Raw genomic sequence first — 142,834 nt, forward strand, 5'->3', positions numbered from 1 at the left:
TGTTTTTCATTTTTTGAAAAAAAAAAACCAAAAACCGAAACCGAACCGGAAAAAACCGAATCGAAAAAAAACCGAACCGAAAAAAAAATGAACCGAATCGAACCGAACCGAAATTTCGATTTGGTTTCGATTTTGGCAAAAAACCGAACCGATTTAAACCGAACCCATCCCTAGTCGAACTTCTTCAGCAGCCCCTTGGGCAGTCGTCCGTACAATTCGTTGTTAGTGAAATTGAGCTCCTTGAGGTCTGCAAGGGAGGCGGAAAGGTTGGGGACTTCACCGGAGGTTGTTGTCGGCGAGGTCGAGACAGAGGAGTCGTCGGAGGGAGGATATCTCGGACGGAATTTTGCCAGAGAGGTCGTTGCCAGCATGGTAGAGGAACTTGAGCTTGGTGCATTTGACGAGAGGAGAAACGATGTCGTTGAGGCGGTTGTTGTGGAGGTCTGGTCTAATATTATCAGATTCAGACCGACCTAAGGCAATTTGCATGACTTTGTTTGAGCCAATGAAAAACCTACTGTTTGATTTGATGATCTCTGAACTCCTTGAATTTGTGATTCCGCATGTTCTCAAAAGAGAAGACATAAGCAGAATTGTAATCTTTCGATGCCTGCCGTATCATATTTACTATTGTTTCTTTATGTTCCCTTCCTTTCTTCTTTGTCTTGGATAATGTAACTTGTCGATCGCGCTTAGGCTTAGACATAATGAAGGATAGGAAATGGGCGGCTTCACGTTAGTTATCTGGTTTTTGCTCTCAGCGACTATTAACCTATGAGAGAGAAATCTATGTGTGTGTGTGAGAGAGAGAGAGAGAGGTGGTTGGAGGTCTGCAAAGGTTTTCTGGAAAAGCCCAAAAAGTGAGGTTTTTGGATTCTTTGGTTTTTACTGATACACGGTGGAGGTTGTGAAGTTTTCATGGTGGTGAGATGAAAAAATGAAAGAGAACCGACATAGCTTTTCGTGTCGTTTCCCACAGACAGCGCCAAATGTTGATGCACAAAACCGGAAGGGTCTTGGAACAACGTAAATCCGACCGTAAATCTGCAAGAATGTAAAGAACACAAGATGTATCGTGGTTCACCCCAATGTTTGGGCTACGTCCACACTGATGTTGATAGTATTTCTCTGAATATGAGAGGATTGTGAGAGTGAGAGCCTCTCATTGGGGATGTGAGGCTTCTGTATGTGAGGATCAGAGCATGAGGTTTGTGAGGGTGAGGAGGCCCTTTTATAAAATAAAGGCTCCTCACTTATTACATATTTGCCCCTTCATTCATTACATAATTACATTTGAGTCCCCCGAGTATTTATACAAGGTCTAAATACGGAGGCCCTAAGTATGGTACAAACAGTGATAATAAATCTGGACGGGAGATTATAGAAAACCCGGTACAACAGGACAGAACAAAGCATGTGGAGATTGATCGTCATTTTATTAAGGAAAAGCTTGAGAAGAAGATTGTGTCAATACCATTTGTGAACTCAGAATAGTAGCTTGCGGATATCCTTAATCATGCCGTGTGTAGTACATCTTTTTGTGATTCACTTGTCAAGTTGGGTATGTGTGATATCTATGCTCCAACTTTAAGGGGAGTGTTGCCGTGAGTTGTAATTAAAAAGGGCATGTAAATATATTGTAAAAATTAGGAATCCTTTATTAGGAAGGATATATGTGGGTGTCCTTTATTGTTTTATTGTTTCCTTATAGAACAAGGATTGTATATTGTATATATTTTCTAGTTATGCAATACAATGAAAATTAAGCCGTAAATTTCAATTGATCTTACATCAACACACTAAAATTTTTAACACGTGAATGAATAATATGCAGATAATCACGAGAAAGGATCCTTGCTGGATACTCTTTGTGAGGATCCTGGGGATTCTCCAATCACATCCGTTCATCGTATATCGGGCAGTCAGTTTTGTCAGGTACTGTAATATTTAATTTTAAATAAAAAAATTTACAATAATTTCTAACTGCATGATATACGATGAACGATGAACATATGTGATTGAAGGATCTCTAGGATCTTCACAAAGAAGATCCGGCGAGGATCCTCCTGGGATAATCACACCTAACTTTTCATGATACACGTGTAAGACAGGCCTTTCACAGATTAGCTTAGTGCAAAGCGTTCACATGTAAACAACTAGTGCTTGAAGCTAAGTAGTTAGCCACCTTCAATGAAACAACTAAAAAACACAGAAAATAATCAAAGTCAAAACCCATTGAATCTGAACCATCCAAATTGCTCGTGAAAGTTGTCCACGCCCGTAGTCAATCTCCAAAATCATGCCAGCTGACCTTGTTAAATAATTAAATAACTCTGACTTATGACTTGGGGAAAACGCATGGCCGATGAAGATCACTACTCGAATCCATCACATCAAACTAAATCACATAATTAGCTAGGTAGTAGTAATTAGTGAGTGTCAGTGTGTCTCTCTATGACATAATAATACATTTAAAAGTAATTAAGCTCCTATCAGTTAATCTAGTTTAGAGAAAGAAGTGTACTAATTATAAGTTTGGTATATGTCTTACACAACTAAACCCACCCATTGAGAATGGAGGGTGCGTGTGTCAATCTAAGTTTTGGGGTTGACTTAAAAATATATATACAAATATATAAAGTATGAAAGATGAGAAAATTAGACATATTAAAGCAGCTTTGTATTGACAAAAACGCATGGACCTAAAATAAAGTGACAAAGACAGTATTAGTAGTCGTAGAATTAATTTGTGAAAGATTTTGTTTTCTTGCTTTTACATACAGCTCAGTGCTAATGTCCTGTGCTTTGTATTTGCTTTTTCTCTGTCATCTATGTAATTTGGTCAGCTCATCCTACTTCTTCATCGTCTCTCTTACTCATTCCTCACTCGTGTGGCTCTCTCTCTCTCTCTCTCTCTCTCGCTCTCTCTCTCTCTCTCTCTCTCTCTCGATGCATGTCACTATTTTGTGTCTCAATCTCTGAGTAAGCATCTTTGAGTTTGTCAGGCTGCACACCTCAAGCTTACCGCGATATGACATCATTTTCTTTCATTTTCTCTAGGCTTATTATACAAAATAGTCCATGAGATTTGCATGATCAATAGAAATGGTCATTCAGATTTAAAATCAATAGAAATGGTATCTGAGATTGTCCACCGTCCATGATTTTGGTCATTCCGTTAAAAACTCTTTGGGCAATTTTTCAAGCATCGTAACTCAATCCATTCTTAACCAAATTCAACCCATAATATATCAAAATGAAGATAAGAAAGTGTAGAACAAGATTATACATATTTGAAGCCCAATGATTGTTGGTGATGGCTGAAAAATAGCCTGAAAGGTAACTGGTTCGAGAGAAAACTGGAAAACTCGCCGGAAACTGAGTAAACTTTAAACGTTCATAACTTCTTCAATACTAAATGAAAACGAGTGATTCAAAAACGAAAATCATACTTCTCAACGAGAAGAAGAGAATGGTACATTTTTCAAAGCCTAACTCGATCTTGTCGAGAAATATGATTTTCGTTTTTGAATCACTTGATTTCGTTGAGTATTGAAGAAGTTATGAACGTTTAAAGTTTACCTAGTTTCTGGCGAGTTTTCTAGTTTTTCCACCGACCAGTCATCTTTCATGCTATTTTCCAGTCATTTCCGGCAACCATTGGGCTTCCAAATAGGTATAATCTTATTCTACACTTTCCTATCTTCATTTTGATATATTATGGGTTGAATTTGGTTAAGAAACGATTGAGTTACAAAGTTTTGAAAATTGACCAAAGAGTTTTTAATGGAAGGACCAAAATCATGGATGGTGGACAATCTCAGAGACAATTTCTATTGATTTTAAATCTCAGGGATCATTTCTATTGATCATGCAAATCTCAGGGACCATTTTGTATAATAAGTCTTTTCTCTATGAAGCCAACGAGTTCCTCCTGCAGATCAAATAACACCAACCAAGGCTTCCTTGGTAAAACGTTGAGAGGTTTGAGGGAATACTGGAAATGAATTGTTCCAATTACTTCATCAAATCAATCCCTGAGTCATAGACTAGTATCACTATGTTAAATCTTAATTCGTTGCATGTAATTTTCATGTTTATACTGAAGACACCCCTACAGTTTTAATATGAAAAACTTGTTTTCTTTATCATGAATGACTATTGAGGCCATCATATATAAGTCCTAGTATTCAGTAGCAACTAATCGAAACTATGTAACGGTTCAGTAGACAATAACTGACAATTCCTAAAATATTTGGTTGCTTTTCATTGAATCCTAGAACATTATGAGTCCCAGAATTCAGCAGCAACCAACCGAAAACTATGCAATTAATAGTTAAGTGCAATCAACCAAAAACTATGTAACAAATCAGTAGTAGTCAACAATCGAAAACCTTCAAAATATTCGATTACAATCTGTTAAATATTGGAAGTTCATCATGAATCCCAATATTAGATAACAACCAACAGAAAACTGTGCACATTTTCAGTAGCTCATAACCGAAAATTCTGAATATTTTTGGTACCTTTCCATTGAACTCAATTTTAACACCATTGTCGTAAGCCATCATGATTTCCAGTGTCTGAGATATCTGGCGTTGTCGTTATTTGCCATCTTTCTGGTCTTGCTTGCTATATTTGCTTGTTGTAATATTACTCAATGTGTATCAAGCCAATGGGAACTTAGGCAAAAGGTTGGGGTGCAATTAGTATTGGGAGCAGTTTTGCTCACCACCATAACTATGGTGTATGCTCACCATACACATAATCATCTATCACGTGTCATTTCACCTAACTCTAGTTAACTTTCACAATAGATGCTACTTTTTCAATTTTTTTTAAATTAACTAAGATTAAGTGAAACGACACGTGGCAAATCACTAGGTGTATGGTGAACATACACCATAGTTTATGATGGTGAACAAAATTGCTCCCATTACTGTTAGTTAAGTCTTTTAACACATATTTTATGTAGTTTACTATTTTAAAATTTTTTTTTATTGTTTTTATTTGTTGGTGTGATCTTCAATCAAATTTCTTAAAATAAAATTCACGATCAATATAATAATGATTTGCAATGCTTATGACTCATCATTTTAATTAATGAGGCTCTTCAATTAATCTGCAATTATGATTAGTTGCGCACCAATTCAACAAACTTTCACTAATTTGGACTTACTACAATAACCGCTCAAGCACACCCTCATTGGTTAAATTTATGATTTCTTCATCATGATCCAATTGTAATCAAACCCTAGAACCACCATAAACTTTCCATTTTAAGAGAGCTTGTTGAAATTGTATACTTGTTTGACCCACTTCACTCTTCAATTGCCCCCACTAAATCGTACCACTTCTTTCACAAATTTTGTCTCTCTTTCACATGCACAAACACACAAAAATATTGGGTTTAATTAATGTGTGGATGATGTGTGATTATTAGAGTTATGTTAGAAACAGTCGCCCACAATAATTCAAATGATCGATTTGGTTAACTAATATAATAATATGGGAATTGTTATTAACACTCTAAAAATTTCATTTGGCACTCCAAACTTTCTATAATTAGAAAGAAAAATACACTTGTGAGGAGTGTAAAATGAAATTTTTGGAGTGCTAATAATAATTCCCAATAATATTAATTAGAAATAAGAGTTTGGGGTAGCCACATAATAAGTCATCAATTATGAGATTTCCTTAATTAGTATCAAACTGTTGATCAATTATGAGATTTCCTTAATTATTAAACATCAATGCGTGAACAATTGGTAGATTGGTATTTGAGCTAATTAACCAGAATAACTTACATGAATTAGTTAAGTTCATCGTCACAATTTTTTTTTTAATTCATACTATGGTCTGGTGATATTCCCCTTCACTTGAAAGTGAGAGGTCTTATGTTCAAATCTAGTGGATGACGAATTCAATATCAAATTAGGATGCCTATTGTGTGACTTTACCGAACTCCTTCTCTTCTTAATGTAAAAATATCGATGTACTAAAAAAAATACAATACACTATTATATATAAGTTTCTTTTTACATAATAATATATTATTAAACTATTAAACTTAAAAGACAACGTAATAATGAATATGTTTCAAACAAGTTGTCGATTAACTGATATTTTGATGACCACAGCGGATGGATGGCCATCTGGTCATGGTGGGTGCATGTGCCATGTCTCATGTGTTTGTGTGCGTTTTGTGTTGGGTGTTTGGGTAGGCCAAATGATTACGAAGGGAGAAGAATGTACAATCCGGTCACTTTCAGGGCTCTGACTCCTAGGGTGGCTGGAAATTTGAAAATGCGGGTCCCATGTGTCTTCGCACGCTTGCACGCTCCGTGGGCCCCCACTGATTGACTCTTTATCCGAAAGTCATAATAATATTAAAAATCTAATCTTAATATCCTTCTTCTCCCACACCCCCTGCCGTCTCTTTATTCCATCCTTGTTTTTTGTTTTGGTGATAAATTTTACGCTCATATTTCACACAGTATTTTCTGAATTTAATTTTTAGCACTACTGAATCGTATAATGGTGATTAGAAGAAGGTTGAAATGTCTATGTAAGTTTTTCCGACTCCTAAAAAGATGAACTACCTTAATGAAGCTATCAAATCCCTTAAAAAAAATTAATATTACTTTCTCTTCATGTTAGAATTTGGTTTTTCCCCCTCCAATTTAGTAGCATACTGAATATTGCATTACGCGTTAATTTTAAGAAACAATTAATTTAAAAAAAAATCATAAAAGAGAAAGTATACACAAGCAAAATTGAACTTGTCAATGAATCGAATTCAGTCTGAATTCGAAGTATTTAATGAGATGTGAATTGAGATTTTCAAATCGATAATCGAAATACAATATTTAATAATATATGGATCCAAATATGATTTAAGATTCATCCGATTCGATAATAATATGATTTGAGTTAATGTAAAATACTTTTAAAAATATTATAATTTTTTAATAATTATGTTTTTTTTGCATTCAAAATAACTATTTTCTTAAATTAGTTTTGATAAGGCACTCTAAATACAAGACATTTTGATTTCTCCTACCAATAACTCTCTTACTCTTTTATTTATTTTATTGTAACTCTTTGTCAGTGTTGATTAACGTACTTATTTCTTATTGGTGACATATCATTTAATTTGCAAATTTGGTCTACCTAACATTACCCTTACATGAAATTATATTATAAGCGTCAAAGTTGTACTATTCAATATTACATAATAACAAGAGGAGGTTACAAAATGATATTGTAAATTGCACAACCAATATTGATTGTTACTCCATGAATATCTTGTTACAATACGTACATAAGTTATTATTAGTAGATCTCATGGAACTACATATTATCGTTAAGACTTTCATGTTTAGTGTGTTACAACAAAGATAGAGGGTCAAAGTTGCAAGAGAGGGTTGAAGTCATCAAGGAGAAGGACTGGGAGTCTGAGAAGGTTCTCTGAGTACATCGATATTTTTACACTAAGGGAAAGGGGAGTTCGACAAAGTCATACAATGGGCTGCCTAATTTGGTATCAAAATCGCCATCCACGAGATTCGAACTTAAGACCTTTTACTTTCCAAGTAAAGAAAAATACCACCAGACCTTAGTACTGACTGGCAGTGAGTCTAAGAAGGTTCTAAGTGAGAGAGAGTTTTATTTTTTATGAACGGAAGAGATCTAGTCTCAATCCAATCTAACGGCCACATATATTTCAAATATATATATAAAAAATTAAATATTCTAAATTATATTCGGTTTGGTTCAATATTATCAAATATACGGTGCTGTGGTCCCGATCCCTGTATTGAAGTTTCAAGAATTGTTCAGTTTCGGTTACCAAATAGTTCAGGATTTTCGGGTTCCCTTTTTTTCTAGTCGGGTTCATTTTTTTCAGGGTATTTTTTTTTTTTTGCCATAGTCACAATATTGTCAAACTTTACAGTCCAAAATTACAAAATAATAGTATTAATGTTAACAATACAAATATTAATGTTAACAATACAAAATGACATGCCACTTAGTACTATTTCAACTTTCTCAGTTCTTCTCATGCAACTGGACAACACTAGCATTCAAAACTAAAATTTCAATTATATTAAAATTACACCATTTTTCTTCCTTTGTTAGTATAATTAAAATTTTCGTTTGTTAATTAATTTTAGTTTTATGTAAATAAAACACACGTAACATGATTAGAAGTGAAAATTTTGAAATGAGAAGGTTCTGACATTTATTTTTTTCTTTTAAGCGATAGTGCAAACTAGTCCTTTATTTTGTTGTTAGTTTCCAACTTTGTAGATATTATTTTATAACAATAAAAAAAGGGTAAAAGACTGTTTACTACCCTTATGTTTCGTGGTTTTCAACATTTAGTACATCAAGTTTTTTTCGTCTCAGAGTCATACCTAAAGTGTAAATTTTGGGACAGTCTCATACATCCGTTAGTCAAACTGTTAAATGTGTTGTTAATTGTGACGTGGCGCCCATGTGGACAATGACTGGGCGCCATGTGTCAGCCACGTTTTTTATTTTCTTTTTCTTTTTTCTTCTTTCTTCTTTCTTCTTCTTCTTCTTCCTCCGACTGCAACTTTTTTTTTTCTTCTTCCTTCTCCTTCTTCCTTCTCCTTCTTCCTTCCTCCTTCTTCCTTCCCATTCTTCTCCTTCTTCCTTCTTCTTCCTTCTCCCATCTCCTTCTCCTTCTTCTTCCTCCGAATCTGGGGAAGTTTTTTTTTTTTTTTTTCCTTCTTCCTCCTCCTTCCTCCTTCCTCTTTCTTCCTTCCTCTTCTTCTTCTTCTTCCTCTGAATCTGCCCAGATTCGGTTTTTTTTTTTTTTTTCTCTTCTTCCTTCCCCCTTCCTCCTTCTTCCTTCTTCCTTCTTCCTTCCCCTTCTTCCTTCTTCTTCCTTCTTCTTCCTTTGAATCTAGGCAAGATGAAGGTTTTTTTTTTTGAGGAAGATGAAGAAGAAGGAAGAAGGAAGAAGGAGAAGAAGGGGAAGGAAGAAGGAGGAAGGAAGAAGGAGAAAAAGAAGGAAGAAGGAGAAAAAGAAGGAAGAAGGAGGAAGAAGGAGAAAGAAGAAAAAAAAAAAGTTGCAGTCGGAGGAAGAAGAAGAAGAAGAAGAAGAAGAAGAAGAAGAAGAAGAAGAAGAAGAAGAAGAAGAAGAAGAAGAAGAAGAAGAAGAAGAAAGAAGAAAAAAAAGAAAAAAAAAGGAAAAAAAGCCGAATCTGGGCAGATTCGGAGGAAGAAGAAGAAGAGGAAGAAAGAAGGAAGAAAGAAGAAGGAGAAAAAAAAAAAAAACTTCCCCAGATTTGGAGGAAGAAGAAGAAGAAGAAGAAGAAGGAGAAGGGGAAGGAAGAAGGAGGAAGAAGAAGAAAGAAGAAGAAGAAGAAAAAAAAACCGAATCTGGGCAGATTCGGAGGAAGAAGAAGGAAGAAGGAAGAAGGAGGAAGGAGAAGGAAGAAGGAAGAAGGAGGAAGAAGGAGGAAGAAGAAAAAAAAAAACTTCCCCAGATTTGGAGGAAGAAGAAGGAGAATGAAAAAGGAGAAGGGAGAAGGAAGAAGAAGGAAGAAGAGAAGAAGGGGAAGGAACAAGGAGGAAGGAAGAAGGAGAAGGAGGAAGAAAAAAAAAAAGAATTTGCAATCGGAGGAAGAAGAAGAAGAAGAAGAAGAAGAAAGAAGTAAAAAAAAAGTGGCTGACACATGGCGCCCAGTTATTGTCCACATGGGCGCCACGTCACAATTAACAGCACATTTAACAATTTGACTAACGGATGTATGAGACTGTCCCAAAATTTACACTTTAGGTATGACTCTGAGACGAAAAAAACTTGATGTACTAAATGTTGAAAACCATGAAACATGAGGGTAGTAAACAGTCTTTTACCCATAAAAAAAATATTAGGATTCATTCTCTATTTTTCTCCTTTCTTTCATAAAAAGAAAAAAGAAGAAGCAAAGTTGCTACCAAACGGATGGCTTATAATAAGCTAAGTCTTAGAAGGTTCAAAGGTTATCTCTTTTTTTTTTTATCACAGTTAACTATAGAGCTCATTAGGACGATTGTAAATAAAAAGTCCTTATTTCAGCCCCAATAGGGCTATTTCATTTTACAAAATGCCTAAATGTTCAGGGGATTATGCTTAAAACATTACGGACATCCATCTTGTTAGCCAACAACTTTATTATGGTGATAAGACTACGGTCTGGTGGTAATCATCTTCACTTGTAAGTGAGAGGTTTTAAGTTCGAATCTCGTGGATGACGAATTTGATACCAAATTAGGTTGCTCATTGTGTGACTTAACCGAACTCCCCCTCCCTTTAGTTTAAAATATATATCGTTGTACTAAAAAAAAAGAAAAAAACAATAGAGCAGTAAGGCAGAAGCCCATACTCGTTATCACTTATTATTTTTTAGTAGACCAATAACATTAGTGAGTTAAATAATTATTTAGCTGTTAGGGGTAGGAAAATTGTGGGAATTGATCTCACATCCAAGTGCATAGACATACTTTCTGTCAATGTGGTAAAACGCCATTTGCAACCCACCATTATTTTAACCACTAGTAAAAAAAAAAAAGTCTTTGCACGATGAAACACACATTTTTATTTTTATTATTTTCTTTGCGCGACGATCAACATTTTGTCGCCTAAACCCTATTTATTTTATTTTATTTTATTTATATTTTAAATTGGAAAATAAAATATTTTCTTTTTTATTATTTTTTAAGAACTTTGCTCGACGAATACTAGTATTTCGTCTCATAAACCCTGTTTCTTTTAATTTTTATTTAATTTTATATTTTAAATTGTCTAATAAAATTTATTTCTACAAATGTTGCGCGACGAACCAATATTTCGTCACGCAAAATCGTTAAATTTGGACGGGTGCCGAAAATGGGACACGGGAAATTTAGTTTTTAAATTTTTTTTTAACTTTGCACGACCAATCTTTCGTCGCACAAAGTTTTGCACGACCAATATTTCTTTGCGCAACAAACAAATGTTTTGTTGTGCAAAACCTTAAAAAATTGCGTGGGCACCAAAAATGGGGCGCGGGAGTATTTTTAAAAAAAAAAAATTTAAGATTTTGCGCGACCAATCTTTCATCTCGCAAAATCGTATCCTTCGTCGCGCAAAGTGATACGGGTTTTTTTTTTTTGAAGCAAAGGTACGATATTCATTAAGTAAATCGGAATTCGTACAAACTGAGGATAATGTGCATAATGGGCCTCAAGAAAAATCTTACCGAAGATTTCAACCCGGTCGAAGGAAAAAAGTGTCCTGCACAACAAGAAACATATCCTCAAATGAACAATAGATATGAGTTTACAATCCCTCATCTAAAAGAATATCTTGGATCAAATCCGGAGGCTCCTCGAACCACACTACCTCCTGAGCACTATTAATCCCCATCCGAGCAAGCTGATGGGTTGCCGAGTTCCCTTCCCGTTGAACATGACTAACCACTGAATTCGACCACTCCATGAGAAGGCATCTTAGATCATTGATTATAAGACCAAAGTCAAAGTTGTCTTCCCCACGCCCTCGCATGCCTGCCAACACCAATGCAGAGTCACCTTCGAACTGAATCTTCCCTTCCACCGTATGTAGAGTGCCAACCAATATTGCAGCTCTCCGAGCTGCAAAAAATTCGGCATGCAATATAGAGTTTGCCCTCTCAATTGGACCAACAGCAGTGGCAAGACACTCCCCCAAATGATTTCGAATCACCACCTTACCTCTCCTCTCTTTCCCTCTCCCCAAATCCGATCCCGTCTCTCACACTCAATAACTCTTCTCTCTCTATATATCTCCCACTCTCACTCACTCTCTCACTATCTCCTCTCACTCTCTTACACTCTTTCCCTATCTCTCACTTACTTCTTTCTCCCTAACTCTCACTCACTCTCAATCTTGCCAAAAGGTATTTTCTCTCTAAATTTTAATTTATTTTTTAATATGTGTTTTTGGAGTTAATTTTGGGTTTGGGGTCGGGTATAGGGTGAGGGGTAGAGTTTGGGGTCGGATTTGATTAAATTAAATAAAAAAATCTGGGGTGGAGTTTGTCACGCAAAATCTTACGCTACCAAATATTTAGTCGCTCAAAATATTAAATTAATTTAATTAAATAAAAAAATAAAAAATAAAAAACTTTGCACAACAAAAATTTCGTCACTCAAGGTTTTGAGCGACGAAATCTTACTTTGTGCAAAAAATCTTATTTTGTCGCGCAAAGTGTTTTTTGTAGTAGTGAACGTAACAGGAAATAAACCATTCTTTTGAGTTTATACAACAATATGGTTAACAAGGTTTGAGATCCAAATCAAAGAACGACTTGTAGTTAAATAATTAGACAAACCCTAGCCGCAAGAGGGAAAAAAATCCAAGGAATCCATCCTAGCTATTTAGCAAATAGCCTTATTTTAGAAACCAATTTATAAATTAGTCATGCAAAAAATTAACTAATTGAAAATCTATCCTATTTAGCAAATAGACAGAATACAATAATTTTAGGTTAAAACACTATATTCTGAATCTCTGATAATTAAATGGTCAATTAACTTCCAATTATGGTGAGTTTCCTCCGGGAATTTGGTTTCTGACGTACGTTAGTTGAGCAGACTTTGCCCTTTTGTCTTGCTCTATAATTGGAAGGTTGTGGATCCCCTTGAGAGGCCAACCAAGCATATATGACACATGTATTGATCAGACCAAAACAAAAACCCTAAACACGTATAATTCAGCCTAGTACGCATGCAGTACCACACAATCAAAGTATGTGTCTCCTAATTGTTTCATGATTAATTCATCTACTCTTATAAGTGAAATGTCTTATATTCTATTATCGTCAAATGCGAATTTGAACCACAATATTGCTAGCTCATTGTGAGGCTAAGCTCACACCCACACCCTTAGTATAGATAATATCGTTTGTTGAAGAAAAAAAAATACAAATGGAATTATAAAAAAGCATTAAAAGACAAAATAAAAGAATGAAGAAAGTAAATTTAATTAGAAGGAGTACCATGATCAAGGTCCAAAAGTTTGAGGAGTTGTTGGATTTAGTAAGTTTTCCTATTTTTCAACTTTAACTAAATTTCTTGATTAATGCATATTTACTTAAAATTTTAATTTGAATATTTAAGTATCAAAATCTGACCACTTTCATGGAAAATAGTTAAAAGAAACATTATATGTTATCTGATACATATAAAATAGGTTGATAAAATACGTTTAGTTTGAGATAGTTGTATCAACATAAATAAATAAAAATTAATCTTCCTATTGTTTATGAAAAAATTTCAAAAAAAAAAAATCATCTTCCATATATTATAAATTCATACTAGTATATATGCTAAGAAATGTAGTACCTACAACATAGATTAGTTAACACAATTAACCCGTGATGGAGGTAGAAAAAAAAAAGAGAGATACAAATAGGTAGTAGGAAAAGAGAATATTTAATTCTAGAATTGAGGATAAAATAAATAAACCAATAAATATGACATTGTTGCAGTCACTCAGTACTACGATCTAGTTGTATTCCTCTTTACTGGGAGATGAGAGGTCTTAGGTTCGAATCTCGTGGATGGCAAATTCGATACCAAATTAGGTTGCCCATTGTGTGGCTTAGCCGAACTCTCCATTCCCTTAGTGTAAAAATATTGATGTACTAAAAAAAATAAAGACAAAAAGACATTGTTGCAGTCCTATTAGATTAAGAACGTGATTGTGTAAATCCTAACATATTTAGGATATCCTTATGAGATTCTACCATATCTCTTAGACTATATATTATCCTATTAGAGTTGTAATCTTATTAGGGTAAGGAATTAACCTTCCATACTATTATAAATAAAGCACAATGGGGTGAAATAAAACACATCTCACAATTACACATCCCTCTCTTCTCTCTACCATGCCGCACACCATCTCTCTATGGCCTCCATAATCCATAATTGTTCAGTAAATTATATGCCTACAACATACATGATATTTATCACAATTTAAATTCTAGAATTGAGTATAAGATAAATAAATCAATAAATAAGGCATGATATTTACCACAATTTAATAAAAAGATAATAAAAAAAACTAATGTTGATAATTACTGAATAGACCTAATTCAACAAAGTGAACTAAACCCAATGACTCACCAAATTGGAGAGTTAACTCTAATTAGAAATGGTCCTTTCATTTGTCTAATCATCACCCCCCTGAAATGTCAACTACATTCCGGTTACTTCTTTCATTCCTTCACACCCAAATGGTTGAACTTCACCTAATATAAATATATATAAACTTCTGAGATGCAGCGAACCGCTTTCATCATCATTTTATGAAACCACAGCTTTGTAGATTCCACACAAACAAGTAGTGTCCAAGAGGTTGAAGACAACAAGAACAAAAGTAAAGAATACCACTTCAGCAACCGTTGGTCATCAACCAGTATAATTATTTTGATTTGCAGTTAGCCATGGCAGATGAATTTCAGACACCTGGAAACTGGTGGGACTCATCTTCAAGAACCAGGTTCGAGACGGGGGCATCGCCCCCATCTTCGAGCCTGAATAGCTTGGGAAGCTTTGGATGGCAACCTAACATGGTTGACATCAAGGCTAGGTCTTCTATGGATTCCGGGTCGGTCTCAGGTACTTCTTCTATGGTCTTCCATGATACTCACAAGCTGCAAGAAGGGTCTGACTCTGCGAGCGGCGGCGACCCCAACTTACATATGATGGCTTTAGGGCTTTCCTCTCAGGCCACAGATTGGAACCAAGCCTTATTGTAAGTCCAAAAATAACAGTTACTATTATTTGATTTTATTTCTTGGATGAACAAATATATACAACTTGATCATGGTGCTCAATATATAGAAGCCTAAAAGGGATTTTGTCTTTCACTTCATTCATTTTTGTATAACTTGATATGTGTACAGTCGCGGTGAGAAGGCGGAGACTAGTTTTCGATCAATACTACAAGAAAACATGAACTCCAGTACTGCTAACTTTCAGCAAGAAAGTGACCAACAGCTCCAATGGAGGGATAAGTTGTTTGCTGGTGGTTGTGGGGACTCTTCTAACGAGTTTAAGCAAATGAACCGGGGATTTTCTTTAGACCAAACACAGTTTAGCCCTCAGTACAGCTCCGGGGAAAGCACAGTGACATGTCAAGGATTGCCTTCTAGTTTTCAAATGGATTCAGCATCAGCAGCTCTGTACGGAAGCCCGTCTACAATATTGCAAGGAATTCTAGGACCTCATCATGATAATCAGCCTCAGCAGCCTAATTCGGCAACCATCAATTTTCCTTATCAAGGAAATTATGGAATTAATAATTCTAGTGAGCTATTGCCTTCTTGGTCTAAAGTCCCCCAGTTTGTGAGAACATCACCTCCCAAACAACCTCCTCATAGCCATTTACAATTTTCTAATAATGCTCCCTTTTGGAATGCACCTCATGAGGCCGCCATGAAAGACGTCCGGCCAAGCTTTTTCCCCTCATTGCAGCCACAATTTCCCACGGCACGATTTGATGAAAAACCAAAGGTATGCAATTGTTGTTAAAGACAATCAGTGGAATCAAAAACTTGTTAAGGAATGAACCAACATTATACATTGCAACATTATATGTCAAGCAACAGTTCGAGAATTCCGTTTCATAATCATCATGATTAGGGTTTTGATTGTAATGATTGGAGTCATTTAACATGTTAAATATTGGGCTGAGCAGAATATATCTGAAGTTCAGGAATCGGGTGCAGTGGGGAAGAAAAGTGGGAGTGAAGTAGTATCCAAAAGGCCTCGGAATGAAACCTCATCGCCTTTGCCAGCTTTTAAGGTACACAAAATGAGCAGTCAACCTTTTTTTTCATTTTGGTTTGACAAGAAGCTAGCGATGAATTGTGTTGAGCTTTTTCTTTTATCATAGACATAGATGAGAACTTGTAGCTTGGTTTTAGGTGAGGAAAGAGAAGATGGGGGACAGAATCACTGCCCTCCAACAATTGGTTTCACCTTTCGGAAAGGTAAGTAAATTTAGCTCCAAAACGCTATCTATCTTCTTTACTTTCACAAAGAGCTAGCTAGCTAGAGAGTGAGATATCATTCTCTTTCTGAATTTAAAAAGTGTGCGTTACTTTATTTTTATCTTTTCAAAGTATAAAATGAAAACTTTGATTGTGTATAATGATTTTAAATAATCATGTTATTGTGTGTCAGACTGATACAGCCTCAGTACTCTCTGAAGCCATCGAATATATCAAGTTCCTCCATGAACAAGTTAATGTAAGTCTTATAAAGCTATAGTGTATATGCACCACCTTAAGCATACATAGAACTTTGATAAACTAATGACTTCGATTAAATAATATTTTTGACCGGTCTCGATTTGGGATAACATTTTATTAATAATTCAGTTAATGCATTATAAAAATTTCATGTAGGTCCCATATAATATATAAATTAATAATTTTATGATACATAATGTTTATGATTCTATTACGAGGCCTTCCTAAAATATGACTTAATCATTGTTTGTTTCTTTTTGAAATTGATGTCACCTTATATCTCATCTCTAACTCTTTTTAACATGATAAGAAGTTTAAGTGTGGTTTTCTCATACTACAACAAAAAGTTATCAATGTCATCACCGCTTTGAGAGCTATTTTTTTTTTCGCGAAATGGCCTCCATTATTAGAACTATCATCCATATTTAACTAGATTTTTTGTTTGGTTAAATGTTCATCAAATGGAACAATATAGTACATGTCATAAGTTCATTTCCTGCCGCTGGTGAATCGCACGATAATGACCAGGGGTAGGTTGAAATGTCTCTATGAGTTTTCCTGGCCCTTAGAAGGGTGGATTGCCGTGGCGAAGCAACTAGCTGGTTCCTTTTTTATTTTTGTTAAAAAAACAATGTACACTCTAAGTCCCTTTTTTTTTGTTAAAAAAACAATGTACACTCTATTTTTGAAAGAAAATATGTAAAATTCATGAATTTGCTTGGTTAAACAAATACATAGAATTTGTTTGTTCGTAAAATGAGAAATGAAATATGTGTACAATATTTAAGAAAATAAGAAATACCTTGATAAATTAATAAGTTATTAATTAATTATAAATTAATAAACGAATAATTTATTGTTTATTTAATATTCTGTTAAATTAATAGATTTCTTTATCCCAAAGCTATTAGTTTATAGTGGTTTAGCTAAATAATAATGTATATATAATATGTTTTGATCTTATAATATCAGGTTTTAAGCACCCCATACATGAAAAGTGGAACTGCCATACAACACCAGCAGCAGGTATATTGTATTCTCCTTCTTCTGCTACCTGAAAAAATAATACCTATGTAATGATTCCAATAGGTGCAATCAGTTTCTTGGTACTACTAAATATTTTTTTTAATCTCCTGTAGATTAATTTGTACCTGCAATTTTTCTTTTACCTGTCAATACAGATGTCTGATAAATCTAAGGACCCCGATGGTCCAAAGCAAGATCTTAGTAGCAGAGGGCTGTGTTTAGTACCGGTTTCGAGCACATTCCCGGTGACACATGAGACAACAGTTGATTTTTGGACACCTACATTTGGAGGAACTTACAGATAGAGCAAAGAGAAATGGTTGATTAATTATGTATGTACGTACATAGGACACGTACTTGTATGTATCTTATCAAACCGTAACTGAGTAGGGAATGATAAGGCGAACGAGAAAGAGAGGAGGGAAACAAACAGAGATATGCTTACATTTGTGACCTGGTCTGGGATGGAAAGAAGTAATAAAACTGGTGAGGGACATGAGAAAAGGCGAATGACCCTCCAAAGAACATGAAATTGTTGGGCCAGCTACAGGCAGAATGATGCAGGGCTGGCCAATAGGGACCAATTGGAGCATATTAATTGTTGTAATAATTGAAGAATTATGATTAGGAGGTGGATTAAGAATAAGAACAGATGCTGAATTTAGGGAAAGTTTATGATGAATTAGTTTTAGAGAGAAAAATTGTTGTTATAGGAGCTGATTTTAATATAGAAAGATAAAGAAGCTTTTATTCCTTGTTGCTATATGGTGAATAGAGCTGGCACTACCTTTAGTTTGACACCAAAAGGAAGATGGAGAAGATTTGGAAGGAATAATTGAATTTTTAGAAAAATGGGAGTGAGTAAGTGTGGGGATGGCATTTGCTTGGAGATCTCACTTTTTATTATTTTATGTGATGGGAATATGTTAGTGGAAGTCAGAAGATGGCCCAGTGCACCTACTTTCAGGTTTATTTACAATTTGTTTTTGGATTTCAATTTTGTTATTAAAACTAGATGTTTTCTTTTAGATGCTATCAAGTCATGATCTGTGCTTTTTGTCGAATGGTCACATTGAGGGGCTTCCATTGGGAGGTAGAGAGAGGTCCAAACTTTCTTCTTTTTCCATACATAGATATATTTTCTATCCTCATATGGTCTTCTGTAAATTGGGAATGGTCCCTCCCTTTAGATCTGACATTCATGTCGTGTTTTTCGTGTTTGTGTCATTTTCGTATCATACCCGATATTTTAACAAGTCGTTTCGTGTAATACCCGTTAAAATAAATGGGTAAAATGATTCGACTCGAAATTGACCCAATAATATTAACAGGTAATATGATCGGACCCGTTACTCATTAAGGAAAATATATTTTAAACCAATAAATAACCAAATGAAAAACATAATACTAAATAAGTATATACATACCATATTGTCACCTCCAAAACATAAAAACGCAATTTTCTTTTAAGTATATTTTCGCTTACCTAAATTGATTGCTCTAGCATTTTTCTTTGCAAGACTCGTATTTGTATTGTCTATACTTTCATTTCCAAGATCTCAGTCTGTTCCCATTATAATCTCCATGGACTCCTCATCTCTAAGGTTTACTAGAATCTGAATCTCTAGCATCCATTGCTTCTGAAACAAAATGGGTATAAATTAATTAATAGCTTAATTAATTAAGTAAAGTCTTTAATAGTTTTTTAATTAATGTAGAAATGTAAACAATATAGAAAAATTATATAAACGCTTGTAATGACAAACTTTACAACTTTCATGAAGAGTTTAACTTCGAAATTTGCCACTATAATCATATAAATCATAGATCAAAATTTAACCATTGATTGTTGTTTACATTTACGCTTCATTGTTCTCATCAAATTTTGTTTTTTTTCAGAGTTTCTGTATTGAAAACATGATCTATTAGTGGATGCAGAAAGATGAACGGTTTGGATCGTTGATATTATATTCAAAGTTTTATGGTTAGTGAAAATATTGCTTGATGTTTATAAAGTTTCTACAAACTATATGACATCGACTCATATTTCAGTTAACCGTAAATATCGAAACGTGATATCAAAGATCTAAATCGTTCATCTTCTTACATGCGCCAGATGATCATGTTTTCAAAAAAGAAAATCTAAAAAATGAAATTCAGTAAGAAGAATAAAGTGTAAATGACAATCAACAGTTAAATATAAATTTAAGGTTTATGGATTATAGTGTTGGATTTCGAGGCTAACCCCTTCATGAAAGTTGTAAAGCTTGTCACTATGAGTGATTGTATATATATTTTTTTTACATTTTTTACACTTCTACATAATTATTATTAATTTTATTAATTTTTCCCTCAAATAAAAAACTTTATTCATGAAGGTTTGGAGGATTTTAAAAATCTAAACGATAATGTAAGTGTAACCATTATCTACTCGTGGATGAATAATGATGAATCACGAGTGTTTATATATTCTTTCACATTTTTCATACTTGTATGTATGTCTTCTTAGTTCTTGCCTATACAAATACGATACTAGTTTGTTTTAATTTTGGACAACAACATGTTAAGTAAAATTTATCCTAGTAATGATAATAAGGAACTCTCATAATAAAAATAAATAAGGACTAAAACTTTTTTTTAAAACTTATATAGAATAATAATACAAAACTATATATTTAATCTAGAATATATTGTATTAATATGGCTATTGTATTTTATAATAAATCTTTTAGTCATTAAACTTTAAAATTATCAAAATAATGTTTTTCTTAACGGGTCAAAACGGGTTACCCACGTGTTACCCACATGTATACCTGTTAAGAATCCGTTATTAACGGGTCACCCGATAATGATCCAATTAGTTATCGTGTTGACCCGAAATCCGTTATTTTCGTGTCGTGTCAGAAATTGTCAGGTCTACTCCCCCCTCCCCTCACATCTATTTCATGTGGTGGGCTTTTAAATTGTTTTCCCATAATTGGTTTTTTTTTTTTTTTATATTTCATTCTAATGTGGGTTATACAGGGTTCTTTTAATTCACATATACGTTGAGTGATTCAACATGAGAGGACTTGTTGAGAGTGTAAATCTCATATCGGGAATTAAGGGCTCGTTTGGAAGTGTGAATCTCATATACATGGGACTGGTTGATAATGTGAATGTCGTTCATGATGTGATTTAGATTAGATTAGAATGCTGTTCGCTTGGATAAAAACAAATATGGTATTACAATGTTACTTATAGAAAATATTTGACTGACAATTGTCATCCATTAAATTTGAACTCATAAGTCAAACTTTTGTAACGAAATAGAAATTGAATGTTTCAAAGCCAGATTTCATTGGTAATATTTTTTTTGGTCAAATGATAGATTTGTTAGGTTAAATATTAGATTAGGGAGTCAACTTCAAATCCACGTCGTGATGCCAGGGCAACACTCCTCTCCACCACTGTGGTGGAGGGCCACTTGCTTATTGATAACATATTTGTTTTTGTATTTGTAGCAAGAGTTCTATTGTTGCCTTCTCTCCCCTGGAATAGAACACCTATATTAATACATAAAACAAAATTTGCCAATTGGGGATACCATTTTAGTTTCTACATCTCTTTCATCAAACTTATTTCAGAACAAAATAAATATACTGTAAAAGAAATTTTACTCAAAAAATACTTCATCCCCTTGAAAGAAATCTCTGCACAGTTCGAAATCAAAATAAAGAGAACCATTTTTTAGTTGACTATTGCTTGGGATAAAGTATCACCTTCTAACACAAGTAATTAAAAAGTCTCGTGTAAGCTGTAACACAAGTAACATGCTTTTGACACCAAAAACCTACGTAGAGAGAGGATACTATTATCATTTTGGTTTCTTTTATATATGAACTTTTGAATTTAACAAAACATTGTAGAATTAGAGGTTTTGCTTTGTTTTTCAACCACGGTTTTAGTATTTTACAGCACAAACACTACTCACCATCACAATGAATACATATCTACACTTAAATGGACCTCCATGTAACTAAATGGATACCTATTGACCATCTCTACCCTTACCCTATGACCGATAATTTTATTAGTCTTATAGACGAGAGGGTTCTAGTCATAGTGGTTATAACTTATAGTATTTGGCAATGTTTATGTGTCAAAGTAAACACAATAACATTGATAAATAGATTAGTTAGCATCAATTTTTTATCCAGCAAGACAAAAAAAACGCATGAAATGTTTTGACTCAACACCTACATGATATTGAGCAGAATGACCTATAACTTATAATTAAGGTGTCTTATATCTTCGCAAAATGAAATATGGCAAATGACAAAGTTGCTAACTTCACATTTTAGAGAGTTTTCAAATGTTTTGACAACAATCTTCATCATTTACATGTAAAGAGCTAAGTATTATTCTTTTTGTTTGAACAACTTTTGTTGTTATCTTCTTCTTTTAAGCGTCTCAAGTTTTTTCCTCTAATTTAATAGCTTTCCTTTCAAGCATTTTGTATGAATGAGTGAACGATTATTTTTTTAAGTGTTATAATAGTAACTTACGATTTTTGTACCGTTTTAAGGAATGCAAAATCATCCTTGAATTTATTAAAACAGTGGCACAACAAAAAGAAGAAACTTATACTTTAAGAAATGTCCAATAGCGTCCACTTTAGTAAGAAACATCAATGAATGTATCATTATTATTTATTATAGCATAACATGTCAAAAGAAGATATATTATAATATCTTGCATCTTACTTATCTACTTTTGTCTTTCTCTTGGAAGTTAACCAATTTTTTGTCCGAAGAAGTTTCCCAATTTTTAATAGAGTGGATCCATAGCACCACTTTTTTTCACATAATTTTTTATACATTTTTTTTTTGGTTCACTTGTAATGTATTTTAATAATTCGAACCATCTATTTTTTAGAACGTCATTTATATGTCATCATTGCAAAAAAATTAGATAAATAAAAAATCATGAAGATATTCATTTTGAGTAAAAAAAGAGACAAATACGGTTCTATAAAAGAAATCCTAAACCCTTAATCCAATGGTTATATGGTTTTAGATTTTGGTGATTTTTAGTAGACATGATCATTTAGGAAAGATTTAAAAGATAGACTGTTCAAATCGTTAAAATAGATTACGAAATGGGCCCCATAAACATGTGTGTTAATAATTATGTAAAAATAATAATGACACGGATCCATCCTCTTCTTAATATGTTACTTTCCATTTTTCATTAGCATTGAATCACTTGTTAATCAAAAGTAAAAAAAAAAATCATCAACAATGAATCAATGATGCATAGGCTCTACTTGCACGCTTATGCAAGTGGAGAGAAATTATCATGCATACCACTTTTATTTTTCTCATCACATAACTAAATAAATGTTGTTATTCATTTGGAGTATATAATTTTTTCTCAAGTGAGAGGAGGGACTGATTATCATTTTATGTACTCCTCAAATCTTGATATGGAATTAATTCCAAGAGAAATGCTAAAGAGACTCTCTTAAAAGTGGGACTCTCCATGAACCCTCTGCCACATCATGGTTTTTTGCACAATATTTTATAATGTTGGCACATAAATTAACGTTAAACTGTGAGATAACAGAAAATCCATGGATAATCCTACTTTGAGAAAGTCTCCCTAGTATCTCTCCAAGATACATTTTTTAAGGTGTTCCAATACATGTAACTATTATAGATTCACTCTAATGAATCTAATTATCAATGGACCATGAAGACCACGCACACAAGCAAACACAAAAAAAGATAGATAATCGCACACGCAAAAGTAACGACACCACAAGAATTTATAGTGGTTCGGCCAATCTGTCGAATTCTTCAACAGTCGTCTTCTTCGACCTCTTTATGTTCAAAATCCATACATGGCCACAAACTTCAGAATTAGGACTCCTCTGCCATCATCCTCTCCGCCATCATCGCACCTACTCAACGTACCTGTAACTCGCTCCAAATCTCATCCCGGAACATAGTCAAACTTACTTTGCTAACGCCATAGTAAAGCTTGTCCATCAGTTCAAACATTTTGAGAAATGAGATGGATATCTTGGAGTTGATTTGGGGGAAAAAAACTTGAAGTCGTTAATTTAGTATCAAGGCAAGCGTTCTCAGGCGGTAGTATCATGAGCAAACAAACCTTTATAATTATTAATAAACAACTGTAATTCATAAAACACATAGAAAACACAAATATAAGATACAGCAAGAATTATACTTGCAGACAAATAGAAATCGGAAATTTAAATTGAAACTATAGGGATAAAGAATCGATAAGGCATTCCATTTGAGTATGTTTGTGCACTTTAAGCAGCTCCCTTGAGCTTCTTTGTGATGGTGGCAATGTACTTCCCTTGGTGGAATGCTTGCTCCAGCTCAAGCTGAGATGGCTGTCTTGAACCGTCCCCAGCATACGTTCCTGCACCGTAAGGACTTCCTCCCTTGATATTCTCCATTTCAAACATGCCAGCTCCGAATGTGTAACCGATGGGTACAAATATCATCCCGTGATGAACTAGCTGAGTGATGGCAGTCAATCTATTTACACAAAAATAATCCCAACATTATTAATATCTCCACCTAAGATGTAGACAAATTTTCAATGTTCGTATAATTGATTAAATGTGATAAGACTCACGCAGTAGTCTCTTGCCCGCCACCTTGAGATCCAGTACTGTAAAAGATCCCAGCAGGTTTTCCAGCAAGCTGTTGTGTTCTCCATAGACCGCCTGTTGCATCCAGAAAGGCTTTAAATTGGGCAGCCATCATACCAAATCTTGTTGGGAAGCCAAAAATGAATCCATCTGCGTCAGCAAGTTCATTTGGCGAGATGATTGGTACATCACTCTTTGGTGGTGCACTCATTTTCCCAAGCACCTCCTCTGGGAGTGTCTCAGGGACCTGTTTTATAAGCCTTATAGTCAGTCTTACTGTTCAATCAAGTTAACCAGATAGAGAAGACAAACTAATCACGGTACAGAAGAGAAAAAACATCAAAATTTCCTTTACTAAGAACCCGGGTCTTCATATCTAGCATCTACAGGGAAATAGATGGGAGGTGCACGACTGTGTGTATAAGCAAATGATAAAAGGAAGATCATGATTTGTAAGACTTACCGATGAAATTAAAATAAAACTAGAGAGAAGACTAGACAAGGATTGATACTAGTTTTGCCAATCTCAAAGCTATATATAATAACTAGCATACCAGAGGCAGTTTGAGACAGAGAACTAAAGATGAGAGGGGAGCAAGACACAGAAAATGATGGAATACAATGTACAGGTGCACCAAATATAGACAAGTAAACCTGATACATCGGACAATCAGTGAGAACCAATCTTTACAATGCCGACGTTTCAACAGAACATAAGGACACTAATCTGGCACTCCAAAGAGAGCATAAGAAAGCTCCATCACCCATGCTGTATGGGGATTTAAAGGAAGGTCAATTTTAAAGCTCAAAACTAGGCATAAAATGTTGAGACAGGTCGTGGAAAAATGTTTGTCATGATGTTGAGCTAACCACCACGCAAGGTGGAACCCTAAAAATTTGGCATAGGGCTACTAGGCGTAATGTTTAGAATCATCTCATGTTTATACTCATGGGAAAACATGAAATTTGAATTTAATTTAAAATGGCTTGTTTCCCAAAATCAGCAGTCCAAAGTTTATTCAGCATGCTCAATTAAAAATACGCTTCAATTTCTTGAAATGTTCGTAGTGAAATGAATGGATTAAAGAAAATGCACACCCACCTGCCAAAGGGCGGCTTCTACACCTTCGACAGAAGAAGCCCCTTTCTTTATTTCTTCTGCTAGTCTCCCGACATGTCCATACATAGAGTAGTACCTGTAAAATCGAACACGGATTTTGATTAAGAGGGTTGCATTATTTATGAAAAACAGCATTCTTGAAAATCAACTGGATGTAAAGCTTTTTTGGAACTCCAAAAAATCATCCTACACAGTATAAGGGAGAATATTCATTTTGCAGTCCTCCAGGCAGAATGAGTATTTTTGGTTGCCAATAACAGCTCCCTTTTTTTTTGTATTACACATTCTTTCCATGGGACCACCATACATTCTGTCAGCATTCTCAGTTAGAAATTACTGGGAAAAATATTTTCACAGAAGTGACTCTAATTGAACTGTTGTAGTCTGTCAATTCACAACCAAACAAAAACTTATAAGGTTTAAACCTCAACCACAGACACCCACATAACCAAAAGCACGCTGAATCAAGATTCCATGCCAACCTAAGCATTATCAATGGTGCCATTGACCACCTAGGTCGGCTTGAACTAAACGAGAGGGTCGGAGAATAAAAAACCAAGGGATTAAATTGTGGCATATGGGACATAGAAAGAATCAATTTGGCAATAAAAAAACAGATGCAAATGAAATGTGCGTTTAACAACACAGAACTGTAAGCATTAACGCAGGACCTCTCCATTTGATGGAAAATGTTGAGAATGGCTAGCTACCTTTTTCCAAAAATACATGCAATGACTTCATTTTTCATTCCTTAAACAGGGCACATGGAGCATTACCCAAGTATACAATAATTTCAAGTACGCAAGAGAGGTTAAAAAAAATCAATTAATTCCACAAAGAAATCAGGATAGAAGAGAATGATGTAGCCAATCAAGCACACAACGAAATGTGAGAAAGTAACTCCATAATTCTGCACTGCAGGAGAGACAGTATCACCGCATTCCATCAACAACAATCAAAACAGACAAAAGCAGTTCGTACTATATATGGATTTTTCTTACTAAAATTTCAAAACCAACTGAATTGACTTTCATAAAAATGCCAACCAACTCTGCATTTCCCTGCCAATCACACCTCTCCTATCTCTGAATTGACTTTCATAAAAATGCCAACCAACTCTGAATTGACTTTCAATTCCTACCCTACAACAGGCAATTGTTTGGATTTTATATTGACTATCATGGTTAAATCTAGTGCAACAGAGTGGAATGAATATTGACATAGACAAACAGTAGTGGGAAATGAATAAAAAATAATAAAGGAACTATAGGTCAGAGTGTGTAGTATACAGAAGTACTACTATTCCAAATTTCCAACATGTTCATCAGATCTCTAACTTTACAGGAGTATTGAAATTTAAATCTAATAGATCCTTCTTCCGCAAATGATTAGTAAAGATTCGCTAGGAAAAACAAATCCATATTCTAGACGGTAACTTACTTAGGTTTCAAAATGCACTATAACATCCATTAATTAAAAAGAATTGCCTCCGCAAAGCAAACAATTTTTTCCCATTCCTCCAGAAATTTCCTTGTTCTATTACTTTACAAAACTACTTTCTTCTGAAGGATTCAAAGCAAGTGGTTTTCAACATCACAAATCCCACAACAGGAGGAACACATTAAAGAAACAGTTTCTCGAATTAGACTGACCATAGCCATTAATCAATCACATTTCCTACTACACAAAAATCAGATCTTGGGGTAATCAAAAGCTCCGAAAAAACGCCTACACGGTAGGAAAAGAAGAAACTAACAACCCTTTAGCTCTATCTTTACCTATATTCGGTGCAAGAGTGTAATTCACATAAAGAAATTATCTAATTCACTTCAACCATTATATTTTTCACCGTGGCTGAAATTCTTCGATGATGGATTCAAAACAAAATAAAACAGGACACTACTGATCTCTTTGAATAAATTATCAGAAATGCGCAAGTTTCCTAAGCCTATACTGGCTCTTACTTTCCCACTCTTCAGCAAAAAAATACAAAAATAAAAATAAAAATAAAAAGAGGAAAAAGCCAGAGCCTCTGACTCACCCCCACAATCTTCCTAAAAATATAAAGATTCAGCCTTTAAACACTTTGAATACGAAAAATAACACCCAATTCAACAAAACGTCCAAAAACACAAAGATCCAATCCAACAGAAAGATAATCAAATGGGTTCCTTCTATTTCAAAATTCGGAACCATCCGTATTCCGATGAAGCAATAACCAATTCAAAATTCTAACAGGCTGAAACTCTCACAGACTACAAATCACCATTACCCAACAACAACAAAATCAAATTAAAAAAAAAAAAGGGATCATTTAACAACAAATTCGCAGTTCTTACTTCATGGTGAATTGGTATAAAATTAAAAAAGTAAATTAAAATAAAGAATTGGGACTTACACAATATACACTTTGGTGGCCATGAATGCAGTCCTCCGGAGTCTTGTATGATTTTACTGCGCGTTGTGGGTTTTGAGCTAAATGCAGGGGCAGAGAAGAGGGGGGGGTGGGGGACGTTGACGATTTTGCACGCCTAGTGGAAGAAGCCAGAGCCCCTTTTATAGTGGAATATGGGGATTAAAGTTTAATTATTATTTAATCTCTCTTAACGGTGGCTGATTCTTTTGATTTAAGAATGTGTTATCCACACATCTTTTTTAACTTTTCACATACCTATTGTTATTCTTTCTGTTGATCTTTTTCATTTCATTCGATTGGACTAGCGAAAATTAGAAAGGTGTGTGAAAAGTAAAAAATGATGTATGGATATCACACCCCTTGATTTACGTGCTGGCAAATAGTAAACGGCGTCGTTTCAAAGTGAATCTTAGTTGTGACTGAAGTAATGGGATAATGATGCTAGGGTGGTGTCATGCTCATCACCATTGGAGTTTCTAGCAATGGATCTAGAAGAAGTCATTTTCTTAATAATTTTAATTAATACTTTATCATTTATTGGATATGATTTGTTTGGCTTTTTCAAATATATAGAAGAGGACAAATGGAAGGTATTGATATGTGGAGGGGGACGTAGTAAGATGTGGGGTGAGTTGAGCATTAGAGGGTTGATTTCAATAATGCAAGAAAAACTAGACCTAAAAAAGGCAATTCCAAACTTAAATTTTAATTTTGATTAGTATGAGGGGAGAAATTATATAGTGATATTGTACCACCACGTCATCGGTGATACTACCACTTAAAATTTGCCATATACAACTTATTTACACGGATTCAATATATTTCATTCTAACAAAATACAAATTTTAAAAGAGGAAATTGAAAAATAAATCCAATTCCGCAACCATGGCTGCTGGCAATTGGAAACCAATGGACAAGATGGAGAAGGAGCACAGTCTCTATAAGAAATCAGTAGATGAAATGGGCTTGCCATCCAAGCGCAACCTCAGCGAGTTTGGAGAAGGTCTCGGCCATGTCGAGTGAGATGACAATGCAAGGGTCAGTGCATGAGAGAGGAAAGAGAGGGAATGAGGAAGAAGGCGAGTCTGGGGCTTTTGTTTTCTTTTAAATTTCATTTTGTGTTAAAATAATTTTTAAGTCCAACTATATAATAATTGTACGTGTTAAATTTTGAATGAAAGTAACATGTGCGAATATGGTAGTATTGTACTACTTAATAATTTCTCGTATGAGAGATGCTATCTGGACTTGTTCAAAGAGAGTCTTTATATAGATATGTTTTCCCCATGTGGCTTCATAGTTTTTCTTAAGAAATAATGGTAAACTACACAATACACCAAATCTACATGGAGACTGTTGATGCACAAAATCAGTGAGGACTTTGGTATAACAGAAAATGTTAAGTTTGTGACCTTCGCTAGATTGCTCTGATCACTAGTGTGCATAAGTATGTAAATGGATAGAGACAGGGAAGCAAACACAAGATGTACATGGTTCACCCATATTGGCTACGTCCACAGAGTAGATGAGTTCTCATTAATTGTGAAGGGTTTACACAAGTACATAGGTTCAAGCTCTCCTTTAGTGAGTACTAGTGAATGATTTAGTACAAATGACATTAGGAAATATTGTGAGAGAATGATCTCCATTTATAGAAGAGAGTTTCTAGTTTCATTCTGACATTGACACGTGTCGTATTGTGATTGGCTTCTGATGTTGACACGTGTCGCACTATGATTGGCTTCTGATGTCGACACGTGTCGTGCTGTGATTGGCCTCCTGGTTGGAGGGAAACTCTTCTGGGTCCTTGACGATATAACGTTGACAGGTGCTCAGTAGTTTCGGGATTGGTCAAGTATGGTACAAATAGTGCTCCCCTAAGTTCCCGAGTGAGGGAAGCTCCTCGGTTGGGGACTTGCAAGATCCAAGCCATTGAGTAATCACGAAACTTCTAAGTACTGAAGTGTGGTATCATTTTTACTTGCCTTATCTGTCTCATATGTAGATGTGACATCTTCTCTAGAAGTACTTTTCCTCCATCTAGGGGTGGTATCTTTAACCCATGAAGATGCACAAGGTAATGTATCAATTTCACTTGAAGCTTACTTGTAGTTTCGGGCTTGGTCAAGTGCGATACAAACCCTATAGTAGGAGTCCTCCAAATTACCGAGCTAGGAGATTTACCCAATGAGGTAACAGACAAGGTAGGCAATCAGACTTCTAAGCAAGCAACCTGGATCGGAGGTTCGACTTCGGCTTCCGGTTGATTGTTCTCCTTCTCCTTGTGTCGTAAACAGCAACAAGGATAAGGAGAAGCAAATGGAGAATACATGATATAAGATACTTTTTCTTTTGAAGAAGTAACTTTCCACAGGCTTATTCTTGAACTGGGCTGGAGGGTTTTCTGGTTTCCTTCAGAGTATAAGGCCGACTCAAGAATTTAAGGGTCAAAACAAGTCCATCAAATCTAGAGTGCGTTCAACCCTGATGATATGTGATACTTTTGCTGTTGACAAAGTAGTGGATGTATCGGCACGTGTTCTGTTACGCTTGTCTCTACATGTTTCCTTGTATCCTTCTCACTTGCCTTATCTGTTCCTCAGGTAGATGTGGTATCTTCTTTGGAAGCATAAGATGAAGATGAGTACTCAAGAGCAATGTCAGGTAAGTAATCAGGCAAGGGGTTCCAGGCAGTCATTTCCTGACTGGAAGCTTGATTCCAAGTTCTGACTGATTGCTCTCTTTCTCTTTGTCTTGCAGGTAAGAACAAGGCCAAAGAAAAAGACAGGGAAAAAGCATGATATGGGATACTCTTGCTTTTAACCCTGATGATATGAGATACTCTTGCTTTGGTGTGGCTTGTTTGCAGAGGTATTATCGGGAGGAAAAGAAGCTGAGTATTTCGAGAGATTCTGCTGAGAGTGCCCTCTCGGATGTGAAGAAAAGTTGAGCATTTTTTTATTTGCAGGTCTGCCTGGCTGTGGAGGATGAAGGTCGACATATATAGGAGTCATCCTAACAACAAGTAGTAGTGTTATTCCTTTACCCTTCTTGGTCATATAAATGTAGTAGGAGTTGCAAACTTCACGTGTTTTAACTTTGTCAGAGCACTTTGAAAAAGTGGTCTGTGCTATCTGGAAAGCTGATGTTGCGTGTGAAGATTGCAGACAAGCTTTATCCAAGGAAATCTGGCTCTCGAAGTTTGAAGAGCGGTGTCTATTTGGTTTTCGAACAAGCAATCATGTCGGGGATTTGGCTCTCGAGATTCAGAAAACGGTGTCCTTTCGATTTTTGAGAAAGCAATCCTGTTGGAAGTCTGACTCTTGAGATTCGGATAGCAGTGTCTCTTCGATTTTTGAGAAAGCAATCCTGTTGGGAGTCTGGCTCTCGAGATTCGGATGGCGATGCCTCTTCGATTTTTTAGCACGTAATCCGGTTGGGAGTCTGGCTCTCAAGATTCGGCGAGCGGTGCCTCTTCGATATTTGAGAAAGCAATGCTGTTGGGAGTCTGACTCTTGAGATTCGGAGAGCATTGTCTCTTCGATTTTTGAGAAAGTAATCCTATTGGGAGTCTGGCTCTCGAGATTCAGAGGGCGATGCCTTTTCGATTTTTTAGCACGTAATCCTGTTGGGAGTCTGGCTCTCAAGATTCGGAGAGCGATGCTTCTTCGATTTTTTAGCAAGCAATCTTGTTGGGAGTGTTTTCTCGAATATGAGTAAATGTTAAGAATTTTTGCCAGTCTGCCTTGCCACGGAGCACAGAGATTGACACACATTGAGACTTTCTAGTTATCAAGCAGTGGTGATGTTCCTTTACCCTTATGGGTAATAGTAGGGTAGCTGGACCTTCAAATTTATGTGTCTAAATTTTGTTAAAGATCTTTGGCAAAGTTATCTGTGGTACCCAAGGAGTTGATGTTGCGTGTGGAAAATGGTGCCTCTTCGGAATCCGGAGAGTGGTGCATCTTCGATTTTTGAACCAACGGCCCTGTTGCACTTTCTTTTATAAGGGCACCAATTGTGTGCAAGAAGTAAATTCAGAAAGTTATTGTTTGTAGGAATTTTCCCCCTACTTCAGAGATTTATTGCACCTCATTTCTCCTTCATCATTTCTGAGAATGTCTGGCCTATCCGACTGTCGTTTTGAATTGAACTTTGGTAAAGAGGCAGCCATGCCTTCTTAAGACAACATATGGTGCTCATCATTCTTATCCCTTACTGGTCATCTTACCGTTGGGGACTTTGTGATGAAAAATGATATGATTGCTGCGGTGGTGGCCATGAACCTTCTCACTCCCAAAGATAATAGACTACTTTCCAAACGGTCTGATGTGTTGGCTGTTAAGGATTTTCTGGCTCTCAGTGTTCAGTGTGCAGGTTATGTCTCTAATATGGCCCAACGCCTATTTGCTCAAACCCGCCAAGTTGAATCATTGGCGACTGAAATGATAAGTCTCAAACAGGAGATCAGATGGCTCAAGTATGAGAATAAACAGTTGCACAGGCTCGCACATGACTATGCTACAAACATGAAGAGAAAGCTCGACCAGCTGTAGGAATATGATGGTCAGATTTTACTTGATCATCAGAGGTTTGTGGGTTTGTTTCAAAGGCATTTATTGCCTTCGTCTTCTAGGGCCGTACCGCGTAATGAAGCTCCAAATGATCAACATCAGAAGCCAATCATATCACGACACGTGTTAATATCAGAAGCCAATCACAACACGACACGTGTCAATGTCAGAATGAAACTAGAAACTCTCTTCTATAAATGAAAATCATTCTCTCATAATATTTCCTAATGTCATTTGTCCTAAATCATTCAATAATACTCACTAAATGAGAGCTTGAACCTATGTACTTGTGTAAACCCTTCACAATTAATGAGAACTCCTCTACTCCGTGGACGTAGCCAATCTAGGTGAACCACGTACATCTTGTGTTTGCTTCCCTGTCTCTATCCATTTACATACTTATCCACACTAGCGATCAGAGCAATTTAGCGAAGGTCATAAACTTAACATTTTTTGTTGTACCAAAGTCCTCACTGATTTTGTGCATTAACATTTGACGCCGTTTGTGGGAAACGATACGAAAAGTTATGTCGGTTCTTTCTTCATTTTTTCACCTCCGCCGTGAATCTGCAAAATCACAGAAACACCAAACCAAAATCCCAGTCTCATATCTCTCTCTTTAGAAACCCAGAAATGGGTAAGCAGAAAAAACACATACTCTAGATCTCTCTCCATTCCTCATCCGGGGTTTGTTCCCAGTACATTAAACTCTCTACATTTCTCTCTCTTTTCTCTTTGCTCTTGCTTCACTGGGCTTCCAATCCCACTCAACGATCTGAGCGGCGATGTTCCTCGGTATCCTGGCTTCGCAGAGTCCGAGCCCGCCTATACGTCGTCGAAATCAGAGTAACGACCGCAATCGGTCCTTGTTTAACCCGATCATCGTTGTCCGGGGCCCACCCAACACAGAATCCGACCTAGGAAGTTTCGAGCTGTTTTATGACGATGGAGCCGGGATGGGTCTCCGCCCGCTGCCATCGTCGATGTCGGATATCTTAATGGGTTTGGGTTTCGACCGGTTACTCCCCACCGATGTGAGAAGCCCGCGTGGCAGTGGCATGGCTTCGCCAGAGAACAATGGCATGGTTGGAGAAGAAGAGACAGTGGGGTTGACTATCTGGAGATTGCCTGGTGGCGGATTCACTGTGGAGAGGTTCACCGGAGGCAGAAGAACTGCAGAGCGCAAACTTCCAATTGTTTACACTAAGATGGATAGTGGGTTCAATAGAGGTGGCTTCCAGTTGTCAGGTTGTTTCTTCATGATTCTGTGGTGCATCTCTGGTATGCCTCATGTGAATTTTCTAAATAATTTTTGTTGGTTGTCTATCTTTTTGAAGTGTTCTAGTTTCTGGGAAATACGGAATACCATCTGATTCAAAGTCCATGTCTACTTTATTGGATGCCACCTTTAGCATCAAAGGCTAATAGTTCGTATACGGGTGCTCAGTCAGACAAGGGTTTAATGTTGTATTACCTCCCCAGCTATAACCCATATGCCCCATGAACAACTAAAAGAGCTGTAATGGTTTCTGGCAAGGAGGAGCCAGATTCTTCTCTGCCCCCAGCAATGGACTACTGTCTATTCTACTTGATCATCATCCTCCTTAAGTCTTAACAAGCATGGGCAGTTTGATCTAAGTGATGTCAAGACGCTTTTCAGAGCTCTCTTTGAAAAAATGGGCTAGCAAACTGATACTGACCTGATAGGTATGGTAAAAAGCAGAATTGACGTTCCACTCAGTTTCACCATGTGAGGCAGGACAAGCAATAATTCAAATAACTCAGTGACCCATCCCCTGCATCTTCTTTACAGGGTGGTAACCATGTCTGAAGGCCCAGAGGATATGTCTACTTGAGCAAAGAAACGCAGTGGGAAACAAAAACAAAAGCAAAAGCAAAGCAGAAAAGAAATGAGAAAGCAAAAGTAAGGAATAAACACCCCACCAGAATGATGTAATTTACTTTTCTTGTTTTTTTATGATGTAATTTATTTTTCCTATCTTTCGGAGATATATGTATAAACCCCATCAGAGGGTAATAATAATAATAATAATAATAAATTAAAAATTTAAAAAAAGGGCAAATCCCAAAATAAATGGGCTAGAATGTTATGGAGGGCGAAGGCCCATAAGCCCAAAATAGCACCAACCAGGTGATTAAAAGTACACCCAGTACTCCAAAATTATTTGGCACCCCATCGCCATTACCACCAACCAGGTGATCAAAAGTACGCCAGTACTCCAAATTTATTCAGCAGCCTGCTGCTATGACCACCAACCAGGTGATCAAAAGTACGCCCAATACTTCAAAATTATACATGAGCATTACTCATGTCAATCATACATAAACATTCATGAGCATCACTCATTCAATCATACATAAACATTCATGAGCATCACTCATGTCAACATTCACGAGCATCACTCATTCAATCATACATAAACATTCATGAGCATCACTCATGTCAACATTCACGAGCATCACTCATGTCAACATCTATGAGCATCACTTATGTCAAAACAACACAAACATTCATGAGCATCACTCATGTCAATCAGCTTCAAAAGCTTCATTTACAGAGTTCCAGCTTCAAAAGCTTCATTTACAAAAGCTCTAGCTTCAAAAGCTTCATTTACAGAGCTCCAGCTTCAAAAGCTTCATTTACAAAAGCTCTAACTTCAAAAGCTTCATTTACAGAGCTTTAGCTTCAAAAGCTTCATTTACAAAAGTTCTAGCTTCAAAGGCCTCATTTACAAAAGCTCTAGCTTCAAAAGCTTCATTTACAAAAGCTCTAGCTTCAAAAGCTTCATTTACAAAGCTCTAGCTTCAAAAGCTTCATTTACAAAAGCTCTAGCTTCAAAAGCTTCATTTATAGAGCTCCAACTTCAAAACTTCACTTGCAAAGCTTCACCTACAAAGCTTCAGTACAGGGTATACAAATACCGCATCCGAACAACCGCCACTTTGGCCCATACATGGATTCAATTTGAAGTCTCCAGCCAACAGACTCTATTGATTGAAGACTTGGGGGACTACACTATACACCATATATTGGGCCTCAACTGGGCCTCATGAAAAATACTTAGGGGACTTAGCCCATCACTTATGTATTAAGGAGCGAGCCCTTATTTTATAAAAGGAACTCCCTCACTTTTATTAGAGAGCACCCATTATTCATGTACTGAGGAGCGAGCCCTTATTTTATAAAAGGGACTCCCCCACCATCACTAGAGAGCATCGCCGCCAACTGAATAACCGCCTCGCCGCGAGCATCAACTCTAGCCCATCATTTTTTGTATTGATGAGCGAGCCCTTATTCTATAAAAAGGGACTCCCTCACCATCATTAGAGAGCATCGCCGCCAGCTGAGCAACTGCCTCACCACGAGCATCACTTTAGCCCATCATTTATGTATTAAGGAGCGAGCCCTTATTCTATAAAAGGGACTCCCTCACCTTCAAACATTACAAGCCGAGCCAACCAAGGCAACATAAGTCATAAGCCGAGCAGCCTCGCAACATGTACTACTTCTAGTTGAGCATCATTTCACTTTGAGCACCGCCTCATATCAAGTATAAGTTCAAGACGACATCTAGTTACATCAGCCCACACATGGACTGAATTTCAAGTCTCCAGCCAAAAGACTCTCTTGACTGAAGACTTGGGGGACTACTATTTGTATCATACTTAGGGTATCCGTATTTAGATCTCGTATACATACTCAGGGGACTCAAATGTAATTATGTAATAAGGGAAGGGGCAAATATGTAATAAATGATGAGCCCTTATTCTATAAAATGACTCATCACCCTCACAATTGAGGAAGGCCATTTCTTAGGGCATGGGAAGAGTTCTCTCACCTTTAGAAGCTTTCTCCCTCACTCCCCTCACCTCTTAGAGAAATACATAATCAGTGTGGACGTAGCCCAAACCTTGGGGTGAACCACGATACATCTTGTGTTATTTACTTTCATACAGATTCACGGTCGAATTTACATTGTTCTAAGACCTCCGGTTTTGTGCATCAACAGAGACTTTTTTGAGCAAATCTCGTTATCATTCCTCACACTTCGTGGTTGATTTTTTTTTTTTTTTTGAAATAGAACACATACAAACTGAGGATAGTGTGTATAATGGGCCTCAATAAAACATTGTCGAGGTTTTCAAACTAGTTGAAGGAAAAAGAGTGTCCCGCACGACAGAAAGAACTATCCTTAAATGACAATACATAACAAAACATAACAAATTACGAGCTTTCTTCAAATAAAATACCCCTAATTAAATCAGAGGCGTCTTCAAACCATAAGAACTATTGATTACTTCCAACATCCATTCGAGCAAGCCTGTGCGCAGCTGAATTACCTCCCCTCTGCACATAGTTCACCAACGACGGAGGAAAATACTGGAGCAAAAAGCTCAGATCATTAATGATAGGCCCTAAAAGTGAACAATCCACATCCTGACCCTTCATGGCAGCCAAGACCAAGCTAGAGTCACCTTCAAAAATCAGCCTTTGACTATCAGGATAAAACGCTTGGGCTAGCAACACAGCCTGACAAGCAGCAAAGAGTTCTCTATAGAACACAGAGCATGTCCAACCAATCAAACCTGCAGTTGCAACAATGAATTCTCCCTTATGATCTCGCATAACAGCACCAAATCCTCCACTTGAACCTTGTTAGATCCACGTTTCGTCTAAATTGCACTTGACTCAGTCGACTTCAGGTTTCCGCCATCTCTGCGGAGGATTGGTGGATTTTTTTGTACCTGTTTTATGCCAGTTTTGGTGCTCCTGCAGCCATCCCTCTATTTTGACCACCAGTTCCTGCGGCAACACACGAGCCCCATCCCAGACATCGTCATTCCTATTCTTCCATAACATCCAAATGGTCATCAAACAAAGATCAAAAACCATATAAGGGGAATGCACAACAATACTAGATAGCCAATGAAGAAACTGTTGATGGTACCCTCCTCGATTCTAAATCCCAAACCACTAAACCAGATTATCTTAGCTAGGTTGTAGTCCCGAAGTATATACTCTATTGATTCACCGTGTTCCCCACACAGACTACAACAATTATCCACAAACACTCACCGCTTAGGAAGGTTAAATCTTAACCTTCCCCGGTACACAAACGTTCCATAACTTCCTCAACAACTTGCATCATCCATCATCTAGCAACATAGCAAAGGCATTTGCACCAGCTCCTTCAAAAAAGACAAGTGTCTTGGCCACATGATAGGCACTCTTTACAAAAAAAAAAACTTCCCGTTGCGTTCATAACGCCAAACTTTACAATCCATGATCGTTCGAAAGCTTAACGGAATACTCAAAATCTGTTCCACTTCCTCTTGAGAGAACATATCTTGTAATAGCCTAATATGTCATTGCCTCAAACATGCCACAAACAGTTTATCCACTGTGGTCTCTGTGTCCCAGTCTCCCGGCGGTGGGCTCAACACTTAAAAGTAGGTGTCCCTCAGTAGCCAGTTATCTTGCCAAATTTTAATAGTTGACCCATCCCCCACCTGCCAACGACACCCTTTAAGAATCACAGGCCTAGCCGCCGCAATGCTCATCCATACATACGATTTACCCAAGCACTAAGAAACTCGGTATTTGGAAAATATTGGGCTATAAACACTTGATAGGCTAGGGACTTAGGTTGTTGGAGAAAACACCAAGCTTGCTTTGCCAATAAAGCAAGGTTAAACGCATAACCCACCCTCTTGTTTAGGCTTACACAATTGGCGCCAATTAAGCCAATGAATTTTCTGCTTGTTCGGATCACCACTCCACCAGAACTTTGGAATCATTGCATTCACCTATTCACATAAAGATTTGGGAAGAAGAAAACATTGCATAGAGTACATGGATAAGGCTTGTGCCACAGTTTTCACTAGCAACTCCCGCCCACACAACTCAACAAACCACCACGCCAGCTTTGTAATTTCTTCCAAATATGATCTTTCACATATGAAAAAGTTTCTTTCTTCGACTTTTTGATGAGCACCGGTAAGCCTAAGTATTTGTCATGAAACTCGACTCGCCGCACGCCTAGACAATTCGCAAGGAGCTATTTGTCATAGGTTGTGAGATTAGTGCTAAATGAAACACAACTCTTTTCCAAATTAACGACTTGTCCCTAGTTAGGATAGCTGAGAGACCTTCGGCACACATGACAAATAAATACGGGGAGAGGGGATCTCCTTGCCGAATTCCCCTTCCAGGCTGTACATACCCTACTGGCTCACTATTTAACTTAAAAGAGTAGGTCACAGTAGAGACACATATCATAATCATATGAACCCATGTCTGTGAGAAACCCATTCGTTCCATAATGGCCTCTAAAAACTTCCACTCCATATTATCATAAGCCTTACTGTTGTCCAATTTCAATGCCATTAGACCATTTATCCCCGATGACCTTTTATGCATATAATGGGCAACCTTCGCAGCCATCAAATAATTATCTGAAATCAACCTCTCAGGTATAAAAGCACTCTGTGTGGGGGAAATTATACGAGGGAGAATGAGTTTCAGTCGATTCGTTAATACCTTCGCCATAATCTTATAAAGCACATTACAGAGGCTAATAAGACGCAACTGATTCATCTTCGTTGCCTCTCTCACCTTGGGAATCAAGGTGACATGAGTATAATTAATCTTCCTTAATATTTGCCCCAATAACACCATTCACGAACTCCCTTATAAACATCAGGACCAACAATCCCCAATGTTTTTTGTAGAACCCTGGACTCATGCCATCAGGCCCCGGGGCTTTAGTATGATGCATCTGGAACACGACACACTTCACTTCCTCATTCGAGATAGGCCTTTCAAGCTCAAAATTCATTTCCTCATTGACCATGTGTGTTATATTGCATAAGACATCTTCAAAATTAGCAGTAGCATTTGAAGTAAATAAATTGGAGAAATAGGAAACCACCATATCCTTCATTCCCTCTCAATCTTCATGCCAAACCCCACCATCATCTAAAAGCTCATGCAACCAATTCCGATTATGCTTCCTATTGGCTTTCTGGTGGAAGTACTTAGTGTTTCGATCACCAAGCCTGACCCAATTTTCTTTTGCTCTTTGTCTCCAGAAAAGTTCCTCTTGCTCAAGCAAGTGGTTCAAATGTCCAATGAGCACCTTCTTTTATTCAATCAACTCATCCGTAAAAGGTTGACCCAGCAAAGATGTAAGTTTGTCCTCGTCCAATCAAGCATCATTGATCTTCCCTTTAATTTTGTGAATTATCATAAAAAGGAAAAGGTTTGTGAAAATAGATTAAAGGGAATGATGATGCTTGATTTTAAATATTTTTTTTCCCTCAACCTCAAGTCTAATTACTAGAATTTATGTCATAAATTGAGATTTGATTACAATAACTACATGTACTTAATACAATCATCATCTCAATGATGATTGTACTTGTTTGTACCATACTTGACTAATCTCAAAACTACTAAGTACCGGTCAACGTTATACCGTCAAGGACCCAGAAGAGTTTCCCTCCAACTAGGAGACCAATCACAGCGCAACACGTGTCGACATCAGAAGCCAATCATAGCACGACACTTGTCAACATCAGAAGCCAATCACAACACGACACGTGTCAATGTCAGAATGAAACTAGAAACTCTCTTCTATAAATAAAGATCATTCTCTCACAATATGGCCTAATGTCATTTGTACTAAATCATTCACTAGTACTCACTAAAGGAGAGCTTGAACCTATGTACTTGTGTAAACCCTTCACAATTAATGAGAACTCCTCTACTCCGTGGACGTAGCCAATATGGGTGAACCACGTACATCTTGTGTTTGCTTCCCTGTCCCTATCCATTTACATATTTATCCACACTAGTGACCGGAGCAATCTAGCGAAGGTTACAAACTTCACACTTTCTGTTGTACCAAAGTCCTCACTGATTTTGTGCATCGACAGTACTTAATATAATCAGATGATGATTATATTAAATACATATATTCACATGAATTATATATAACCGTTAGATGATGATTGAATTGAATACATTTAAGTATTATCGTCAATGATGACATTTTACTCTTTTTTTATAATGAATTGTGTTATCTATACACCACTTTTTAGATCATCTCCAAAGAAAATGTCAAGTTATAAAAGTCAAATTACAATTGATGGCTGATGTGACAATATAAAGTCTTATGTCAAATTTTATATTTCTCCTACCGAATTGCTAAATATTATTATTTTTTATTTAAATAGAATTTTAAATGGTTGTAATTATTAAAAAAAATTGTTGAAACAAAGTTCTTATTAGTTGAAGTGTGAGTGGAATAAGAACCCACTATTAAAATGAATTAAAAATAAATTTGACATTGATGTCAAATTTGACTCCTAATCACAAAGTCTTCTAATTCAGTCAACAAATAATATTTTGGTTGGATAGATGCACAGTGGCATTCCACCTAGGATTTTAATCTCATTTGGAGATGCTCTTACCTTTTACAAATTTTTCTCAATTTCCAACCGTCGAATTGAATGAACTGAAGAATGTCAAATGATATAATTGACAAGAAAAGTGTGAGCGGAATAGGACTACCCTTTAGAATTGCGTAATGCTAAGGAGACTAAATTTGAAGATAAAAATTTACAAACTAAATGATGTGTCACTAGTATGAATGAATATTTGTATCTACACTTTAAGTAATAAACAAATTATCAACTACCATATCATGTAATTTCTAAAATTTTGTCTATAAATTTTAACTCCCTAACATTACCCCTTAGAATTAGATGGCAAAGGAAGTTCTTGCCAAAAAAAAGGTAGAAGAAGTTGATGGCGTTTGACTCATTGCAAAATTAATGGGGACGAAAAGAAGTCGACAAAAGAGAAAAAGAAATTAGGGAGTAAAGAGATGACGCAGCAGACGCTGCATGCTGACCCAAACTAGAAAATCACAGAACCGGATTCCCTGCTGCGCTTAGGAGGCTAAGCCTCATGAGCAAAAGATCAAGACAGTTGAAATTGATCAAACGACTATAAACAGGAAGTCTTTCTAAAAGTTATAATAATTGCAACTGTTAGATCAAATTTCAACAGCTCGGAGGGGATCCAGTTCCGAAAATCACCGAAATTTACAGAAGTAACCTAACCTACCTACCTACCAACTCCTATTTGATCTTATCTTACCTGTTAATTAGTAGTAATTAATTTAGTTTATTACGGTTACAGGCCATACCAAGTTGGCATGTCGCATGAAAAATCATATTAATCAAGTCTGCAAAGTGCAAAACAAATTATATATTCAAATGTAGCAATGGAATTTTACAGCTATTCACATCTTTCTTGAGTACTTGAGCTAAGTATCTAATGATCCTTAAGTTTTGTTGGATAACCAGTTGAACGGCTCACAAGTGTATCAAGTTTGTTTCGTCAAGGCAACAAAGATGCAACTGATGTATGCAAGTTTTCTTTATGTTTAAGCCTATAAATTACCCTCAGAAGAACAAATATATACATTCAAAAATTGATCTATCTTATACACTTACATAACCTCACGATATTCACAATACAAATCACATTTAGTTAACATTGCCCAAAAATTGTTTGAAAATTTTGGACAAAGAAAATCCAACTTCCAGCCGTTGTTTCTAACTTTCTATATCCCCAATCCAAATCAAGATTAAAGCAGGCTTGACATGGTGTTTTAATCCCTAACTAGTTTTTCTGGGTAAATTTTTTATTCGAATCGAATTGAAGAACCAAAAAACTTCTACTGGTTCGTGGTTTTTCAGCAGGAAAGCACCGTTGTTGGTAATTCGTGAGAGAAAGATCGAGAGGTTGGACAACAAGAGAAGGCGACGTTTGGGAGCAAAAGAAGACTAGGTTTGAGAATGACAGAAGGAGGGAGGGAGGGAGAGAGAGAGAGAGAGGTGAAAAGGAAAGAAAAAGTGGAGAAGAAGTTGAAGTAGAGCCTTTAACGATGATTGACGTGTGGGTAACGTGGAGAAATATGTCTTTCCACTGTGCCAAGGAGGAGAAAGAACGAGGGATGGGAGAGCAGCTTGAGGCCATTTTTGTCATTTTACTATTTACGAGTAGTAGTTGAGTTTTAGTATATGTATAATGTTCTCACACAACAACAGACATGATGATGTGTGGCTAGTGGAATTCAGTTAGTAACAATTCACAACTTCTTTTGCTTTTGTGCCAACTTCTTTTTTCCTTCAATTTATAACCTTTTTCTTGCTTTATCAGATAAAAGTCTCAAGCTGGAAGGAGAGATCTGAAACATTTCTTGTTCTATCGAGGCATACGTCAATTAGTGGGGAAACAAACAAAAACATGTAGCTGATGTGTATGTGGCTACATTAGCCAGAGCATATGTACTTAATACTTCCTTTAGGCCATCTCCAATTTGTGATGGCTAAAGGTTCAAAAACAAAAAGAATTGTCTAATTTGTTCAAAAAATCATCCCCAATCGATGGCTAGGCTATAATTTTATGGACTCTATCAGGCCATTATTTGGCGAAATGAGCATCAGGCTGGCCAAATGTAGCCCCCTCTTAACCTTTTTTTGGCACTCAACTCCTAAATTGCAATAACTGATTCAAATCTAACGGCTAGATGTGAAAACATTCAACGGTAGTTTAATGAAATTAATAAATTAGTAAGAAGGCTATATTTAGCCCATTTGATTTGTTTAGCATTTTCGATTGGAAATGATCTTATATATCTGAATTCAAAATCTCTTCTTCAATTTGATGGGCTTCTCTTGGCCAACAAAAAAACTAACTTTTCATATGAGAAAAGGAATGGGTTTCCCTTGGTCTATCAGAAACATCGATGTCATGCCTGCCTTTATTTTTATTCATAATTCCTCGAATAGGTCCATAGATATAAAGTAAAAAAAGGAAATTGGCTTTTGCTTCAAGAATTCTATACCTTGTCTTGCCCATAATGTTGAATCTCACATTCCTTGTCCTAAAAGTCCCACATTTTCACTCTTGATATTAATTATTGGGGTTCAATTAATCATCTATAACAAACGGGCTAACACATATATGATATGTGTGACATTATGATTTAAAAAATTTAATAATTACTCGCTGTTGGATTTAATCTAAAGATGGAGGCCAACTTTGCACCAATAACTATTTTTGTTTAATTTTATTGAAAACAATTCTTTAGATTATATTATATCCAATTGTGAGTGAATAAGAAATTTCTTGAGCTATGACGTTTAGATGAACGTGACTAATGATGATACGTGTAGTGCACGGATCACAAGTTGTCCTCACATGTCCATGCTATCTTAAATTGATGTAACAAAGGATTTTTTTTTTTCGGAACAAAGACATCTGATATGTATGAAAAGCTTCTGTCCACCACAATCATATCCCTTACAGCCACAGCCAAGTATTGGATAAGCTGCTCTCCGCACTTTTTCTATTGAGCATACTTTCACTTAACCTCATGATACTGCATCCATAACCCTTACCAAAGTATTTTTAAGGAGATTAATTAGTATTTTTCAAATGATTAATCATATGGAATTACTATCTATTTGTCTTCCCATACAATGCAGCAACCATGAAGCATTACAAGATATATGTGCTGAAGTTTGGGAATCAGAAGAAGTTCCTACACTTGAGCTCATTCAACCCTTGTCCAAAACTCATTGAAGGCTCCTTTACACCGATTTCCTCTCCATCTGATAGCTAGTTTACCTTATAAAGTGATTATACAGGTCCAAACTTGTTGCATGAAATTTTATCAGTGGCATTAGCAATCATAGCTAGCTCAAAGAATGGCAAGTCGCTTTCAGTTCAGGCCTCGTCGCTTTGATTTTTGTTCCATCGTTCTCTATGTTCCCTCGTAAAAGAAAGGGCCAAGGCGAGCTTAAAATGTTAGAAGTAAGAAGGGAACTGAACTACGTTGTTTGAACTCATCATTATTTGATCCATCATCAAAGATAGACATCAGCTTCTTGTTACATAATCATAAAAAAGTTAACTTAGCATATAACTTGCTAAGCTTTCTGAGCTCTTCATTCCTTGAGAACATATTTTTGCCTCTCTGTCTTGGCAGCTCAACGAATTGTTGCGCAAACACCCTTCGGATCAGTCCATTAAGTTTTTTGGGTGAAACTGCAGTTTTGAAGCTCTTCATACATTTTTTAGTTACCACAGTGCAGGTGTAGAGTTCAAGCAAGTAATTGATAAAATCTCCCTTTAACCTAACCTAGTCAAAACTCATTTATCCTCGCACCCTCCATAAGGGCTTACTTGCTATACTCATATTGAACAAACAAAAATTGGTTACTCTTGGCATTTGTCAAGGGTATTTTGTGGTTAGCAATAAATTAACTAACAAAACAGAAAGTCAAGACCAACCTTGTTATGGGTCTAATGGTCTAACTTCAAACTCCATAACTTTTAATAAAAAATAATAAATTTAAACTTGTGATATGAACATTGTTATCAGTTAAAATGTAAAAGGGATTGAAAGGAAATAAATTTTCTTTAATATAGCAAATAGAGGTATATGCATTATAAAAAAAATATAAATAATAAGAACATGGAGTTCTCTCCCGTTTGGTGAGAGCTCTTCTCTCTCCCTGAGAGTGTTTCTCACTGGTTTGTGAGTGTTTTTCCGTTCATCCTCAATTTCAAAGCCACCGATCCTAGCTCTGTCTAGGGTTGGTGGCAGTCCATCGTTTCTTCGTTCTTTCTTCTTCCCTTTCTTTCTCCCTCAACTTGTTTTTCCTTTGTTTGGCTGGATAGTTCTCATCCATCACCTCTACTTTCCTCTAATTTCACTGTCCTTTGGGCCAAACTCCTCTTCCTTTTACCTCTATGATCAATCCGCTCCATAACCTTTTTCATAAAATCAATCCTTCATCGATCTCGTCCAGATCTGCACACGCAAATTTGTTGGTGTGTAACCCTTTAGCTGAAGCTTGGCGGCAAAGATCAATTTAAATGTTTTTGTTTTTAGTTTGAATATGAGCCATTGGATCATAGTCCATATGGCAGCTCAATCTTGTATCTAGCTTAGTTTTAGATTAAGACAAGTGGCATCATCTCATAGGGTGATAGCAATTAAGGGTTGAGATTGTATCTTGGTTTGGTGAGTGAAGGATCTCTCTTCCTTTCCATGTATAACGATAACAAACACACACATGTTTGCAGTGTGAAAAAAAAAATCAGAAATATATTCCATCATCTTCTCTACAAAATTCTCTCTATATTCTCTGCCATTTTCGAAGGATGCAGAAAACCTCTATTGAAATACACAGTAGACACACATACACTAACATGGCCTCAGAGCCAGGTTTCATCGTCTAAAATGAGCGTGAAATCTGTGAGTGCAATTGAGCTGCATTTTGAGCTCAAATCGAATCTGGAAATTGAGATTTCTTGAATCCAATTCTAACATGGCCGGATCAAGTAGTGCTAAGCTTAGAGTCTCGGTTTTCAATGGAGAGAACTACGAATTTTGGAGGATTCGTATGACAACTATATTGAAATCGTATGGTTTGTGGGAGTTGGTTGAAAATGGGTTTGAACCACCAGATCTGAAGACTGAGAAAGTTGTGGTTGACGAGACGAAGAAGGAGACACCGGAGGTGGTGTCAGTTAATGAGATTCTGATGAAGGATGCTCGTGCACTTGTAATGATTCAAGGCGCTGTCTCGGATTAGATCTTCCCCAGAATCATGAATGAAGAGACATCTAAAGGAGCTTGGGATGTTCTAAAGGGTGAATTCCGATGAGATAAACAAGTAAGAAATGTAAAATTGCAAGGGTTACGTAGAGATTTTGAGTATACTCGTATGAAGGATAGTGAATCATTATCTGTATATCTCTCTAGATTGTTTGATATTATTAATCAAATGAAAAGTTATGGAGAAGAACTATCTAGGGAAAGAATTGTGCAGAAATTACTAATCAGTCTTCCAAAAACATATGATGCAATCTGTTATGTGATTAAGCATTCTAGAAATCTCGAAACTCTTGAGGTCCAAGAAGTTGTTGCTTATCTCAAGGGATTCGAGTAGAGGCTTGATTTACATGTTGAGTCTGTTGATGCACAAAACCGGGACGGTCTTGGAACAACGTAAATCCGACCGTGAATCTGCACAAACGCTCAAGAACACAAAGAACACAAAGAACACAAGGATTTTATCGTGGTTCACCCCAATATATGGGCTACGTCCACACTGTAGTTGATTCTGTTTCTCTGTAATTGTATGGATACAAGTGTTTGGGGGAAGTCCCCCGGAGAAAGGAGGGTGGGGGAGAAGGAAGGAGAGCCTCTTGAATTGTATGAGGACTCTCTCTAAATGTATGAGAGTTTTGAGCCTTGTAGGATGGCTTGGCTATTTTCCTCAGAATGAGGGGAGGAGTCCCCTTTTATAGAATAAGGGGCTCCTCCTCTAAAGTATGGGCTTTTAGTGTGAGGCCCAAATACAAGGCCCAAGTCCCAAATATACGAGGCCCTAAATATGGTATAAACAGTAGTCCCCCAAGTCTTCAGTCAAGAGAGTCTTTTGGCTGGAGACTTGAAATTCAGTCCATGTGTGGGCCGAAGTAACTAAATGTTGTCTAGAACTGATGCTCGATATGAGGCGGTGCCCAATCTGAAATGATGCTCAACTAGAAGTAGCACATGTTGTGAGGCCGCTTTGCTTGTAGCTTATGTTGCCTTTGTTGGCTCGGCTTGTGGCGTTTGAAGGTGAGGGAGTCCCTTTTATAGAATAAGGGCTCACTCCTCAATACATGGATGATGGGCTAGAGTTGATGCTCTCTAATAGTGGTGAGGGGAGTCCCTTTTGTAGAATAAGGGTTTGCTCCTTAATACATAAATAATGGGCTAGGTTCCCCAAGTATTTTTCATGAGGCCCAATATATGATACATAATGTAGTCCCCCAAGTCTTCGGTCAATAGAGTCTGTTGGCTGGAGACTTCAAATTGAATCCATGTATGGGCCGAAGTGGCGGTTGTTCGGAGGCGGTATTTGTATACCCTGCACTGAAGCTTTGTAGGTGAAGTTTTGCAAGTGAAGCTTTGAAGCTAGAGCTCTGGAAATGAAGCTTTCGAAACTGGAGCTTTTGTAAATGAAGCTTTTGAAGCTGATTGACATGAGTGATGCTCATGAATGTTTATGTTGATTGACATGAGTGATGCTCATGGATGTTGTCATGAGTGATGCTCATGAATGTTAACATGAGTTATGCTCATGAATGATGATCATGAATGTTTATGCATGATTGTCATGAGTGATGCTCATGAATGTTTATGTATGAATGACATGAGTAGTGCTCATGTATAATTTGGAGTACTAGGCGTACTTTTGATCACCTGGTTGGTGGTAATAACGGCGGGTTGCCGAATAATTGTGGATGACCTGGGAGTAATTTTGATCACCTGGTTGGTGCTATTTCAGGCTTATGGGCCTTCGCCCTCCACAACATGCCAGCCCATTTGTTTTGGGCTTTTCCTTTTTTTTTTTTTTTTTTTTTTTTTTTTTTTTTTTTTGACCCTCTGATGGGGTTTATATATATTACCCTCTGATGGGGTTTATACAGATGTCTCCGAAAGATAAAAATAAATTACATCATTCGGATGGGGTGTTTATTCCTTACTTTTGCAGTGTTTTTCTGCTGCCCTCTCTCTGTATCTTCACCTGGTAAGAAATCATAATAATAGAAAAATCTTTTGCTTTTCTCTTTTGCTTTTGTTTTTTGCTTTCTCTTTTCTGCTTTGTTCCCCACTGCTTTTCTGCTTTTCTCTGCTTTCCCATTGCTTTGATTTTCGCTTTCTTTTTCTTTTTCTGCGTAGGCGCAATGTATTTTGATCTAAATCTGCCAATAGTATTGCTTTTGTCAGTGCTTTTGCTTTTCTTCTTTGTGAGCACAGGACCCCTCCATAACTGCACCACTTTTTTCTTTTTCTTTTGCATTGTCTCCCATGTGCTCTCGAGGAGGGCCTCCATTTTCTTTTTCTTTTTCTTTTGCACCTCCTGCATCTCTGTCTCTTGGCGAAACTAGAGGGCTACCTCTCCTTGCTTTTCTTGGACAGCAAGGTCGTGCCCATCACTTTTATTTTTTCTTTTTCTCCACTCCATTTCTTTGCCCATCCATGTTCCTCATCCCTGTCTGATGGGATCCTTTAGGCGCAATTTTTTGATAATCTTCAAATTCCTAAAGTAAAATCATCACTGCGGGTAATCATTTTGTTTGCCAAACCACTTGCTTTTCTTGGACAGGTTGTGCCCATCCATTCCCACTCCTCGTGCCCATCAACAAAGAAAAACTGAGTAAAGGGAACTTTTCCAGGTCTTTGGTACTACCACCTTTTGACTTGAGACTTTTTCTCTTCCTAACCTGGTAGACATAGAGAATCACCAATCATAGTGCAGCTATTTCGGCCAACGCATGACGTTGAGAAATTGGAGGCCCTCGAGGCCGGAGACCAACTGATCTGGCAGGTCGCCGGAGATCACCTTGCTGGAGAGACAGAGGACCTGAAGTTCTACGTATTGAAGGTCGCCAACCCAGATGGTCTGATCTCATCGTTGGGCCCCTGTTTTTGTGACGGCGGCTGCTGCTGCTGCAGCTGCTTCGGCGGTTGTTGATGATGAAAGTTGGTGGGCATCTTCTGCATTGTCTTCGTGCCAAGTTGATTCCCTTAATCGAGCTTGGGCTGCTGTGCATTAGTGGGTAGCCATGCTTTCTGCTTTTTTTTTTTTTCTTTTTGCTTTCGCTTTGTTTCTTGCATCTTCTTTTCTGTTTTTGCTTTTGCTCTTTTCTTTTTCTCTTTTTCGAGCAGACTTCATCACCCTAACCTGTAAGGGCACAGAAGAAACCCTTCAACTGCAAAGAGAAACAAACTAAAGGAAGCTAGCGAGCTCGTCTAGCTAATAGAGATCAGAACTTCTTGATGAAGTCGTAGACATGCTGACTGACTTCGTCTAGCTTTTCCTGGTTAATGAAGTGAGCCGCATCTTCCATCACAACCACCTCCTGCAGAAACGGCACATCTCTCTTGAACCCACCTTTATGTATGTAGTTCTGGATACCTGGAATATGATAGGTGATGTCCAGGTCCCCCACCATAAACTTAACCGGCACCTTTATCCGTAGGCCCGCCCATGGTCTAGTAAGCTCCCAGGTATGGTCCAGTAAGCTCTCAGGTTAAGTTCAAAGCTCGATAGTAGTTCAATCCTCCGGTAAAGGTCGACGACGGCGGCAAGGTGGGTGCCTAGGCTGGTGTCGACGAACACCGTGGCCTCCACTGCATCGGATGCCGACCACGACGGCAAGATCAGCAAAGACGACCTCCGGGCCTTCTACGCCGGCTTCTCCAGCTCCGTCGCGGACTAAAACCTCATCAGATCGATGATGTCTGCCGCTGATTCCGACAACGACGGGTTCGTCCAGTATGAGGAGTTCGAGCGCGTCTTGGCTTGCGGCGACAGGGCAAAAAGCTCGGGAGTGATGGATGACGTGTTTAAGGTGATGGACAAGGACGACGACGGGAAACTCAGCCACGAGGACATGAAGAATTACATGAGCAGCGCCGGCTTCGTCGTCACCGATGAAGATATCAAGGCCATGATTAAACTAGGCGGCGGCGATGAGAACCAAGGCGTGACGTATGCTGGCTTGCTTAAGATCCTGGCCGTTGATCAAGTCAGCGAAGCGTCTTGAGCCCTTGACCACCTTGCTCACCTCCTACAAAAACATGTTCACCTCCTCCATTCACTGTCTGCCATCTGCTAGCCAAATATTTTATTTTTTTATTTATTTATTTCCCAAATCAGAAGGAACTTGGTTTTTTAAAGAAACCAAAGACGAAGAGAGGAATAAGAGATGAAACCAGAGACTGGTTTGGCTCAGATTTTAGAGTGCAGAAGCAAAAGAGAGAGTGGTGTTCTTGGTTTTTTGTGGGTTTTGCAGAATCACTGCGGAGGTGAAAAAAATGAAAAAGAACCGACACAACTTTTCGTATCGATTCCCACAGACGGCGCCAAATGTGGATGCACAAAACCGGGACGGTCTTGGAACAACGTAAATCCGACCGTGAATCTGCACAAACGCTCAAGAACACAAAGAACACAAAGAACACAAGGATTTTATCGTTGTTCACCTCCTCCATTCACAACATGACCTGGTGGTCAAAATTGAGAGTCCCCTAAATATGGTATAAACAGAGTCCTCTACTGAAAGAGCATTTGCAAGTTTAAATGTTGCAATTAAGAGTTCCAAAAGTGGTGGATTCTCTAGGAATCAGAGATATCAAGAGAACTAAAAGACAAGAGAGAGATTGAGAGCTTGATCCTTTGTACTTGTGTAAGCCCTTCACTACTAATAAGAACTCCTCTACTCCGTGGACGTAGCCAATCTGGGTGAACCACGTACATCCTGTGTTTGCTTCTCTGTCTCTATTCATTTACGTACTTATCCTCACTAGTGACTGAAGCAACCAAGCAACCAAGCGAAGGTCACAAAACCTGACACTTTCTGTTGTACCAAAGTCTTCGCTGATTTTGTGCATCAACATTTGGCGCCGTCTGTGGGAAACGACACTTATTCCTACTCTCTTCAGCTGTGTCAAGCTGGTTTCTATCATTCGTACACTTTCTTTTGATCAGGCATCCCTCTCCAACATGGGAAGCGAAGGAAGCCACAGCACACAGAATGACACCCCCCTTGCACATAGTGCGAAACAACGAAAGAAGGAAGGAAAACGAGTTCTTCTTCAAGCTAAAGTCGATGAGTTGGAAGCTCAGAACAACAAGATAGCAATGAGGAATGAGGTCCTCCAGGAGCAATATGAGAAGCTCTTCGAGACACTCCACGAAGCTAGGCAAGCTCAGACACGCGAGCTTGTTGCCCCCGTGGAAGTCAACCATCAACTGGGTGCCCTCCAACATGGAGGGTCACATGCATTCGACATAGATATCCCTGATAGGGAACAGATTACCCCTCGACTTGATAATCAACATGAGGCTTCTCTTAACCCAGTTGCTTCGACCCGAACCATGAGAAGTGGAGGGAGACACCTCTTTGCTGAAGGGGCAGAAGGATCGAAAGCCGTCTTTCGCGATTGTCGGGATTTCCTGAAGCAACGTCGAGAGAATTCCATCCATATAAGCTCAAAGATTAATGACCCAAGGATTTCTGAGAGACTCGGTCCCCTGCCACGGCCCAAGCCGGCCACCAATTTGGGGAAAGGGCAACAAGTCCTAGAGAGACATGAGGGTACAGGGGACTCAGAGGTGTTCCGACAGACATACCCTGGAAGCCAGTACAGCGAGTCCAGGGAAAAATCACATGCCCTTGATCAAACCTTCCTAATTCCAAGAGGAGATGGAGATTTACGAAAGAAAGCTCCAGTGACACATAACTCCGCTCAGGACCCCCTTGTCCTACAACTTCTTGAGGAAGTAAACAAGTTGAAGGCTGAACGTCAGGCTGAAATACCTGACTGGAACCAACCCAGGCCTGGCCCTCTTACAAGGAGGATCCTCAACACCCCCCTTCAAGCAAAGACAAAGCAAAAGCTTGGCTTGCAACTTTATACTGGAAAAGAGGACCCGATTGAGCACCTTAACCTCTTTGAATCCACCATGGCATACCGGATGCACACCGACGAAGAGCGATGTCTTCTCTTCCCCTCCACCCTCTCTAGTGGAGCTCTAAATTGGTATTGTCGTCTTACACCTGAGACGGTAGACTCATTTGAGGAATTGAGGAAACTATTTGTTTCCCAACACATTTTCCAAACCGATCGCTTGCACTCTGCAGATGACTTGTACACTATCCGCCAGAAGCCAGACGAGTCATTACGTATGTATGTTGGCCGCTTCAGCCATGAATACTCCCGGTGTGCCGAGGCAGACGACAAGACTGCCCTCAAAGCCTTCACGGCAGGCCTACGTGATTGTTTCTTTAAATACATGATCAATGCCAATACTTGGAAGACTTACTCTGAGGTGATGGCGCAGGCTTATAACCATGCCTCCGCCGAGGCAAAGACATATCAGGAGAAACCCCCTACAACCATCCTTTATCAACAAGTGGGAGGTGGAAGCCAGACTCACCTAAATGAGAAGACCTCGACTTTCCAAACAGCAGTGGCACCTCCCCATGCCTTGCATAATGCTTCACCGAATCAACAGACATATCAATTTCAAGGCAAGAGGAAGGATTTCCATCCTCACCACTCTCCTTTCAGTAAAAATAGTAAGGGACACTATCCCGATAACCAAGGGTATCGCCACAATAGCGCTCGCCCCCAGGCAGTCAATGCAGTGGGTCAAACCCGCGTCAAGGGTATCGCCACAATAGCGAGGTTTTAGCCTGCCATACTTAAGGTGTCTTACGCCTGCCGAGGCGGAAATCGTCCTTCGGGAAATACATGAGGGAGTCTGTGGAGATCATGCTGGATCTCGGTCCCTAGCACACAAGACTTTTCGCCAAGGATATTACTGGCCAACACTCCACCAGGATGCCATCAAAGTATCCCGCTCATGTGACAAATGTCAACGATATGCAACTATTCCTCATTCCCCTCCAGAGCCTCTTACTCCTATGATCAGCCCTTGGCCCTTCGCCCAGTGGGGACTTGATTTGATCGGCCCAATGCCGGCAGGGAAGGGCAAAGTCTGTTACGCAGTCGTTGCAGTGGACTACTTCACAAAGTGGGCCGAAGTAGAACCCTTGGCAACCATTACTGAGGCAAAGATAGAAGACTTCGTGTGGAAGAACATCCTTTGTAGATTCGGCATTCCCAATGCGATAGTCACTGACAATGGGCGACAGTTTGACAACAAGAAGTTCAGGTTGTTCTGCTCTAAGTTCAACATCAACTTATGCTTTGCCTCTCTAGCTCATCCCCAGTCTAATGGACAAGTTGAGGCCATCAACAAAATAATCAAGCGCACTTTGAAAACCAGCTTGGACAAAGCTAAAGGCTGTTGGCCAGAATTTGTACCCCAAGTTCTTTGGTCATATCGCACTTCATATCGGACTTCAACAGGAGAAACTCCATTCTCACTTGCCTTTGGCACAGAGGCGGTTGTCCCTGTTGAGCTCGAGCAAGCAACATTCCGAGTCCAGAACTACATTCAAAGTGAAAATGACAAACAACTCACCCTCAACTTGGATTTAGTCGAGGAACACAGAAACCAAGCTCACTTGAGGAATGTCGCCTACAAGCAGCGCATCTCCAACTATTATGACTCTAGGGTCAAGCCTCGTTCTTTCAAAATAGGAGACTGGGTCTTAAAGAAAAGATTACTCTGCGACAGAGTCCCGAGTGAAGGCACACTTAGTCCAAACTGGGATGGACCGTATGAAGTCATTGGCATCAGTCGCCCTGGCTCTTACACACTTAGAAGCTCTGATGGCAAGACCCTTGGCCATCCATGGAACGCTGATCACTTGAAGTACTACTACAAATAGACTCACGATGTACAAGTGTTGAGCTATAGCCGTTTGGCATCCTATGTAATGAAGGCCATTTGGCAATGAATTCAATAAAGAGGTAATTTAGCCAACTCAGCCCTCACTCTTTTACATTCATAGCAAGCGATGCCAGAACCCTTCTCAATCAAAAAGCAATCCGTCTTCCACAGTCACTACAAAACAAGCAAATGAAGACCGTGTCAAGCGCCAAAAAAAAAAAAAAAAAAAAAAAAAAAACAGCTTCATCCAAAAAGCTTCACCCGAAAAGCTTCACCTCCAAAGCTTCACCCACAAAGCTTCACCTAAAAAGCTTCACCCAAAAAGCTTCACCCGAAAAGCTTCACCTCTAAAGCTTCACCCACAAAGCTTCACCTAAAAAGCTTCACCCACAAAGCTTCACCTAAAAAGCTTCACCCAACAAGCTTCACCCGGAAAGCTTCACCTCCAACGCTTCACCCACAAAGCTTCACCTAAAAAGCTTCACCCACAAAGCTTCACCCAAAAAAAAAAACTTCACCCGAAAAGCTTCACTTAAAAAAGCTTCACCTACAAAGCTTCACCTAAAAAATCTTCACCTAGAAAGCTCCCTCTACATACTTTCACCATCAAAGCTTCACCATCAAAGCTTCACCTAGAAAGCTTCATCTACAAAGCTTCACCATCAAAGCTTCACCTAGAAAGCTTCATCTACAAAGCTTCATCTACAAAGCTTCACCATCAAAGCTTCACCTAGAAAGCTTCAACACCAAAGCTTCACCTACAAAGCTTCAACACAAAACCTTGCTCCAAATAAACAAATTTTGTTCACAAAACCCAAGATGCCCTTGAACTTGTACAAAAACACTTGGGTAAACATAAACATTTTTTGTTTTACACCCACAAGGGCCCAAAATTTTCCTTCTTATTTATTCACTTATATATGTTCCCAAACATATTATAATAGATCCAACAACAAGCCAAAGTCCCAAGTTTCATAATGGACAAAAGTACAAGCAATTCATCAATAATGAAGGTGCTACAAAAATTGGAATCTGCCCCAAAATAGAAATCCAACCCAAGAGACTTTTTCTCTCTCTCCCTCTTCCGCCTCCTTTCATCTATCAAATTTCTGCAACCTCTGCTCTTCTCCAATGGAGCTGAATTTTGGACACCCTATAGTTCTTGAGCATATGAACAACTTTCAAGAAGGAACCATTTCTGTTTGAGCGACGGAAATTAAAGTGTTGAAGCTCCAAACATGATAGTCGGCTTCTTGCAGATTTCGAAGCTGTTGTGATGTTTCGAAGATCTGGAAATATTTAACCGTTAGTTCATCCTGAATTTTTGATATGTTATGAAAGAGTCGATGAGGAACAACTTCAATGAAGAAAGCATACCGATCTGAACAAGAGAAAATGGAGTTTCGAAGCTCACAACAAATCTGACGGGTTGACAGAAAAATAATAACCAGTCATTCATCATACCTGGATTTCTGGAGTTATACTGCTCCGAGGGATCTCAAATTTGGATATGTTGTAGTTCACGAGCTGAGGAACAACTTCAATGAAGAAAGCATACCGATCTGAACAAGAGAAAATGGAGTTTCGAAGCTCACAACAAATCTGACGGGTTGACAGAAAAATAATAACCAGTCATTCATCATACCTGGATTTCTGGAGTCATACTGCTCCGAGGGATCTCAAATTTGGATATGTTGTATTTCACAAGCTGAGGAACAACTTCAATGAAGAAAGCATGCTGATCTGAGCAAGAGAAAATAGAGTTTCAAAGCTCACAACAAATCTGACGGGTTGACAGACAAATGATAAACAGTCACTCATCATACCTGGATTTCTGGAGTTATACTGCTCCGAGGGACCTCAAATTTGGATATGTTGTAGTTCACAAGTTAGGGAACAACTTCGATGAAGAAAGTATGTTGATCTGAACAAGAGAAAATGGAGTTTCGAAGCTCACAACAAGTCTGACGGATTAACAGAACATTGATGAACAGTTACTCATCATACTTGAATTTCTGAAGTTGTACTACTCCGATGGATCTCAAATTTGGATATGTTGTAGTTCACAAGATAAGGAAAAACTTTCATGAAGATGACTTTGCAATCTGAGCTATAGAGAAAGGTGTTATCTTGCATCCACTCAGGCTGATTAGTGGAAACGAAAAGCAATTCCACCAAAGAAAAGATGAAAAAGAGAGAAAAGCTACTAATTGCACTTGATCTTGTCTAGTCAATAGCATGCAGCATCAAACACACAAAAGTTGGAAATATTTTTAGATAAAGCATATACGAATGTGTGACATCGAAACAAGAATTCGTTACTTTGACAAATTAGTAACACGCGAGACACCTCATTCGGCAACTCTCTTCGCCTGAAGACTTGGGGGACTCCCACCATATGCTACTGCACCTTGATACTCGGCAGTCTCACAACCACTCAGTGACTTGGATTTTTCAAGTCTCCAACCGAGAAGTTTTCCTCACTCGGGAAATTAAGGGAACACTACCTCAAACTACATGCTTCACTCACAAAGCTTCAACAATACAGGTTTCAACAAAAGCAAAAATTCAAAGAACTTTATGAAGAAGGCTTTGGTGTATTTAACACAATATGTTGAAATGAAGCAAAGCTTATTTATTAATATTTTCGATAAGCCACAAATATGTACATATACATGAGTCAAAATAAACAAACAAAAGGGAGCCTTCACAAAGGTTGCTTAGGGGAAGTCTTAGCAGTCGGTAGAGCCCCAGAAAGAGAAAGCACCGGAGGGTGGTTATCCGGAGCCTCAGTACTTGACAAAACCCCAGAAGGAGGAGGCATTGGAGGTTCATCATTTGAAGCTTCATTACCAGGTACAACCCTAGAGGACGAAGGCAATAAATGCCTTTGGAACAAACCCACAAACCGCTGATGATCAAGTAAAACCTTACCATCAGATTCCTTCATCTGGTCAAGCTTCCTCTTCATGTTTGTAGCATAGTCATGGGCGAGCCGGTGCAACTGCTTATTCTCATGCTTGAGCCCTCTAATCTCCTGTTTGAGACTCATCACTTCAGCAGCCAATGATTCAACTTGGCGGGTTCTAGCAAATAGGCGTTGGGCCATATTAGACACAGAACCTGCACACTGAACACTAAGAGCCAGAGAGTCCTTAACAGCCAACTCATCAGACCGTTTGGAAAGTAGTCTATTATCTTTGGGAGTGAGAAGGTTCCTGGCCACCACTGCAGCGGTCATATCATTCTTCATCACAGAATCCCCAACGGTAAGAGGACCAGTAGGGGATATGAAGGATGGGCGCCATATGTTGTCTGGAGAAGGCGTGGCTGTCTCTTCTCCAAGGTTCAAGTCAAAACGACGGTCGGAGGGTCCAGACATTTTCAAATGTGTTGAAGAAGGAAGAGGTCAGACAAATCAAGATCTTAGAAGTGCAAGAAATGAGCTTCTACTGGTAGAGATTCAAGTGTGCTGTGGAACTTAATGCCAGCCTCTATAAAAATCTGCACTCGACGGAGCTTCAGAAATCGAAGAGGCGTTTGCTTTCTCAAAAGCTGGGCTGCTCAGAGACCACGAGGGCCGATCTCAGAAATCGAAGAGGCGTTTGCTTTCTCAAAAGCTGGGCTGCTCAGAGACCACGAGGGCCGATCTCAGAAATCGAAGAGGCGTTTGCTTTCTCAAAAGCTGGGCTGCTCAGAGACCACGAGGGCCGATCTCAGAAATCGAAGAAGCACCTGCTTTTTCAGCCTCGTCAGCACCTGTCACATGCACACTCAGCTTTGCGGAAATTACGGGCAATCTGTCGAAGATTTCTGGTGAAGTAGAAAGCACGTGAATCTTACTGTTCAATCACCGCTCTCCATATGCACCATCAACTCCTCGGGTACCACATATAACTTTGTCAAAGATCTCTGACAAAGTTTAGGCACGAGAATTTCGAAGTTCCAGCTACCCTACTATTACCCATAAGGGTAAAGGAACAGCACCACTGCTTGACAACTGGAAAGTCCCTATGTGTGTCGACCTCCGGGTTTTGCGGCAAGACAGGTTGGCAAGAACGTCCAACCTTTACTCACATTCGAGAAAAGACTCCCAACATAATTACTTTCTAAAAAACCGGAGTAGCACCGCTTTCCGAATCTCGAGAGTCAGATCCTCGACGGGATTGCTTGTTCGAAAACCGAAGAGGCACAACTCTCAGAACTTCGAGAGCCAGATTTCCTTAGATAAAGCTTGTCTGTAATCTTCACACGTAACATCAGCTTTCCAGATACCACATACCACTTTTTCAAAGTGCTCTGACAAAATTAAAACACGTGAAGCTGGCAGCTCCCACTACATTGCTGTGACCAAGAAGGGTAAAGGAATAGCATTACTACTTGTTATTAGGAAATCCCTATATACATTGACCTCCCTCCTCAACGGACAGGCAAACCTGCAAAAATGCTCAACCCTTTCTCGCATTCGAAAAGGCACCCTCAACATAACCTCTCGAAATACTCAGCTTTATTTCCCCCCGATAATACCTCAGCAAATAAGCCACACCAAGAACAAGAGTATCTCATATCATCAGGGTCGAAAGCAAGAGTATCCCATATCATGCTTTCTCCCTGTCTTTGTCTTTGTCCTTGTCCACACCTGCAGGACAAGGAGAAAGAGAGCAGTCAGTCGGAACCTGAAATCAAACCTCCAATTTGGAACTGACTGCCTGGAGCCTTTGCCTGGTTGCTTACTTAGCATTGCTCTCGAGTACTCATCCTCAACTGCTGTCAAGGTCACGAATTCCACCGGCAAATACCTCATGACAGTTGATCAGATATTGGCTCTTTACACTGAAGCTGCCAAGCGTGGATGAGTCACTATGAAGGAATGTTCTGAAGGACCATTTAAATGCAAAGGTTGCACACCACTTCTGCCATGCAAAAGATTGAAGCAGAAGGTTCAACGGTGAGCTGAAACAGATCACTACAACACGACACCTCTCCATACCACATTCATTATTCCGTCAACAGCAAAAGTATCCCATATCATCAAGGTCGAACGTACTCTAGATTTGATGGACTTGTTTTGACCCTCAAATTTTTGAATCGGCCTTATACTCTGAAGGGCACCAGAAAACCCTCCAGCACAGTTCAAGAATAAGCCTGTGGAAAGTTACTTCTTCAAAAGCAAAAGTATCTCATATCATCTCTTATCCATTTGCTTCTCCTTATCCTGGCAGTTGAATGAGAGACAAGGAGAATGAGAACAATCAACCGGAAGCCGAAGTCAAACCTCTGATCCTGGGTTGCTTACTTGGAAGTTTGACTGCTTACCTTGTCTGTCACCTCTTTCGGCAGATCTCCTAGCTCGGCGACTTGGGGGACTCTTACTATAGGGTTTGTATCACACTTGACTAAGCCCGAAACTACAACTAAGCTTCAAGTGAAATTGATACATTACCTTGTGCGTCAACATCAGCTAAATACACCATTCCCGGATGGAGGAAAAGTACTTCCAGAGAAGGGCAGATGAAGATCAGACCACACTTCGGTACTTAGAAGTTTCGTGATTACTCAAGGGATTGGATCTTGCAAGTCCCCAACCGAGGAGTTTCCCTCACTCGGGAACTTAGGGGAGCACTGTTTGTACCATACTTGACCAATCCCGAAACTACCGAGCACCGGCCAACGCTATACTGTCAAGGACCCAGAAGAGTTCCCCTCCGACCAGGAGGCCAATCACTACTCGACACGTGTCAAGATTAGAAGCCAATCAGAGCGCAGCACGTGTCAACATCAAGAACCAATCATAACATGACACATGTTAATGTGACAAAGCTACAAGTTTTTCTATAAATAGGGGTCATTCCCCCACAATATTGCCTAATGCCATTTTGTGTTAAATCATTCACAAGAACTCACTAAATTGAGAGCTTGATCCTTTGTACTTGTGTAAGCCCTTCACTACTAATAAGAACTCCTCTACTCCGTGGACGTAGCCAATCTGGGTGAACCACGTACATCCTGTGTTTGCTTCTCTGTCTCTATTCATTTACGTACTTATCCTCACTAGTGACCGAAGCAACCAAGCGAAGGTCACAAAACCTGACACTTTCTGTTGTACCAAAGTCTTCGCTGATTTTGTGCATCAACATTTGGCGCCGTCTGTGGGAAGCGACACTTATTCCTACTCTCTTCAGCTGTGTCAAGCTGGTTTCTATCATTCGTACACTTTCTTTTGACCAGGCATCCCTCTCCAACATGGGAAGCGAAGGAAGCCACAGCACACAGAATGACACCCCCCTTGCACATAGTGCGAAACAACGAAAGAAGGAAGGAAAACGAGTTCTTCTTCAAGCTAAAGTCGATGAGTTGGAAGCTCAGAACAACAAGATAGCAATAAGGAATGAGGTCCTCCAGGAGCAATATGAGAAGCTCTTCGAGACACTCCACGAAGCTAGGCAAGCTCAGACACGCGAGCTTGTTGCCCCCGTGGAGGTCAACCATCAACTGGGTGCCCTCCAACATGGAGGGTCACATGCATTCGACATAGATATCCCTGATAGGGAACAGATTACCCCTCGACTTGATAATCAACATGAGGCTTCTCTTAACCCAGTTGCTTCGACCCGAACCATGAGAAGTGGAGGGAGACACCTCTTTACTGAAGGGGCAGAAGGATCGAAAGCCGTCTTTCGCGATTGTCGGGATTTCCTGAAGCAACGTCGAGAGAATTCCATCCATATAAGCTCAAAGATTAATGACCCAAGGATTTCTGAGAGACTCGGTCCCCTGCCACGGCCCAAGCCGGCCACCAATTTGGGGAAGGGGCAACAAGTCCCAGAGAGACATGAGGGTACAGGGGACTCAGAGGTGTTCCGACAGACATACCCTGGAAGCCAGTACAGCGAGTCCAGGGAAAAATCACATGCCCTTGATCAAACCTTCCTAATTCCAAGAGGAGATGGAGATTTACGAAAGAAAGCTCCAGTGACACATAACTCCGCTCAGGACCCCCTTGTCCTACAACTTCTTGAGGAAGTAAACAAGTTGAAGGCTGAACGTCAGGCTGAAATACCTGACTGGAACCAACCCAGGCCTGGCCCTCTTACAAGGAGGATCCTCAACACCCCCCTTCAAGCAAAGACAAAGCAAAAGCTTGGCTTGCAACTTTATACTGGAAAAGAGGACCCGATTGAGCACCTTAACCTCTTTGAGTCCACCATGGCATACCGGATGCACACCGACGAAGAGCGATGTCTTCTCTTCCCCTCCACCCTCTCTGGTGGAGCTCTAAATTGGTATTGTCGTCTTACACCTGAGACGGTAGACTCATTTGAGGAATTGAGGAAACTATTTGTTTCCCAACACATTTTCCAAACCGATCGCTTGCACTCTGCAGATGACTTGTACACTATCCGCCAGAAGCCAGACGAGTCATTACGTATGTATGCTGGCCGCTTCAGCCATGAATACTCCCGGTGTGCCGAGGCAGATGACAAGACTGCCCTCAAAGCCTTCACGGCAGGCCTACGTGATTGTTTCTTTAAATACATGATCAATGCCAATACTTGGAAGACTTACTCTGAGGTGATGGCGCAGGCTTATAACCATGCCTCCGCCGAGGCAAAGACATATCAGGGGAAACCCCCTACAACCATCATTTATCAACAAGTGGGAGGTGGAAGCCAGACTCACCTAAATGAGAAGACCTCGACTTCCCAAACAGCAGTGGCACCTCCCCATGCCTTGCATAATGCTTCACCGAATCAACAGACATATCAATTTCAAGGCAAGAGGAAGGATTTCCATCCTCACCACTCTCCTTTCAGTAAAAAGAGTAAGGGACACTATCCCGATAACCAAGGGTATCGCCACAATAACGCTCGCCCCCAGGCAGTCAATGCAGTGGGTCAAACCCGCGTCAAGATACCCCCTACCCCAAGGTATGAGACATACACGCCCTTGAATGCCACATGCGCGGCCATTTACCCCAGCATAGCTCACCTGATACCAAAACCAAAGCCGAGGCACCCAGATTACACGCCCCCGAATAACGCGGGCACGTTTTGTTGCTACCATGAGCATAACGGCCATGATAGCGAGAAATGTATCATCCTCCGTGATCGTATTGAAGCTTTGGCACGAGAAGGAAAAATTGATCAATTCCTTCTTCACCCTCAAAGGGATAACCGTAACCAACGCCAGGTGAATGTCATATATTCCATAAGCGGCGGCACACCCATATCTGAATCTTCCAATAGGGCCATGAAAAACAGTGAACGAAGTCTGAGGCCTGGTCACCAAGTGTTTCACGTGGAAGACATCAGGGGAGGGAAGTATCAAAAACCTAACTGGGATCCGATATGTTTCTACCCTGAGGAAGAAAGAGGCATCATCTACCCTCATAACGACCCATTGATCGTGGAGGCTCACATAGCCAACTTTGATGTTCGACGAATCCTCGTAGACACAGGGGCTTCGGTCAATATCATGTTTGCCGAAGCTTTCAGGGCGCTCAGTGTAGCTGAACACTTGCTCGATCGCTCGATTTCTCCTCTGATAAGCTTTTCCGGTGATATCGTGCAACCCTTAGGGAGCATACATTTACCCTTTACTATTGGTACAGGCCCTTACACGGCTACCATTACCACTAACTTCCTAGTGGTTGACTGCCCAACGGCATACAATGTCATCTTTGGGCGCACAGGCATCAATGATCTCAAGGCTATGGTATCCACGCATATGCTGTTGATGAAATTTCCAACCCCCCATGGCAACGGCTACATCAGAGGAGATCAGCTTAGTGCACGATCATGTTACAACACTTCAGTTAAGCAACAACACTTGCCCGGACCCAAGGAAACCCTGTCTGTACATGACCAAGTCACAAAGACCAGCCTAGATGAAGCGAACTTGGATCTTCCTGATAGCAACAATCAACCCGATGATCCTCGAGATGACTCTTTCACCCAGCAAGCCCAACCTGCTGAAGAGTTGGAGAAGGTACCTATCTCAAGAGATTATCCAGATCGCATGGTGAAGATTGGCACCACATTGTCACCACCCCTTCGGTTAGCATTGATATCTTTTTTGAAAGAGAACACTGAAGTCTTCGCCTGGTCATACGAGGACATGCCAGGCATCTCTCCCGATGTCATCTGTCATCGTTTGAGTATTGACCCCAAGATCAAGCCGGTGAGACAGAAGCGAAGATCTTATGACGCTGAACGATACGAGGCAATGAAAGCAGAAGTTGAAAAACTCAAAGGCATAGGCTTTGTCCGCGAAGTCAATTACCCGACATGGGTAGCAAATGTGGTCCTTGTTAAGAAAAATCCGACCAAAGAAAGTCTTTTGCTTCAAAAGGTCTTGTGGAGAATGTGTGTTGACTACACCGACCTAAACAAAGGGTGTCCGAAAGATAGCTTCCCTCTTCCTCTTATTGACAGACTTATAGACTCTACGGCCGGGTGTGAACTCCTAAGCTTCATGGATGCTTACTCAGGATACAACCAAATCCTCATGAACCCTTCGGATCAAGAACACACAGCCTTCACTACCGACAGAGGACTATACTGCTATAAAGTCATGCCTTTCGGCCTAAAGAATGCAGGAGCGACTTATCAGAGACTAGTCAACTCAATGTTCGCCGAGCAGATTGGGAAGAGCATGGAAGTTTACGTTGATGATATGTTAGTCAAGAGCAAACATGCTGACCAACACATCACCAACCTATCTGAAACTTTCACTATTTTGAAGAGGTATCGAATGAGGTTAAACCCCAACAAATGTGCCTTCGGCGTAGGCTCTGGCAAATTCTTAGGTTTCATGATTAGCCAACGAGGCATTGAAGCTAATCCCGAGAAGATCAAAGCAATCCTCGACATGAAGGAACCGGTAACTTCAAAGGACATCCAGAGCCTTACTGGCAAGGTGGCAGCCTTAACCAGGTTCATTTCTAAGGCCACAGACAAATGTGCTCCCTTTTTTAAAGCACTTAAGGGAAGTAGGAAGTACATTACATGGACTGATGAATGTGCCGAGGCATTCAAAAACCTCAAGGAGTACATGAGTAAAGCCCCTCTACTCTCCAAGCCCGAGGTAGGAGACATTCTCATTATCTACCTATCGGTATCAGCTTCAGCCGTAAGTTCCGTTCTCATTCGAAAGGATGGGAATATTGAGCGACCTGTCTACTACGCTAGCAAAGCCCTACAAGATGCGGAGACACGATACTCCAACATTGAGAAATTAGCTCTAGCATTGGTCATGTCTGCTCGGAAACTTCGCCCTTATTTCCAAGCACACGCCATCATCGTGCTTACCAATCACCCTCTTCGACAGATACTCCAGAGTCCTGACACGTCTGGGCGAATGATCAAATGGGCGATAGCATTGGGTGAGTTTGACATCTCCTACCAACCAAAACCAGCCGAAAAAGGTCAAGCAGTAACAGATTTCATTGCCGACTTCACATATCCGGTTGACATTGCTTCTACACCTGAAGCAGTGGCTTCATTACCCCCGGAAGCTCAGAAGGTAGAATTAACGACCTCAGCTTGGAGTCTGTATGTTGATGGCTCATCCAACCAACAGGGCTGTGGAGCGGGACTAGTCTTGACTACGCCCGACAAGGTAGCAATGGAGTATGCTCTTCGTTTCAAATTCAAGGCATCAAACAATGAGGCCGAGTATGAAGCCCTTCTAGCAGGATTACGTTTGGCCAAACACCTCGGGGTTAAACAAATTGATATTTTCAGTGACTCCTAATTAGTGGTCAACCAGGTTACCAACAACTTTGATGCTAAGGACAGCTCCATGGCAGCATATCTTGCGCAAACACAACTTTTGCTCAAGCACTTCCACTACCAGATCACCCAAGTTCCTCGAGCGGCAAACAGTCATGCAGACGCCCTGGCTCGCCTCGCCTCAGCTGTGGAAGACAAGATTGGAAGAAAAATTCATGTCGAACTGTTGGCAACACCAAGCACCATGGCCGCAGAAGTATGCAACTTACAACAGGGGGATAGTTGGATCACCCCGATCTATAATTTCCTTGCTCATGGCACCCTCCCAAATGATAAAGTCCAGGCTAAGCAAATTCGATACAAGTCTACCCGCTACCTGATCATCAATGATCAACTCTATAAGCGAGGTTTTAGCCTGCCATACTTAAGGTGTCTTACGCCTGCCGAGGCGGAAATCGTCATTCGGGAAATACATGAGGGAGTCTGTGGAGATCATGCTGGATCTCGGTCCCTAGCACACAAGACTTTTCACCAAGGATATTACTGGCCAACACTCCACCAGGATGCCATCAAAGTATCCCGCTCATGTGACAAATGTCAACGATATGCAACTATTCCTCATTCCCCTCCAGAGCCTCTTACTCCTATGATCAGCCATTGGCCCTTCGCCCAGTGGGGACTTGATTTGATCGGCCCAATGCCGGCAGGGAAGGGCAAAGTCTGTTACGCAGTCGTTGCAGTGGACTACTTCACAAAGTGGGCCGAAGTAGAACCCTTGGCAACCATTACTGAGGCAAAGATAGAAGACTTTGTGTGGAAGAACATCCTTTGTAGATTCGGCATTCCCAATGCGATAGTCACTGACAATGGGCGACAGTTTGACAACAAGAAGTTCAGGTTGTTCTGCTCTAAGTTCAACATCAACTTATGCTTTGCCTCTCCAGCTCATCCCCAGTCTAATGGACAAGTTGAAGCCATCAACAAAATAATCAAGCGCACTTTGAAAACCAGCTTGGACAAAGCTAAAGGCTGTTGGCCAGAATTTGTACCCCAAGTTCTTTGGTCATATCGCACTTCATATCGGACTTCAACAGGAGAAACTCCATTCTCACTTGCCTTTGGCACAGAGGCGGTTGTCCCTGTTGAGCTCGAGCAAGCAACATTCCGAGTCCAGAACTACATTCAAAGTGAAAATGACAAACAACTCACCCTCAACTTGGATTTAGTCGAGGAACACAGAAACCAAGCTCACTTGAGGAATGTCGCCTACAAGCAGCGCATCTCCAACTATTATGACTCTAGGGTCAAGCTTCGTTCTTTCAAAATAGGAGACTGGGTCTTAAAGAAAAGATTACTCTGCGACAGAGTCTCGAGTGAAGGCACACTTAGTCCAAACTGGGATGGACCGTATGAAGTCATTGGCATCAGTCGCCCTGGCTCTTACACACTTAGAAGCTCCGATGGCAAGACCCTTGGCCATCCATGGAACGCTGATCACTTGAAGTACTACTACAAATAGACTCACGATGTACAAGTGTTGAGCTATAGCCGTTCGGCATCCTATGTAATGAAGGCCATTTGGCAATGAATTCAATAAAGAGGTAATTTAGCCAACTCAGCCCTCACTCTTTTACATTCCTAGCAAGGGAACACTCAAGTGTTGAAACCTCAAAGCAGATATATCCAACACGAAACAAAATCTAAGTATGTGTCGACAAGACTATACAAAGAAAGGAACAACCAAACAATGGCTTATATCCAAACAATAGATCTATTCATACATAGCCAAACATGCATTAATAATAGTGCAAACACTCATAAACACCTAAAATCCAAAACTCTCAAGCTTATAACATGGGCACATGTTATACACACATCAGACTACTACATCCAGAATACATGCAGATAGTAAAGACACTGCTATTCATTCTCATCTGAAGCCGAACCCCTGGCAGTATCATTCCGCGTCCTACCATCATCCTCTGCATCCCCAAGATCCTCTTCACCATGCTGAGTCTGTGCATCAGCACTACCTTCATTATCAGACTCATCTTCGCTGCTAGGATCAACAGCAAGGACAAATGTCTCGCCCTTTCGATGATGCTCATTTATATCTTCGTGGTATTTTCGAAGAATGCTCCCATCATCATAACGATCAAGGACGGCCATCCATTTCCTTTTTTCAAAGCGAGCTTCTTGAGCACAGTAGGGTTTAATAGCAAGATGAAAGGTCGAAGAACTTAAGTATTCTTGCACAGCAGCCTCCCTTTCAGTTGGAATGCTCTTCTCTAGTTCAGAAATCTCAACTAAGGCACCATCCAATTCTCCCCTAACCTTGGATACTTCCAAGGTAGCCACCTCCAACTGTTTTTTAGTTGCCTCAAACAATTTCTTAAGCCTTAGGTTCTCACCATTTCGCCTTTTCAAGCTCTCCATGGTTTCATCCTTCAGTTGGAGAGCCTGAGTCAAAAGTCCCTTATTCCTTCGGGCCTCGTCCACAAGCTGCTTATTCTCCTTCAGTTTTGCCTTGTACCGCTCAACCTCTTGCAGTCTGTCGTGATACTCGGCCATGACCTGCATGGCAAGACGATCATCACTACCTAAATAATGATAATAAAGAGGAAAAAGTAAGGAAATGACAAAGTAACACTCACATATGAAGACAGCTTCAACATCCGGTCGCAATCCGATTCATCCTTAGCTAAGGGCTCTCCGAGCTCATCGAAGGCGAATCGACGCCCTGCCAAGCAATTGTTGATATCCCCAAAATCCTTTGGCCGCGTGGCAACCCTCAAGTCCTTCCACGGGACACTGCCAGCTCTTTCCTTGCCTTTCCCCTCATGGCGGGAACCAGGATCACTTTCCTGGACAGTGTGCTCCATAGTAAGAGGATGAGGCAACAGTCGGCTCCCTTCTCCTGCAACTACGGCAGTAGCATTATCAACGGTCTCGACTCCAGTCTTCCTAAAGGCAGGCCCCTTAAGGACCCCATCTTGGGACTTAGGTCTAACGGATGGTTCCCCTCGGAACTTATGAATTTTCTTATGCGGTAGGATGTCTTCCGAAGGAACTAACACTGGTGCTTTCCTTTTATGGGTGCTAGTCCCTGTTTTCTTGCTTACCTTCTCCACTGCATAAGGAAAATCAAAATAAGAAATACAACTTTCCAAATAAAGTAAGGAATTGAGCTAAGTTTACATGAAGGATACAACTTACTCGATCGTCCCTGGCTCTCGGAAACTAAGGGTTGAAAACCGTACCGACGAAATAAGGGTCGTAGCTTGCTTAAGTGTCTATCCTCTTTGGCCACCCTCAACACCTTCTCTATGTCAGATAGCTCCTGCCCAAACAGTTGGATGGTGCCCCGCGTCACTACATGAAGCAAAGTGTTAGAAGCAAGAAAAGACCACAACAAATAGCAAATAGTACGAACGGTTGATACGTTACAACCTACAGTCTGGAAGTGAGTAAGCACACGTCGCTCAGGCGTGACACCCTTATCATACTCCCAATCATTATACAGAAAGCACCAACGGTTTTTCCATGTGTAGTATGCCTTTTTCTTACCATACACAATACGCTCTCTCTCACTCCGACATGCACACTCGGCATAACCAGTGCATGATTTTGCTGGGCGCATCTTGTAACAGTAACGCCACTGATGGAAGGAAGGCTCACACAACCCACACTCCATCCAAATGATATAAAATCCAATCAAAGTATCCCAGAAACCAGGATTGAGTTGCCCAGGTGCATATCCGATCAAAGATAACATCTTTTGCAACCACGGATGTAAAGGTAGTCTCACCCCTAAAGTCAGTAATATCTGGGTGTAGAACATAACATGACCCTGGGGAGGCTCAGAAGGCCATTCTTCATCATGTACCAAACGTATCCCTACACTACGAGGGATATTACATGACTGCCTTAGCGCCTCAACCTGCTTCTCATTATCTAACAAGTTATTCTTTAGATGGTCTGCTGTGAACTCAGAGCGAACTATGGGTATGGCATCAAAAACAACCCCCTCACCCAACGCCATGGAGGAAGAACTAGCAATAGCTAAAGTTTGACGGTTGGGAAGATCATCCAATGTTTCTCTAGTACCGGACTCTAACAAAGACCCTGAAGACTCCGACATTGCAGACTCAGACTTAGAGCTAAAGCTAGAAGAGCCCTCATCACTAGAACTTCCAGGCTCTGACATCTACAATAAGAAGAAACAAATTCTATCACTACATGCATGATCAAAACATAAGGAAGTTCCTATATTACCCACATGAAGATGGTGCAAAGCGATGCCGAAACCCTTCTCAATCAGAAAGCAATCCGTCTTCCACAGTCACTACAAAACAAGCAAATGAAGACCGTGTCAAGCGCCAAAAAAAAAAAAAAAAAAAAAAAAAAAAAAAAAAAAAAAGCTTCACCCAAAAAAAGCTTCACCCGAAAAGCTTCACCTCCAAAGCTTCACCCACAAAGCTTCACCTCAAAAGCTTCACCCACAAAGCTTCACCCAAAAACGCTTCACCCGAAAAGCTTCACCTCCAAAGCTTCACAAGGGCCCAAAGCTTCACTTAAAAAAGCTTCACCTCCAAAGCTTCACCCACAAAGCTTCACCTAAAAAGCTTCACCCACAAAGCTTCACCCAAAAAAGCTTCACCCGAAAAGCTTCACCTCCAAAGCTTCACCCACAAAGCTTCACCTCAAAAGCTTCACCCACAAAGCTTCACCCAAAAAAGCTTCACCCGAAAAGCTTCACCTCCAAAGCTTCACAAGGGCCCAAAGCTTCACTTAAAAAAGCTTCACCTACAAAGCTTCACCTAAAAAAGCTTCACCTAGAAAGCTTCATCTACAAAGCTTCACCATCAAAGCTTCACCTAGAAAGCTTCAACACCAAAGCTTCACCTACAAAGCTTCAACACAAAACCTTGCTCCAAATAAACAAATGTTGTTCACACAACCTAAACATTTTTTGTTTTACACCCACAAGGGCCCAAAATCTTCCTTCTTATTTATTCACTTATATATGTTCCCAAACATATTATGATAGATCAAATAATAATTCAAAGTCCAAAATTTAGTTATGGACAAAAATACAAGCAATTCACCAGTACTGAAGTTGCTACAAAAACTGGAATCTTCCCCAGCCTAGAAATCCAACAAAGCTTCGCCTCCTTTTCTCTATCAAATTTTTGCAGCTGCTGCTTCTCTCCAATGGAGCTGAATTTTGGACACCCTCTAGTTCTTGAGCAGATGAACAACTTTCAAGAAGGAACCATTTCTGTTTGAGCCACGGAAATTAAAGTGTTGAAGCTCCAAGCATGACAGTCGGATTCTTGCAGATTTCGAAGCTGCTGTGATGTTTCGAAGATCTGGAAATATTTAACCATTAGTTCATTCTGAATTTTTGATATGTTATGAAAGAGACGATGAGGAACAACTTCAATGAAGAAAGCATGCTGATCTGAACAATAGAAAATAGAGTTTCAAAGCTCACAACAAATCTGACGGGTTGACAGAAAAATAATAACCAGTCATTCATCATACCTGGATTTCTGGAGTTATACTTCTCCGAGGGATCTCAAATTTGGATATGTTGAAGTTCACAAGCTGAGGAACAACTTCAATGAAGAAAGCATGCTGATCTGAGCAAGAGAAAATAGAGTTTCAAAGCTCACAACAAATCTGACGGGTTGACAGAAAAATAATAACCAGTCATTCATCATACCTGAATTTCTTGAGTTATACAGCTCCGAGGGATCTCAAATTTGGATATGTTGTAGTTCACAAGCTGAGGAACAACTTCAATGAAGAAAGCATGCTTATTTGAGCAAGAGAAAATGGAGTTTTTGAAGCTCACAACAAGTCTGACGCGTTGATATACAAATGACGAACAATCACTCATCATACCTGAATTTCTGGAGTTGTACTGCTCCGATGGATCTCCAATTCGGATATGTTGTAGTTCACGAGCTAAGGAACAACTTTCATGAAGATGGTTTTGCGATCTGAGCCACAGAAAATGGTGTTATATTGAAGAAAAGCTAAAGGAAGACTAAAGCAAAGCAAAAGAGAAGCTAAAGGAAGACAAAATCATGGCACATGATAATGAGTCATACCCTACCCCTCATTCAGCTCCATTCGAATACACCCATGTAAATGACACAAGAAAAAGGGAGGGAGTAAAAAAAAATAAAAAAAAATAAAAAAAAATAAAAAAAAATAAAAAAAAAAAAAAAAGTTCCTAGGCCTCCACTTCTTTGGGCCTAACACATCTTCATAACAAAAAACAATATATGAAGAAAGAGCCCTGGGTTACCACTTCGAAAAGAAACAAGTGAAGTTTTCCTACTCATGACATTGACTACTAGCTAGACACCTCATTCGGCAACTCTCTTCGCCTGAAGACTTGGGGGACTCCCACCATATGCTACTGCACCTTGATACTCGGCAGTCTCACAACCACTCAGTGACTTGGATTTTTCAAGTCTCCAACCGAGAAGTTTTCCTCACTCGGGAAATTAAGGGAACACTACCTCAAACTACATGCTCCACTCACAAAGCTTCAACAATACAGGTTTCAACAAAAGCAAAAAATTCAAAGAACTTTATGAAGAAGGCTTTGGTGTATTTAACACAATATGTTGAAATGAAGCAAAGCTTATTTATTAATATTTTCGATAAGCCACAAATATGTACATATACATGAGTCAAAATAAACAAACAAAAGGGAGCCTTCACAAAGGTTGCTTAGGGGAAGTCTCAGCAGTCGGTAGAGCCCCAGAAAGAGAAAGCACCGGAGGGTGGTTATCCGGAGCCTCAGTACTTGACAAAACCCCAGAAGGAGGAGGCATTGGAGGTTCATCATTTGAAGCTTCATTACCAGGTACAGCCCCAGAGGACGAAGGCAATAAATGCCTTTGGAACAAACCCACAAACCGCTGATGATCAAGTAAAACCTTACCATCAGATTCCTTCATCTGGTCAAGCTTCCTCTTCATGTTTGTAGCATAGTCATGGGCGAGCCGGTGCAACTGCTTATTCTCATGCTTGAGCCCTCTAATCTCCTGTTTGAGACTCATCACTTCAGCAGCCAATGATTCAACTTGGCGGGTTCTAGCAAATAGGCGTTGGGCCATATTAGACACAGAACCTGCACACTGAACACTAAGAGCCAGAGAGTCCTTAACAGCCAACTCATCAGACCGTTTGGAAAGTAGTCTGTTATCTTTGGGAGTGAGAAGGTTCCTGGCCACCACTGCAGCGGTCATATCATTCTTCATCACAGAATCCCCAACGGTAAGAGGACCAGTAGGGGATATGAAGGATGGGCGCCATATGTTGTCTGGAGAAGGCGTGGCTGTCTCTTCTCCAAGGTTCAAGTCAAAACGACGGTCGGAGGGTCCAGACATTTTCAAATGTGTTAAAGAAGGAAGAGGTCAGACAAATCAAGATCTTAGAAGTGCAAGAAATGAGCTTCTACTGGTAGAGATTCAAGTGTGCTGTGGAACTTAATGCCAGCCTCTATAAAAATCTGCACTCGACGGAGCTTCAGAAATCGAAGAGGCGTTTGCTTTCTCAAAAGCTGGGCTGCTCAGAGACCACGAGGGCCGATCTCAGAAATCGAAGAAGCACCTGCTTTTGCAGCCTCGTCAGCACCTGTCACATGCACAATCAGCTTTGCGGAAATTACGGGCAATCTGTCGAAGATTTCTGGTGAAGTAGAAAGCACGTGAATCTTACTGATCAATCACCGCTCTCCATATGCACCATCAACTCCTCGAGTACCACATATAACTTTGTCAAAGATCTCTGACAAAGTTTAGGCACGAGAATTTCGAAGTGCCAGCTACCCTACTATTACCCATAAGGGTAAAGGAACAGCACCACTGCTTGACAACTGGAAAGTCCCTATGTGTGTCGACCTCCGTGTTTTGTGGCAAGACAGGTTGGCAAGAACGACCAACCTTTACTCACATTCGAGAAAAGACTCCCAACATAATTACTTTCTCAAAAACCGGAGTAGCACCGCTTTCCGAATCTCGAGAGTCAGATCCTCGACGGGATTGCTTGTTCGAAAACCGAAGAGGCACAACTCTCAGAACTTCGAGAGCCAGATTTCCTTAGATAAAGCTTGTCTGTAATCTCCACACGTAATATCAGCTTTCCAGATACCACATACCACTTTTTCAAAGTGCTCTGACAAAATTAAAACACGTGAAGCTGGCAGCTCCCACTACATTGCTGTGACCAAGAAGGGTAAAGGAATAGCATTACTACTTGTTATTGGGAAATCCCTATATACATTGACCTCCCTCCTCAACGGACAGGCAAACCTGCAAAAATGCTCAACCCTTTCTCACATTCGAAAAGGCACCCTCAACATAACCTCTCGAAATACTCAGCTTTATTTCCCCCCGATAATACCTCAGCAAATAAGCCACACCAAGAACAAGAGTATCTCATATCATCAGGGTCGAAAGCAAGAGTATCCCATATCATGCTTTCTCCCTGTCTTTGTCTTTGTCCTTGTCCACACCTGCAGGACAAGGAGAAAGAGAGCAGTCAGTCGGAACCTGAAATCAAACCTCCAATTTGGAACTGACTGCCTGGAGCCTTTGCCTGGTTGCTTACTTAGCATTGCTCTCGAGTACTCATCCTCAACTGCTGTCAAGGTCACGAATTCCACCGGCAAATACCTCATGACAGTTGATCAGATATTGGCTCTTTACACTGAAGCTGCCAAGCGTGGATGAGTCACTATGAAGGAATGTTCTGAAGGACCATTTAAATGCAAAGGTTGCACACCACTTCTGCCATGCAAAAGATTGAAGCAGAAGGTTCAACGGTGAGCTGAAACAGATCACTACAGCACGACACCTTTCCATACCACATTCATTATTCCGTCAACAGCAAAAGTATCCCATATCATCAAGGTCGAACGTACTCTAGATTTGATGGACTTGTTTTGACCCTCAAATTTTTGAGTCGGCCTTATACTCTGAAGGGCACCAGAAAACCCTCCAGCACAGTTCAAGAATAAGCCTGTGGAAAGTTACTTCTTCAAAAGCAAAAGTATCTCATATCATCTCTTATCCATTTGCTTCTCCTTATCCTGGCAGTTGAATGAGAGACAAGGAGAATGAGAACAATCAACCGGAAGCCGACGTCAAACCTCTGATCCTGGGTTGCTTACTTGGAAGTTTGACTGCTTACCTTGTCTGTCACCTCTTTCGGCAGATCTCCTAGCTCGGCGACTTGGGGGACTCCTACTATAGGGTTTGTATCACACTTGACTAAGCCCGAAACTACAACTAAGCTTCAAGTGAAATTGATACATTACCTTGTGCGTCAACATCAGCTAAGTACACCATTCCCGGATGGAGGAAAGGTACTTCCAGAGAAGGGCAGATGAAGATCAGACCACACTTCGGTACTTAGAAGTTTCGTGATTACTCAAGGGATTGGATCTTGCAAGTCCCCAACCGAGGAGTTTCCCTCACTCGGGAACTTAGGGGAGCACTGTTTGTACCATACTTGACCAATCCCGAAACTACCGAGCACCGGCCAACGCTATACTGTCAAGGACCCAGAAGAGTTCCCCTCCGACCAGGAGGCCAATCACTACTCGACACGTGTCAAGATTAGAAGCCAATCAGAGCGCAGCACGTGTCAACATCAAGAACCAATCATAACATGACACATGTCAATGTGACAAAGCTACAAGTTTTTCTATAAATAGGGGTCATTCCCCCACAATATTGCCTAATGCCATTTTGTGTTAAATCATTCACAAGAACTCACTAAATTGAGAGCTTGATCCTTTGTACTTGTGTAAGCCCTTCACTACTAATAAGAACTCCTCTACTCCGTGGACGTAGCCAATCTGGGTGAACCACGTACATCCTGTGTTTGCTTCTCTGTCTCTATTCATTTACGTACTTATCCTCACTAGTGACCGAAGCAACCAAGCGAAGGTCACAAAACCTGACACTTTCTGTTGTACCAAAGTCTTCGCTGATTTTGTGCATCAACATTTACTGTTTATACCATATTTAGGGCCTCGTATATTTGGGCCTTGGGCCTTGTATTTGGGCCTCACACTAAAGCCCATACTTTGTAAAGGAGGAGGAGCCCCTTATTCTATAAAAGGGGACTCCTACCCTCATTCTAGAGAGGCCTCACACTCACTCTCAGAGGCCATTTCTGAAGCCTCTCACCCCATCTCAAAGCTTCCTCACACCCCCTAAGCTCTAAGCTCTCTATCACCATCTTCAACAGAGAAATAAAATACAATCAGTGTGGACGTAGCCCAAACCTTGGGGTGAACCACGATATATCTTGTGTTATTTACATTTCATGGCAGATCCACGGTCGGATTTACGTTGTTCCAAAACCGCCCCGGTTTTGTGCATCAACATTTGGCGCCGTCTGTGGGAAACGACACGAAAGGTTATGTCTGTTCTCTCTCAATTTTTCACTTCCCCATGAATCTGCAAAAACCCAAAAAAACCCAAAGCTCTCCCAGAAAACCCACGGAGCCAATAGTTTACGCAATCAAAACCCTCAACCTCCTTTGTGAGTCTGTACAAGATGTGACTAACCAAAAGCTAATCACTACGTGGAAATCCGCTATTGATTCCTAGATCCATCGCTTGGTGTAGCTTGTTTCTAGTGACAGCCAAAAGCAACCAAACACCTCCAGAAAGAACAACGACATGTCGTTTCTCGCTCCGCATTAGATCTTCGTTCCCTGACCACGATTAGTGGTGCTGACCGTTGGTGTTTCAGCCAAAATCACATGGCCCGACCTGAAACCCGAGCTGTTCCGGGTCTCTGCCCGTCAGAGTTCGACGACAAACGGCGTCCGTTTGGATTTGAAGAAAAGAAAGGGCCCGCGGTGGTCGGTTTGTACCGCCGACGAGTTTCACTACGTCTTTGTTCCAAAACCGATTGGAGCCTCGCTCTCTGGCACTACCTTCCCTCTCCTCAGGCGGAGCCGAGGAATCATCCGTTGCTGCTGCTGTCAGAACTTGCGACGAATGAGAGGTGCGGGATTGAAAACGTATGGTGTGGACTCAGGGACAGTGAAGCGGCATCCCCATGCCATGTCCAAGCAGACAAGTTCTTCGAATGGGACATATAATTTGGTCTCTCAATCAGATGAATTACATCTGGTCTTATCTGCAATACTTCATGTCATCGTTGCTACTACCGCCGTTGCTGCTCTGGTTCGGCCGTCAACGTCCACCTGATCTGCGACCTTCGTCGTCCTGGAGCACGTAACCGTCGACAACCTCCTGGTCCTGTCGTTCACCTACGACGGCGAAAGGCTTTTCAATTTGGAAAACGTCAGGAGGATTTTCTCCAGGTCATGGAGAAGGGGAAGAGGTACAGCAGCCGGGCAAGGGAACAGTTGCGGGTTCAGTATGCGGGGACACCTGTGCTCGGTCCGGACCCGGCGCCCGCCCTGGATTCGAAGGTAGTCAGATGCCGCTTTACCTCACAAGCATCATCATCATCAAAACAGAGGAAAGCAGCAAAGAAAATGGATGGGCAAATTGCTTTGGTTCAAAATTCCAGGATCCTGCGGGGAGCTTCAGCTTTTCTGTCTCTTTTGTCTCTCCATGGGTCCAAAGGCAATGGGAACAGAAAAGAGAAAAGCAAAGGTAATGACCATGTGCTCGCGGCTTTCGTGCATGTGGAATCATTCCCTTTTTACAGCTGGAATACACCAGCTTGTGTTCAAACAAAAGAAAAAGAAAAAGAAAAGGGAGGCTCTCTTCGAGAGCACATGGGAGACAATGCCAAAGAAAAAGAAAAAGTGGTGCAGTCATGGAGGGGTCATGTGCTCACAAAGAAGAAAAGCAAAAGCATTGACAAAAGCAATGTTATTGGCAGATTTAGATCAAAATACATTGCGCCTACGCAGAAAAAGAAAAAGAAAAGAAAAGAGAAAGTAAAAGGGAGGAATAAACACCTCACAAGAAAGATGTGATTTACTTTTCTTATTTCTGAATGATGTAATTTATCTTTCGGAGACATATGGTATAAACAGAGTCCTCTACTGAAAGAGCATTTGCAAGTTTAAATGTTGCAATTAAGAGTTCCAAAAGTGGTGGATTCTCTAGGAATCAGAGATATCAAGAGAACTAAAAGACAAGAGAGAGATGTTGGGATCACAAGTCTAACTTTGTCCATAGGCAAAATAACACTTAGAGAAATTGGGATCACAAGCCTAATTATGTTCAGAGGAAAAATAATGCTTAGAGAAATTGGGATCATAAGCCTAATTATGCTCAGAAACAAAACAACACTTAGGGAGATTGCAAATGGTGTGACAGGTTTCACTATAGGAAGTTTTGGTATGAAGGAAAACCAAAGTGTACAGGGTGTGAGAAACCAGGTCATGTTGTGAAGGATTGTAATAAGAACAAGGGAATGCAGAAAGTCAATTATGCAAGGCAAATGGGAGAGACAGGATCACTGTTTTATGTTTGTAATGCAGTGACAAATGTGAAGATTAATAACTCTTGGTATATTGACAGTGGTTGCAGCAACCACTTGACAGGTAATGAGACATTGGTGGTCAATATTCAGAGTGTTTGTACCATACTTGACACATCCCGAAACTACTGAGTACCGGTCAACGTTATACCGTCAAGGACCTAGAAGAGTTTCCCTCCAACCAGGAGGCTAATCACAGCGCGACACGCGTCGACATCAGAAGCCAATCATAGTGCGACACGTGTTAACATCAAAAGCCAATCACAACACGACACGTGTCAATGTCAGAATTAAACTAGAAACTCTCTTCTATAAATAGAGATCATTCTCTCACAATATTGCCTAATGTCATTTTTACTAAATCATTCACTAGTACTCACTAAAGGAGAGCTTGAACCTATGTACTTGTGTAAACCCTTCGCAATTAATGAGAACTCCTCTACTCTGTGGACGTAGCCAATCTGGGTGAACCACGTACATCTTGTGTTTGCTTCCCTGTCTCTATCCATTTACATACTTATTCACAATAGTGACCAGAGCAATCTAGCGAAGGTCATAAACTTGACACTTTCTGTTGTACCAAAGTCCCCACTGATTTTGTGCATCAACATTTGGCGTTGTATGTGGGAACGACACTTATTCCCATTCTCTTCAGCTTTGTTAAGCTGGTTTCCACCATTCGTACACTCTCTTTTGACCAGGCATCCCTTTCCAACATGGGGAACGAAGGAAGCCGCAACACACAGAATGACACCCATCTTGCACCTGGTGCGAAGCAACGAAAGAAGGAACAAAAGAAGGTTGCTCTTCAAGCTAAATTCGATGAGCTAGAAGCTCAGAACAACAAGATAGCAATGAAGAATAAGGTCATCCAGGAGCAGTATGAGAAGCTTTTTGAGACGCTCCACGAAACTAGGCGTACTCAAACACGCGAGCTCGTTACCCCTGTGGACATCAACCATCATCTGGGTGCCCCCCAACACAAAGGGTCACCTTCCTTCGACATGGGTATCCCTGATGAGGAGCGAGCTAATCATCAAAACATTGATCAATATGAGACTTCTCTCAACCTAGCTGCTTCGACCCAAAGCAGAAGAATTGGAGGAAGACACCTCCTTACAGAATGAGTGGAAGGATCGAAAACCGTCTTTCACGACTGTCGAGATTTCCTAATGCAACGTCGAGACAATCCCATCCATGTAAGCTCGAAGATCATTGACCCAAGGGTCTCTGAAAGACTCGGTCCCCTCCCATATCCTAGGCAGGCTACCAATTTGGGGAAGGGGCAACAAGTCCTAAAGAAAAACGAAGGTATAAGGGACTCAGAGATGTTCCGACAGACATACCTTGGAAGTCAGTACGGCGAGTCCAGGGAAAAATCACATGCTCTTGATCAAACCTTCATACTTCCAAGAGGAGATGAAGATTTACGAAAGAAAGCTCTAATGGTATATGACTCCACTCAGGACCCTCTTGTCCTACAGCTTATTAAGGAAGTAAACAAGTTGAAGGCCGAACGACAAGCTGAGATACCTGATTGGAACCAACCTAGGTCTGGCCCTCTTACAAGGAAGATCCTCGACACCCCCTCCAAGCAAATATAAAGCAGAAACTTGGCTTGCAACTCTATACAGGAAAAGAGGACCCGATTGAACACCTTAACCTTTTTTAGTCCACCATGGCATACCGAATGCACACCGACTAAGAGCGATGTCTTCTTTTCCCCTCTACCCTCTCTAGTGGAGCTCTAAACTGGTATTGCCGTCTTCCACCTGAGACGGTAAACTCATTTGAGGAATTGAGGAAACTGTTTGTTTCTCAACACATTTTCCAGACCGATCGCTTGCACTATACGGATGACTTGTACACTATTCGCCAGAAGCCAGACGAGTCATTACGTATGTATGTTGGCCGCTTCAGCCATGAGTATTCTCGTTGTGTCGAGGTAAACGACAAGACTGCCTTCAAAGCCTTCACGGCAGGCTTACGTGACTGTTTATTTAAGTACATGATCAATGCCAACACTTGGAAGACTTACTTTGAGGTGATGGCCCAGGCTTATAACCATGCCTCCGTCGAGGCAAGGACATATCAAAGGAAACCCCCCACAGCCACCCCTTATCAGCAAGTAGGGAGTGGAAGCTAGATCCAACCAAATGAAAAGACTTCGACCTTCCAAACCGCAGCGGTGCCTCCTCCTTCCTTACTTAATACTTGGCCAAGTCAACAGACATATCAATCTCAGGGCAAAAGGAAAGATTTTCATCCTTACCAGTCTCATTTTAGTAAAAGGAGTAAGGGACATTATCGCTATAACCAAGGGTATCACCACGATAATGCCCACCCCTAGGCAGTCAACACAGTGGGCCAAGCACGTGTCAGGACAGGCCCTACCCCGAGGTATGAGACATTCACACCTTTGAACGCCACATGCGTGGCCATTTACCCCAGCATAGCACACCTGATATCGAAGCCAATGCCGAGGCAGTCAGGTTACAAGCCCATGAAGAACACGAGCATATTTTACTACTACCACGAGCATAACGGCCATGACGGCGAGAAATGTATCACCCTTCGTGATCATATTGAAGCTTTGGCACGTGAAGGAAAAATTGATCAATTCCTCCTTCACCCTCCAAGGGGTAACCGTAACCAACACCAGGTAAATGTGATATATTCCATAAGTGGTGGCACACCCATATCTGAATCTTCCAATAAGGCCATGAAAAACAGCGAACGAGCTTTAAAGCATGGCCACCAAGTGTTTCACGTGGAAGACATCAGGGGAGGCAAGTATCAAAAGCCTAACTGGGATCCAATATGTTTTTACCCCGAGGAAGAAAAAGGTATCATATACCCTCACAACGACCCACTGATCGTGGAGGCTCACATAGCCAACTTTGAAGTACAACGAATCTTGGTAGACACGAGGGCTTCGGTCAATATCATGTTTGCTGAAGCTTTCAGGGCACTTAATGTAGCTGAACACTTGCTCGATCGCTCGATTTCTCCTCTGATAAGCTTCTCCAGTGATATCGTGCAACCTTTGGGAAGCATACACTTACCCTTCACCATTGGCACAGGCCCTTACACAGCTACCATTACCACTAACTTCATGGTGGTTGATTGCCCAACGGTATACAATGTCATCTTGGGACGTATATGCATCAATGATCTCAAGGCCATGGTATCCACACATATGTTATTGATGAAATTTCCAACCCTTTATAGCAATGGTTACATCAGAGGAGATCAACTTAGTGCACGATCATGTTACAACACTTTAGTCAAGCAACAGCACCTGTCTGTGCCCAAGGAAACCCTTTCTATACATGAATAAGTCATAAAGACCAACCCAGACGAAGCCAACTTTGATCTTTACGGTGGCAACAGTCAACCCGACAATCCTCGAGATGACTCTTTCACCCAGCAAGCACAACCCACTGAAGAGTTGGAGAAGTTCTCTATCTCAAAAGATTATCCGGATCGCATGGTGAAGATTGGCACTACCTTGTCACCACCCATTCGGTTGGCATTGATCTTTTTTTTGCAAGAGAACACTAAGGTCTTTGCCTGGTCATACGAGGACATGCCAGGCATCTCTCCCGATATCATCTGTCATCGCTTAAGTATTGACCCCAAGACCAAGCCAGTGAGACAGAAGCGAAGATCCTATGACACTGAACGGTACGAGGTAATGAAGGCAGAAGTTGAAAAACTCAAAGGCATTGAGGCATTGAGGCTAATCCCGAGAAGATCAAAGCCAATGAGGCATCTGGCAAATTCTTAGGCTTCATGATAAGCCAATGAGGCATTGAGGCTAATCCCGAGAAGATCAAAGCAATCATCGACATGAAGGAACCGGTAACTTCAAAAGACATCCACAGCCTTACTTGCAAGGTGGCAGCCTTAACTAGATTCATCTCTAAGGCCACAGACAGATGTGCTCATTTCTTCAAAGCACTTAAGAAAAGTAAGAAGTACATTACATGGACTGATGAATGTGCTGAGGCATTCAAGAACCTCAAAGACTACATGAGTAAAGCTCATCTACTCTCCAAACCTGAGGTTGGTGACACTCTCATTATCTATCTGTTAGTATCGGCTTCAGCAGTAAGTTCCGTTCTCATTCGAAATGATGGTAATGGCAAACGACCTGTCTACTACGCTAGCAAGGCCTTACAAGATGAGGAGACATGATACTCCAACATTAAGAAATTGGCTCTAGCATTGGTCATGTTTGCTCAAAAACTTCGCCCTTACTTCCAAGCACACTCCATCATCGTGCTTACCAATCATCATCTTCGACAGATACTCCAAAGTCCTGACACTTCCGGGTGAATGATCAAATGGGTTATAACATTGGGTGAGTTTGACATCTCCTACCAACCAAAGCCAGCTGAGAAGGGCCAAGCAATGGCAGACTTCATCGCCGACTTCACATATCATGTTGACATTGTTTCTACGCCTAAAGAAGTGGTTTCATTACCCTCAGAAGCTCAGAAAATAGAACCAACAGCCCCAGGATGGAGTCTATATGTTGATGGCTCGTCCAACCAACAAGGTTGTGGAGCAGGACTAGTGCTTACGACCCCTGACAAAGTGGCGATGGAGTATGCTCTTCTTTTCAAATTCAAGGCGTCGAATAATGAAGCCGAATATGAAGCCCTCCTAGCAGGCTTACGTTTGGCCAAACACCTTGGGGTTAAACGAATTTATATCTTCAGTGAGTCCCAATTGGTGGTTAACCAGGTCACCAACAACTTTGACGCTAAGGATAGCTCCATGGCAGCATATCTAGCACAAACACAATTGTTGCTCAAGCACTTCCACTACCAGATCACCCAAATTCCTCGAGCGACAAATAGTCATGCAGATGTTTTGGCTCGCTTCGCCTCAGCGGTGGAAGACACGATTGGGAGAAAAATTCAAGTCGAATTGTTGGCAGCACCAAGCACCATGGCTACGGAAGTGTGTAACTTACACCAGGGGGATAGTTGGATTATCCGATTTATAGATTCCTTGCTCATGGCACCATTCCAAATGACAAAGTCCAAGCTAAGCAGATTCAATACAAAGCTACCCGTTACTTGATCATTAATGACCAACTCTACAAGCAGGGTTTTAACCTACCATACCTAAGATGCCTTACGCCCGCAGAGGCGGAAATTGTCCTTCAGGAAATACATGAAGGAGTCTGCGGAGATCATGCTGGATCTCGATCCCTAGCACACAAGGCTTTTCACCAAGGATATTACTGGCCAACATTCCACCAAAATGCCATCAGAATATCTCGCTCATGTGATAAGTGTCAACACTACGTAACTATTCCTCACTCCTCTCCCGAGCCGCTCACTCTTATGATCAGCCCAATGAGGACTTGATTTGATCGGTCTAATGCCTGCAGGGAAGGGTAGGGTCCGTTATGCAATCGTTGCAGTTGACTACTTCACAAAGTGGACTGAAGTAGAACCCTTAGCAACCATTACTAAGGCAAAAATAGAAGACTTCGTATGGAAGAACATCCTTTGTAGATTCGGCATTCCCAATGCGATAGTCACTGACAACGGGCGACAGTTCGACAACAATAAGTTTAAGATGTTCTGCTCTAAGTTCAACATCAACTTATATTTTGCCTCCCCAGCTCATCCCTAGTCTAATGGACAAGTTGAAGCCATCAACAAAATAATCAAGTGAACTTTGAAAACCAGCTTGGACAAGGCTAAAGGTTATTGGCCAGAATTTGTACCCCAAGTTCTTTGGTCATACCACACTTCGTATTGGACATCAACAGGAGAAACCCCATTCTCACTTGCCTTTGCTACAGAGGCAGTTCTCCCAATTGAGCTTGAGCAAGCAACGTTCCGAGTTTAGAACTACGTGCAAAGCGAAAATGACAAACAACTTACCCTCAACTTAAATCTAGTCGAGGAACACGGAAACCAGGCTCACTTGAGGAATGTCGCCTACAAGCAGCGTATCTCCAACTACTATGACTCAAGGGTCAAACCTCGTTCTTTCAAAGTGGGGGACTGGGTATTGAAGAAAATATTACTTTGCGACAGAGTCCCGAGTGAAACTGGGATGGACCGTTTGAAGTTGTTGGCATCAGTCGCCCTGGCTCCTACAAGCTTAGAAGCTCCGATGGCAAGACCCTTGGCCATTCATGGAACGCTGATCACTTGAAGTACTATTACAAGTAAACTCACATTGTACAAGTGTTAAGCTTTAGCCGTTCGGTATCCTATGTAACGAAGACTATTGGGCATGAATTCAATAAAGAGGTGATTTAAACAACTCGGTCCTAATCCTCTTACATTCCTAGCAATGAAACACTCGGGTTCAAAACTTCAACATGAATGCTTCCAACATGAAACAAAGTCTATGTAAACAAGACTATACAAATAAAAGAATAGCTTCATAGTATATTCGTTCAATCATATATTCCAACACATTCATACATAAGCCAACTGTGCTTCGAAAGGGTTCAACATACTTTGTGTCATTCAACACTTGCTACAATGTGCATCGACACCTTGCCCTTATTCTCGTTAACCAGGTGATGAAATGTGAAGAAAAAACTCATCTTCATGCCACAAACCAGGTGATGAAATGTACAACCCGTACTATCCTTCATGCCACCAACCAGGTGATGAAATGTACAACCCGTACTCTCCTTCATGCCACTAACCAGGTGATGAAATGTACAACCCGTACTCTAATATCATTTGGTAACTTACCATTCATGCCACCAACCAGGTGAAGAAAGAACTCATCTTCATGCCACCAACCAGGTGATGAAATGTACAACCCGTACTCTAATATCATTTGGCAACTTGCCATTCATGTCACCAACCAGGTGATGAAATGTACAACCCATACTCTCCTTCATGCCACCAACCATGTGATGAAATGTACAAACCGTACTCTAATATCATTTGGCAATTTGCCACTCATGCCACCAACTAGGTGAAGAAGGAACTCATATTCATGCCACCAACCAGGTGATGAAATGTACAACCCATACTCTCCTTCATGCCACCAATCAGGTGATGAAATGTACAACCCGTACTCTAATATCATTTGGCAACTTGCCATTCATGCCACCAACCAGGTGAAGAAGGAACTCATCTTCGTGCCACCAACTAGGTGATGAAATGTGATGAAAGGTGATGAAGGAACTCACCTTCGTACCACCAACCAAGTGATGAAAGAAACTCACCATTCATTCCACCTACCAGAAGATGAGTGGTACAACTTGTACATGTGAACTCCTAGCATTCACAAATAATCAAAAACCCTCAAGCTTAACAACTCAACTAGTGGAGCACTTATGCCCAACAAGAGTTATCGTCACCAACAAAGTCTTATTGCAAGCCAACAACAACTTCAGTGCATGGCATACGAAAATCAAGCTATTCAGCCCTCTTGCATCTTCTTCAAACAGTTCCCCTCTGTAACAATACAAACACTACAACTCGTAGAAAGCTTCACACACTTTTGATCAAGACAATGTGAAGCAAAACCAATTTATGGTGCCAACAAGAGCTTCATCAAAGGAGTTCAACCATAATTCTCAAAAGTTTTACACACTTTTGATCAAGACAGTGTGAAGCAAAACCAATTTATGGTGCCAACAAGAGCTTCATCAATGGAAGTCAGCCATAATTCTCTAAAGCTTCACACACTCTTGATCAAGATAGTGTGAAGCAAAACCAATTTATGGTGCCAACAAAAGCTTCATCAAAGGAGTTCAACCACAATTCTCCAAAGATTCACACACTCTTGATCAAGACAGTGTGAAGCAAAACCAATTTATGGTGCCAACAAGAGCTTCATCAAAGGAGTTTAACCACAATTCTCAAAAGTTTCACACACTCTTGATCAAGACAGTGTAAAGGAAAACCAATTTATGGTGCCAACAAGAGTTTCATCAATAGAGGGCAACCACAATTCTCAAAAGCTTCTCACACTCTTGATCAAGACAGTGTGAAGCAAAACCAATTTATGGTGCCAACAAAAACTTCATCAAATGAGTTCAACCACAATTCTCAAAAGCTTCACACACTCTTGATCAAGACAGTGTGAAGCAAAACCAATTTATGGTGCCAACAAGAGCTTCATCAATGGAGGGCAACCATAATTCTCAAAAGCTTCACACATTCTTGATCAAGACAGTGTAAAGCAAAACAAATTTATGGTGCCAACAAAAGCTTCATCAATTGAGGGCAACTATAATTCTCAAACCTTCGAAACAAATTCAAGACTATTCGAAGCAAATTCAATTTATATGATTCATCCAAACCTTCGACTACTACAAGGTGTGGCTTGCATCACAATCTCTTGCTCAACAGTGTGGAAACAAAGAGAGAAATAATAGGACTATGGTGGAAATGGTAGTCAATGTTACATGAAAAGAATCTTCCATATGTATTTTGGGCAGAAGCAATGAACACTGCAGTTTATTTACTTAATAGGTGTCCTACCAAAGCATTGAAGAAAACAACTCAATTTGAAGAGTACAGTGGCAGAAAACCAGGGATAGCTCATTTGAAGGTCTTTGGTTCACTTTGTTACGTTCACATTCCTTCAAATCTCATACACAAGTTGGAAGAAAATTTTCATAAGTGCATCTTTGTAGGCTATGGTGCTAGCGAGAAAGGTTACAGATTGTATGATCCGATTTCAAGGAAGATCATTCTATCAAGATATGTTACATTTGATGAGAATGTTTCCTGGGATTGAAACTGCACTACCAGCAATGAAGTGAGATTTACAGTTGTCACTGAGTATCAAAGTGCTAATGAGATATGTGAAATTGGTGATAGTTCTCATTCTGAGTAACATGTTACTTCTCAAAGTGAAAGTGTGATTGATAGGTCTCAAGTATATGATTCTACACCCAAAAAGTGGAGAAGTGTGAATGAAATTATGGCTCAGTGCTACATGTGTATTGTTGAACTTGAAAACTATGATGATGCAACTAAAGATGAATCATGAAGAAAGGCAATGGAAGCTGAGTTGGAAATGATAGAGAAGAATAAAACATGGCAGCTTGTTGAGAGACTATTTGACAAGCCTGTAATTGGTGTCAAGTGGGTTTATAAGACCAAACTTAATCTAGATGGTATTGTGCAGAAAAATAAAGCTAGATTGGTGGCTAAAGGCTATTCACAAAATCCTGGAATTGACTATAATGAAACCTTTGCCCCAGTGGCAAGGTTAGATAGCATTAGAACTTTGATTGCCCTTGCTGCACAGAAGAAATGGAACTTGTATCAACTGGATGTGAAGTCTGCGTTTCTCAATAGACTATTAAAGGAAGAAATGTATGTTGAGTAACCACAAGGCTTTGTAAAGGAAAATGAAGAAACTAAGGTGTACAGATTGCACAAGGCACTATGCGTTTGTTTGGCCTCATTAAATGGGACTGGACTGGACTACAGTCCCATGTTTAATAGGTGCTGGGACTAAGTTAAGTGGGACTAAAGATGACTCATGTGGACTAGAGGCCTCCTTAAAGGTTCTTAATGAGGCCCTCCCCAAACCATGAGACTTGCTAAGACCGGCTTCTTCCTCCTCCCTGTGAGCCCCTCTGTGAGTTCTGGGCTTCTTAATTTTGGATTTCGATGGGATTTAATTAAGATCTGCAGATTATCCCTAGTAAGCTGCTTCACTTCGCCATGGTCATCATCCTCTAAAATCTCGAATCTCATATTTCCCACCACCAACATCAACCACAAAAAATCCCCCATCTCATATTTCCCACCACCAACCATCACCCGCAAAAAAATCTTCAATCTCGTATTTTCTACCGCCACTACCGTCATGTACGAGCCATCCGATAAGCTCCAGAACCTCAAGTCGCTGAATTCTCTGCTGCGCAATAAAACCAAAGACCGCCAGCAGCAGGTGGAGTCGCTGGTGTAGGGCATGGCAAATTTGGAGTCCAAGCTGAGTTGGTTCCGCCGTGGAGATTGAGCCACTTGTGAGCGAGTTGAGTGAGTAGAGTAAGGAAAATGTTGGGTTAGAGTTGGAGAAGAGTGTTTGTGGTGTTTTTGTTCTGACCCAGATATAGCAAATGATGTGAGATAAAGTTTGAGATTGAGAGGGCGATGAGTAAAGAGATGGTGAAATTGTGAAGTTAACGAGGGAAGTGGAGCAGCTTGCTGGTGGACTCAAGATCGAGAAGGGAAGCTGAAAGAGAGATTATGTGAAGAAATTAATAATAAATTAATTTCTACAATAAACTAAAGTATTATTTTCATTATCCTACTTGTTAATCCGACACTGCACCAAACGCTACACTAAGTTAGTCCATCTTAGTCTAGTCTAAGCCAGTCCAGCGTAGTCCCTGAAGCTAATCCAGTCCGAGATAATCCGGTGCAACAAACGCCCCCTGTATGGATTAAAACAGGCACCAAGGGCCTGGTATGATGAAATTGATGCCTATTTCAACAGTGTTGGTTTCAAGAAGAGCTCAAGTGAAGCAACTTTATATGTGAAAATGAGGGAGGATTCGGGTATCATTATTGTCCCCTTATAAGTAGATGATATTGTATACACTGGTAACAGTCCACAAATGCTTAAAGAGTTTAGAGATGACATGATGAATCACTATGAGATGACAGATTTTGGATTGTTACACCACTTTCTTGGAATGGGAGTACTACAAACTGAGAAAAGTATTTTCAAACACCAAAAAAAGTATGCACAGAAGTTAATTGAAAGGTTTGGTTTAAAAGACTGCAAAGCAGTAGCTACTCCACTTGCAATGAATGAAAGATTGAGCAAGATTGATGGAAGTGAAGCTGCAAATAAAGGAGAATATAGGCAGATTATGGGAAGCTTGCTCTATTTGACTGCAACTAGACCTGATGTGATGTTTGCAGCAAGTCTATTGGTAAGGTTCATGCATAATCCTACCAAGAAACACATGAGGACAACAAAGAGGGTACTGAGATACATTTAGGGAACAATTAATTTTGGAATTGTTTTTGAAAAAGGGAAGACAACTACTCTAATTGGTTATTGTGATAGTGACTGGGCAGGAAGTGAGGATGATATGAGGAGCACTTGATGGTTTTCATTTACACTAGGATCCGGTGTATTCTCATGAGCATCGATCAAACAAAGCACAGTGGCATTGTCCACAGCAGAAGCAGAATATGTTAGTGCTGCAGAAGCTACTTCTCAAGCAAAATGGCTGAGGTTTGTACTTAAAGATTTTGGAGAAAAACAAGTTGAAGGAACTCAGATCATGTGTGATAACACATCAGCCATTGCTATGGTAAATAACCTTATCCTTCATCAAAAGACAAGATACATCAGCAGAAAATTTCATTTCATCTGAGAAGCAATCTAAGCCAAAGAGATTGAACTGGTGTACTGCAAGATTGATGAGCAAATTGCAGACATATTCACTAAAGCTTTGCCTAAAGATCGATTTGCATATCTAAGGGAGCTACTCGGAGTTAAATCAGATAAAGGGTTGAGGGGAGTGTTGGTGTGTAACCTTTCAGCTGAAGCTTGGCGGCAAAGATCAATTTAAATGTTTTTGTTTTTAGTTTGAATATGAGCCATTGGATAATAGTCTATATGGCAGCTCAATCTTGTATCTAGCTTAAGTAATAGATTAAGACAAGTGGCATCATCTCATAGGGTGATAGCAATTAAGGGTTGAGATTGTATCTTGGTTTGGTGAGTGATGATCTCCTTTCCTTTCCATGTATAACTGTAACAAACACACACATGTTTGCAATGTGAAAAAAAAAATCAGAAATATATTCCATCATCTTCTCTCTAAAATTCTCTCTATATTCTCTACCATTTTCGAAGGTTGCAGAAAACCTCCATTGAAATACATAGTAAACACACATACACTAACATTCAACGCGATTTCTCGCGATCTCCCTAGAAGGTGCGTAAAGCTTCGGCTCGGGTGTTCACACCACCACCTCCTTCCTTCTCTTTGCTTTCGTTGTCACTGGTATTTGTAGGCTGGTTCTTCCCGTGTGTTTGTTTCGATTTGGGGCGGAGATTTCGGTGGTGCTCTTTGGAGGATGTAAGTGTTTCTTCTTCATCCAGTTTGGGGACCATGTTTGGCCTGATTTCAAGCTGGGGGCGATAGTCTGAGATGGTGGGTAAGAGGCGGTCTTTTTTTTTTTTTTTTGTCAAAATGTTCCCAATGTTAGTTAAGGTTACAAATTTGAATCTGCACACTATCGTTGATTGAAAAAACAACCGAAAAGTTATTTTCGCATGCAATTTTCTTTTGATATATCCGTTGTTTTTTATTGATCTTTAAATATTGTTTTTTTCTGGTCTTAAAAAAAAAAAGTCAAGCCGACCATAAAGGTGAGAGGTTTAGAATTTTAGTGCATTTCATTGAGGCAATGTGAGTTCAAATAGAGAGGTTTCATGTTTCATAATCATAAAACACACAAGTATTAAAACATTACATATTAAATTTCAACCATGAAAGCTACACACGCAAACAAGAAAAGAAAACCAAAATTGTTCTAGATGGTTGTGTTCCTTTTACATCCTAGATTCGAAGTCGGCTGAAAGACCTGAATTCAAAATGCAAGCTAAAAATGAATTAAATAAATAAATAAAAAGAAACTAAAACGGGTGAAAAATAAAATTTTCTCTTATAAATAACTTTTTATTATTTAATTTCAAATTAAAATAATTATAATAGACAAAATTCAATTGGTCTAATTTGGGACCGGCCAATAGTTATCCATCCTACAAGCATATCAAAGATTCAAAAACATAATACTGACGCAGTACCTATATTTATTTCTGGCCTTCAAGGAGCCATATGAGGTGAAAATCTCATGTATGGTTCTGTAATAGCGTTGGTAATAGTGATGGTATCACCGACTATAATTATCTAACAGTTCAAGTACAATTGATAAATAGTACTCAAGAATTATTTACAAGGCTAAATTAGATAAATAAACTTCTAGCCTCCCATCTAATTCATTCTCATCCCGCCTACCCTCTTGATTGTCTAGTTCGTAAACCTACATGAACAATGAAGGGTGAACTTCAACAACTCGGTAAGGACGTAATCCTTTCACAATAAATTGACCAAACTAATTTAAGTGGCATCATACAATCAAATATCAAATTATTATCAATAACCAATGCATGATTGCAATGCGATTTAACATCCTTTACCCAACTCGATAATCATTTTGCTTGGGCCTTTTACTTTAGTTGTAGTTGGCTTAATTAGATTAATAGTTCTCGTAGTGATAGGGTAGTCGGAAGGTAACCCCTGTGGTAAAAAAAAAATTAGGATTTAAGCCCTGTGGTGAAGTTTGTTAGGATTTCGGCACAAAATTGAAAATTCCGTCAACTCTTTGTCAATTGAGGCTCACATGTGAGGCTAAAAAGATAAAGTTAGCATCACATGTAAGCCTCACGTACTAAGAATTAACATAGAGTTCCGTTTTAGCCTCATATTTGTGGCTTATGTGCTAATAATTAACAGAAAATTGACGAAATTTTTAATTTAAGGCCTAAATCCTAACAGACTTTACCACAAGAGTTTAAATCTTATTTGTTTTCCACAATGACTATCTTTTTATTACCACATAGACTAAGTGCTCATTTGGATGTGCTTTTAAAATGATTGAAAATGCTTTTAGAGAAAATGTTTTTGGTTCCAAAAGCACTGTAAGTGCTTTCTACAAGAAGCATCAGTTATGTGCTTTTTCCATAAAGCATTTTAAGTGTTTTTTCAGGATTTATTAGCATTTTTACTAAAAATTGTTTCAAAAATGATTTTCACCAAAAGAGCTTCAGTCATTTTAAAAACACATCCAAATGAGCTCTAATAATCTAGTTAGGCCTTTGTAGTTAGTTGTTTACCTAATTTTTTTTTTTTTAGCCTTGCATTAGTTTTTAATGTAATGAAAATGATCTTGCTTGACAAATAATTAAAAAAAAGAACAAAAAAGAAAAAAGAGTTCTAGAAGCATAATATTTTTCCAACAATGACAACCTGAGCTACAGAGAAAACTTGATGAATCGAGCGTGGACAAGTTTTTCTTTTGGGTTAGTAAAAAAATACCAGCGGAAACACCGTCACATTTATGTTATCGGACTGCTCTGAAAGTAACATTTCACCAAACTATCTTTCTTTTCTTTAGATAATTGAGCACATTACACTAATTTCATGCTAAGGATTGATTTGGTATTGCTGTATTTTAAAAAAAAAAAATTGTTTTTGTTATTTTGTGAGAATAAGCAGTTGTGAAATAAAACTGCAGAGTGTTTAGTAAATTTTTTTGTAAAAGTGCTTTTGGAAAAAAAAAAAAAAAAAAAAGCAGTCTTACAGTGTTTGTTAAATTTTTATGTAAAACAGCTGTGACTGTGTGAAATAACAAAAAAAAAATATAATACTAGATGTGCTATTAATTTAATTTTCTTAACAAATAAAGATAAATTATTAAATATACTTTATTTTAAAAAGAAAAATATTTATAAACTTGACCTTAAACATATAATTCAACGTTTAACAAGAAATCATAATCCAACGTTTATACTACTTCATGTTTTTTGCTTTTTTGCTTTTTTGCAAAGCTCATTTTTTATGTTTCACGTTTTCAGTTTTTTTTACAAAAAAACTATGAAAATAAGTTGTTTTTAAGTGTTTACCAAACTTCTTTTTAAGCTCAACTTTTTTTTATACTTATTTTTTTATAAAAACATGTGAGTATCAAATCAGTTCTTAATAGCAAGGACTTGTCACCGGTGTCACATCACGAGACACGAAAATAGCTCAACAAGTGGGGCCAACGTGGACCAAAAGTCAACTGACATGTGGTTCATGGCCAATGCCCCCATCAAGATTCACGAATGTTATCTAACCTTGTTCTTATGTTTATTTTCTTCTGGCAAAATTTTATCTAAATGTGCAAAACATCAAATTTGCAGAGTGCAGTTAGTAGCAGTAGTATATAGATTATACATACAACTCCAAGACCAGAAACAATGGACACCATTTTTTCAGTCATGTTCATTGCCTTTCAGGTGTCCCTCTCTTTCTTCAAACCCTCACTTGCAGCTGAAGCTATTACTCGATCCCAAACCCTGAGAGATGGCAGATTTCAATTGGGTTTTTTCAAGTCTGGTATTTACAGGAGTCTATTGGCTTCAGCTTCAAGAGATATCTGTGACAATTACAGCCGTTGCGGCCCCAACGGAATGTGTGACATTAACAATTCACAAGTTTGCAGCTGCTTAAAAGGGTTCCAACCAAAAGACCCTCAGAATTGGAACTATGGAGATAATTCGGCAGGTTGCGTGCGTGTTAAGCCGCTGATGTGCCAAACCAGAGATGTGTTTCTTAAATATGGGGGTGTGAAGTTGCCGGATGCCACAAATTCTCGGGTGGAACAAAGTAGGAGTGTTGAGGAATGCAAGGCAAGTTGCTTGAATAACTGTTCTTGTATTGCTTATGCAAGCGCTAGTGTCAAAGGAGGAGGCAGTGACTGCACTGTTTGGTTTGGTGATCTGATCAGCCTTAGGCAGCTTCCTGACAGCGGGCAGGATCTGTATGTCCGAATGCTTGCTTCCGAATTAAGTATGTCAAACCCTTATTTTCTTTCTCCTTAATAAGTATTTAGGAGTGCTAGTGACATCAAATCATTGTTTAACTGTTCTACTTGCCGCGCTTTATGTTCGTCTAAACTCTTCGAACCCTACTCCCCCAGCTTTATGTTCTTCTCGTAATTTTTTCATTAATGATGAGGTTGAAGTTTTAACTATAGTGTTGCTTTGCCCTGTTGAATTGACCATGGTGCAGAAAATTCATCTAAGACGAAGATAATAGCGATAGCTGTATCCGCTGTTTCCTTTGTTTTGGGAATTTTCTTAGCCGTCTACTACACTTGCAGAAGGAGGCAAAAGTTCAGAGGTAACATTTCATTAACCACAACCACATTCAACTTTGTAAAGCACATGTCCGTTAGTCCATATATATCATCGTGTTTCCGAATTGGGAAATTCAGGTTTAGGAGTTCCCATGCAGTTTGTTGTAACTGAAGCTTCTGTTTCGACACTAATATGCATACAACAAAAATATGGAAAGTTTAGTCCTCCACTGTTTTTTCTGTTTTAGTTATGACAACTTTTCTGATTATTGCATTTGATGATTACATTTTTCTTCTTCTTTGTATTAGAGAAACTGGGGAGAGATGGAATGATGGGTCAGAACACTGCAGGACAGAACGAAGACCTGGAGCTACCATTGTTTAGCTTGTCCACATTAATCACAGCGACTGATAACTTCTCATTCGACACGAAGCTTGGAGAAGGTGGTTTTGGATCTGTGTACAAGGTAAATTTCTAACATTGTGCACATAAGAAGCGTAAACTCAAGGGAAGGAACTGTTCTGTTCAAAACATTGTAATCCTTTCACTAAAGAGAATTTACAGGGTAGACTAGAAGATGGCCAAGAAATGGCGGTGAAGAGACTCTCACAAAGTTCTGGACAAGGACAGGCCGAGTTCAAAAATGAAGTTACACTGATAGCCAAACTTCAGCACCGGAATCTTGTAAAGCTTATTGGTTGTTGCATTGAGGGAGAAGAGAAATTGCTGATTTATGAATACATGCCAAACAAAAGCCTGGACTTCTACATTTTTGGTTCGGATTCTTTAAAACTTAATAATACTGTTCGAATTAGTTTTAGTACTGCAAATATCGTATAATAGGTTCTAAGACTCTTGAATTTGCATCTTTGAGAATTTAAATTTTAGTGACATGGATTTAAACTTGCTAGATCAAACTCAAGGTAGAAAGTTGGATTGGTCTCGACGCTTCCACATTATCCGTGGGATCGCTAGGGGACTTCTCTATCTGCATCAAGATTCCAGACTGAGGATTATTCATAGAGATCTTAAAGCCAGTAATGTGCTGCTTGACAAAGATATGAACCCGAAAATCTCAGACTTTGGCATGGCTAGACTTTTTGGAGGAGATCAAACTGAAGCAGTTACAAAACGAGTTGTTGGAACCTAGTAAGTATTACAATGCATCTCTGTCTATTATCTACTTTTGGATACTACTTTCATAATTTAAGTGTTTTGTTTCTTGTGAAATACGACAGCGGCTATATGGCACCAGAATATGCGATTGATGGTCATTTCTCTATAAAATCCGATGTTTTCAGCTTCGGTATTTTACTGCTGGAGACACTAAGTGGAAAGAGAAGTAGAGGGTTTTATGATCCAAATCACAATCACAACCTAATTGGACATGTGAGCATCAACTATTGAATTCCTCATTTACTTGTGTGTTGATTTTGTGACAGACGATTTGACATGATATATGTGCCTCAGGCGTGGCGATTGTGGAAAGAAGGGCGGTCTTTAGAGCTGATTGATGAATACTTAACAGACTCGTGCAGTCTATCAGAAGTCTTGCGTTGCATACATGTTAGTCTTCTATGTGTGCAACAGCTTCCCGAAGACAGGCCGACCATGTCATCTGTGGTTCTGATGTTAGGTGGTGAGAGTGCATTACCTCAACCCAAAAAGCCAGGTCTCTTTATAGGAAAATATTCATCATCTGAAGCAGAATCTTCGAGTAAGAACCAAACATTTTCCCTTTCCGGTGCGAAAAAAGAAACATCTTCAACGATTGAATCCTCCATGACCGTGTTGGAGCCTCGATAAGATTCACTAATTATCACATAACTCGCTTTTGCATTCTGAAAAATGCAGAACTGGGAGACGAGAACTCAGACAACTATTTCTATTTGTGGCAGAGCTTTTGCTATCCTTCAGATACCTATTTACTAAAGGAACTGAGCGAAGCTTGGCAGCTGGGACTTAAAAGATTGGTCATGAGCTTTTATCAATTACCTGTTTAGGTTTCAGACACCTGATCCAACGGATTACTACTAGTTAGTTCAACGCTGATATCGTCCTCAAATTAATTATATGCACGGCCCAATAGTCATGAGATTTTGTATAAAAGGCCACAACAAATTAGTAGTGACATAATTTTACCATAATAAATTGACCAAATCTAATTAAATGGCATCATACAATCAAATATCAAACTATTATCAATAACAATGCATGACTGCAATGTGATTTAACGTCATTTACCCAACTCGTTAATCTATTAATAAAACAATGGGACCTGTATATCGCATACCATGTGCAAAATCAACTGTTGGAGGGATGAGAATTTCACTTAATGTCACACCTTTTCTTTTCCATTTCCAAAGTAGGATTTTGTCATATTCTGATTCTTTTTTTTTTTTCAAAACCGAATTGAATAAATGATGATGCGGACAAATATCAAAGTTGGTTTTCACAAATCATTGTCTTTGGAGCTCTAATCTCCCAAATCGACCCCTTTTAGCCAAATTAAATAGTAACTTTGCTTGGCTAAAAATAGAAAAATTAGGAGATTCAAAAACTACATTGATGACTTGCAAGTTAAAACAAGCTTTAATATATGTCCATGTCATCATTTAATATTAATAAACCTAACAGATGTCCATTTTTCAAAACGTTAGTTATTTGGAGTGTTTTAAAATGTTATGATCAATTTGGAATCACCCCTAACACTATGTTTGGATAAGGGAAATAAACTTAGAATTTGGGTAAAAGTCAGAATTTATAAATTGACATACATCAATTCCCTTATTTGGATTCATAACCATAGAAATTTAGAATTTCTGCATGGATACAAAACTTGGAATTTGGGACCTTCAATTCCCAAGTTTAAATTTCATGTAAATAGGTGTCATTTCCCAATTTCTATGATTGAGAGTTTAAAATTAACAAATTTTGTATTGAATTCCGTTGTTCTTTTAGATTAACCAAATAAGAAAATTCACAAATTTTAAAAAATAAAATCTCATAATTTCAATTTCTGTCATTTTAAAATTTCTTAGTAAATGACAAATTGCAAATTGGATGACACTATCAGTGTGGTTAGAAATGGCCAATGATCTGCTGCTTTGTTTATCTGATACGGTATCATAGTGGGTTTGATTGTGGTTCCTAAAGGTCCATGTTGTGTCCGAGTTATTGAGTTTAATGTAACACCATGCTTTCGCACTTAATGATCGATGTAGGATTAGTTGCATATGTGGCACACTATGTAGTAGTCCTATGTAACGAAGCGCGTTGAATATATGTCCCACATCAAAAATTTTATAAAAATAAAATACAATATATAATTGTTTGGTTCCGCTTCTAAAGTTGTCCAAACCTTTTGTGTAAGGACAAGGATTGGTTGCCCTACCACTTCCGGTGTCCTCCCGTGCCCTCCTGTTTGTGTGGTCACCGTTAAGCCACGTTAACATTTTATATTACTATTCATTTTTGTCTTATTATCTTTATAAAAATATAAAATGTTGACGTGACTTAATTGTGACTACACAAAACATAATAGCATGAGAGGGTAGACAATCCTTGTCCTTTGTGTAAAACTACCACACTTAATGTTATGTACAATTGGCAATATGCAAGTTGAAGGACGATATCATGTAAATTATAAGTGTGTCAATGACTCATCTCTTTGAATATCTGACAAATGTATCATCAAGATTTTCTAGAAGCCTAATATCATTTTTTTTTCTTTCTTAAAAATAAAAAAGGATTTTCTAGAAGCCTAATATTTTTCCAACAATGCCAACCTGACCTATATTAAAAAAAAAAAGGGTGACGAATTGAACGTGGACAAGTTTGATTTATTTGTATTAGTCAAAAAGCCAGTGGAAACACCCTGACATTTAATGCTATCGGACTGCTCTGAAAGTAACATGTACCTACCCTTCTTTCTTTTATTTTGGATAATTGAGCACTTTAGACTAATGCCATCAATAGGGTTTAGTAGCAAAACTTTTAGTAGTAAAACTTCGATTGTCTGCTCTCTCCATCTCCTACTCTTTCTATGTTATCTTATATTTTGTAATTAAACCACGTTAACATTTTATATTGAATTTTTTTTTATAAAAATAATAAGACAAAAAACAATTTGAATATAAAATGTTGACGTGACTTAATTATGACTACAAAAATAAAAGGGTATGAGATGAGGAGGGTAGACAATCCATATCCTTAGTAGCAAGGACTTGTCACTTAAGAGCAACTCCACCCATAGAGCCATCCCCCCTGGCAATCCACTATTGAATCCATCCTATTGAACAATAACTGCCTTTAATGAATAGTAACTGCCCTTAATGAACAGTAATTGTCATTTGCATCTCCACCATTAGAGCCCTCCCCCCTGGCAATAGGCAATAAAATATTAGTTTTTTTGTTTGTTTAAATAATACAAAATAAAATTATTTGTAATTTCGAATAAAATTTTTTAAATCATTCTCGTTGCGCCACGTGTCATTGTATCTAAAAATAATATCTTTAATTCTTTTGCCAAGAAAGTAATGATGAAAACAAAAAATGTTTTTTTTTTCTTCCTGTAATACAACACCTATCATAGAAAAAGTGAAAATAATGCATATAGATAAAAAAAAATTAAAAAAACCGGACCCAGCCTGACACAAAAAATGGTTTTTTTTTTCTCCCTTGCGTCAGCATGACCCCTCCCCCCTCGGGCAGCAGGCCTGTCAATTTTCCACAAGCCTGCAACTCGGGCTCCCACCCTCACTCGGGTCCTTCAACGCTGGACCTCCTCCCACTGGCCCTCGGGCCCTTTCCTGGAGCCTGTCCCCCGAGCAAACTCCATGAGTGGAGTTGCTCTAGGGTTTCACAACACGAGACACTCAAATCCTTGGCATTGATGCCAGATGACATAATCTTAATGGCCTTAATGGGACACAGGGCGCATCTGCAGTTGTTTCTTCTTAAAATTATAACATTTTGCATGCACCTTTCAATCGATCGTGGCGTTTTACATCTATAATAAGATATTATATGAGATAAAAAAAATACATGATACTGTAGTATTGGTTTTACCAACCAACCATAACGTCTTAAATGATACTGTAGTATTGGTTTTACCAACCAACCATAACGTCTTAAGTGATACTGTAGTTTTGGTTTTACCAACCAACCATAACGTCTTAAGGGTGTACATTGAAGAAAGTTGAGATTCCACCATAAAATTAATTGGTAATATAAGGAGTAGTCCAACTAACTATAAGCACATGCAACATCCCTCAACTCATCAATATGAAATTCATTTTCAAGATACATAGCCATTCTCCAAATTAGAGTATCACGGGAACGATAAATATCTACTTTAGTAGTTTTAACCGTTAAATCTTGATTAGTGTAAGCTTTGATGAAATTTAATGGTGAAAAATCCTTTTAAGTTCAAAATCCCCTAATAATTCAATTTTAGCTCAACTAGTGGGGCCAAGGTGGGCCAAAAGTCACCGGAATTGGGGTTCCTGGTGAATGCCCTAAAATCCATTTTGCCTTGAAACACTGTTCCGGTTTTACCCTCACTTAATTTCTGTTATTTCAAGTCTGCCACTGTTTGTGTACACCAAATATTTGTTTCTCTGTTTCTTCGTCCTGCCTTCTCTCTTCCCTTCCGCGCGCAACTCACCACGCCTTCCAACCACGACCGAAATTCCTGCCGATCGCCGGCGAATTGGGCCCCTCCGTTACCTGGAAACAACTTCTCTCACTCTTAGGAGATACGTTAAGGTATTGCATGCTCAATATTAGTTCATTTTAAGATGAATATTGAAGGAAACTGTATACTCTGCATATGAATGCCCTTAAGCTGGAGGGCTTGTCTAAGGTTTTGTGTGTGTGTGTATATATCTGTAACTTTGCATCAACATATTCAAGTTTTGCATGCTCGAATCTCCCCCTAGACCGAGGAGTTCCATAAACCCAGCTCGCGGTGGGTTTTTCCGACGAAGATCTGAGTTTTCTCCGACCGGTTTCAGGCCTTTCCGACCTTTTTTGGGTTCGGCGAAGGTGATATTCTTACTCTACACTCTCAAATTTGCTTAGGTTGTGAATTTGGTGTGCAATGGTTGAGTTTTAAAGCTAATCGAAATCAATTTACTGTTCATACAAACAGCAGTATTAGGAATCGCATGCTTATGATTTCATATTTATGAAAATATTTTACTCATGTCTTTATCGGATCCATTTACCTTTTTTTTTTTCTTCTAGAATTCTTCTTTTAAATTTGCTGGGTTTAGGACAATCTTTCTTTTGAAGTTATGGGTTCTTTTGATATGATTTTTTTTATCTGAATTATTCATTTAATTTCTGAGATCTTTTATCAAATCTCCAAATTGACTCATAATGATTAGGCTAGAAACAGATGCTGTAAATCAGTTTTGGTGGAGGAGTTGTTCCGCAGCCTGAGGAAGAACAGAAGAATGTTTTTGAAATAAGGTCTGATCGAAACTTTTCTATAAAATTTCACAATTTTTGAGTTTTAAGCCATTCAAATTGGTTTGTTAAGTAGGTTACCTATTGAGTTTTAAGCCATTCAAATTCACATCTGCCTACATTAATCTATTAAGTAGGTTACTTATTGATTTTTTTTTTTGGGGATTTTGTGTACAGAGTGCTGTGTTGGAACCAGCAATGCAAGGGCGAGATCTGATCGATTGCACTTGAACAAGGTTTGTTTCTCGAATCACATTCATTAGTTAGATTATTAATTTGCTTAGATAGGGGTTTTCAATATGATTTTGTAATTTCCCTTGATTAGAGAACAAAAATTAATAAATCACAAGAAATGGAGCAATTGGAAACATGGCTGCAAGTGATAAGCCAGAGTCTTTGTTTTAAATAACTATACTACTTTTTGTCATGTAATATAAAAATGTAAATAGCACTCTTTAACTGTGCCATATCAGCATCCTCAATTTTCTCATGTAATATATGTATATAACCCTACTCTTGGGCACATATTTTCTCACGTATATATGCCCTACTTTTTACACGTTTAAGACAGTTTTGAAACCCACAGCATCGCGCGGGCTTCACTGCTTGTGTTATCTAATCTTGTTCTTATGTTTATTTTCTTCTGGCAAAATTTTATCTAAATCTGCTAAACTTCATATTTGCAGAGTGCAGTTAGTAGCAGTAGCATATAGATTATACATACAACTCCAAGACCAGAAAACAATGGACACCATTTTTTCAGTCATGTTCATTGCAATTCATGTGTCCCTCTCTTTCTTCAAACCCTCACCTGCAGCTGAAGCTATTACTCAATCCCAAACCCTGAGAGATGGCAGATTTCAATTGGGTTTTTTCAAGTCTGGTGTTTACGGGAGTCTACTGGCTTCAGCTTCAAGAGACAGTTGTGACAATACCATCCGTTGCGGCCCCAACGGAATGTGTGACATTAGCAATTCAGAGGTTTGCAGCTGCTTAAAAGGATTCCAACCAAAAGACCCTCAGAATTGGAAATATGCAGATAATTCGGCAGGTTGCGTGCGTGTTAAGCCGCTGACGTGCCAAACCAGAGATGTGTTTTTTAAATATGAGGGTGTGAAGTTGCCGGATGCCACAAATTCTCGGGTGGAACAAAGTAGGAGTGTTGAGGAATGCAAGGCAAGTTGCTTGAATAACTGTTCTTGTATTGCTTATGCAAGCTCTAGTGTCAAAGGAGGAGGCATTGACTGCACTGTTTGGTTTGGTGATCTGATCAGACTTAGGCAGCTTCCTGACAGCGGGCAGGATCTATATGTTCGAGTGCTTGCTTCTGATTCAAGTATGTGAAACCCTTATTTTCTTTCTCCTTAATAAGTATTTAGGAGTGCTAGTGACATCAAATCATTGTTTAACTGTTCTACTTGCCCCGCTTTATGTTCGTCTATACTTTTTGAACCCTACTCCCCCAGCTTTATGTTCTTCTCATAATTTTTTCATTGATGATGAGGTTGAAGTTTTGACTATAGTGTTGCTTTGCCCTGTTGAATTGACTATGGTACAGAAAATTCGTCTAAGACGAAGATAATAGCGATAGCTGTATCCGCTGTTTCCATTGTTTTGGGGATTTTCTTAGCCATCTACTACTCTTACAGAAGGAGGCAAAAGTTCAGAGGTAACATTTCATTAACCACAACCACATTCAACTTTGTAAAGCACATGTCCGTTAGTCCTATATATCATCGTGTTTCCGAATTGGGAAATTCAGGTTTAGGAGTTCCCATGCAGTTTGTTGTAACTGAGCTTCTGTTTCGACACTAATATGCATACAACAAAAATATGGAAAGTTTAAGAGAGTAGCTATATGTGCGAGTATATTAAATGTTCTTAATCTCTTCAGTTACATGTCCTTTAGTATATTTTCATATGGATGGAGCTCGAACATATGATCTAACTTCTGATTCACACATAACGTATCAAATTTAGTCCTCCACTGTTTTTTCTATTTTAGTTAAGACAACTTTTCTGATTATTGCATTTGATGATTACATATTTCTTCTTCTTTGTATTAGAGAAACTGGGGAGAGATGGAATGATGGGTCAGAACACTGCAGGACAGAAAGAAGACCTGGAGCTACCATTGTTTAGCTTGTCCACATTAATCACAGCGACTGATAACTTCTCGTTCAACACGAAGCTTGGAGAAGGTGGTTTTGGATCTGTGTACAAGGTAAATTTCTAATATTGTGCACATATATAAGAAGCGTCAACTCGAGGGATTTAACTGTTTTGTTCAAAACTTCGTAATCCTTTCAATAAAGAGAATTTACAGGGTCGACTAGAAGATGGCCAAGAAATGGCGGTGAAGAGACTCTCACAAAGTTCTGGTCAAGGGCAGGCCGAGTTCAAAAATGAAGTTATACTGATAGCCAAACTTCAGCACCGGAATCTTGTAAAGCTTATTGGTTGTTGCATTGAGGGAGAAGAGAAATTGCTGATTTATGAATACATGCCAAACAAAAGCTTGGACTTCTACATTTTTGGTTCGGATTCTTTAAAACTTAATAATACTGTTCGAATTAGTTTTAGTACTACAAATATCGTATAATAGGTTCTAAGACTCTTGAATTTGCATCTTTGAGAATTTAAATTTTAGTGACATGGATTTAAACTTGCTAGATCAAACTCAAGGTAGAAAGTTGGATTGGTCTCGACGCTTCCACATTATCCGTGGGATCGCTAGGGGACTTCTCTATCTGCATCAAGATTCCAGACTGAGGATTATTCATAGAGATCTTAAAGCCAGTAATGTGCTGCTTGACAAAGATATGAACCCGAAAATCTCAGACTTTGGCATGGCTAGACTTTTTGGAGGAGATCAAACTGAAGCAGTTACAAAACGAGTTGTTGGAACCTAGTAAGTATTACAATGCATCTCTGTCTATTATCTACTATAGCATACTACTTTCATAATTTAAGTGTTTTGTTTCTTGTGACATACGACAGTGGCTATATGGCACCAGAATATGCGATTGATGGTCATTTCTCTATAAAATCCGATGTTTTCAGCTTCGGTATTTTACTGCTGGAGACACTAAGTGGAAAGAGAAGTAGAGGGTTTTATGATCCAAATCACAATCTCAACCTAATTGGACATGTGAGCATCAACTATTGAATTCCTCATTTACTTGTGTGTTGATTTTGTGACTGACGATTTGACATGATATATGTGCCTCAGGCGTGGCGGTTGTGGAAAGAAGGGCGGTCCTTAGAGCTGATTGATGAATACTTAACGGACTCATGCAGTCTATCGGAAGTCTTGCGTTGCATACATGTTAGTCTTTTATGCGTGCAACATCTTCCAGAAGACAGGCCAACCATGTCATCGGTGGTTCTGATGTTAGGTGGTGAGAGTGCATTGCCTCAACCCAAAAAGCCAGGTTTCTTTATAGGAAAATATTCATCATCTGAAGCAGAATCTTCGAGTAAAAACGAAACATTTTCCCTTTCCGGTGTGATGAAAGAAACATTTTCAACGACTGAATCTTCCATATCCGTGTTGGAGCCTCGATAAGATTCACTAATTATCACATAACTCGCTTTTGCATTCTGAAAAATGCAGAACTGGGAGACGAGAACTCAGACAAGTATTTCTATTTGTGGCAGAGCTTCGGCTCTCCTTCGGATACATATTTACTAAAGGAACTGAGTGAAGCTTGGCAGCTGGGACTTAAAAGATTGGTATTGAGTTTTTATCAATCTAATTACCTGTTAAGGTTTGAGACACCTGATCCAACGGATTACTACTAGTTAGTCCAACACTGATATCGTTCTCAAATTAATTACATGCACGGCCCAATAGTCAAGAGATTTTATAAAAGACCACAACAAATTCGTAGTGTAATCATTTATGTAAATATTGTATTTTAGTTTGTCAAGTTCCCAACGCGTGATAAAACTATCTCCTATCTCTCCATTATTACTTGCTTGAGCTCTACTCATGGACATGGCCACCCCTGGCCCAGAGCCAGTAGGGCACTGTCTGGGGCCCGAAATATCGGAGGCACCAAAAATATACTTTATGTGAGTTTTTGTTATATTCGCATAGATATTAAGCAGTTTGATTAATTATCCAAGTGTTTCTTTAGTAGCAGTGGTTTTTGTTGCATTTAGAATGTGTGTTTGATTGATTCCTCTTAATGTCTCTCTTTCTTTATTTTTTTTTAAATTATTTAACAGACACATGAGCATTTTTCTTTTCTATGGGCACCTAATTATTTCCCAATTATTTTTTATAAGAATTTCCCTATTATATTTAGTCCATGTGTATTAAAAACGAAAAAAAAAACTAGTAAATGAACAGTGCCTCATTTCTAAAACGATTTAAATTTAAACTTTCTTTATCTAATAGTGATTCAATGCCAAATTTTTTTAATGAATCATCAAATTAACATCCAAACTCAAAATCTTGTCAGATTTTTGCAACCGTGTTGTCGCCACAAAGTGTTAGTGTTTTGTGTTAGGGTACTTTATATGACTCAACTCACGTGCACTACATGTGTACAACTTAAGACACATAGCTGCTATAACAACTGTCATTCATATAGCCTATGAGCTATTTCTAGTCTTATTTGTTCATTACAAACAATAACATAAGAACAAATAAACCCATAAACTCAACCTTTAAACAAATTGTAATATGCACAAATGCCTATATCTTTTGTACATTTTTAGGGTGTTAGAAGGTATTCATCTCTCAATCCTTAACTCTCCAATTTATTTTATGTTGACTTTTAATCTTGGCATCGTTTATTTATTTAGTCATGGTCTCTAGATCACATAGGTTTCCTCCCATTCGGTTGTAATCCTTTTTTAGTTGACATACATTATTTTCTAATTGTTAATAAAGTTAATTAGTTTGTAAAACGAATGTCTATTAATCAATCTACAAAATCACCATTTGAAATTTCACCACGAACATTTGAAAACTCAGGACCGACCCTGCTCATAGAACGGGGCAAATGGAACTCGAAATGTCTTTGCTTGGGTGCAAAGAGACTTGTGTGACAAGTATAGAAATTTGCATCATTGGGGAGTCTGGTGTTTGCCAATGTTTAATAGGCTTCTAGCTTTAAAACCCCACAATTAGCAAGCAAAAAGAGGCTTAGTTTGTGACCAGGTGGTTGCTTATTGATTTGTTCTCATGACGATTCCAATGTTTCATTGCATTGAGCTCATGATTGTATATCATGGGTTTCCAATAATCATAAAACCTTAACGCATACGATAAGATTGCTTCCACACTTGTCAAGGTGTTTCTATTTTAAATGGCAGTGACCCATTGAGCCTCCATTTATTTTATTTGAGAGAACTTTACAATAGTCTTTGAAACTTTTACTCTAGTTTATAATTGATCATTGTACTAAAAATTTGTTAAATAACTTTGCTGAACTTAACAAAATGTGCGTCATTTGATGGCAAAGTCTGATTCCAATGGTACATGTTCTGTTTGAAAGTGGTTTTAAAATAATTAAAAGTACTTTTGACCAAAAAGGTAGAAGTGCTTTTGAGTTTAAAAAAGCACTTGATGTGCTTCTTGTATAGGCAATTTTACTGTAAGTAATTTTTAAAGAAGCAATTCCAAACGAGCTCAAAGACCTCAATTAACAAACTTTTAGTTTAAGAATCATATCCAAACTACAATGAAAGTTCAAGAATCAATTTTAAATTTTATTTTATTGATTTAGACGAGAGATATTGTCCTACTGACAAAAGAGGAACCGCACACAGATCATTAAGAGCAAGAGTAAATGCTATTAACTACTTGAACTATAAGGTCTTTGCTAACAACAACGACAACCTAATTTGCAATTTGAATATAACACGGCAGAAGAAAAACTGAACAATGAACCAGGTCCACGATGCAAGAATAAACGCTCTTAATTAAAGGGAAAATGATTAGTGAGCAAACTAATCAATCATAACAGATGATAATATCATCCTCTACTTAAAGAAAAGAGAATGAAATTTAGGAGAAGACTTAGAGTGGGTCAAATAAGCAAAGAAGAATCTCCAAAAGAGCCCATAAATTATTTCTAGATCATAAAATGGGCTCAATACACAAGACCTGGTCAAATATAAATAACACATTGGACCTTCAAAATTCCACAAACAATGCCCCAACGCAACACAAAAAAAACAAGCACAGCTTGGAGCACTTAAACAATAAACCAAAGGGAAATAATGAAGTGAGACAGACCGAGACCAGAAAAACCCCCAAGCCACCACCACCACCACCACCAAGACCGAAAAATAAAAAACAATGGAGAACGGTCACGATTGGAAAGTCGCGGAGAAATTCTCAGGGTTGACGGTTTCCGCCGCCGACCCAATTCCTTCTTCTACCCCCACCGCCACCCCAAACAATCAAGACAGCAGCTTGATTCAGGTTATGAACGCCATGGAAGCTGCGGAGGCCACAATCAAGCAGCAGGTGGAAGAGAACATCCGATTGAGGAATCAGCTCGAACACAAGATTCTCGAGTTGCACAGGTACAAGCTCCAAGAATCCATGGCTGCCCAGTTGCCGCCTTCTGCCCGCGGATCTCAGGACCAAGCTCATCAGGTAGTTGACCCCGGCGTCGATAATCGAATCGAGAGGATTGCGAATCACGGTTCTGCACAGCATAGTCGCGGGGAATCGGAAACAAGAGAGACCCAATTAGGCGGCGGCGAAATCAATGGAGGGATGAAGGTGGTTCGGGTTTCGGGTACTCCGCGGGCGGCTGATAACGCAAGCAGCGGGATATCGAGATTGTCGTCGCCGTCCACCACGACGTCGTTGTCGCCAGGTAGGTCGAGCCCGGAGGGGGATTACGGAAATGGGTTGATGCCATTGACCGAATCGAACAACCCTAATAGCAGCATGTGGAAGAAGGATCTGGTTGCTAGGGTTCATGAGCACGAGCAAGAAATTATGCAATTGCGAAAGCATTTGGGGGATTATTCGATCAAAGAGGCGGAAATTCGGAACGAAAAGTATGTGCTGGAGAAGCGCATTGCTTACATGCGCTTGGCGTTTGATCAGCAGCAGCAGGACCTTGTGGATGCTGCATCAAAGTCTCTATCTTACAGGCAAGACATAATTGAGGAGAACATTCGGCTCGCTTACGCCGTGCAGGATGCGCAGCAGGAGAGATCGACGTTTGTTTCGTCTTTGCTGCCGATTCTGGCTGAGTACTCGTTGCAGCCACCCGTCCCCGATGCGCAATCAATTGTTGGTAATGTGAAGGTTTTGTTTAGGCATTTGCAGGAGAAGTTGCTTCTTACTGAGTCCAAATTGAAGGAGTTGCAGTATCAGTTAACGCCTTGGCGATCAGATTCGAATCAGCAGCCTAATAATGTTAATGTTTCTGCGCCGCAGTTATCACCACCGCCACCACCTCAGTCCGTTGCTGGAGCAGCATTGCTGAATGTAAGCAGAAATGCTCTTGAAATGGTTGCTCAGAATCAGCAAGCATATTCTTACATTGGTGGAAGCAGGGCGCTTGCTACCTCTGATGCTCAGACAACCCCGGAATGGAATCCTCATCAGCAGAGTGGTTTTGGTGGGGTTGTCGCCAACAATGTGGAACACAATGACCTGGCCGTGGGGCATAGGTATTCCCCTGTTCCAAACCGGACTATTGCTGCCCAAGATGTTCCCATTAATCATGCTGTTGTTCCAGGTGATACGCAAGGAAATCGGCATAATGAAGTAACAAGCAATAGACAGGTGACATTTCGTGATCCTATCAGGAACACACACAGGGAGATGGATGATCAAGATGCAGAGGGAAACCACAATGAGAGAGATTCATCCAATTGGAGTGCAGGAACATCTCCTTATGCATCGCCACACAACGAATCCAGCTCCGCGTATCCCCATTTCCTACCGCCAGTTATGGAAGAGGGTTCTTCAACGTATTCAGAGGCTGCAGATGATGACCCGTTACCAGCTATAGAGGGCCTTCAAATATCGGGTGAAGCTTTTCCAGGACACGAGCTTCAAGCATGCGGATACTCCATCAACGGAACAACCAGCTGCAACTTTGAGTGGGTAAGACATCTCCAAGACGGATCGGTTAACTACATTGACGGAGCAAAGCAACCGAACTACCTTGTAACTGCTGATGATGTGGATTCATACCTTGCTATTGAAGTTCAGCCTCTGGACAACAGGAAGCGAAAGGGGGATCTCGTAAAGGTGTACGCCAACGACCACAAGAAGATAACTTGCGACCCCGAAGTGCAATCTCAGATAGAGAAGATTCTTCACAAGGGCCATGCCTCATTCAAGATATCCCAGTTCGCCGGGTACATCGACATATGGGAGCCTGCAACACTGGCCATAAAGAGGGGAGCTTACAGCATAAAGGGCAGTGGAGGACCAAGTGGAAGCGGAGTTGTAGTTGCAGAGAAGTTTTCTCCGAACACATTTGTCACAATCCCATATGGAAGTACAAACGAATTCGTAATCCATAGCGGCTCCGATAACGGAGGTGAGTATGCGTTGAAAACGGACAATGAGAGCTGTTCTAGAGATACAGTTGTGCTTACATTGAGATTGTTTATTCATAGGGCTGATGAGAGAAAGACTACAAAGAAAGGGAAAATAGGGACTTACTTTTTCAACAAGTATTTGTAGTAGGTGTTTCTTTAGGCTCAGAATTCGGCACGAGTGTGTGTTGTTATTTGTTTTTAGGCTAGTTTGGGTGTCCATTACATAATTTTTGGGATGTTGGGTGTGCAGTTGAAATCTGAATTTTTCTCGGTAGCTTTTTGATCAATTTTTTTGTGTGATAATTTATGCACCAAGAAGCCAAACAGATGAACTAAGAAACCAGTCGATAGTAAGCAGACATGTTATGCTTACTTACTACGTTTCGACCACTTTTCTTGTCACTCCGAAGTCTCAGATTTTCGGGTTCATCTCCTTATCAAGTAAAACATTACTTGCTTTAAGATCTCTGTGAATATTCCTCAATCTGCAATCTTGGTGGGAGACTCTTCACGAAAATTCTCATTAGCAAAACCACCTTCTCCCAGCTTCCTGTTGAATGCTAAGCTATCAGTGGCCGTGACTTTTGCGCACGGACTAAACAAATTCCTTCGTTTTTCCTCCCTGTTCTCTCTAGTATAAAGAGAAACTGCATATCTATGAATGAGAAGAAAAGGATCAAAACATTAGAGTAACTTCATATCTATTGAGTGAGCCATACCAGAGCAATTGCTCGAGCAAATGTCCCTGCATTCCACGAGACTCGAACTTCGGTTGGCCCGGGACTTTGTGGTATCTGGCAATTTCACCCCACCATATTTCACAAACCCATGTCTCTCTTGGCAGCTCAAAGGTTGAGTCCGCACGCATCCTTCTTGGTACTCTCCAAAGCTCCATTTTTCTGGCGCTTTCGGCTCGAAACCTTGGAAGCAACAGCTAGTAATGCCAACAGACTCGTACCGGATTGATAACCAAAACTTCGCTACAGGTAGTTTCTCGGGTTTCAATGTTTTGCTTCTCTTAGGACAAGATTGCCGGAATCCAAGAGCTGCAACACCAGATTCCGGGGATGTTTGGACAAAGATATTGACCAGGCAACAGCACAGCCTGAGGTGTTAATCGTAAAAAAAACCAGATGAATAACTGATGGTGTTGTGCTAGTTTGCAATCAAAGTAACATTTGGGAGTGATGGGACTGGACTGTTGTGCCAAATTCCCAAGAAGCGCTTCTGGGAAAAGCCGAAATCTGGGGACCACAAAATCCCTGTACAAAACTGCCACCTTGGAAATCAAGGTGCTGCCATCTAGGGATGGTTCGGTATGGGATTCCAAATCAAAAATAGGATTTCGAATCCCAAACCAAAATTTAAATATGGGATTCCGAACCCCAACCAAAATTTCTGTATTCTCAATTTTCGGAATTCTCGAAATGTTTTCGGTATTTCATATGGATCGGGATTGGATTTTCGGTTTTGGGCTTTTGGCTTTTTGGGTTGAAATTTGATATTTTTGGGCTATAGGCTAAAATTTGGGCTTTTGGCCTAAAATTTTGTTCCCTAATTTCATATCAATTGAAATTTAAGCTTTTTACCTAATACCAATTTGAAATTTCATACCAAGTCAAATTGATGTTCCAAAGTTCCAAACTGTATAATTTCAAATTTCTATTTCTAATATAGTCTACTATCAAATTACTTAAATCCAACATTCAACATGCATACAACTAAATATATATATATCTATCTATCTATTATTTTCCATTGATTTTCTAGTATATGCCTACTCATTTGAGTCTTTTAAAATTGCATATGTTTTGAGATTGGTAGATACATACGTACGTACATGCATACATACATAAAATGAAATTGTAGTGTGTGTATCTAAAGGGGAAAATAGAGTAATGTTAGGCATATCAAATTTTCTAGACCAAATTTGTTAACCATGTGGTGTGTCGCCAATATGAAATAAACTCATTAATCAACACTTAAATAATAATCCAATAATCAACAAATATATCATATGATTTATGAAATTTGGCCTAAATAGTTGGCATCACTGTGGGCTATATAGTACCATTGACCGTCACCGCTAGATTGTTGACTTATTTGGGCCCATGTTGGTGGAATATTGACTTGTTGGCTCCACAAATCAAAGCTAGAATGAGAATAACTTGTATGACTCACGATGATGTTCTATGTCAATAACAAAAGATACGTGAAATCTTTGTATTGTTGACACGAGACGCCATGTGATAGTGTACCTGCACCATGCAAGTCTGTGTGTGCAATTCCAATGGTTATTGCTTGGACTAAAAAATGAAGAATAAAATAAGAAAGTAAAGAAAAAAAATTTATTTTGAACCAATACAATCTCTTTCTATATCCAGCATATTCTCTACGTCCATATTATTTTTAATTCAAGAATCAATCTCTCCTTAAATTGAGTTCAAAACTTGTACCGGATGGATAGCCAAAACTTCGCTACAGGTAGTTTCTCGGGTTTCCATGTTTTGCTTCTCTTAGGACAAGATTGCGGAATCCAAGAGCTGCAATACAGGATTCCGGGGGTGTTTGGACAAAGATATTGGCCAGGCAACAGCACTGCCCGAGGTGTTAATCATATAAAAACCAGATGAGTAAACTGATGGGGTTGTGCTACTTGGACAAGGATTGTCTGTTCTCCTACTTCCGGTGTTTTTCCGTGCCCTCCTGTTTATGTGGTCACTGTTAAGCCACGTCAATATTTTATATTACTATTCATTTTTGTCTTATTATCTCTATAAAATAAATAATATAAAATATTGACTTGACTTAACTGTGACCACACAAAACAGAATAGACAATCCTTGTCCGGGCTAGTTTACGACCGAAGTAACATTTGGGAGTGATGGGACTGATCTGTTGTGCCAAATTCCCAAGAAGCACTTCTGGGAAAACCCGAAATCTGGGGGACTACAAAAGCCCAGTACAAAACTGCCACCTTGGAAATCAAGGTGCCGCCATGGCATCTCTGAGCCGTTGGGATTTTTAAGTAATGGAATTAGCTAGAATTGAGGGTTTGAAGAAAGAGGAGCAAACAAATTCCAACAAAAATGAAGGAAAAAACATTTTAATTTTCCATTGATTTTCTAGTACACGCCTACTCATTTGAGTCTTTTACAATTGCAGATGTTTTGAGATTGGTAGATACATACGTACGTACATGCATACATACATACAATGAAATTGTAGGGTGTGTATCTAAAGGGGAAAATAGAGTAATGTTAGGTAGATCAATTTTTTTAGACTAAATTTATTAACCATGTGGTGTGTCATAAATAGGAAATAAGCGCATTAATCAATACTTAAATAATAATCTAATCATCAACAACTATGTCATATAATTTATGAAATTTGATCTAAATAGTTGGCATCACTGTGGGCTATATAGTACCATTGACCGTCACCGTTAGATTGTTGACTTATTTGGGCCCATGTTGGTGGAATATTGACTTATTGGCCTCACAAATCAAAGCTGGAATGAGAATAACTTATATGACCCACGATGATGTTCTATGTCAATAATAAAAAACACGTGACAAAAATACAAATACATTTCTTTGTATTGCTGACACGGGATGCCATGTGATAGTGTACCTGCACCATGCAAGTTTGTGTGTGCAATTCCAATGGTTATTGCTTGGACTAAAAAATGAAGAATAAAATAAGAAAGTAAAGAATTTTTTTTTTAACCAATACAATCTCTTTCTATATCCAGCATATTCTCTATACGCATATTATTTTTAATTCAAGAATCAATCTCTATTTAAATTGAGTTCAAAACTTGAAGATCTGATTTTTGGTAAGGACAAAGGGGAGGTGACGTGCACAAGAATATAAAATAGGATCCATGCTGACGTGCACAGGAAAACTTGGTGGCAATTGAGTGGCTTGTGCCCATGCTCCTCCATATCTGGCTTCTGCCCATGATTTATACCGTATGTGAAAGTTCCTCGTTTCCCTTAACATTGGACAAAACTATGGCTGGAAAAAAAATCCGAACAACCCGAACCGAAATAATCCCGAACTTTTGGTACGGGATTCAGTTTCAACATATCTTTAGTTCGGTAATCCTGAACCGAACAACAATATATTTATATAATAGATATATATAATTTAAATTAGAGGTTATAAATTATCTGGACCGTTGAATTGGTTGAGATTTAATCTCAACCGTCCAATCTAAGTTAGGGTTTCACACACTCAGTCTTTCACATTTCTCATCGAAGCTTCAAGCCTCAACACTCTCATCTCTCCCGAGTTCTCATTTCTCCGCCTATGCATTTATAAGGTCAGTGGCTACGACTACTACCATAACGGCCGTCTCTGCATTTCCTGCCGCCGTTGCCCCTTTCTTCCCTCTCTTCCTCCTCCTCCTCTATCTCTTTTCGATTCCCAAAACTCCAAAACATAGCCCTTCTCTCCTTCGCGTTGTCTCTGCTCAACCCAAATCCTCCATTCCTAGTCGAATCCGAGCAAAAGCCATCCTTTCAGGTCTGTTGAAATGAATCAACTTTCTTGTTTCGTGATTAATTATGTGGTTTTTTTATTTATTAATGGGTTGTAATCTGATTCTTTATTTGATTTGAATTTTGTTATAGGTTATGCTTGTTTGATTGTTATGAGCTTTTCACAGAATTTTAATTTTGTTTTGAATTGCAGAGTGATGTTGCAATTCGGCTTCGTATGAATTGGATTTGTGCTTGACGGCCCAATCTCGATCCATCCCGATATCCTGAAAAAAAATTTGGGTATCTCGCAAAATTTGGTTTGATTTCAGGTTTTGAAATCTCGACTAAAAAATTATTGATTTGGGATTCGAACTTTGGATTTCGGTTCGGGATCTCGACCCAAACCAGCGTTAGACAAAACAATTGAAGGACTTCGGAGCATTTATTTGAGTTGATGGACTCAATTGTAAATTGCACAATTACAGGGACTAGCACATTTTTATTTCTTTTTGTTTTATCAGTTCTGTTTGGGTAAAATTGCGAATGTGGTCCTTTTTCAACAAATGGTAGAAAGTTGGAATTCTGAATATATTTTTTTATAACAAACAATATTATCAATACTAAAGGAGTAGGGGAGTGAGTTAAGCGTCACGATAGGTTAGTAATAATGTGGTTCAAATTCTTTTTTTACGAGAATCGAACTTAAGACGTCTCACACACAAGTGAAGAGGAATATCACTAGCCCGTAGTACTAAGTAACAAAATTCTGAATATTTTTCATTGTTGTTATACTACCGTGTTCTCTTTAGTTGTATGTGAGATGCTTTAAGATCGTAGCACATATATCTCTAGTAATTAATGAAACTCTCCTTATCAAGCAAAAGAGGGTAAAAATACTACTTAATCTTCTATCCCACAAAAAAAAAATGATGAGCAATAATGTAATTTCAGAGGTCCAAATTTTACTGTTTTTTATTGAAGCCTTACTTACAGGTGATGTTAAAATACCTTCAATATTTAAAAAAAAAAAAACCAAAACCAAAAACAAAAATCTATCACTCCTCCCCACGTTTTCTCTCTCTCCCTATCTCCTTCTCATTTTCTAAAAAAACTCATTTTCTAAAAAAACGTGTTCATACACACAAAGTGTGTAGGCAAATGTTAGTATTATATTAAGAGAAGAGCCATTGGCAACTTTTTCACCCATTTTTTCCAAGTAGGAGGGCAAAATATTAATTATGTACCCTTTGACAAAATGACAATCATATCACAATTTTTCCTATTTTATCCTCACTTTTCATACACAATATTTACATAAGGAGGACAAAAAACAGTAATTATGTAATATTAAGATAAAATATGCACTTATTAAGAGATTGTCACACCATCATTTTTTGGTACTTTATTTTTAAATTTTAAAAACTAATCACTCCTTAATAAAAAAAAACAAAAAATAAAATGAAATTATTCGCACACAGTGCGTGCTCTTTGCTGGCACAGAGGGCCGTATTGCAAAACGTTGGAATCCATACAGCAAATGATTCATAAATCTATGCTCCCTTTCAGCTTTGTTCTCAAAATTTATTTTGAACAAATGTTTGATAGGAAAGCATATAGATGTAGTCTGCGATGAATAAGATGATCCTTATCAAGCCTCCAAAAGCGAGATCGATAATTCGTTGGTTGAACGTGACTGATTACCTGAATTAGAACCTCCTTCAGGTGTTCCCCTTTCGATGAAGAAACCGGGTTGTTTCGGCCGAGCCAAAGCAGTCTGACTTCCCAACATTATAACTACATCCGCCATGCTTGGCCTATCGTCAGGATGGTGTTGCGCACATAAGAGACCAATGTTGATGCAACGCAACACTTCCGATATCGTGCCTGAGCTTCCTAAGCATGTATCAATCAGTTCTAAAGGCTTCCCTTCATTCCACAATCTCCATAACTGAAACAAATCAAAACTCCGTCGTCAATTGCCGTTCTCAATAGGAACGAAACAATTACTAATGATACTTGCATGTTCAGAAAGGTTGCGACTGTTGCTTGGATCGGAGAATTCTTTATTTTTCCTTCCAGTAATGACCTCCAGCACCAAAACACCAAAGCTAAAGACATCGGATTTCACAGAAAATTGCCCGTCCATAACATATTCGGGTGCCATGTAACCACTGTAGAAAGTAGATCATAGACGAGTGAGAACAAAATAAACAATTGACGGGGACTAGTAGTTGATCAGGGGAATATTATACAGCAAACTTACTACGTGCCAATTACTCTGTCAGTATTTGCTACAGTCTGATCTCCTTCAGTCAATAATCTAGCTAGGCCAAAGTCTGAAATTTTTGGATTCAATTCATTATCAAGTAAAACATTACTTGCTTTGAGATCTCTATAAATAATCCTTAGCCTAGAATCCTGATGGAGATAGACGAGACCTCGAGCAATGCCACATATAATGTTGAAACGTTTAGGCCAATCGAACAGTTCTCTTCTCGTTTCATCTGGCAAGTTAAATCCAAATTCAACTTCAATTTTCAATACAAATTGCTTAATGGCTTATATATGATTATTATTTTAAAGCAACCAAGCAATAATTAGTTTTGCATAAACTTATAGGGTCCAAAGGTTCAAACCAAAAATGGAGGAGTCTAGGCTTCCGTTGGGCATGTATTCATAAAGTAGCAATTTCTCCTCTCCTTGAACGCAACAACCAAGAAGCCTTACCAGATTTCGGTGCTGGAGTTTGGCAATCAATATAACTTCATTCATGAACTCATTCAATCCCTGGCTAGAACTTCTTGAAAGCCTCTTCACAGCAATTTCTTGTCCGTTGGCCAGCGTCCCCTGGAAAGTTACTCAATTTCCAAAATTGTGAAGGTCCTCATGGAATGATTCTTTGTTAGTCTGTTCATTATTGTAGAGTAAATTAGAAATCTACCTTGTAAACAGGGCCAAATCCACCTTCTCCGAGCTTTTTATTGCTTGAAAAGTCATCCGTGGCGCTAGCTACTGTCATCAGGTCAAAGAGTGGGAGCTCCATGTCCCCTCTTGGAGCCCCTTCATTGTCCTCATTTCTTTCCCTTATTTCTGTGACGGGGTTTCTGTTAGCTATAGCCTAGATGTAGTAACCAAACTAAAACTTAAATGTGCAGATAGATTACATATACGGTTCCACCCAATATAAACTCGATAATAATCCCGTTCCCTCAAAAACGCATATCCAAACACAAACAAAATTGACAAATGCTTGAAGGATGGTCAGGGTAAGCTAATATACCTTTATTTTTTCTCTTTCTTCGGCGAATGACATAGCCAACTAACAGCACTCCAGAAAACACCATTGCTATGCCAACAACTATAATTGCAATCTTCACTTTTGTGCTGTTTTCTCCTTCATTGTTGACTGATTAAGTAAAGCAGACAAATTTAAAATGGAGCAAGCAGAAAAAAAATAGCAGGGTCAGTTCAACTTTGCGAGAAACAAAACCAACTTATTGAAACATGTTGAAAAACAATAGTTGAACTACAATAAGTGACATAAAAGTATAAACACGAAGCTTGTTTTGTATAGTTCGATACCTATTTCAGCAGCTGACGTTCGAATATATATTTCCTTTCCAGCAACAGGAACCTGTTTGATATCTATTAGATCACCAAACCAGATGGTGCAGCCACCACTTCCTCCTCCGATATCTGAGCTCGTATGAGCAGTACAGGAGCAGTTTTTCAAGCATTTGTCTCTGCATTCCTTGAGATTCATACTTTTGTCCACCCAAGAATTTGTAGTATCTGGCAATTTGAAGCCATCAAATTTGAGAAACTCATCTTTATCTCCTTCATGGCAGCTTAATGGTTTATTGCGCACGCAACCTAGAGACCAGTCTGCTAAATTCCACTTTTCTTGAGACTTGGGGCTGAATCCTTGTATACATTTGCAGACCGGATCCTCACTGGTACAATTTCCATTGGCTCCACAGAAGCCATAATAATCACATGATTCTGTAGGTCTTGATGAAAAATCCTGCCAAGCTTGATATCCCACCTTCCACTGAAACCGAGCACATGTGCTGGTGGTTTGGTTCAAAACCACTCTTGAGAGTATCGACTCAATCTTCGGTTTGTATGTGACGAAAACTTCATCGTTGTTGTAGACAAAATTGAAACTATTGTTGGTATATGGTCCAGCCCATGATCAATGTTCTAGATTATTCTAGTAAGCAAGAGATGAGGCTGGAGCTTGCTAGACAATTCTAGCATGTTATTAAGTTGATGGAAGAAGCTAGAGAGTACTAGCTTCCTTGGTTGCAAATGGAAAGATCTAGAAGCTACAAGTATGTGGCTAGTCTAGATTTTTCTATACTAGAGGTTTGAAGAAGGAACTATAAACTAGTAGAATGCCAAGCCCTCACCTATAAATATGGGTGTGATGTAACCAATAGAGAACTAAGAGTGAGTAGCAAAGGATCAAGTCCAAAGCTAGAGTTCCACTCCAAGAGTGAGAGTGAGAGTGTTCCACTACACATTGTGTGAGTGAAGTTTAGAGTGATAGAAAGTGTGTGTTATACTTTCTTGTATCCATCAAGCCTTGTCTTTGGCTTGTACCGACATTCCTAACAAGTGGTATCAGAGCCCGGTTGGCTCGTACTACGAGATGGAAGGAAGTGGCACTATGATCAAACTCACCAACTCCAATTGGGTAACATGGAAGCCAAGGATGGAGGACATTCTCTATTGCAAGGATTTGCATGAGCCAATTGAAGGAGATGCCGCTAAGCCCGAGAGCATGTCCGATGCCGAGTGGAAGAAGATGAATCGCAAGGCTATTGGCACAATTAGACAATGGGTGGATGATAGTGTTTTTCACCATGTGTCTAATGAAACCAATGCTCGCGAGTTTTGGACGAAGCTTGAGTCCTTGTTCGAGAAGAAGACCCCAGCCAAGAAAGCCTTCTTGATCAAAGAGCTCATCAATGTGAAGTACAAGGATGGTTTAAGTGTTGCAGAACACTTGAACAATTTCCAGAATATCATCAACCAGTTGGCTACTATGAAAATGACGATCGAGGACGAGCTACAAGCGCTCTTGTTACTTGGATCCTTGCCAGACAGTTGGGAGACCTTTGTGGTGAGTATAAGTAACTCTGCTTCTAATGGTGTTCTTACTCTTGATAATGTTAAAAATAGCATGCTCAATGAAGAAACAAGGAGAAAGACTTCTGGCACAGATAGCAGCCAAGTATTTGTCACAGAGAACCGCGGAAGAAGCAAAAGTAGAGGGCCTAGAGGTCATGGCAGGAGTCCTAGCCGATCCAAGTCAAAGTTCAGGGGTGCATGCCACCACTGTGGCAAAGAAGGCCATATGAAGAAAAATTGTCGAGTTTGGAAGAGAGAGCAAAGGGAAGGAAACAATCAGAAGAAAGATGATACTGGCAATACCACTGCTGTCATATGTGGTGATGTACCAGAAATATTGTCTGTTGGTGAATGTCTGCATATGGGCAACTCTGACAGAGACATTGAATGGATCTTTGACAATGGAGCTTCCTTCCATGCTACGTCCAAACGGGAGTTCTTCAGTACATACAAAGAAGGTGACTTTGGCATAGTGAAGATGGGGAATGAAAGCTATTCCAAAATTCTTGGAATTGGTGATATATGTCTAAAAACTAATCTCGGCTGCCAATTGATGTTGAAAGATGTGAGACATATTCCTGATATACGTCTCAATCTGATATCCATCGGTACCCTTGATCGACAAGGATATTATCACCATATTGGCGAAGGAAAATTGAAGCTTACTAAAGGCTTAATGGTGGTAGCAAGAGCACGACTTTGTTGTACGTTGTACCGGTCAAATGCCAAGGTTTTGAAAGGTGAGTTGAATGTTGTGGATGACTCATCTCTAGACTTATGGCATAAGAGGCTAGGCCACATAAGCGAGAAAGGCCTACAAGTTTTGGCAAAGAAGTCTCACATTCCCTTTACCGAAGGTACGTCGTTAAACTCTTGTGAGCATTGTTTATTCGGAAAACAAAGAAGAGTTAGTTTTTCTGTTCCATCTACAAAGAAAGGAAACTTGTTAGATCTTGTTTATTCAGATGTGTGTGGTCCCATGGAAGTCGAGTCACTTGGAAGAAATAAATATTTTGTTACTTATATTGATGATGCTTCACGAAGGGTGTGGGTGTATTTGTTGAAATCCAAAGACCAGGTGTTTCAGACATTCCAGGAGTTCCATGCCATGGTGGAGAGGGAAACTGGGAAACCTCTCAAGTGCCTTCGTAGCGACAACGGCGGCGAGTACACATCTCACCAGTTTAGAGAGTATTGTGTAAAACATGGCATACGTCATGAGAAGACAGTTCCTGGAACTCCACAACATAACGGTGTTGCTGAAAGAATGAACCGAACCATCATGGAGAAAGTCAGGTGTATGTTGAGGACTGCAAAGTTATCTAAGCAGTTCTGGGGTGAAGCTGTAAGGACAGCCTGCTATTTGATCAACCGATCTCCATCAGTACCATTAGGTCTTGATGTTCCAGAGAGAGTATGGACTGGTAATGATGTGTCTTACTCTCATCTGAAGGTGTTTGGTTGCAAAGCTTTTGTGCATGTGCCCAAAGAGCAGAGATCGAAGTTAGACTACAAAGCTACACCGTGCATCTTTCTTGGTTATGGCGGTGAAGATTTTGGTTACAGATTATGGGACCCATACCAGAAGAAGTTTATCCGAAGTAGAGACGTGGTCTTTTATGAAGAACAAACAATTGGGGATTCGGATAAAGAGGCACAACCAGATGGCGCAGTCAGAGGAGTTGATCCATTAGCTTCAGATGAAGAAAGTCACGATGACATCCCTGAAGCAACTGCCAATGAAGTGCCTGCAGAATCAGATAATGCTAATCAAGAGGAGCCTGATCAAGATGTGCCAAACCATGAGATTGCTGATCAGGGGGAGCCTAGTCAAGAAGAGCAGATTCAAGGAGAACCCAATCAGGGGGAGCCTCCAGCCCTACAAGAGAATGAAGATCAGGTCAGAAGATCCATCAGAAGTCGAAGACCGTCTACCAAGTATTCTTCATCAGAGTATATCATGTTGACTAATTATGGAGAGCCCGAAACATATGAGGAGGCCAGAGCTCATAACGACAGTGACAAATGGATGAAGGCAATGGAGTCGGAGATGGATTCCTTATCAAAGAATGATACCTATGAGCTGGTGGAGCTTCCAAAGGGCAGGAAAGCATTGAAAAACAAGTGGGTGTTCAAATTGAAAAGAGACGACAACATGACAAGGTACAAGGCTCGTTTGGTTGTCAAAGGTTTTGGTCAAAAGAAAGGAGTTGACTTTGATGAGATTTTCTCACCGGTGGTGAAGATGACTTCCATTCGAGTTATCCTTGGTATGGCAGCAAGCATGGATCTTGAGCTCGAGCAGTTAGATGTTAAAACTGCATTTCTCCACGGCAATTTAGAAGAGGAGATATACATGGAGCAACCCAAAGGCTTTGAAGTCAAAGGTAAAGAAAATTTGGTGTGCAAGCTCAAGAAAAGTTTATATGGTCTTAAGCAGGCTCCGAGACAGTGGAATAAGAAGTTCAACTCATTCATGGTGAGTAATGGGTACAAGAGAACTCATGCTGACTCTTGTGTCTATATCAAACAATTCTCTGGAGGTACATTCATCATCTTATTGCTTTATGTTGATGACATGTTGATTGTCGGACAAGATGCTTCTATGATTAAAAAGCTCAAAGAAGAGTTATCTAAGTCCTTTGACATGAAGGACTTAGGGCCAGCCAAGCAGATTTTGGGCATGGAGATAATTCGTGACAGAAAATCCAAGAAGTTGTGGCTGTCACAAGAAAAGTATGTTGAACGGGTGCTTGAAAGGTTCAACATGAAAGCAGCCAAACCGGTAAGCTCACCTTTAGCCAATCATATCAAGTTGAGCAAAGAGTCGTGTCCAAAAACATATGAAGAAAAAGAGAAAATGGCAGTTGTTCCCTACTCTTCAGCAGTAGGAAGTATCATGTATGCAATGGTGTGCACACGACCAGATATTGCTCATGCAGTAGGTGTGGTGAGCAGGTTTCTCTCTAATCCAGGGAAGGACCACTGGGAAGCCGTTAAGTGGATTCTCAGATATTTGAAGGGGACTTCTAAGATGTGCTTGTGCTTTGGCGGTTCCAAACCAATCTTGGAAGGATTTACAGATGCTGACATGGGAGGTGACCTGGATGGTAGAAAATCTACATCTGGGTACTTGTTCACTTTTGCCGGGGGAGCCGTGTCTTGGCAATCCAAGTTGCAAAAGTGTGTTGCTTTGTCCACAACCGAGGCTGAATACATAGCCGCTACAGAAGCATGCAAGGAGTTGTTGTGGCTGAAGCAGTTTCTCCAAGAGTTGGGTTTGAAGCAAAGTGATTATGGCATTTATTGTGATAGTCAGAGTGCTCTGGACTTGAGCAAGAACACTACATATCATTCACGCACTAAGCACATTGATATTCGTTATCACTGGATTAGAGACGCTATCGAGAACATGTTGCTGCAGCTGAAGAAGATTCATACCGATAATAATTCTTCAGACATGTTGACAAAGGTAGTCACAAAATCAAAGTTGGAATTCTGCATTAAAGCTGCTGGGATGAACTCCAGGTAACTTGGAGTCATGATCGGAATTCCTCCCTCATGGACTGGAGGGGGAGATTGTTGGTATATGGTCCAGCCCATGATCAATGTTCTAGATTATTCTAGTAAGCAAGAGATGAGGCTGGAGCTTGCTAGACAATTCTAGCATGTTATTAAGTTGATGGAAGAAGCTAGAGAGTACTAGCTTCCTTGGTTGCAAATGGAAAGATCTAGAAGCTACAAGTATGTGGCTAGTCTAGATTTTTCTATACTAGAGGTTTGAAGAAGGAACTAGAAACTAGTAGAATGCCAAGCCCTCACCTATAAATATGGGTGTGATGTAACCAATAGAGAACTAAGAGTGAGTAGCAAAGGATCAAGTCCAAAGCTAGAGTTCCACTCCAAGAGTGAGAGTGAGAGTGTTCCACTACACATTGTGTGAGTGAAGTTTAGAGTGATAGAAAGTGTGTGTTATACTTTCTTGTATCCATCAAGCCTTGTCTTTGGCTTGTACCGACATTCCTAACAACTATAACGAGGACTAGGATGTTCGGGTGAACCACAGATTGTCAGTTCATTCCATGCGCTGGTGCGGAAGAATTTTGTACTTCCGTTCAGAATATATGCCTCTGGATATGCTTGAAGTTGCATTTCAATTCCGTAAGTAAAATCTCCGGGACACGGGTCATCTGAATTTTTCCATGCTGACAAATGCCGTTTTAGGCCTGTTCTCAAGTCCCACCCCACCTTCATTCCTGGTAATAATGTGTCAGAAGGATAGTCGAAGCTTTGCCACAAATAAGTTCCAGAATTTCCATCTTTTGCATCTCTTAGTACCAAATTCCCGGAATCCAAGAGCTCTACCGTCGCATTTTGGGCCTGTTTAACTAAACTCGTCGACCAAACAACGCTGCTATTCTGACTCAAAAGCACAAGATTACCTATGCTGTTTATCATCAACACGCCGGAAGTATCATTGATGGGGTTGCATCTGTTTGCAACCCAAACAACCGTTCTCACCGGGACATTCTTGAACCAAATTCCCAAGTAACGGTTCTTGGAACTACCTGGACTAAAGAAACCGAGCTCAAAGCTTCCATCACTTGAAACCAACGTCGTTCCATCAAGGACACACTGCGAAGGTGTAAAGCCGTCAACTGCGAAGGAAATTGTTGATGACAAGAAGAACAAGTTGGCGCTGATCATAAACGAAAAACAAAGACCACCCATAAAATATTTGTTCTTGTGCTCCCTCTCCTTGACTACTGATTTGATTCAAGTACAAGATAATTGAGAAAACCCCTTGTGGTTTCATTCACCGGCGAAGCTACGGCGGAGCAAGGACTGAGAACGAGAATCCGCCCCTCTGCAGTCGCTGCTTTTGTGCATGAAGAGCACCGGAAAAGGATCAGAAGACCACAAATTCTGAGGAGCAGGAATTCGAAGCCCTAAAAACGAAGAATATTTTATTTTATTTTTTATTTTTTATTTGGAAACTGAAAACGACGACTTACAGAAGAGATTTGGTTGCCTAACTTCTTCGATTAGGAGGAAAACCAGAAGATGAGGGCGTTAATATTGCAAGGGAAAACACGATCGTCTTTTGCTTTTGATTTTTTCAACAAAATTGGTACTGTATTTATCGTGATATATCTGCCACTGGACCTTCAAGTTTGCCATGCAATCTGCAAAGAACGAACCTTGACGCCTTTTTGACTGTTGATTTTGTTTGTTGTTTTCGTTAAAGACATTGGAAGAGTATTTATCAAATATAGCAAAAAATGAAGAAGTAAAGATGTTAATTACTATGCGAGGGAATTTGTAGTTTTGTGTGCATAAGTAAAATTGTCTTAATGATAAGGATAAATTGTCGTTTAAAAAAAAAACCGGTCTACAATTGATTCAATCAAATGATGTCTTTGTTTCAACAGGATTCTCTTCGAATTTTTTTTATGAGGATTATAGAGATCCGTAAATTATGTCTATCTATTGTATATCATACGGTTAATTTTTATCAGATACTATTTGTTTTTAATTTTAAATAATTTTTTTTAAAATAATTTAAACTCCAACGTGTTATGGTTTCCGGAACCTTCCTAACCAGGTTGAAATGTCTCTTATCTTTTTCTACAGAAGTCATATTCCAAGAATTGGGCAACTCTCTAGTCTAAATTTTTATATTAAAAAAATTCTTGGATGAGAAGATGTCTTTATATTGCTTCACATTGACTTATCGAATTAAATTGATTCATCAAATTATTTACTTTAGTTTATTCCAAGAATTGGGCAACTCTCTAGTCTAAATTTTTATATTAAAAAAATTCTTGGATGAGAAGATGTCTTTATATTGCTTCACATTGACTTATCGAATTAAATTGATTCATCAAATATTTTACTTTAGTTAGTTGCCTGACCCCATCAAACTCGACCTGACGCTTAGGATAGCTTAAGGGCTAAACTTCCTTGCCATGTTATGCAAGTCCAACACCTAGTAGTGCGATATTTGTTTGAAATATCATCATCGTAGCTTAAGGGTTGAACTTCCTTGCGATATTTGTGTGTGCAATTCCAATGGTTATTGCTTGGACTAAAAAATGAAGAATAAAATAAGAAAGTAAAGAATTTTTTTTTTTAACCAATACAGTCTCTTTCTATATACAGCATATTCTCTATACGCATATTATTTTTAATTCAAGAATCAATCTCTCTTTAAATTGAGTTCAAAACTTGAAGATCTGATTTTTGGTAGGGACAAAGGGGAGGTGACGTGCACAAGAATATAAAATAGGATCCATGCTGACGTGCACAGGAAAACTTGGTGGCAATTGAGTGGCTTGTGCCCATGCTCCTCCATATCTGGCTTCTGCCCATGATCTATACCGTATGTGAAAGTTCCTCGTTTCCCTTAACATTGGACAAAACTATGGCTGGAAAAAAATCCGAACAACCCGAACCGAAATAATCCCGAACTTTTGGTACGGGATACAGTTTCAACATATCTTTAGTTCGGTAATCCTGAACCGAACAACAATATATTTATATAATAGATATATATAATTTAAATTAGAGGTTATAAATTATCTGGACCGTTGAATTGGTTGAGATTTAATCTCAACCGTCCAATCTAAGTTAGGGTTTCACACACTTAGTCTTTCACATTTCTCATCGAAGCTTCAAGCCTCAACACTCTCATCTCTCCCGAGTTCTCATTTCTCCGCCTATGCATTTCTAAGGTCAGTGGCTACGACTACTACCATAACGACTGTCTCTGCATTTCCTGCCGCTGTTGCCCCTTTCTTCCCTCTCTTCCTCCTCCTCCTCTATCTCTTTTCGATTCCCAAAACTCCAAAACAGAGCCCTTCTCTCCTTCGTGCTGTCTCTGCTCAACCCAAATCCTCCATTCCTAGCCGAATCGGAGCAAAAGCCATCCTTTCAGGTCTGTTGAAATGAATCAACTTTCTTGTTTCGTGATTAATTATGTGGTTTTTTTATTTATTAATGGGTTGTAATTTGATTCTTTATTTGATTTGAATTTTGTTATAGGTTATGCTTGTTTGATTGTTATGAGCTTTTCACAGAATTTTAATTTTGTTTTGAATTGCAGAGTGATGGTGCAATTCGGCTTCGTATGAATTGGATTTGTGCTTGACGGCCCAATCTCGATCCATCTCAATATCCTGAAAAAAAATTCGGGTATCTCGCAAAATTTGGTTCGATTTCAGGTTTTGAAATCTCGACTCAAAAATTATTGATTTGGGATTCGAACTTTGGATTTCGGTTCAGGATCTCGACCCAAACCAGCGTTAGACGAAACAATTGAAGGACTTCGGAGCATTTATTTGAGTTGATGGACTCAAATGTAAATTGCACAATTACAGGGACTTGCACATTTTTATTTGTTTACGTTTTATCAGTTCTGTTTGGGTAAAATTGCGAATGTGGTCCTTTTTCAACAAATGGTAGAAAGTTGGAATTCTGAATATATATTTTTTAACAAACAATATTATCAACACTAAAGGAATGGGGGGATTGAGCTAAGCTTCACAATAAGTTAATAATAATGTGGTTCAAATTCATTTTTTTGCGAGAATCGAATCTAAGATGTCTCACACACAAGTATAGGAATATCACTAGCCCGTAGTACTAAGTAACAAAATTCTGAATATTTTTCATTGTTGTTATACTATTGTGTAATTGCATTTCTCTTTAGTTGTATGTGAGATGCTTTAAGATCGTAGCACATATATCTCTATTAATTAATGAAATTCTCACTGTCAACCAAAAGAGGGTGACAAAACTACTTAGTCTTCTATCACACAAAAAAAATGATGGGCAATAATGTAATTTCAAAGGTCCAAATTTTACTGTTTTTTATTGAAGCTTCACCTACATGTGATGTTAAAATACTTTCAATATTAAAAAAAAAAAAACCAAAACCAAAAACAAAAACCTCTCACTCCCCCCCCCCCCCACGTTCTCTCTCTCTCTCTCCCTCTCTCCTTCTCATTCATACACACAAAATGTGTAGGCAAATGCTAGTATTATATTAAGAGAAGAGCCCTTGGCAACTTTTTCCCCATTTTTTTTCCAAGTAGGAGGGCAAAATAGTAATTTTGTACATTTGACAAAATGATAATCATATTCCTATTTTTCCCATTTTACCCTCACTTTTGATACACAATATTTACATAATGAGGACAAAAAACAGTAATTATGTAATATTAAGATAAAATATGCACTTATTACGAGAAATTGTCTTACTGTCATTTTTTATACTCTTTTTAAAATTTTAAAAACTAATCACACTCCTTAATAAAAAAAAACAAAAAATAAAATGAAATTGTTCATACACACAGAGTGTGTGCTCTTTGCTATTATGATTTATATTAACTTATTCTTTCATTCAGTCATTCTTGGCGTAAATATATTATTGTATATAATAAATAACAACAATTATTTTCCATTGCTCAATGGATTGGGCTCTTTTAGAGTCGGTTTTTTTTTTTTGGGTCAAATAGTGTCATTAATTTACATGTTCAACAAGCACTAGCACAGAGGGCCCTGTTGCAAAACGTTGGAATCCATACAGCAAATGATTCATAAATCTATGCTCCTTTTCAGCTTTGTTCTCAAAATTTATTTTGAACAAATGTTTGATAGGAAAGCATATAGATGTAGTCTGCGATGAATAAGATGATCCTTATCGAGCCTCCAAAAGCGAGATCGATAATTCGTTGGTTGAACGTGACTGATTACCTGAATTAGAACCTGCTTCAGGTGTTCCCTTTTCCATGAAGAAACCGGGTTGTTTCGGCCGAGCCAAAGCAGTCTGACTTCCCAACATTATAACCACATCCGCCATGCTTGGCCTATCGTCAGGATGGTGTTGCGCACATAAGAGACCAATGTTGATGCAACGCAACACTTCCGATATCGTGCCTGAGCTTCCTAAGCATGTATCAATCAGTTCTAAAGGCTTCTCTTCATTCCACAATCTCCATAACTGAAACAAATCAAAACTCCGTCGTTAATTGCCGTTCTCAATAGGAACGAAACAATTACTAATGATACTTGCATGTTCACAAAGGTTGCGGCTGTTGCTTGGATCGGAGAATTCTTTATTTTTCCTTCCAGTAATGACCTCCAGCACCAAAATACCAAAGCTAAAGACATCGGATTTCACAGAAAATTGCCCGTCCATAACATATTCGGGTGCCATGTAACCACTGTAGAAAGTAGATCATAGACGAGTGAGAACAAAATAAACAACTGACGGGGACTAGAAGTTGATAGGGGGAATATTATACAGCAAACTTACTACGTGCCAACTACTCTGTCTGTATTTGCTACAGTCTGATCTCCTTCAGTCAATAATCTAGCTAGGCCAAAGTCTGAAATTTTCGGATTCATTTCATTATCAAGTAAAACATTACTTGCTTTGAGATCTCTATGAATAATCCTTAGCCTAGAATCTTGATGGAGATAGACGAGACCTCGAGCAATGCCACATATAATGTTGAAACGTTTAGGCCAATCGAACAGTTCTCTTCTCGTTTCATCTGGCAAGTTAAATCCAAATTCAACTTCAATTTTCAATACAAATTGCTTAATGGCCTACATATGATTATTATTTTAAAGCAACCAAGCAATAATTAGTTTTGCATAAACTTATAGGGTCCAAAGGTTCAAACCAAAAATGGAGGAGTCTAGGCTTCCGTTGGGCATGTATTCATAAAGTAGCAATTTCTCCTCTCCTTGAACGCAACAACCAAGAAGCCTTACCAGATTTCGGTGCTGGAGTTTGGCAATCAATATAACTTCATTCATGAACTCGTTCAATCCTTGGCTAGAACTTCTTGAAAGCCTCTTCACAGCAATTTCTTGTCCGTCGGCCAGCGTCCCCTGGAAAGTTACCCAATTTACAAATTGTGAAGGTCCTCATGGAATGATTCTTTGTTAGTCTGTTCATTATTGTAGAGTAAATTAGAAATCTACCTTGTAAACAGGGCCAAATCCACCTTCTCCGAGCTTTTTATTGCTTGAAAAGTTATCCGTGGCCCTAGCTACTGTAATCAGGTCAAAGAGTGGGAGCTCCATGTCCCCTCTTGGAGCCCCTTCATTGTCCTCATTTCTTTCCCTTATTTCTGTGACGGGGTTTCTGTTAGCTATAGCCTAGATGTAGTAACCAAACTAAAACTTAAATGTGCAGATAGATTACATATACGGTTCCACGCAATATAAACTCGATAAAAATCCCGTTCCCTCAAAAACGCATATCCAAACACAAACAAAATTGACAAATGCTTGAAGGATGGTCAGGGTAAGCTAATATACCTTTATTTTTTCTCTTTCTTCGGCGAATGACATAGCCAACTAACAGCACTCCGGAAAACACTATTGCTATGCCAACAACTATAATTGCAATCTTCACTTTTGTGCTGTTTTCTCCTTCATTGTTGACTGATTAAGTAAAGCAGACAAATTTAAAATGGAGCAAGCAGAAAAAAAAATAGCAGGGTCAGTTCAACTTTGCGAGAAACAAAACTACTTCTTATTGAAACATGTTGAAAAACAATAGTTGAACTACAGGTGACATAAAAGTATAAACACGAAGCTCGTTTTGTATAGTTCGATACCTATTTCAGCAGCTGACGTTCGAATATATATTTCCTTTCCAGCAACAGGAACCTGTTTGATATCTATTAGATCACCAAACCAGATGGTGCAGCCACCACTTCCTCCTCCGATATCTGAGCTCGTATAAGCAGTACAGGAACAGTTTTTCAAGCATTTGTCTCTGCATTCCTTGAGATTCATACTTTTGTCCACCCAAGAATTTGTAGTATCTGGCAATTTGAAGCCATCAAATTTGAGAAACTCATCTTTATCTCCTTCATGGCAGCTTAATGGTTTATTGCGCACGCAACCTAGAGACCAGTCTGCTAAATTCCACTTTTCTTGAGACTTGGGGCTGAATCCTTGTATACATTTGCAGACCGGATCCTCACTGGTACAATTTCCATTGGCTCCACAGAAGCCATAATAATCACATGATTCTGTAGGTCTTGATGAAAAATCCTGCCAAGCTTGATCTCCCACCTTCCACTGAAACCGAGCACATGTGCTGGTGGTTTGGTTCAAAGCCACTCTTGACAGTATCGACTCAATCTTCGGTTTGTATGTGACGTAAACTTCATCGTCGTTGTAGACAAAATTGAAACTATAACGAGGACTAGGATGTTCGGGTGAACCACAGATTGTCAGTTCATTCCATGCGCTGGTGCGAAAGAATTTTGTAATTCCGTTCAGAATATATGCCTCAGGATATGCTTGAAGTTGCATTTCAATTCCGTAAGTAAAATCTCCGGGACACGGATCATCTGAATTTTTCCATGCTGACAAATGCCGTTTTAGGCCTGTTCTCAAGTCCCACCCCAACTTCATTCCTGGTAATAATGTATCGGAAGGATAGTCGAAGCTTTGCCACAAAGGAGTTCCTGAATTTCCTTCTTTTGCATCTCTTAGCACCAAATTCCCGGAATCCAAGAGCTCTACCGTCGCATTTTGGGCCTGTTTAACTAAACTCGTCGACCAAACAACGCTGCTATTCTGACTCAAAAGCACGAGATTACCTGTGCTGTTTATCATCAACACGCCGGAAGAATCATTGATGGGGTTGCATCTGTTTGCAACCCAAACAACCGTCCTAACCGGGACATTCTTGAACCAAATTCCCAAGTAACGGTTCTTGGAACTACCCGGACTAAAGAAACCGAGCTCAAAGCTTCCATCACTTGAAACCAACGTCGTTCCGTCAAGGACAGACTGCGAAGGTGTAATGCCGTCAACTGCAAGGGAAATTGTTGATGACAAGAAGAACAAGTTAGCGCTGATCATAAACGAAAAACAAAGACCACCCATAAAATATTTGTTCTTGTGCTCCCTCTCCTTGACTACTGATTTGATTCAAGTACAAGATAATTGAGAAAACCCCTTGCGGTTTCATTCACTGGCGAAGCTACGGCAGAGCAAGGACTGAGAACGAGAATCCGCCCCTCTGCAGTCGCTGCTTTTGTGCGTGAAGAGCACCGGAAAAGAATCAGAAGACACAAATTCTGAGGAGCAGGAACTCGAAGCCCTGAAAACGACAACTTACAGAGGAGATTTGGTTGCCTATCTTCTCCGATTAGGAGGAAAACCAGAAGATGAGTGTTAGAACCCTACTCTACATCTTCCACAATCATTAACTCCTTTCCAATTGCTACAACCTGCTATTTATCTTCTAACTACTAACAACCATGTACACATGTCATCATCTTATTAAGCCACTTGGCAGTATCCTATCAATTTGAGCGTTAATATTGCAAGGGAAAACACGATCCTCTTTTGCTTTTGATTTTTTTGTCAAAATTGGTACTGTATTTGTTGTGGTATATCAAAACTGCCACTGGACCTTCAAGTTTGCCATGCAATCTGCGAAGAATGAACCTTGAGGCCTTTTTGACGGTTGATTTTGTTTGTTGTTTTTGTTAAGACATTGGAATATACCAGAACCAAACTGTCCCAATCAAGTTTTGTGTGGATAAATAAAATTATCTTAATGATAAGCATAAATTGTCGTTTAAAAAAAAAAACGGCTCTATTTAGTGAGGATTCTGAAGATCCGTAAATCATATATATCTATCGTATATCGTGCGGTTAAATTTTATCAAATACTATTTATATTAAATTTTAAATAAAAATATTTAAAAGAATTCAAACTCCAACTTGTTATGATATCCACAACCTTCCTAACCGAGTTGACATTTCGCTCATCCTTTTCTGCAGAAGTCATATTCCAAGAATTAATTAGTGCTGACTAGTCTAAATTTTTATATCAAAAAAATTCATTCAACGTTCATGTTTTTCCCTTCACGGCTGCTACTGGTTTGAAAAATTAACGGTGAAGACTTATATAGAGATCCGATAGAATTTCACAATAATTAAATCTTATATAAAACTCATATCACTAAAAAATGCCAAAACAATTAATGTTTAACATTTTAGTCAATTAAGAGGTACATTATCCCTATTGCATGGATAATAACAGCGCTATTTTTTTTCACTTTCACAAATTTAATTAAATCGTTCAATTTCTTAATTACAATATAAATTATTCTTATTAAAAAAATTAAATTAAAGATCATTAAATAAAAATAAAAATAAAAATAATGCAATGTGTGAAAACGCGTTAAAATCATTCATTCAACATTTGATCAAAACAACCGAATCACCCGAGAATCAAAAACAAAGTATGTGTCAAGTTGTTAACCGTCAATTGCATTTCTGTATTTTTCTTTCCCAGTAATTCCATAGGGACAGACTACAATCACCGAAAATAAAAACACAAAAAACCCAGATCAGAGAATCTCTATATGTCTTAAAGAACAAAAACCCAAATCAATGAGAGTGTTTAAACTCCCGTTTGAAGAGCATCTTCAAGCCAGAGTCTGGACTCGTCCATGAGCTCAGGACTCAATCTAAACATGAGAACGCAGAACTCCATCTGATTGAGAGCGCCGTCTCCGTCGAAATCACCTTCGTCCAACATGGACCGTAGATCGTCGTCGCTCAGATCCTGCAACCCCAGAAGAGCAGAGTTCCTCTTGAGACTCTCGAAGGTGATGACTCCCTTGCTAGAATCCACCAACAAATTGAACCCATTACAGAGCTCGCCTATTAAACCGTCCCCGCCAAGCTTGTCGGCCATGGTGGGCAACAAGTCTTGGAAATTGGATTGCTGGTTTTGCTGGGAAGCCATTGACAATTTGGAGGAGAGAGAGAGAGAGAGAGAGAGGAGTTTGAAAAATGATGAGTGAGAGAAAGGGTATGTTTGTTGGTGGGGAAAGAGAGAAGTGGGGGAGTACATAAAGGGAGGGGGGGTTGGGTTTTCCAAGAAAGAGAGGCCATGCGAGACAACTCAGGTACAGAGAAGGGGGAGTCAGTCGGTCTGTTGTTTTGTTGAAGCTGCCATTGGGGTTTCTGAGAAAGTGACGAGGGGTAGGATTGTCATCAAAGCGCGTTTAAGGAGTGGATGAGGGGAGTGATGGTCTTTCGGATTGGAGAAAGAATATCGGTGACGGAGTCAAAAGAGGAAGGTGCTCAAGGGTAAATCCGTCACTTCGGAGGAAGGTGTCCCAACTTTCTATTTTCCTTAAATTATATAGAAGAAAGGATAGAGGGTGGGATCTTGGAGGTAGTAGGGCAGCTTAGTCCATAAGTATTTGCCTATTTCCAACCTCTTTCTCACGTAATACCTTCTTTTTTTTTTTTTCTTTTTTTTTTTGAATAAACAAGATTATCTACATTAAGGATAAGGAATTAGGTCTAGCATCATAATATGCTAGCAACAATATAGTTCAAATTCATCTTTGGTAAAAATCCAACCTAAGACCTCTTTCTTATATATGAAGATGAATATCACTAGACCGTAGTACTGAGTGGCCACGTAATACCCTTTTGTTATGTGCAGGGTGGAAGTTTGCGACCTGCAATTGCATCATAACCTCAAATAAGTTGCCAACAAATTTAGGGTTTGTTTGATATTCTATTTGAATCTAACTTTTGAAACTCAAAAACATTTTTCAAGTTTTAAGTGTTAAAAACTTGTTTAGTACGACTATTTTTAAAAATTGAACTCAAAACTAACTTAAGAATTAGCCTATTTCTTAAAAACACCAAAAGTGTGTTTTTTAAAGTTTTTAAATTTAAACTCACTTTTTCTCTCTTCCCTTTCCTCTCACACCTAATATGTTCTCTTTTATCTCTATCATTTCTCTCGCTCCTCCAATTATCTCTTTTTCGATCCTCTCTTTTTTCTCTCTCATCTCTCTCCTCCCTTATCTCACCTCTGATTCACTCTCCTATTTCTTTCTCTTTCTTTCTTTCTTTCTTTCTTTCTTTCTTTCATTCTCTCTTTCCTATTCCTCTTTGCCCTCTCTCCTCTTTCTCTTTGTTGAATTTAGAAGTTCCCATTGTAGGATGAGTATTTTTTTTTTCTTTAAAAACAATTGTGAATTTCATACCAAACAAAATTTTGAATTTTAAAGAAAATTGGTCTTAAGAGATGTTCTTAAGAAATCTTTTTGTAAAATGATGAAATTAAAAGATACTAAACAGACCCTTAGGGTTTGGACCAGAACTATGGTTTTCACTTTAAAATAGTTTTTATGTACTTCTCTCTACAAATATAAGAAATAATAATTGCAAAATAATTATTTTAAACTACTAATAACAATATTGTATCATGATTTGTGTACAATATTATATATAGTCACCAACAATTATCATGGTGTTGTAGGCCTATTTGATTGAACAATCTAGGGTTTAGAGAGAGAGAAGGGGCCGACAATATTGAGGGAGAAGAGAGATTGATTTAATTGTGAGGTGTGTTTGATTCATCCCATTGTGCCTTTATTTATTGTAGTAGGATAGGTAAAACCTTTCCCTTTAGGATTACAACATTTAATAGGTAATCTAATCCTAATAGGAATATAAGATACATTTCCAGATTCCCTAGGATTTACACAATCACATTCCTATTCTAAATATGACTGCAACACTCCCCCTTGAGTGTGTAAATACTCAACAAACCATCGCATTAGATCTTCAGCAGATAAGGTAGAATAGTTGATGAAGTCATCGGCACAACGGGTGATCGCAAGTCTCAAATTTGAGTGAAGTATGCATTTATAGTAAAACTCACAAAACCTCGTTATGGTAAAACCCAAGGCATAGGGAAAACCCATAAACGAATGAGAAAAGTGAGAAGTATGCATACTGTATAAAACAAATGTCAAATAAGATGAAAGTAGTGAATTCAACGGAGTATGATCATCCAAGGATGAGTGTCTCGTTAAAACCTCGTTAGGTAGCAAAAACCCAATGGGAAAAATGCTTCTAATCGTAGGAAAAAGAGTATATTAAGATCATGTGAGTATGCTTCTAGATACTCCCCCTGAGTTTGACATAACTTATGAATAAGAGAACTACAAGCGATTCAACTCAGATAATTTACGCATATTGATTCCTTGGACGAGCTTCTGAAATGTAGACTTGGGCAATGACTTGGTGAAGAGATCGGCCAGGTTGTCTTGGGAACATATTTGTTTGACTTTAATGTTCTGATGCTGTTGTTGTTTGTGTGAGTAAAAGAACTTAGGCTCTATGTGCTTGGTTTTGTCTCCCTTGATGTATCCCTTAGTTAACTGCTCGATACATGCTGCATTGTCTTTAAAGATTGTCGCAAGAAGGTCAACGATTGATGTAAGACCACTAGTGCTTTGAATATGTTCCATAATTTCTCTCAACCAAAAGCACTCACGCGATGCTTCATGTAGGGCGAGAATTTTAGCATGGTTCGATGAAGTTGCAACTAGCGTTTGCTTGGTAGACCTCCAAGATATAGTGGTGTCTCTAACGGTAAAGACATAACCTGTTTGAGAACATGCCCTATGTGGGTCAGACGGATATCCAGCATCTGCGTAACCAACAAGGCGAGAATCAATCCGAGGACCATACTCGGAGAATTGTGGGTATAGAACAAGCCCAAATCCATAGTACCCTTGAGGTAGCAAAAAATGTCTTTAACACCATTCCAGTGCCTGCGTGTGGGCGCATTGCTGTATCTTGCCAAAAGATTAATAGCGAAGGAAATGTTGGGTCTAGTGCACTGAGCCAAGTACAATAAAGCCCTAATTTTACTTAGGTAAGGAACTCCAGGTTCCATAATCTCTTCCTTATCCTCCTTTGGACAAGAGGGATCTCATTTAGCATCTAAAGTCTTAACGAACATGGGTGTACTCGAAGGCTTCACTTTATCCTCATTAAAACGACGCAACACCTTTTGAGTGTAGTTCAATTGATGGACTAAGATTCCATCCGAACAATGCTCGATCTCCAAGCCGATATAGTATCAAGTTTTCCCAAGATCCTTCATCTCCGATTTCAGGTGTGCATCAATTTCCTCAAGCTCTGCGGGAGTCCTAATAAGGTTCATGTCATCGATATAAACTGCAACGATTGCAAATCTAGAATGTGTCTTCTTTATGAACACGCATGGGCATAATTCGTTGTTCACATAACCCTGACTTGTCAAATATTCACTCAAACGGTTATACCACATCTGCCCGGATTGTTTCAATCCATAGAGTTACCTCCTCAACCTAATTGAGAGAGTGTTACGTGGTCTAGAACTATTTGAACCAGTCAATGGAAGTGCTTCAGGAACTTTCATGTAGATTTCCGTATCTAGATCCCTATAGAGATACGCGGTTACCACGTCCATAAGCTGTATATTTAGTTTTTCAGAAACTACCAAACTATTAGGTAGCGGAACGTTATAACATCCATTACGGGGGAATACGTCTCCTCGTAATCAATCCCAAGGCGTTGAGAGAAGCCTTGCTCTACGAAGCGTGCTTTGTATCGCACTATTTCATTCTTCTCATTACGCTTCCTCATGAAACCCACTTGTAGCCAATGGGCTTCACGAGTGGTGGTGTATGAATGATAGGTCCAAACACTTTACGTTTCGCGAGCGAATCGAGTTCGACCTGGGTTGCTTGTTTCCAATTTGACCAATCGATTCTACGTCGGCATTCATCGACGGAACATGGTTCAATGTCATTGCTAAGCATGATGTCTGTAACTACTGAGTACTCGAATGCATTATCGACGATCATCTCATTCCTATTCCAAACCTTATCCAATACTGCCTAGTGAACCAAAATCTCGTGATTCTCAGGAGGCCGGCATGTTTCGTTTGAAGCATTACTGTAATCTAGAATAACCTCATGTGTTGGAATGGATGAGTAAACGATGGTCGGATTCAAACTAGGGTCACTAGTTGGTGTCATTTTCCTCTTCCGGGGTTGTGAATCCTTTGAACCAAGGGGTCTGCCACGCTTCAGGGTTAGAGTATATGGTTGGCTAGCCGCTAATGTACCTTGCCACATGGAAGTTACGGCTTCCCCACCTTCGGGGAAGATCCAGCCTTCCCAGACGGGTTGTTGACGTACGCGGGGTACATCTATCCTTGCATGTGTGTTTGCAGCGGGTATATGTGATATTGTCACCTTTGCTAGATCATTAAAAACATCTGGCATACTTTGAGCAATGCTCTGAAGATCTATAATTCGTCGCACCTCAATTTTAAACTAGGCAGTGCAGGGATCTAAATGAGACATAGTTGGAGCATACCACGACAATTTGCGGCATTCTATGGGAACGTTAGCATGCTTATCTCCCCCTAACGACGGGAAAACTGTCTCATCAAAGTGACAATCCACAAAACATGCGGTAAATAGATCTTTTGTCAAGGGTTCTAAGTAGCGAACAATTGATGGTGAATCATAATTGACATAGATTCCCATTTTTCTCTGATGACCCATTTTGGTACGTAGCGGCCGTGCTATTGGCACATAAATGACCCACCCAAACAGCCGTAAATGCGAGACGTCAGGCTCGTATCTAGTGACCAACCGTAACGGTGAATGTGGTTAAGTAGCGGTGGGCCTCAGGCGGACCAACATAGCTGCGTGCAATATTGCATAGCCCTAGGGAGATATCGACAGTTTGGTTCTCATAACCAAAGTCCGAGCTATCACTTGAAGGCGCTTTATGAATGCTTCTGCCATGCCATTTTGGGTGCGAACATAGGGTACAAGATGTTCCACATCAATCCCTACTAACATGCAATAATCGTCAAAAGTATGTAAAGTAAACTCTCAAATGTTATCTAGTCGAATCGACTTAATTGGATAATCAGGATGGTGAGCCCTTAGCTTAATGATTTGAGCTAAGAGTTTAGCAAACGCGGCGTTGCATGTGGACAACAGGCAAACATGTGATCATCGTGTCGAAACATCAACCAACACTATAAAGTATCTAAATGGTCTGCAGGTTGGTTGGATAAGTCCATAAATGTCCCCTTGAATCCTCTGAAGAAATTTAGGGGGGGTCATGAATAATCTTTGTATGTGAGGGTGGAGTATTCAACTTCCCTAAAGAACACGCTTTGCATGGCGGAACTCCAACATAGGGATGTAACTTATGCCCGTGTGAAGATTTGAGGATACGGCGCATCATGTCACGTCTAGGATGTCCCAAACAGTCATGCCAAAGCAAAAAAGTGTCTTGGAACTCAGGCATAGGGCCAGCCACACTGTGGACTTCTATGCCGCGAATGGTTGTGATGTACAATCCATTCGGTAGACGTTCCAACTTCTCGTGAATATGCTTCTGGCCATATTCGTACAAAGTGATACAAAGAAATTTAGAACCATGATCTTCAGTGGTTTCAAGATGATATTGACTATCTCAAATATCTCTAAAACTCAGCAATGTTCTTCCGGAAAGTGGACAATAGAGTGCCTCTTTAATGGTCAAAATTGTACCATTAGACAACATGATACGTGCCTTTCTGTATCCTTCAATCAGGTTGGATGGACCTGAGAGAGTTGTCAAATGACCTTTCTTAGGTATTAAGTTAGTAAAATAGTGTCGTTCACGTAATATGGTGTGCGTGGTTGCATTATCTGCCAGACAACTAACTTCCCCACTAGACATACCTAGAAATAAATTGATTGAATTAGTCACATGCATAAATATAAGTCCATTCATTTAATTAAGCAATTCGAAAAAATAATATCCATTCAAATAACAATCCATAATTCAAAACAAACCAAAACCAAACAAATTATTCCAAATACTTAGAAAAATTGTTCAAAATTAAACCACAAACTTAGAAAAATAGGGGGTAGGGCTGGCCACTCCTAGTGTGTTCGGCCACAAGAGGTAAACACCCTAAAAACATGTCTAATTTATTCATCCATAAGAGCTGACGCCTCCTGAAAATCCGATATCTCCATTGATGTAGTTGTATCTTCCAGATGATCCACATGTGCAAAGTTAGACTCACGACGGGAATGATACTTGGTAAGAGCCTTAGGGGAAGCTCGGCATATGCGTGACCAATGATCCTTTGATCCACAAAGATAACACATGTCCAGTTCAGTAAAAGTGGGTTGAACGAGAGCTTTGCCTTTGTTCTTGAAGTTTGGGGCCTTATGGGCGAGTGGTGGACGCTGCTAGGTCACATTTCTTCCCTTAGGTGTGGCATTATGTTGACCTTGGGCTTGTGGTTGGGCTTGCCGGCCATTGCCATGGCCACGATGATTATTTCATCGTTTATAGCTGTTAGAATAGGTCGCATGCGCTTCAGGTGCGCCGTTTGAGCCAGTGGGTTGAGATTGATGATTTTTCATCAAAAGCTGGTTCTGATTTTCAGTGAGAAGTAAAACAGAGATCAAATTCGAAAACTTGGTGAATTTCTGTGCCCTATATTTTTGCTGCAGGACAATATTGGTGGCATGGAAGGTCGAATAGGTCTTCTCCAGGAGATCTGATTCGGTTAGTTCCACTTTGCAGAATTTCAACAATGAACGGATTCTACAAACTTTAGAGTTGTATTCATTCACATACTTAAAGTCTTGGAAGCGAAGATGCTGCTAGTCGTGTCTTGTTTCAGGCAAGTATATGTTTTTCTGGTGATCGAAACGGTCGGCCAGAGCAAGCCAGATGGTGCGTGGGTCCTCCTCAGCGAGATACTCAATCTGCAGTGCATCATGGATGTGTCTTTGAATGAAGATCATTGCAGTAGCCTCATGAGCTTCGTCAACAGTTTTGTCGGCGATAGATGTCTCGATGGTGGCTCTAATACCCTTTGCTGTCAAATGGAGCTTCACGTCTTGAACCCACTTCAGATAGTTTCTTCCAGAGACTTCTAGAGTGGAGAAATCGAGCTTGTTCAAGTTTGACATGTCCCTAAAACGGAGGGAAAAAAATGTGATTAGTCATATGGTAAGCTATAGACGTATATTGTAGAACATACAAGTTATATACACATGTATTGGTTTAATTTATGCATGAAAACTACAGGTTTCATGTGGTATGTTTTGAATGAAAACTTCTGGTTTCAAAGGCACTAAATTTGAAACTACAGGTTCAATTTAGTTTTATGAACAATTAGTTCATAATGAGAGGTTTATGCAAGAAACATAGAATGCAATATACTAATTTGAATATAGTGGATTTGAGGTTCTTCGGGAACTCAAGTGTGAGAGCTTTGTTACTACGAAAGTATGTTACGGTTCAAAGTATAAAAATAAATTATTGAATCGTTAATGTCTAAAAATGATCTTCAGGTTAATATTTATTATCAGATTAAGGGACTGCAGGTCCCTTTTAATTAATTCAATAAATCGGGCCATATGTGGTTGATTGTAGAAGCTAAATATTATTGAAATAATATTATTGGATCGAAAATATAGCCCTAAAAATAATTTGGGCTCGGGCTGGGTGCCTTAAGTAGAAGGCATGGTCTAAAATTCCTCGGGAGTGGGCTGCAGGCCACCTGGGTGAGGGAGAAACCCCAGCCGTAGTTGGGTTTCATTGTGGGTCGAAGGGAGGGGCACGGGCAGGTTCAGCACAGTTCTTGGTTGTGGGTTTTGGGCGCTGGAATGAGGAGCCCAACCATAAAAAAAGGCTGGCTGCATGTGTGCGGGCCGTAGGGACCAAGCCCAGCCTTGTGGACTGGCATGGAGGACAAAAGTCGTGACGAGGGCCAAGGTGCAGGCTGCGAGCTTGGGCAACATAAAGCCCAGCAAGCATACGCTTGCTGGCAGTCGGGCCAATGAAGCATGATTGGGCTCAAGGTTTCAGGCTCTGTCGAGATGAACCCTATGCCGAGGCCTGGTTGCTGCAAGGGTCAACTGGGCTTCAGGCCAGCAACCTTGCCAACTGTGGTGGTGCAGTGGTGTGCCGCACCATGTCCAATTCCTTTTTCTTTTCTTTTTTCAAAAATCCCCTAGGGTTTAGGAAACCCTAAATATGCTTCTAATTTAATTTGATATTTTGGCTCACATATTCCACACAAGGTTCTAAAAGTTGCTATGTGCTAGTCGGATGGCGAGCTTGGGCCTAACGCCTAGGCAGCTAGGCGGGGCCTAGGTGGATTTAAGTAAATCTATCATATTTTGTGTAAATAAGTGTCTGCTTATACTTGAAATATATATAATTTCATCATAAACTACAAAATAGAATGCATATATATTATGAAGTATTGAACATAATGAAAACATGTGAAATAATGATGTAATGTGTGTTCATTTAAGTATGCAACAAGTCTCTTACAATTTATTGGAAAAAAAAACCAAAATGCAAAATGAAAGTTATTTATTTTCTATCTAAGTGAGTTGCGACCTAGGCAAGTGTTTAGGTGGGTCTAGGCGGGTGCCTAGGCGGTCTAGGCAGTGCCTCAGCAGGTCTAGGCGCCCTTTCTTAATTTTCAAACGCCTAGGCATTAATCGGTGTGGTGGCTAGGGGTGGGTTCGGTTTCATTCGGTTCGGTTTTTTGCCAAAACCGAAAACCAAACAGAATTTACTGTTCGGTTCGGTTTTCTTTCGGTTTTGATTTTTTTTTTTATAACAATCACAATCTGTATGAACATAATCATGAAATTAGTCATGATTCCGCATGAAGATGTATTTGAATCATGCACAAATTCATATCATAATGAAGTAACATACTCTTTATAAAAATCAACAAACTACCCAATAATTTTTGTTCTATTCAAATATTTTTTACCTTGCAGTTAGGAGCTGCATGCTTTTCTAGTGCAGAAGCTTTGGACTTGTAGATGGAAACGTTCTGTGTCAAGACGTCTTTCATTTTCATGCCTTCTTTCCTTGGGAAGTCACCCACCATGATGGTGCATCCATCATATGAATTTACAAGTTAACAAGCAAGAACAAAGTCGTAGATCTAGAAGATCGATTAGGACTTGTTAAAAATTCGAAGAAACTGTGAGATTATGGATTCGATATAGTACCTGCGACTTTAGTAACCAAGATGCAAGCTGGTTCTTTCGCCATGGATTTCGATGAGTTGAGGAGGAAGACGAATCGATCGATCCAAAGTGACGAAGTGGATTTGCAGATGAGAAGAGCTTACAGTGAAAGGGCTTAAAACATTTGGGCTTAAGTTTGTCTTTCAAGACATTTGGGTTTGAAAATTGGTCTTAAAATTGGGCTAAAAACATAAATACCCGATATAAATAAATAAATAAAATTAATATATTTTCAGTTCGGTTTTCGAATCCTAGAAACCGAAACCGAACCAACTAGATTCAGTTCGGTTCGGTTTTTTCGGTCTTGGTTCGATTTTCGGTCCGGTTTTTTGAACCCACCCCTAGTGGTGGCCAGCCGCCTAACTCCTAGGCGGTGCTAGGCGGGGATTTTTAGAACAGTGATTCAACATAACAATTTAATTGTGCGATGCATGAAACAATATATATATATATATATATATATATATATATATATATATATATATATATCGAAATGAAAATATAAACATAGAGGGGTTCATGCATCATGGGGAATGTTTTCATGCTTCGTGGATGTTTCAAATATCTTCTTTTATTTTAAGCATACTTAATTAGCAGAAAACGAATAAGCCTTTGAATTTGGTGGATGATAGCCTCCTCCTACAATGCGTCAAGTCCTCAGCTTCTGGCAAGAGCGTGCTGATAACGTGTTGTAGGCCTATTTGATTGAACGATCTAGGGTTTAAAGAGAGAGAGGGGGCCGACAATATTGAGGGAGAAGAGAGATTGATTTAATTGTGAGGTGTGTTTGATTCACCCCATTGTGCCTTTATTTATTGTAGTAGGATAGGTAAAACTTTTCCTTTAGGATTACAACATTTAATAGGTAATATACTCCTAATAGGAATATAAGATACATTCTTAGATTCCTTAGGATTTACACAATCACATTCATATTCTAAATATGACTGCAACACATGGAATATTTTAGCCCGAAATTTTTAACAATTGATTTTTAGCCTAATTTTTTCGATAACTTTTTAAAAATAAAATTTATATAGATTATTTTAATTTTTTTATGAACATTTTAACTTAAATATATTTAAATTTCGACAAATAATGAAAAATTACTATACCTACCTCATTTTTAAACACAAATGCATAGGTGGGTAGGAAGGAAAAAAGAAGAAGAATTGTTTGACACAAGTGAATTTTGTGTGGATGTGTGAACACATACATAAGAATTTGTAGAGTTATGAGTGAATTTTGATTTAAATAAAAAAAAGAACATTTTTTATTACAAAATTTTTATTCTTATCATATATTTTTACTACATATTACGTGTAGCATTAGTCTTTTGATTATAACATTAATACAATAAAATAGTTTTCCTCCATACTAGGAATAAGGAAGTAGTATACTTTATTAATTATACACTTCCTCAAACCCATACAGACTAAAATTTAAACAAAGACCTCAAACAAATATTATAAGAAGCCAAACCATAGCAACCCCATTGCCATGCATCTAACCAGTGTTCTAAACAGTCCTGTATAGGTATTAGGCGGCTGGCCATCGCCACGATTAACTTTTATATGTTTAAAATTAGGGGTGGAATAAAATACTGAAAATACCAAATTGAACCAAAAAAATTTCGAAACCGAACCAAAAATTCTGAAAATTTCAATACCCAATACCGAATTGATCCCAAACTTTTGGTATGGAAATCGGTCTTACATTTCCATTTTTTCGGTAATCCTGAATCGAACCGAAATAAAAATATATATTATTTAATTTTAAATTTATATTTGGAATCGTAACATCTGTGGGAATTGATTGAATAATGTCGACTGTTGAATACAAATCAAAGTTCAACCCTCAGAAAACTCAGTCGCTCTCTCTCCGACTCTCGAGCCCCCTCGACTCGACCTCACCTCACCTCAGAGCTCAGACAACCTCTCCATCACCACTCTCCTCGCCAATTTCTCCCTCCGTCTTCCAATCCGGCCACACCCACATCACACAAGTGACTCACCTCTCTGATCTCTCTCTCAAATCAGGTAAATTAATTTAGGGTTTGAAATTTAGTTTAGGGTTCGAATTCTAGATTAGGGTTTGTGAAATTTAGCACTTGGAGTTGGAACTGATATGAGTTTGGGATTTCAGCTAAATTTTGATTTTCCAATGCAGATTCTGTGCGCTTACTTTGTGGTGCTTCCGCTGCGCGATGAGGGTGCAATTTCCTTAGGTTTGTCGAGCCTGCCGAGCCTGTTTGTGAGGTCATTAGCCCTCACCTCCATTGCCGCACCAGTTGCAACTCTCATTTTCTCTCTGCCCAATGTTTCGAAAGGCAAGGTATGTGTGGGTATTTTCACCATTTCTTCGATATGGGGATCTTTGAAATTGTTGTTTTTTGTGGTAAAGATTGATTATTTTCATGTGGGGTGTCTCTGTAACTTGTTATTTTTGGTTGAAAACAAAAGGGTATAGCTGGTTCTTGCCAGATTTTGACACACTGTGTTTCTGCCATTTTTTCGATATGGGGAGTTCAAAATGATT

At 39.4% G+C, this 142,834-nt stretch overlaps 11 protein-coding genes and 3 long non-coding RNA genes across 24 annotated transcripts in view; 7 read left to right on the top strand and 7 right to left on the bottom strand.

Moving 5' to 3' along the window:
• The first annotated feature begins 14,294 nt into the window (after positions 1-14,294).
• On the top strand, positions 14,295-18,383 carry LOC103429879 (transcription factor bHLH123-like). 2 transcript variants are annotated; one of them, XM_008368009.4, is made up of 7 exons: positions 14,295-14,800; positions 14,952-15,561; positions 15,746-15,853; positions 15,975-16,040; positions 16,234-16,299; positions 17,274-17,327; positions 17,483-18,383. In XM_008368009.4, exons 1-7 carry the CDS (start codon positions 14,490-14,492, stop codon positions 17,630-17,632), a joined length of 1,365 nt encoding a protein of 454 aa, XP_008366231.3. In that variant the 5' UTR covers positions 14,295-14,489; the 3' UTR covers positions 17,633-18,383. The 2 variants fall into 2 exon arrangements, with proteins under 2 accessions (XP_008366231.3, XP_008366237.3); XM_008368015.4 differs by having other exon boundaries at positions 15,764-15,853; positions 17,483-18,318.
• A 5,084-nt stretch (positions 18,384-23,467) lies between these two features.
• Positions 23,468-27,712, bottom strand: LOC103429868 (probable NAD(P)H dehydrogenase (quinone) FQR1-like 1). Its single transcript, XM_070819276.1, has 4 exons — positions 27,516-27,712; positions 25,100-25,193; positions 23,982-24,244; positions 23,468-23,881 (listed from the first exon to the last, which is right to left on the bottom strand). The coding sequence occupies exons 1-4, from the start codon at positions 27,536-27,538 to the stop codon at positions 23,650-23,652; spliced, it is 612 nt and encodes a 203-aa protein (XP_070675377.1). The 5' UTR covers positions 27,539-27,712; the 3' UTR covers positions 23,468-23,649.
• A 5,180-nt stretch (positions 27,713-32,892) lies between these two features.
• On the top strand, positions 32,893-33,532 carry LOC139194789 (E3 ubiquitin-protein ligase RDUF1-like). Its single transcript, XM_070819704.1, has 2 exons — positions 32,893-33,355; positions 33,453-33,532. The coding sequence occupies exons 1-2, from the start codon at positions 32,893-32,895 to the stop codon at positions 33,530-33,532; spliced, it is 543 nt and encodes a 180-aa protein (XP_070675805.1).
• A 15,982-nt stretch (positions 33,533-49,514) lies between these two features.
• LOC139194790 (calcium-binding protein CP1-like) lies at positions 49,515-49,823 on the top strand. Its single transcript, XM_070819705.1, has one exon. The coding sequence runs from the start codon at positions 49,515-49,517 to the stop codon at positions 49,821-49,823; it is 309 nt and encodes a 102-aa protein (XP_070675806.1).
• A 4,613-nt stretch (positions 49,824-54,436) lies between these two features.
• LOC139194512 (uncharacterized) lies at positions 54,437-70,349 on the bottom strand. Its single transcript, XR_011579443.1, has 5 exons — positions 70,228-70,349; positions 55,411-55,508; positions 55,230-55,327; positions 55,049-55,146; positions 54,437-54,873 (listed from the first exon to the last, which is right to left on the bottom strand). It is a non-coding gene; the product is annotated as an uncharacterized lncRNA (long non-coding RNA).
• LOC139194510 (uncharacterized) lies at positions 66,043-67,615 on the bottom strand. Its single transcript, XM_070819277.1, has 3 exons — positions 67,534-67,615; positions 66,972-67,447; positions 66,043-66,891 (listed from the first exon to the last, which is right to left on the bottom strand). Coding segments are annotated over exons 1-3 (1,131 nt in total). The 5' UTR covers positions 67,535-67,615; the 3' UTR covers positions 66,043-66,237.
• On the bottom strand, positions 69,308-70,148 carry LOC139194511 (uncharacterized). The gene is made up of 3 exons (XR_011579441.1): positions 70,046-70,148; positions 69,865-69,962; positions 69,308-69,689 (listed from the first exon to the last, which is right to left on the bottom strand). It is a non-coding gene; the product is annotated as an uncharacterized lncRNA (long non-coding RNA).
• A 21,350-nt stretch (positions 70,350-91,699) lies between the features above and the next one.
• LOC103419022 (G-type lectin S-receptor-like serine/threonine-protein kinase SD1-1) lies at positions 91,700-94,866 on the top strand. The gene is made up of 7 exons (XM_008357144.4): positions 91,700-92,425; positions 92,648-92,758; positions 93,024-93,181; positions 93,280-93,490; positions 93,627-93,864; positions 93,954-94,104; positions 94,186-94,866. Exons 1-7 carry the CDS (start codon positions 91,834-91,836, stop codon positions 94,519-94,521), a joined length of 1,797 nt encoding a protein of 598 aa, XP_008355366.3. The 5' UTR covers positions 91,700-91,833; the 3' UTR covers positions 94,522-94,866.
• Positions 94,867-98,313: 3,447 nt separating this feature from the next.
• Positions 98,314-103,121, top strand: LOC139194513 (G-type lectin S-receptor-like serine/threonine-protein kinase SD1-1). 9 transcript variants are annotated; one of them, XM_070819283.1, is made up of 11 exons: positions 98,314-98,484; positions 98,658-98,763; positions 99,119-99,192; positions 99,367-99,425; positions 99,876-100,525; positions 100,748-100,858; positions 101,256-101,413; positions 101,516-101,726; positions 101,863-102,100; positions 102,190-102,340; positions 102,422-103,121. In XM_070819283.1, the coding sequence occupies exons 5-11, from the start codon at positions 99,934-99,936 to the stop codon at positions 102,755-102,757; spliced, it is 1,797 nt and encodes a 598-aa protein (XP_070675384.1). In that variant the 5' UTR covers positions 98,314-98,484; positions 98,658-98,763; positions 99,119-99,192; positions 99,367-99,425; positions 99,876-99,933; the 3' UTR covers positions 102,758-103,121. The 9 variants fall into 9 exon arrangements, with proteins under 9 accessions (XP_070675384.1, XP_070675380.1, XP_070675383.1 ...); XM_070819279.1 differs by having other exon boundaries at positions 98,343-98,484; positions 98,632-98,763; positions 99,108-99,192; XM_070819282.1 differs by having other exon boundaries at positions 98,343-98,484; positions 98,632-98,763.
• Positions 103,122-105,356: 2,235 nt separating this feature from the next.
• LOC114819162 (uncharacterized) lies at positions 105,357-108,011 on the top strand. The gene has a single exon (XM_029100085.2). It carries the CDS (start codon positions 105,506-105,508, stop codon positions 107,867-107,869), a length of 2,364 nt encoding a protein of 787 aa, XP_028955918.2. The 5' UTR covers positions 105,357-105,505; the 3' UTR covers positions 107,870-108,011.
• Positions 108,012-113,730: 5,719 nt separating this feature from the next.
• On the bottom strand, positions 113,731-122,227 carry LOC139194791 (G-type lectin S-receptor-like serine/threonine-protein kinase At4g27290). The gene is made up of 9 exons (XM_070819706.1): positions 121,376-122,227; positions 121,194-121,275; positions 115,794-116,377; positions 115,492-115,617; positions 115,153-115,301; positions 114,848-115,058; positions 114,475-114,715; positions 114,232-114,382; positions 113,731-114,159 (listed from the first exon to the last, which is right to left on the bottom strand). Exons 1-9 carry the CDS (start codon positions 122,076-122,078, stop codon positions 113,860-113,862), a joined length of 2,547 nt encoding a protein of 848 aa, XP_070675807.1. The 5' UTR covers positions 122,079-122,227; the 3' UTR covers positions 113,731-113,859.
• Positions 122,228-125,917: 3,690 nt separating this feature from the next.
• Positions 125,918-129,763, bottom strand: LOC103408002 (G-type lectin S-receptor-like serine/threonine-protein kinase At4g27290). Its single transcript, XM_070819287.1, has 7 exons — positions 127,985-129,763; positions 127,683-127,808; positions 127,344-127,492; positions 127,040-127,250; positions 126,667-126,907; positions 126,424-126,574; positions 125,918-126,351 (listed from the first exon to the last, which is right to left on the bottom strand). Exons 1-7 carry the CDS (start codon positions 129,267-129,269, stop codon positions 126,049-126,051), a joined length of 2,466 nt encoding a protein of 821 aa, XP_070675388.1. The 5' UTR covers positions 129,270-129,763; the 3' UTR covers positions 125,918-126,048.
• Positions 129,764-130,566: 803 nt separating this feature from the next.
• Positions 130,567-131,439, bottom strand: LOC114823990 (calcium-binding protein PBP1-like). Its single transcript, XM_029100083.2, has one exon. It carries the CDS (start codon positions 131,254-131,256, stop codon positions 130,801-130,803), a length of 456 nt encoding a protein of 151 aa, XP_028955916.1. The 5' UTR covers positions 131,257-131,439; the 3' UTR covers positions 130,567-130,800.
• A 10,646-nt stretch (positions 131,440-142,085) lies between these two features.
• LOC103429911 (uncharacterized) overlaps positions 142,086-142,834 on the top strand; it is a 1,528-nt gene continuing 779 nt past the window's right edge. The window contains exons 1-2 of one of the 2 annotated variants that reach the window (XR_528697.4): positions 142,086-142,335; positions 142,466-142,630. This is a non-coding gene — a long non-coding RNA (uncharacterized lncRNA). The remainder of the gene's footprint in view (positions 142,336-142,465; positions 142,631-142,834) is intronic. The other variant, XR_011579444.1, reaches the window with a different exon arrangement.

The sequence above is a fragment of the Malus domestica genome, chromosome 03 (assembly GCF_042453785.1).
Source record: "Malus domestica chromosome 03, GDT2T_hap1".
Lineage (NCBI taxonomy): Eukaryota > Viridiplantae > Streptophyta > Magnoliopsida > Rosales > Rosaceae > Malus > Malus domestica.

Coding starts and splice junctions, on each gene's coding strand:
- LOC139194791 (XM_070819706.1), bottom strand. CDS start 122,078: ATGGGTGGTCTTTGTTTTTCGTTTATGATCAGCGCCAACTTGTTCTTC. Junction 114,716..114,847: donor CCTAGACTCCTCCATTTTTG/GTTTGAACCTTT, acceptor TTAACTTGCCAG/ATGAAACGAGAAGAGAACTG. Junction 114,160..114,231: donor GTCGCAACCTTTCTGAACAT/GCAAGTATCATT, acceptor GATTTGTTTCAG/TTATGGAGATTGTGGAATGA.
- LOC103419022 (XM_008357144.4), top strand. CDS start 91,834: ATGGACACCATTTTTTCAGTCATGTTCATTGCCTTTCAGGTGTCCCTC. Junction 92,426..92,647: donor AATGCTTGCTTCCGAATTAA/GTATGTCAAACC, acceptor ACCATGGTGCAG/AAAATTCATCTAAGACGAAG. Junction 93,182..93,279: donor GTTTTGGATCTGTGTACAAG/GTAAATTTCTAA, acceptor GAGAATTTACAG/GGTAGACTAGAAGATGGCCA.
- LOC139194510 (XM_070819277.1), bottom strand. Junction 66,892..66,971: donor TGTTGAAGCTGTCTTCATAT/GTGAGTGTTACT, acceptor CTTGCCATGCAG/GTCATGGCCGAGTATCACGA.
- LOC114823990 (XM_029100083.2), bottom strand. CDS start 131,256: ATGTACTCCCCCACTTCTCTCTTTCCCCACCAACAAACATACCCTTTC.
- LOC103408002 (XM_070819287.1), bottom strand. CDS start 129,269: ATGGGTGGTCTTTGTTTTTCGTTTATGATCAGCGCTAACTTGTTCTTC. Junction 126,908..127,039: donor CCTAGACTCCTCCATTTTTG/GTTTGAACCTTT, acceptor TTAACTTGCCAG/ATGAAACGAGAAGAGAACTG. Junction 126,575..126,666: donor GACAGAGTAGTTGGCACGTA/GTAAGTTTGCTG, acceptor TACTTTCTACAG/TGGTTACATGGCACCCGAAT.
- LOC139194790 (XM_070819705.1), top strand. CDS start 49,515: ATGTCTGCCGCTGATTCCGACAACGACGGGTTCGTCCAGTATGAGGAG.
- LOC103429879 (XM_008368009.4), top strand. CDS start 14,490: ATGGCAGATGAATTTCAGACACCTGGAAACTGGTGGGACTCATCTTCA. Junction 15,562..15,745: donor GATTTGATGAAAAACCAAAG/GTATGCAATTGT, acceptor TGGGCTGAGCAG/AATATATCTGAAGTTCAGGA. Junction 15,854..15,974: donor CGCCTTTGCCAGCTTTTAAG/GTACACAAAATG, acceptor GCTTGGTTTTAG/GTGAGGAAAGAGAAGATGGG.
- LOC139194513 (XM_070819283.1), top strand. CDS start 99,934: ATGGACACCATTTTTTCAGTCATGTTCATTGCAATTCATGTGTCCCTC. Junction 100,526..100,747: donor AGTGCTTGCTTCTGATTCAA/GTATGTGAAACC, acceptor ACTATGGTACAG/AAAATTCGTCTAAGACGAAG. Junction 102,101..102,189: donor AAACGAGTTGTTGGAACCTA/GTAAGTATTACA, acceptor GACATACGACAG/TGGCTATATGGCACCAGAAT.
- LOC139194789 (XM_070819704.1), top strand. CDS start 32,893: ATGTTCCTCGGTATCCTGGCTTCGCAGAGTCCGAGCCCGCCTATACGT. Junction 33,356..33,452: donor AGGTGGCTTCCAGTTGTCAG/GTTGTTTCTTCA, acceptor GAAGTGTTCTAG/TTTCTGGGAAATACGGAATA.
- LOC103429868 (XM_070819276.1), bottom strand. CDS start 27,538: ATGGCCACCAAAGTGTATATTGT. Junction 25,194..27,515: donor GCCACCAAAGTGTATATTGT/GTAAGTCCCAAT, acceptor TCGATTTTACAG/GTACTACTCTATGTATGGAC. Junction 24,245..25,099: donor TAGAAGCCGCCCTTTGGCAG/GTGGGTGTGCAT, acceptor CTTATAAAACAG/GTCCCTGAGACACTCCCAGA.
- LOC114819162 (XM_029100085.2), top strand. CDS start 105,506: ATGGAGAACGGTCACGATTGGAAAGTCGCGGAGAAATTCTCAGGGTTG.